Source organism: Trachemys scripta, chromosome 6 (genome assembly GCF_013100865.1).
Source record: "Trachemys scripta elegans isolate TJP31775 chromosome 6, CAS_Tse_1.0, whole genome shotgun sequence".
Lineage (NCBI taxonomy): Eukaryota > Metazoa > Chordata > Testudines > Emydidae > Trachemys > Trachemys scripta.
The window spans coordinates 14,229,173-14,373,351 of record NC_048303.1 but is presented as its reverse complement, the minus strand read 5'-3'; the positions used below and the strand labels follow the sequence as shown (position 1 = coordinate 14,373,351).

Genomic DNA, 144,179 nt, shown 5'->3' with positions numbered 1-144,179 from the left:
TCCACTTCACCATTTTTAATCACTTTTTTCCTGCTGCTGCTGCTATTATAGAAATAGGATTTAATTTCTTACCGTGGCTAAAAAGACTGGGTTTCTATTACCATCAGTATGTATCTATCATAAACTGATTTTATTGAAAATAAAAGGCAGCTGGCAATTTCGTTTCTCAGAAGGAGCCATGAATATGCTAAGTTTAGATAACTAGAAATTAAAAAACCTAATACAATAGCCATTAAAGTCTACGGAAAGACTCCCATTCATTTCAACTGGCTTTGGATCTAGGGCTACGTGAACAGCTAGTTAAAGACCGTTCCAAAATTAATAGTTGAAATTATGCACCATCCCTTTAAAATTAAGTGATGCAGACTGCTTTAAGAGAATCCAATTTCCTACTACCCAGTCAGAATTAAAAATAACTGATACAGCTTGGATATGTAAATCAGAGATTGAAGCAGTGATATAGGAAGCAAGAGCTCAGTGTCCCCCTTCAGTGGCAAAAGAAGAATCCATTACCAGTTCTGAGAAGTCTAATCAACCTGGATGATGTCATTCAATTTGCCCCTTTCAGACTAGGAAATAGGGGATGAGTGACTTCTTGCAAAGGAGTAAGCCCTGTAGTAAGGGCTAAACACTGACCCATGGGGATAGAAAGAGAATAGTTATTGGTGATCCTTTAGGTAGTTCACAGCACAAGAGAAATGATAAAAGGGACAACAGATGGGATGTATGGAAAAAGGATCCCTTTCCCTGTGTAATAAAGGACAAATTAGAACTAGAAATGCTGGAGGAAAAATACCTTGTGGCAATTGCAGACGTTAGGGATGACTTGTTCTGGAATGATAACTAGATGCACTGCACAGACAGAAAAAGGACAGATGTTTTTTATTAGGTTTTATATTATTTATACATTGTATATAAGCTTCTTTATTATGTGTGTATATACACACACACACACACACACACACACACACACAGAGTAAAAATACACATACAAACCACAGTTTAGATAGTCAGATTATATATTAATGGTATGTACACAGAGGGGAAAGATAAAGGATATTTACAGCGGAGTCCTATAGACTTTTAGTAGGTAAAAGAAAAGAATGAATTGTTGCAAAGGACTTGAGGCAGATGAGTAAAGGCAAAGTTGAACATACTCATGGGACTCTGCTGCCGTTCATGAACTGTTTAAATGTCGGTGGCGCCCTAAAATCAATTACAGCCTTGAATACACTCTGTCCATCTGTTATCCTCTTATTGTCAAAACAGTTGAGCGCTAACATCATTAGCATATCAGTTCAAGTGTTACCGGCCCAATAAGAGCTGAGAATGGAATTATAGGTTTCTGGATTTCATCTGCTTAATAAGAACGATTGCTGCTTAAATGAGTGAAGCTGTCACTGTGGTCTTGGGAATACACAGATGACAATCAGTTATGTCACTCAAGAAAACATCATTCATTACAATGGATTTCAGTCTGGATGTGTTTCAATACTGACAAGCCATAGAAAAAGTACCTCAGATCGGAATGATAAACAGTTTATTGGCTGGAACTGGGGGAAATAAGTTCCAAGCAAAACAGCCAAAGGACATCTTAATTGTTGTAAAATGGATTACAAACTTGCATTAGCGTTCTGGCCTGTCATCCACTAACATACTGCGTTACGCATGACGCGTCCTTGCATCTCTTTAGAGAACAATGTATTTGCATTAATATGACCTTTATTTTTAAAAGTTTATTTGGCTTCCTCAGTTAATGCAGGTCTTTCTTCAAGAGCGACAAGTCTATGCTACTATTCTTTATTCCATATAAATGCTGTTGACTTATTACTGGTAACTTAATAGGACAATATTTATTTTGACCACCAAACTGTACATACTTACACTTATGTGGTATTAGATGCGTTTTTAAAAGTTCCAACATCTAAAACATAACACTGCTGTCTGCAATTCTGTTGTATGGTAGCCACACTGCTGCTATTCTGGAACTTGTACACATCTATAGGTCTTGACAGAAAAACATTCCTTCCATTTATAATCTGCGTGTGGAAGCAAGTAGTTGTGTTTTCTTGAGTTATATAAAGAACAACAGTGAGAGGACTAAAGCTAAAAGCATTGACTATTAGAATATAAACTTTACAGGGAAAGTTCTTTGCCCTTCCCATTAAACTGTTCCATAGCTTTAAGTCTTCAAACATCTGTTCAGTTCAATTCCAAACATTTAAAATTCTAAACTTTCCAAACTTTTATTCGGGTTTTGAAAATGCATCTAATCTCATCGCCATAACAATTACCCTTTTCCATGACTGTCTTTTGCAAGCAAAAGGAAGGTCATCTACCCCAGAATTAGGCATTTAAAAAATGATGCCACAACTGAGATGTCCCCTACACAACTTTTCCATCCCAGGAAATACTCCTATTAAATGTTACATATACATTATGCCCCTTAATTTTGCAGGGATGGAAGTCCTCATGGAGGACACCAAGCCAAAGATGAGGGAGGAATGGCAAGCCAGGAAAGCATTTTGCAAAGAGAATAAAAAGAGCACACAGTTTAAAGTTCTTCTCGCACACAAAATAATTCAGAAACTGCCATGGTTTTAGATTAAGATTATGGAATTATCCTTGACCTTGTGTGCAGACTCAAGGTACAATGTTAACAAAAAACGATATCAGCAGAATTATACTGATAATTAAAGGTGTGATTTTATACCAATTTAAACTGGTGCAACTTGTGTACACACTCTAAAGCTGGTTTACACTCAATTTACGTATATTCAGCTTGTGTCAGAAACTTTATAGGCATAATCTAAACCAATAAAACAAGTTCTAATCCAATATAAGTGTGTCCACACACACAAGAGACCCAGCAGTTTAAGTTAAGTTAAACTGGTCCAACTTCTGTGCTTATACAGGCCCTAGTTGTCCTCATGTACAGACAGTGCCTACCACACTGTGAACCATACTAGAATGCAAATAGTATGAAATAATAGTTCGCAGAAATATATTACTAAACTACATGCACTCCAAGCCAGGATTCTTTAATGTGATGCAGCCTAAAATGGCTACCTTAGCTAAACGGTGGCTCCCTCACTGCTTCAATTTTCAGTATTGACAGCCAATTAAAAAAAAATGCATAGAAGCTGTCCACTGAACAAAATAACGAAGAAGCCAAAGATTTGAATCTTTACCTTTTTTTAAAATCAAAAACATACTCTGTTACAGAATTTTCAGGAAAATTAACTACAGTGTATTATCCACAAACTGTCTAGCGAAAAATGTACAATAAGCTACAAAGGAACTACTGGGAATTCTGTTGACCATTTATCAAAAAGGCAATGGCTACACGTATTATTGTTCACTAGGCTTTCGTGCTCAAAAGCAAACTTCCATGGTGCATTTTGGGCTCTGTATGCTTTACAGTAATCAATCCAGTTGTGTCTTGGCTTAGTAGAGCTACCAAACTCAAACACGAGGGATAAAGGTACTGGAGCCAGAAAGTACTAGATGAATTCATTAACCTTCAAAATGTTGAGTCCTGTAATTCCAGAGTGATGAAGCACTCTCACATGTGCATAAGGTAACTAGCAGCCAACCGTATCCAGTCTCTCAGCATTTTCAAGACTATGTTCCTACTGTTAGCAGGGCTCCGCAACTTAAGTTTTCAGACAACTCAAAAGCAGAGTCAAAATCCCTGTGAAACTCAGCAGGAACATGCACAGTAAAAATATTGACAGAATAAAATGGGATATCCCAGATCGGATCTTCAGAAATGTTGGGTAGATAAACTCTTTGATAGTGTTTGCAAAGTGCTTTGAATAGGTAACACCCTATGAAAGGGCAAAGTATTCTTTCTACAACCTCACTGTCCACCAATCTAGATCTTGGAGCATCTGGGTAGAGGTGTCTCATGGAGAATGTCAAGGAAGGTACCATGTTCAGTGACAATGTGCTGACTGGCTGCATCAGAGGTAGAGGAATCCAGCAGATGGTGCCTCAGAAGAATGCAAAAGTGATCAGATGGCCACCTGGTAAGTCTCTGCCCCTAGAACAGTGGCAATCTCCTAGAAGAGACCTTAATTGTCACCAGACACAGAAACCACCAGATACATACACCACAGAAACAAGCATGGTCAAACAAAACAACTCTTCTTAGCGACTGTTTTTCTTCAAAGTCTTGTTTATAAAATAAAACATACCCAAATGAATAGAATTCCTTTGGATGTTGAGAGTACTTTACGCCCAAGGTGCTCCCTCTCACTGTGTGAAGGAATAGGAATTATGTAGCACAGGAGAAGGAGTGGAAATTTCTTGACTCCAGTAAAGTCTGGATGCCATCTAAAGAAAGAACTATCTTGGGTGTTTTTTTAAGTAATTGTATTACAGTAGCGCCTAGAAGTCCCACTCAGAAAGCGGACCTCACTGTATGCGATACTGTAGAAATGCCAAGTAAGAGACAATTCCATGCCAAAGGGCATGCCATCTAATTTGCCAGGAGAAACAAAGCATTTTCCAAAAAAAGACCACCAGGAAGTACATAAGAACTGAAGGGTTCAAAGACGAGGCAAAGACCCCATTCATACTGGCACTGAAAGTTTTAAAAAATGTCCTGGTAATACAATTTAAATAATATTTGCCTAGCCAGTGTGGACAAAGCATAGATATCTTATAAATTGTTAAGGAAGTACAGTCTTGCAGTTAAAGTAAGAGCACAACTCAGACATAGGTTCAATACCTGCCTCTGTTACAGACTTCCTTGTGACCTCAGACATTTCATCTCTCAGTACCTCATGTCCCCATCTGTAAAAACGGAAATAGTACTTCCCAACCTTAGAGGGGTGTTCAGAGGATAAAGCCACGAGGTAGTGCCGTGATGGGGGCCATGCAAGGAGCTAAATGGATAGATCATTCTTAGAAACTTTTCCCAATCAAGTCTAGAAGAATCATTTGAAGCGTAAGCCTAGTAAATGGTTTTGCAGGTTATGTCTACACTATGAGCGAGAGGTGTGATTCTCATGCTCACACACTTGTGCTAGCTCTCATCAAGCTAGTGCGACTCTAAATAGCTGTGTAGCGTGGCAGCAGAAGCATGGTTTGGTCATGCTGAATAAACATGCCTGAAACTGGTGGATATGTACTCAACACGGCTCAGCTGGGCCTGCACTGCCACTACATATGCTATCAAATGGCTACGCTGCTATTTATACTCACACTCCCTCAACAGGAGCCAACGTATGTGTACACAAGCAAAGGAATCACACCCCTTGTTCACAGCGCAGACAAAGCCTAAATAGGAGTTCAAAGGGGATTGTGTCCCCAGTTTACACTGGCAAAGAAAATTGTTAAACAGTTTTTTGAACCATTTAAAAATCATTTCATTGGCAGTTTATCTCCAAATCCTCTAACTTTGGCATCCAAATGCCACCATTTTAATGCCAGTGGGAACGAGGCCGAAGTAAACTAAACTTCAATTTTAAGCTTCATGGAGAAGCAGTCCAAATATGGTGGAAATAATCCCAACCACTCTACTTTAAAGGCAATTGAGTGCCAAGCCTTCTAGTACCAGTGCTTTTCTGAAAAGAATCCAGGATAAGAGCCAACAACTGCTGCTCTCCAGCCACGCAGGTCTGAAGGCAGTGCAGAAGGGTGGCAATACTGCGACAACTCCCCACCCCCCCCCCCCCCGCAACTCCCTTTAGGGTCAGGACCCCCAAATTGAGAAACGTTGATATCCCCCTGTGAAATCTGTATAGTATAGGGTAAAAGGACACAAAAGACAAGATTTCACAGGGGGAGACCAGATTTCACAGTCCGTGATGTGTTTTTTCATGGCCGTGAATTTGGTAGGGCCCTAGTTATCAGGGGATGCGAGGACCTGACTGTCCTCTCACTATCTGTAGCTCCTGCTCTGAGGCCAGAAGAACGAGGGCGGGAGGGAGGGATGAGAAGTAATGGGGCATGGCCTCTCCCTGCACAGGAGGTGGAGGCATATTTCAGCCTGCTCATCTCTCCAGAGACCGATGTCCATGCACCCCCTTGGGAGGTAGTTCCACCTGCCCATTCAGGCTCTTCCACATGCATGCTGGGAATCATTCCACGACCAGAAGAGTCTGCAGCCTGAGAGTGATTCTAGGGGATTGCAGGGATAGAGGTATGAGGAGAGGGGTGCAGCCCAGCTGTGTGCCCTGTTGAGACTGCCCCCCCCCAGCACATATTCTGGGCAGAAGATGCTCACTGGCCTAGGAGCTGCAGAGTGCCCCAGCTGGGATGGGCTTCTAGACTCCAGGCATCAACAGAAACACTGCCTTTTAGAAAGAGGAGAGTACACATGGGACATGAATCTCTGAAAGGGAGTTGCAGCCAAGAGTTTGGGAACTGCTGCTCTAGTCCATCCCCGCTCAAGACTGTTCTTATTTGTTTTAAGTGTCTCCAGGATGAGGCATCCACCCACAGTTTCACTCTCTCACACACCTGGCAGGAAATTTTTCCTGATTATAAACCTGGAATTTGTACTTTTGGTTAATCCCTTAGTCATCTGAATTTGTTGCTCTAATCTGAATACTCTCCGGTTTGCCTGAATCTGAACACAGTATTTCAGATGCTGTTTACAAGAATTGAAGGGAGAGATCATTGCTCCTGTTTGTGATGCCTCTGAATATACAGCCTAATCTGTTGATTCCTTTCAGGCCACAATAAAGTATTTTATTTGGTTTATTTTAAATCAGGTAGAGGGAATCTTGCAGTACACCATCAAGCTGGCAAAAAGCTTGGGGACTCAAGTATATGCAAAGTTCTGGAGGATTTCTTCAATGTAGCTGTGCAAAGATCAACAATTATAAACTGAAATGAGGAGTGCCTTTACGAGATGCATAATTCTTCACAGGGAAGCCACACGGAATCCAGTTCATGCAAACTGCCCCCAACAATTAACTTGTCAAAAGTTGGTACATTTGCCAAGTGGTTAGGAACCAAGAATCCGGGATTAAGAGCACAGCAGATAATTCAACAGCCAGATGGATAAGAAGAGCCTGTGGTCAGGCTTCACTAATTCCACCCACAGAAAAATGGTCTCTGGGAGAAAGTTTTTTTTGTTTGTTTTTTGGATGAGTCAGGATCTTTGACTAAGTGGTTAGAAACATCCAACCACCTAAGAAAAACACCCCAGCTGTCACTAATTTGGGCAAGTCATTTGACTTGTGTGCTCATCTATAAAATGGGAATGACAACCGCTGACCTCTTTTCTAAAGCAGTGTGAGATCTATGGATGAAAAGGGCTCTACGTAAATGCTATCACAGTCCTCTGCAGATTCTTGATTTGATGCAAGGAATTTGGCAAAAAACAAGCCAAAAAAAAAACCCTTGAATAATCTGTTTCAAGACTGTTTCTTAATGTGTTACCTGCTGAAACTGTTCTATTAGATTGGCTCAACACAACAATGCAGGCAGACTGAATTAACAGTGTTTGAATGCAGCACTGGATTTGCACTCAGTAGTTCTGGGCCATTTCTTCAAGTTCCAATTCCCCGCACAAATGCCATGCCCAGTCGCTAAGAAACAACTCCTCTTGCTACATCTCAACAAGTACAGAAAAGAAAGAAAAGCTAGAAGAGCCCTCATGAAAAAAATCAAAATTTAGGGTGGAAGTTCCATAAATCTTAATGCTATTGGCTGCTGATGATCTTTCAAGGGAAAGTGACCACTCACTCTAGATTAGTGGACTCAAAGAGAAGAAAAAATATTTAATATAAGCAAACAAAATACAAATTGTATAAATTGGGGTTTTCAGAATTTTATTTATACTATTAACTAGAGAGAAAGCATACATATTGTAACTGTCGTACAGTCAATACATTTGCAAGTTTTTCTACTTTAAATTCTCTATACAAAGTCGTTGCCAATTGATGAGGTCATTGATGGCATCAGACTTAAAATAACCAAGAGGTATAAAAACAAGTTTGTCATCTTGCCCTGAGTGGAAATGGTGAACAGATACAAAAACTGGATCCTAAATACTGATGTCATAATATACGTGATTTAATGACATATGCAAGTTATCACTTTTCAAATTAAGTATAAACAATCAAGCTACCCATTTTAGACAAATGCCAAGTCTGACTTTTTTTCCTTTGTATTTAGATCACTGAAGTCAGCAGTAGTTAAGAAAATATGTTCCTGCCATTAGGATATTCATTATGTCATTTAATTGGCAATTTTGCAGATTGGATATTTCATGTTATATTTAAACTGAGTGCCAGCACTGAAAGTATCCACTCCTGTTAGTGTTTTAAAAATTGTGTGCCTATATAAATAAAAATCTAAGACATCCTTTTAAAATATAGTACAGGAAAAGAAACATTTCTTTTTCCAGGCTATTTTTAATTATTACCAACAACATATTCCTCATTTTTGGCAGTTTGTACCCTTCAATCTGGAAAATCACAGCAAGATATTCATCAAGATAAAGCAATCTCTGTTGCCAGCGATTTGTTCCCTAAAAGAATTAAATGCAAGATTTCAGTAACTTTGAAGTTGTTTTAAGGTAAATGTTTATGGTGATTAGAAAGAATTTTCAGATATAAATATATATGTATTCTGCATACAAAAGGGTCTCATGAGGCTTATCAGCAAGTTGCCATAATAGAGCAGATCAAAGTTACCAGTACTGTGTTCAATCCCTTTGAAAGTATCCATATGGGCTTTACTTTAAGCCCTGAGCCACCTGTTGTGACAGTAAAGTTCTGAAAAAGTAACCTGAAATCCAATTTCTGCATGTTCAGTTTCTTTCTGCTAAGAGCAAGAAGGCAAACACATTTTTAAAACCTGGTTTTAAAAGATTAGGCAGAACAAAGGTAAAATATATCTTCAGGTTATAAACAGAATTGTATTTTACAATCCATCATCCCGACAATATAATGGCCCACAGCAATGCGCAGAGGGATCTCAGTCCAGAGGTTGGGGGTCTGCAATAGGCATGGTATGAAGTACTTCATCTAGAAGCTGGAGGGCCCGGTGTAAATGAATTTCAATCCAACAGGGTGTTTCTTTGATGCTCTGTCTTGGGTAATCAGGTCCCCAACCTTTCACAAAACTCATCCTGAGTATGCATAAGCGTCGAAGATCATCTACACCGATTCCAGCAGCAGCTGACAAACCTAAATAAGAGGTTTTGAATAAGTGCTCATGTGTATTTAGTTGCCTCAGACATGCCAGTTTTACGGAACACCTAGCCAATTCTACATAGTAACCCGTTTGCTCAGCTGTTCCACCATGCACAGTTCTCCCCTCTCCACAAACCATGCCAATCAACATTTATAGATTTGCGCTACAGATACATAGGTTTTCCAACTCTACTGTTTGATTTATGTGACTATGTATCTTTGTAAACCTGTATAAGCGATCAGATACAACCAATTAGCCTGAAAACAGTTATGTGATGCAAGCCAGTCTTAAAAGCCTATTTCAGAAAGTTAAGTACAGCTAGAAATACTTACGTCTGGAATTAAGTGAACAGTAGACTGGTCAGCCTTATGAGAAAGTACTGACAATCCAATATACAGCTGTGCCATCTTGATTCAAAATGGCCCAAAAGACACGAATCCAAATTAAACAAAAAGGACTTCCAATTTTGTATATGGAATTTATCCAGATGAAGCTTCTATGTACAAGCATATGTATGGAGCCAATCTCAGTTTTCCACTTCAACGTGATAACCTAATAGGACTGTACAAATGATATTGGGAAACCACCAACATCTATCAGAGGGGTAGCCGTGTTAGTCTGAATCTGTAAAAAGCAACAGAGGGTCCTGTGGCACCTTTAAGACTAACAGAAGTGAAGCTTTCGTGGGTAAGAACCTCACTTCTTCAGATGAAAAGCAACAGAGGGTCCTGTGGCACCTTTGAGACTAACAGAAGTACTGGGAGCATAAGCTTTCGTGGGTAAGAACCTCACTTCTTCAGATGCAAGTAATGGAAATCTCCAGAGGCAGGTATAAATCAGTATGGAGATAACGAGGTTAGTTCAATCAGGGAGGGTGAGGTGCTCTGCTAGCAGTTGAGGCGTGAACACCAAGGGAGGAGAAACTGCTTCTGTAGTTGGATAGCCATTCAGTTTCTCAAGTTTCTCTTGAGAAACTGCTGAGCTCCAGTTCATTTGCAAATTTGACACCATCAGATCAGGATTAAACAAAAACTGAATGGCTGTGAATCCATACTGATTTATACCTGCCTCTGGAGATTTCCATTACTTGCATCTGAAGAAGTGAGGTTCTTACCCACAAAAGCTTTACTTCTGTTAGTCTTAAAGGTGCCACAGGACCCTCTGTTGCCTCCAACATCTACTGCAGTTTATTTGCTGCTAACATGATTTCTTTAAAATATTTGTAGAGAGGGGCCTAAAGCCATAATTGTCATTTGAAATGTGCTATTAATGAGAACGGTTTGTATTTCCATTTTAAACCTCTATTTCGGTGAATTTAGCGTCGCAATAAACATTTCCCAACAGCGTAAAGCTGGTACAGACTACAGGTTGCCTTCTCAAGGAAGATTTTTTCTGTTTTAAAAAAGACAAAAAATGTACTCCATATTTAAATAAAACAAACAACAAACACCATACCCAAATTATTCTGTTTATTTTTATATTGTTTTGTTCATGTTTAATGAAACAGAAGAAAAGATGAATATGGCAAGTGATCATTAAATAGGACTGGTGCTTTCTGTTAATATTAACAAGTTAAATTATTTTGGCCACAACATTTTCAATGTTCTGTGAAATGGCTTGAAATATCTACTTACCAACAGCAAGACAGAAGCTAGAGAAGACTGATGTGCTTAAGTAAGCGTCCAGCATTTTCAAAGTCTGGCTACTTATTTAGGTGCCTAAATATGGACTTAGGAGCCTAAACTTGGGCACCTATTTTAAAATAAAAATCTTTCCTCTTAGCAAAATACAGGGCAAGCTCAGTGACAGATCCCAGCACCTTCCTCCAAAACAAGCTTCTTAAATGGTGGTTTCCCCTAGACCTCACTGATGGGCCCCAGTCTCTCACCCCTTCCCCATTTTTTTGCAGCTGACTAGTACATTTAGTTCTCTCTGGGAAATTTTTCAAGCTCTGTTTTAGGAGGTGGAGATACAACTTCGTTTTGAGGAAAGTAGTTGTACTGTTTGACCTTTGTGCCTCAGAAGCAGCATACTTTGTCACACTCCTTTTATAGAGAAATTCTGCAGCCACGTTCACACCCGGAATTCCCACAGACTTCACCATGGGAGCTTCGCGTGCAAAGAAGCTACAGAAATAGGTGCTTTATTTACTTGACAAATAAGAGTAAGTCTGAAGTGTGAATAAGCAGAGAGATAATATGGTCCCCATTCACTCTAGGGTGTTTTTCCTTAAAAAGAGCAAAGAAATTACTTAATGTACTTACTGATCGCTGGGGCTATTCCACCTACTGATCCTGGTCCAGGGATGTTTCCAGCTACTGCTGCAGCCTGGGCAGCGGCTGCAGCTTGTGCAGTGGCAGCCTGCTGCTGCATCTGACGATGACATTGGCGTAAATCAAACACCTTAAAAAAAATATAAGTCCTGCATTACATAGATTTATCTTAACCACTGAGGGAAAGAGTTCATAAGAGCCAATGCTATCATTGCTGTTATGTGTAAGAGAAATTAAAAATCGTAACACCACAGATTTAGTCTCCCTAGACACAGGCAAGCTTTTACCAACTGATGTTTTATTTCTAGAACACATAGGGGTCAAAAATTCTATCCGTTGTTTTTACAGACTCTAAGATTTGAGCACTAGTAGCTATACAAAAAAGCCCGACACATTGAGGCCCTGATTGAATCTGTGTGCGCTAAATAGGCTACTTGTGTGAATCAAATGGCAGGATCAGGGCCTAAGACTGTCACAAATTGACAAAATCCAGGAGAAGGTCATGGCTTAATAGTTCATTTCAAAAAGCGAGGCATATAAATGAAAAATTAGAGATGTATCCTCCTAAACTTTGAGAGTCCCTATCTGCTTTTGTCACAGCCTTGTTGAAATATGGCAATTTACTTACGCAGAATACTGACAGCTGGTAGGCCTCAAATTAGAACAGCTAGGTTTCAGTTTGTGGGCACACTGCTTTTTTATGATCAGACAGGGTACTGAAATACACAAGAATTCTGCTCTCAGAGACTGAGGGTTTTTTACAGTGAGCAAAAGAAATCCAGTGCCCTGGGTATGTTGCCCAGCAAAGTAGTTTGGTTTTAAACCTCATTTTACCCTGAGATGCATGTAAAGAAAATGATAATTTTAATGTAGGTTAAATCTGAAGTCTGTCAGAAAAAATGTATGATTTTGTATAAAAATTTGTCTTTTGGTGGGTCATTGGTTCAATATTTCCATGCCGATGCTTTTATTAAAAAATTAGCTATTTTTTCAAGATTTTAATATTTACATTTCAAAATATTTTTTTTCCAAAATGAGAAAAACAATTGGACCATTATAAGCTTGAGTAACCAACTTTTTGTACTAACTCATTTAAACAAAAACTGTTAAAATGCAATACCACTGCTAAGATTGCTTGTGACAGAATTATGAAATGGCTGGTTGCTTCCATAACATCTAAATAAACACTGCCAATTTAAAAAGCCATTCATCAACAATAAAATAAACAAAACTTCATTGGGCACCAGTTAGCCTAATAGAGGCTAAAACAGTTTTTGTTTTAGTGGGAAAAAATAATTTAGGTTATTTGGTTTACATTTCTTTCAACACTTCATAAAACAATTTCTTTGCCAGTTACAAGGAACAAATTCATTTGTTATTTCCTACAATTGTCATCCAGGATATTCAAACCAACCTTTATATATGCACTTGGGTAAATCTTGTGAACTGCATCTCCTGGTGCACGCCCTGCTTCTCTATCCAAGTAGTAACTCTGGACGAAGACTGCATGGTCACTGAGGCACCTAACCCACACGTCGCCTTCACCTTTACATTCCAACTGCACCCCTTTACCTATGTGCAACCTTAAAAAGGGAAAAAGGTCCAATGTACTTATGTTGACAAGCTACACATTAGAACCTTGTTAAATGAACCATACACAAATCTTAAGAGTTCTCAGCAGTCCACTACACCATAATCTAAATTCTAGGCTGCAAAATAGTTTACCTAGAAGGTGAATAATTTACTATTTTTCAAAGAATTGGGATTGTTGAAGTCTTAGCAGCAGCAGCTTACTGCAAGCTATGCAACAAAACATGAAGGTATATCACTGTATAATGAGCACACTGCATTGTACATGTAACATTAACTTTATGGGAGTAGCAGCATGGATAGGCAATGTAGGTCAAGGAACATTTAAAGTAATTGGAGACATAGATCCTGCATTCCAAAACTGTATCTGAGCAAACACAACACTTGGGCCTACTATTTCAGCAGAATAAGAATCCACACTGACAAGTGTCCTAAATTGTTTGCAGCATAGCTGTAGCCATGCTGTATTAAAACATAAGAGAAACAAAATGAGTGAGGTAGAATCTTTTCCTGGCCCATCTTCTGTTGGTGAAAGAGACCACACAGAGCTCTTCTAAAGTCATCCAAGTGTACAGTCCTGCATTAGAGAATAGCATTCTACACATCTTTTAAAGCAATGCTCCAAAACAGCAACATGACCTCTTGGTGATGTCACAAACATGCACCATATTTTAAGATAATTAACTATTACACTTGGAATTATTTTAGTCCTGTTGTATTCCTGTTTGTTTCGTGGGAAAAGGAGTTTAATCACTATCAAAAGAGTTCCTGAGGTCCTTTTTCTGCTCCTTTACCAAAACTTAAGTGTGAGGTGAGAATGAAAAACAAATATCTTTTTTCAATTTGCCTATGATGCTCTAAAGAACCTGTGTGCTTCACTTAGTCTAATCTTTGCCCTTACCCTCAATAAATTAAATTTTCTCTCCCCAAGCACAAGGACACAAACTGTTCTTAAAATTATGACAACTTTCAAACACAATTATATAAACCAACAATATGCCACATCAAGGGGCATACTCCTAGGCCACTGATGCACTGCTCAGATGCATGAACATACCTGAAGTGTGAACCCAAAGGCCCAGGAAGATACATGCTGTAGTAGCTTATTAATCAGAATGTACATAACGGCACTTATACCTTCAAAAGCAAGGTATATACCAAAAGCTTGAACAATAAATATAAAATACAACCAAAGTCTGGTGTTCCAGAAGACATACAAAATACCTTGCTCTTTCAATGGCTTCTGTTCTGTGTACATTAGAAAGCTGGCCCAGGCAAAAGCGGTCGCCTCCAGAAGGGTCTACATATCCATCAACAGTAACAACTGGACAACTTGAAGGGACTTTAAATGTCTCCCCAACCTGCACATCCATTTCAAAGTAAGCAATTGAACACCAGTACTCCGGAGCTAGAAAAGAAGACAAAGAACTGACTGAAATGTGCCAGTAAAAATCCAGCAAAACCCTGAGAGACAACGGTTTAGAACTTTTGCCATTTGTACTTGGAATTTAATTTTCAACAGTGCGTGCATGTATTTTTTATATATCTGTAAGAAGTCAGTAGTGAGCTTAAATGAGCACAAAATTGCCTCCAGCTTTCAAATTTTTATGTAGCATTTACTAGTAAAGGTTTTGCACATTAGAGATGGAACAGAACACCTGGGCAGGAATGAGGTCATGGTAACTTAAGCTTGCAATTGCACTTAATTATTCTAACTGCACATCAGTATCAATGAATTTGCATATTAATTATACTTTTTATATACAGCTAGATAATTTCCTAAAAATCAACCTGTACTAAGACAGAATCACTGCAAATACTAGGAGAAATACTGTTTTTACCATAATAGGACAGACACAAAGGTTTCCAGTTTTTACAAAAACCCTTAAGGAAAAAAGTATTTCAGACTTATGTTTATGAAACAATACTTAATTATGAAGAGTGTAGATTATATAAAAATTCATATTTTTATAATTAACATTGCTGTCTTATCACCAGTTAAATTCAGCTTTCAATCATTGCCAGTTTTCCTTTCAGTGGTAGAGGCCAATGAATAAAAAAAATAAATTACTGTTTAAATCATACAAATGATGTAACCTGTGTGATGGAACAAACTGTATTATTGTAACGTTAGCATACAACCTTGCATCTGCAAGTTGGCTAGTTTTCTAGGTTTCACACCAAAACTGTACCTGCTTAGATTCCACCAATTGCTTAAACTTAGGAAAAATTAAAAGAGAAAAAAAATGATTTTTATATCTCAAAATGTATTATTTCTTCCTAACATATGCTTGGCACAGCTTTTGAAGTAGGTGATACACGGCTTTGGATCAGGCCCATATGGAATAAATTTAATTTTCCATTATACTTTGAACAACTCTTCAGAAGCATGCACTTACCAGGATGATTTGATATAGGAGGCTGGAATGCAAGTTCATTGTGAACTGGCCCTTTTTAAAAAAAAAAAAAAAAAAAAAAAGCATGAAGTTTATTTTACATGAAAATACAGATTTCTGGATTTCTGAGTATTTTGTTTTGGTAGAGTCCACAATGTGCTAGGCACTTTCCAAACAGAGAAGAGAAGAAGGTATGGTCCTAGCCCTGAGAAGTTCATTCTAAAAACAGAGGTCAGCAGAGAGCTTAGTCTTGACAAAGCATAGTTAACTTAATAATTTGTTTTAATTTTTATTATAAATTAGCTATGCTCCTCATAGGCAGCACAGCAGAAGTACATTTTTAGAAGGGATTAAATGTGCCGTCTTACAGATGAGTTCGGGATATGCATCGTGGACAAAGGCACAATGGCTTCTGGGAGAAGATGACAAAGTTGGTAGATGTCAATGGATGAGGTTGCCCAAAGTGAGAGGAGCAGGAGGCCAAGGAGAGAGCCCAGGAGTACCACCATCCATTTTTAGAAAAGTCAAAGTATTAAATTAGAAAGCCAACTAAATATTGAAAACATTTATGAGTAACTTGAGCACCCGAAGTATTTTTGAACTCCAGTACTTCAGATAAATAAGATGGAGAATGAGTGGGAACCAGGTAGAAGGGAGTAATATAAAACTTAATAATAGAGTCTAAAATATGCTTTGTTGATACAGGAAAACTGCCAAAGTAATTTATTGCAATAATTGATTTTATCTCCCCCTCAGGAATAAAGTGCAGAGCATAACCACTGCAAATAGAATAATTTATAAATACAATAATAAGAAATCCAGAATGATCCCAGTGTTTAGAGATGACTGAATTCCATAATAAAGAAGGACAGGCAAAATTAATTTTAATTTTTGTTCTTTTCTTACCACACTCCTTGCTCTTAGATAAACTATCTAATCTGCTATACTTTTAGGTTCCACTGATCTCATTCAAACCTCCTAGATTACAACATGGAAAAACAAAAATCAATCTATTTTGCCTTGAGACCAAGAGCTAACAAGGAATCTTTAAAAATATCCATTTTCAGGTTTGTTTTGTAGCAAGTGCAAATGTATGTGCCAAATATTCCCATGAATTGGGTTGTAGTGGGACCAGTCAGCAATTATTTTTAACTTTTACAATATTTTTAAATTTTAATGCACATAAATTACACTTTAAAAGAAATGCCTGTCTAAGTACTGTAAGTTGTTAAGAAAATGAGACTTTACTCTAATATGTTTCTAAAGGATCTGAAACAGGAACTTGAACCAAAAAAGGCCAAATATTTCAAAATCTACTTTTGGACAAACACTCTTAAGGTCAAATGAAGTATTTACAGCCAAATTATAAAGTTCTATAAACAGAGGCTGAAAAGGGAAATACAGACAGGTTTTTAACTGCAAAACTGGATGCTGCCATTATAAACACAACTAAAATTTTAATCTGCTCGTCTGTTTTGATGCAGCGCAAAGTACAGTGCACCAACTCTCATGGAGCTTTTGTATTTAATTGTCAGAATACAATACACAGTAATTATAGTTTTATAATTAACAGAATTTACACTTGTGGGGGGAAAGCTCACGAGAGAGATTCTGCCATTATCCTACAATGACAGCATAAAAAGTATAGCTATTTGAAAATCCACAAATGCTTACAGTAATGTCCAGGATGGGGCATAGGTGGGTGATGCTGAAGATGTCCATTCTGGTGGTGAGGAATAGTAGGTGTGTAGGCTGCCGTTCGACTTCCAGTCCAAGTTGTTGTACTATCTAAAAGAAGAAAAACAGGACTGGGCTACTTCGCATTTAAGGGAGCTTACCCATGTCATTTCTATTTTTTTTTTTATAATTTCTCCTGAATATTTATTAATGGATTTTAAAAAAACTAAAAAGAATGCATTGATCTGTATACTCACTGTGATGGTAAGTAGCTGGCTGAGCTGTAAACCCATTCTGCTGCGTTCCTGGCTGAGGCCCTGAAGCAATCTGTAAGAGTCCATCACTATGGCTACCTGTCAATATACTGGTTGGCTGACCTGGTAAAAGAACATACTTCCCATTCATAAATATTCCACAATTTTATTAGAAGAGGGAAACTGCATAATCCTACTGAGGAAAACACATCCCAGTTATCAAGGCTATTATAATAAAGCTGCTATAATTTAAGGATATATTTATTTCAGGAAAGAACCTTAGAAAGCTGCAAGTAAGATACTTTTAGCATTAGCTAATTTTGCTTCTATTCTGACAGAATACTTTGTTTAATATCTTATGACTGGGATTGCTCTGCACATTTTTATTTGCTGACACAAAAACATATCTTTGTTTTACTCATGTTTTGTTTTGGATATTTTCGATATAGGGAAAAGAGAGAAGAAGCTAAAGGCTTCACTTGAAAGATACAGAAAAAGCAACATGCTTCATTCAGCCCCAGAAACACTTATTTTCAATAAGATTTCCAAGGACTTACTAGAGGCATCAAAGACTGAAAGAAAATGGAGACTAAATTATCTTCACACCCCTAGAGCAATATGATACTATGGTGATGGGAGCAATACAAAACCCAAAATACAAATGGTTTCTCTAGGCAAGGAATGAGGGATGTTGCCGAGGTAGCATGAGGATCTTTGCATACTGCTACTCCCTGATCTGAGTACAGAGGATTTCATTTTCTAGGGCTATGAGATAACTGATTGAATTGAGCACTTCCACACGGCTAAATACACAAAAAATGTTTAAGAAAAAATTAGATATGGCATCCTAACATGTTAATGAGGATTTTAAGAGAGTCTGCAATTTTTACAGGCTTATTTTTCAAGTGGTCCAATTATTTTTTTCAAAAAAGTTAGAAGAGGTGGTGTTCTCTCAGCTTTAGAAAGTTTAAGAACTACTGTTCTGTACACGGGTTGATAATACTTCTTCATATATCCAGTTTTATTATCCCTCCTGCTGATTTAATGGGATACTGAAATTTTCCATTCCCACGCCAGTTGTTCAATACTGGGGTCAATAACTTAAACACCACAACAATGAACAGTGTTTGTAAGGGTTTCTCAAGAAGTGTGTATCAGTTTTTTATAGTTTAGAAAACTCAGTAAGCATAATAGTTGGGGGGAGGGGGGCTTAATAGAAAAAACTGATTCAATTCTAGGCTCCAAGTAAAATCTCATTTTAACATCTGAGATCAACAGGCCACCTGGGTTTGGAATACTTCACTTTGTGTTATTTACTTTGATAAAAGTAAAAGCAAGTTTCCTATGCAATGTCCACTTTAGAGAAGATCAAATGGTTGTGCCATTCAAGTATTCAGATTTTATATTCCAGATAATCTAAGTTCCTTACTTGTGGAAGCCACAGGAATGTTGGGAAAGTTAGTGGTGCTGGTAGTGCTAGACTCAGTAGGAGCTAACATAGCTGGGGTGCTGTAAGTTTCAGTAGAAGCCCTGTTACTTGGTGGATGCTGGATGGTCTGGACCGAATGGCCTTCAGCTGTAGATAATGACTGTCCCTCGAAGTCATGAACATATTCATCTTTCACCAACATACTTGATGGAGCTATGAAGAAAGAAAGGTTTAACTCCTTAAGCATGCATGTGTATTTTACTAATTTATAAGTAAATACATGGAACAGCTCTATTTCCAAACAATTACAACACTATTAAAGCTTCAGAGTAACAGCCGTGTTAGTCTGTATCCGCAAAAAGAAGAACAGGAGTACTTGTGGCACCTTAGAGACTAACAAATTTATTAGAGCATAAGCTTTCGTGGACTTCTGTAGAAGTGGGCTGTAGTCCACGAAAGCTTATGCTCTAATAAATTTGTTAGTCTCTAAGGTGCCACAAGTACTCCTGTTCTTCTTTTTACTATTAAAGCTGCATTCTTGGACCTACACAGACCTTGTTACAACATTGTGGGACATGTTCTCTAGTTTACAAATAAATAAACAATTCATCCAGTAGCTGAGAAGTGTAAAGAGTAACTGCATAACACACCAAAGAACGGTGAGCTCCATTTGCTGCCTCTGAAATAGCAATTTAGAATATGCATAATTTAGAAACTAACACCATGCTGGTTTCTGTTCATTAGAGTATGGCTGGAGGGGGTGAGAAAGTGGAAATGCACTATCCGTCAAGCACTTTAACTTACATTAATGCAATATTGAAGTTACAACTTTAAACACGCAATATCTCACAATAAACTTAATTCATCAACGCTGCACATAAGAAAAAGCCTTGCTCTCGAGCTACTTTTATGCAACTCCCATTGGAAGTGTGCATGTGCATGCAAGGCACTACAGATTTAACTTCATATTGAACAACTACTAGTCCAAAATATTCTCTGTGGCTAGTGGGGTGAGTTACAATAATACAAACACTAACTTTTGCATTCTGTATTGAATGTTTTAATGCAATGTAAAAATTTTAGTTTAATTCCATGTTTGTTTTTGGTTTAGGAAATGTCAAAGGATATTAAAATATTTTCCTTTTGTTCTCTATCAGTTGCATATCCGTAGTGAGATAGCAGCACAAAAATATACTTATGTAACCAATACATATCATGTATTTAGTAACTATACTATAAAATTTGGTACAAACTTGATACTGTGCACATAAATCAATTTTCAATTGCTTCTACTCCTGCAGTAGAAAGCAAACTGGCCTGGACTCTAGTCTATTGAAAGTTCAAATTTGTAAAGTTTAGCAATTTGATTTGATTTTTTCTCTTTTTAAAGTTTATACCCAAGACTTCCAGGCATTTGAACCAACAAAAAATCCCACCACATCTGTCCTTTCAGAGGGAAGAAAAACCCTAGTTTCCGTGCATCAGTTGCATACACAATACAGTTACAGAAGTAACGAAAACCCTGTCATGTTCCTTCTCTGTGTATACCTGGAAGTAAATGTTTAACTGTTTCCAAGTTTTCAATATACTTCCCCACACCGCCCCCCCATTTTACCAATTTGATTATTCTCCAGCACACTTGCCACAAGTCTGAAGTTAGAGTTCAGATGTTTGAATTAGTTGTGCAGTCTTAGTTTTTAATACTATTTTACACAGGAAAAGTCTATTTTCCTCCTATCATCTCACTCAGGTGGTAAATATATTATACTGCCAGACTTATTCTGTTCAAACAAAAACCAAAAACTTTTTTGGCTTGTAACTTTCCATGCTTGCTCTGATCCCAAATCAGAGTCTTTGGAAAGTTACAAATGAGTGAAACTAGAGCAACAATGAAAGGTGAGTTGAAAGCTTAGGCTATAACTTTTTTGATGCACACACCAGATTGCTTCACATACCACTATTTTGAAAGGTCTCCTAACTAGAGAAATAAGTGCATTTCTATCCTTGCTTTCCCTCCCCCTCTCAGCATGTGAGAACATTTGTGAATATGCTATTTAAAATGCAATCGAGTTCTTTTTACTTAGAAATCTTTATCAATTATAAACAATTAACTACTTACCAGAACTCTGCAATGTCAGTCCTGAAAGATCTTTTAAAAAGAAAAAGGAATCTTTAAAAACCATGAAATGCATTCATAAGCTTATGAATTCATGAGGCATTGTAAACATATACACAAACTAACAGAAATTTGAGGTTAGTGAGTACACACACTACGCATATTTCTGTGATATCTCAGCAATCTAAAATCACTCCCCTACAGTTTACATGAACTAAATACCACTTGATATTCAGTTCCGAAAAGCTGTAACAGCAACTGCAAATTTCATCCCTATGCGTCAAGTTTATTCCAAAGCTAAATTTCAGTAACTATTTCCACTAAATACAAGGTAAAAGTAATTCCAAATATACTTGGTCTTTAAGTATGTCATTATGCACTCACATTTTTATTTAGGTCTACATTTTCTAGAACATAAGGAAAAAATATTTACACTTTACTTCCACTGTTCCTCTTTAATCGACATGCTACTTACCAATGCCAGGTGACACTACTCGCTCATAATGGTAAGGATTCACACAGACACTGTCACATTTTAGGTCAAAAGCATACTGACAATATTTAACATGCTTGAGTTCATTTTTGTGAAGATCAGGCCATCTCCAAAGACGAGCATAGATCACGTGAGGGAACCCTTTACGACCAGCCACCTGAAAGTTAAAGACACAAAAGTCGACTGGGAAAGTTAAGAAAAAAAAAATTTTTTTTCTTAAATGACTTTCACTCATTTCCCACTAACAGAATAAGGTTGGCTAGAACTGAGCAGGTACCATTCACTAAAAATTTCTCCTGCCATGTTTAGAAAAATACTTATCCTCCAAAACTCTGGATCCAATAAAAAGAATCCAAAGAGACATCCCAATGGATATTTAAACTAATGTGATTATTCCCAGGAGAAAATATAAGAATGTGACAGGCAATATTGGAAATAAAATGGCCAACACAACAAAAGTGGTGGGAATTCACAACTTATATGAAATTGCAAATCATAGCCTCCCAGAAGTCTATAGATAAAAATTATGGGAGAAACTGTAGAATTTTATCTCTATATTAAAAAGTTAACACCTTAGCAGGATGTGAAACTGTGGGTACGTCTTCACTTACCGGAGGGTCCGGCGGCAGGCAATCGATGTTCTGGGATCGATTTATCGCGTCTGGTTAAGACGCGATAAATCGATCCCGGAAGTGCTCGCCGTCGACGCCGGTACTCCAGCTCGCCAAGAGGAGTACGCGGCATCGACGGGGGAGCCTTCCTGCCGCGTCTGGACCCGCGGTAAGTTCGGACTAAGGTACTTCGAATTCAGCTACGTTATTAACGTAGCCGAATTTGCGTACCTTAGTCCGAAGTGGGGGCTTAGTGGGGACCAGGCCTGTCTTTCTATGTAACTTGTGGCATGTACATTTGAAAAAACAGAGGTATTTGTAGAAAAATGGTAAATGTTATAGGGGCAAACCCAACAAACTATGTTTGCACATGGGTTTCCATCGCCTCCGCGGTGGGGAAAATTATGCCATAGAGCAAATCTTCCTCTTTGGTGCACACCAAGCCTATTACACCCACTTTTGCTACCACTCAACTAGCATACGTAGAAAAAATATCTGGGTCTGTATTTGGACTAACCTGAAGCCTTCCATCCAATGTTCTCTGTATCGTAACACATTTACTAGGATGAGCTCCATTTGTAGTTATAGCTGTAATCAAAGAATCCAATTCATCTTTTTTCTCCTTTAGCTTTTTAACTAAGCTTTCAATTGCTCGTTTTGCAAAAGTTTCACTCTCTCCACCTTGCCGATGGCACATCAAGCTGTGAACAATGCTCAGACAAGCATCATTACTTGTTGGTGTGTTAGTAATAGACATATTGTCCATTTGGAACAGCTTTTTCTGGCAGATCAAATATGTCTGGAATCCTTTTTAAAGCTGTATTTTCAGGCTAGCGAACAAGAGATGATCAAAGAAAATGTCAGGCACATAGGGTCTTGGGCAAACCTAGAGAAGAAAAATACACCTATTGTAGAAGAGTTTTCATAAAGCATTAATACATCACAGCTTGGAGGTGACAAATATGTTATCAAAGCACTAGATAATTTAACAGTGTATCAAAACTAACTTTAACTGAACCAGTACCTTGGCACTATGTTTCAAGTTTCTAAAGAAACTGCTATACAAAAAGTTTTATTAGAAACAAAAAAAAAATCTAATCAGTTTTGACAACAAAATGATCATATCTATATATTATTTTATGAGAAAAGGAGCTGAGTAGACAAATAATCCTGGGTGAGTGGGCTCGGATTTGAAAAAAAGAGGGCCAGAAAGACTGATTTGTAGTACCTCATATCAGTAAGATTAAACAAAAGACAGACTGGGTGGGTATAAATGTTGGAAAAATTGTTCAGAAACAAGTGATTTTATGTGTATGTGGTAGACATGTCCATTATTAAAGTGTACTGGATTGTGATCTGTAAGCAAATATTGCAAATTGTTGGAATTAAAATTTCCACCGTTAGTAGCTGCTAGGCTACTGGTAGCTTTTTAGTGAAAAAGAATAAATTGCCCCAAGTTAAAGAAATCGTTAAAAAAAATTGAGATACTACTATTAGAAAGTTGATGTATCAAGTATGTACGCAATTTACAGACAAGGTTTCCTTCCTGTGAGTGCTACTATATTTTCTATAACCTATGTCTACAAGAGTCCTGCTTTGGACTAGATGATCTCCTGAGGTCCCTTCCAGTCAGCTTAACTTCTGTACCCGGAAAGATAATGGAGCAAATAATTAAGCAATCAATTTGCAAACACCTAGAAGATAATAATGGGATAAATAACAGTCAGCATGGATTTGTCAAGAACAAATCGTGTCAAACCAACTGGATAGCTTTCTTTGAAGGAGTAACAAGCCTTGTGGATGGGGGGGAAGTGGTAGATGTGGTATATCTTGACTTTAGTAAGGCTTTTGATACTGTCTCGCATGACCTTCTCATAAACAAACTAGGGAAATGCAACCTAGATGGAGCTCCTATAAGGTGGGTGCATAACTGGTTGGAAAATCGGTCCCAGAGAGTAGTTATCAGTGGTTCACAGTCGTGCTGGAAGGGCATAACGAGTGGGGTCCCGCAGGTATCTGTTCTGGGTCTGTTTCTGTTCAATATCTTCATCAATAATTTAGATAATGGCTTAGAGTGGCATAGAGTGTACACCTATAAAGTTTGTGGACGATACCAAGCTGGGAGGGGTTGCAAGTCCTTTGGAGGATAGGATTAAAATTCAAAATGATTTGGACAAACTGGAGAAATGGTTTGAAGTAAATAGGATGAAATTCAGTAAGGACAAATGCAAAGTACTCCTCTTAGGAAGGAACAATCTGTTGCACACATACAAAATGGGAAATGACTGCCTAGGAAGGAGTACTGCGAAAAGGGATCGGGGGTCATAGTGGATCACAAGCTAAATATCAAAGGGGTGGCCGAGTTAATCTGGATCTGTAAAAGCAGCAAAGAGTCCTGTGGCACCTTATAGACTAACAGACATATTGGAGCATGAGCTTTCGTGGGTGAATACCCACTTCTTCGGATGCATGTAGTGGAAATTTCCAGAGGTAGGTATAAATATGCAAGCAAGAGTGAGTCAGGCTAGAGATAACAAGGTTAGTTCAATTAGCTAAATATGAGTCAACAGTGTAACGCTGTTGCAAAATAAGCAAACATCATTCTGGAATGCATTAGCAGGAGCATTGTAAGCAAGACACAAGAAGTAATTCTTCAGCTCTACTCCACACTGATTAGGCCTCAACTGGAGTATTGTGTCCAGTTCTGAGTGCCATATTTCAGGAAAGATGTGGGCAAATTGGAGAGAGTCCAGCAAACAACAACAAAAAAGATTAAAGGACTAGAAAACATGACCTATGAGGGAAGATTGAAAAAATTGGGTTTGTTTAGTCTGGAGAAGAGAAGACTGAGAGGGGGCATGATAACAGGTTTTAAGTACATAAAAGGTTACAAGGAGGAGGGAGAAAAACTGTTGTTCTTAACCTCTGAGGATAGGACAAGAAGCAATGGGCGTAAATTGCAGCAAGGGTGGTTTACGGTGGACATTAGGAAAAACTTCCTGTCAGGGTAGTTAAGCACTGGAATAAATTGCCTAGGGAGGTTGTGGAATTTGGGGATTTTTAAGAGCAGGTTAGACAAACACCAGTCTGGGATGGTCTAGATCAGGGGTGAGCAAAGTTTTTGGCCCGAGGGCCACATCGGGGAATAGAAATTATATGGAGGGCCATGAATGCTCACAAATTGGGGCTGGGGTGCGGGCTCTGGGGTGGGGCTAGGGATGAGGAGTTTGAGATGCAGGAGGGTGCTCTGGGCTGGGACCTAGGGGGTTCTAAGGGCGGGAGGGGGATCAGGGCTAGGGTAGGGGTGCAGGATCTGGGAATGAGAGATTTGGGGTGCAGGAGGGTGCTCCAGGCTGGGATTAAGGGGTTTGGAGAGCGGGGGGGGGGGAGGGGGGAGTCAGAGCTAGGACAGGAGATGGGACTTGGGGAGAGGCTCAGGGGGTGCAGGCTCTGAGCGGCGCTTACCTCAAGCGGCTCCCAGAAGCAGTGGCATGTCCCTTCTCCGGCTCCTATGCAGAGGCGTGGCGAGTCGGCTCTACACGCTGCCCCATCCGCAGACACTGCCCCTGTAGCTCCCATTGGGGTACGTAAGAGCCGAAGCAGGGCCATGCCGTGGCTTCCAGGAGCCATGTGGTGCGGCCCCTGACCCTGCGTCCTGGCTGGAGTGCTGGAGCGGGGCCGAGTGGCTTGGTGCGGCCCCCCAACCCTGCGCCCCAGTAGGAGCAGGGCCGAGCCACGTGGTCTGGCCCCTAACCCGGTGCCCCGGCCAGAGCAGGACTGAGCAGCTGGTGCGGCCCCTGACCCAGTGCCCCGGCCAGGCCCTTCTGGTTTCAAAGAAAAAGCTTACACAATTTAGGATACAACACTATGGTCTGAGTATTCAACCACACAATATTATTTCGGAGTTGAATTTTCCCAGTCTTCCAAATGGTGTGATTCCCAAGAAGTCTAATTAGGATAGCTAAAACGCCACTGGTTTGCCACTTTACTATTCGGTGATGCAACTGCACAACTAGCAAGTGTGTTTATCCAAATCAAGCAAACAGATATATCCTGGTACTCTATAGAAACTGCTACAGAAACATCCATGTCCCAGAAATGGTTAAACAAGCATATACTTAATTTTGATTGAGGATCCATGGAAAATAGCTACCTGATATTTAAAAAAAAAAGTAGTAATGCCAGCTTCAAAGATAAACACCCCCCATTTCTCCCCTGCCACTACAAAAAAAATGACTTGCAATTTATAAAACCTGGGCACTTACAGAATCATAGAATATCAGGGTTGGAAGGGACCTCAGGAGGTCATCTAGTCCAACCCCCTGCTCAAAGCAGGACCAATCCCCAGACAGATTTTTGCCCCAGATCCCTAAATGGCCCCCTCAAGAATTGAACTCACAACCCTGGGTTTAGCAGGCCACTGAGCTATCCCTCCCCTTACCCTGCATATGTGAAGTAATCATCCTGTATCTTAAAATACCCTATTCGTTTTCTTTTAGTTGTATAAATTAAAAACGGGAGATTTGATTATATATTTAGAAAGTAACAGCTTCCAAGTATAAATCCCAGCATGCATTTGAACATGAAATTTCTAGATCACACTTATATGCAGCACCATGTTTTATTATTCTTGTTATACAAAATACATAGGGCTTAACATATGCATTGGGTGAAGGGTCTCTCACCTCATCTCAGGCGTGAAATTATTGCTGGGGGAGGCAGAGTTGAATATGCTCTGCAAAGAGCCTCCACTCTTTTCCCCATTCCTGAAGTCACAGAGACAGAAGTAGTGGCAGCAACAGGAGAAAAATAAAAACAGCAGGAGACCACCAGTTCAGTGGAGTTGTCAGCTCTACCTCATGAGGCTTACAGGAACGCAAATAAACTGAAAATATATCCTCCCCGGTTCTATAACCATAAAACCTCCAGTACCAATGCGGAGAAGGGAAGGGTGAGCAAAGTATAGAGCACAGGAGGAAAGTGGGGACAACAGATGACCCAGAAATGGACATATATACATGGACCAATTTTAGAGTGGGATTCTGTATTTCAATGTCTTTCAATATACCAGTCCAGCTAACTATCACCACAAATTAATCTGGTGGCCGAATAAAATTCAGAAACAAGCCCAAAACTCACAATTTTCAATCCCATCCTCTAAAAAATTCCCTCTTCAGAAAAATGGAGTTAAATCCTTCATTTGGATAATATGGACCAAGGGGGAAGAAGAAGAAAAAAAAGTGATGCTTTTAACACAGTATTGCACATAACTACAAAATTCTAAGAATATGTCTACATGTAAAACACTATGGTGGCACAGCTGCAGCCACACCACTATAGCACTTGACTGTAGATACTCCCTACAGTGACGAGAGGGATTCTCCCATAGCTGTAGTTAAATCCATCTCCCCTAGAGATAGTAGCTAAACTGATGCAAGAATTCTTCCATCAACCTAGTACTGTCTACATCGGGGCTTAAATCAACATAGCCTCAGCTTTCAGGGGAGTTGATTTTTCACCCCTGAGAAACATAGCTATGCCGATGTTAAGTTTTCAGTGTAGATCAGCCCTAAATAGAAGCTATGTAAAATTAGCATCCCTACTAGAAACTAAATATGCTTAAGTTATGGAATTCAAAACTCAACTTTAACTGGTCTGCTTTTGTAAAAAGAAAGACTTGTAACAACTAGTGTTTTATACAGTGATCTACAAACGTACTGTATCAAGTAAGGAAAAAATATTTTTGGGAAACAATTATATTTGGGAAACAGGAACAAATTAAAATAGCCAAATACTTAAAATACAGATTGAAAAAACAGCTAACCAAGATGCTACTGTCCCACTGAACAATTTATTACTAGCCAATTCTTCAAAAACCCTCCTTAAAAGTCAAACTGAACCGAAAATTCCACCGTCACACTTCTCTCCACCTGAATGAACGGAACACTAATTCCTACTCCTACACCAAGGTAGTGAAGGGTGATATATCCTTTTAAACTAGGCAAAGAAATTCAAAGTAGGAGGAAGCTGTTTAAAATTAACAATGGTAGGCGGGTGCCACATGCCTCCTCATTTTCATACCAGAACAATAAAGATATACCGGTAATTTGCAAGCATTTAGGTCCATCTACAACGGAAATTATATTGTCTATACTTAAAATGCTAGTAATGATCTGTATGTAATTGACATTACTCAGTGTCTACACTGCAGTGCTATTTCACTTCCATTATCCTCACGTCCACACAAAGCTGTGGAATACAGAAGTGCAAGCAAAATGTCCCTTGGGAACCAATTCCCAGAACAACTGTTATGCTATATCCCTGATAATAGCAGGAATTTCTATAACACAGACATGGGCAAACTACGGCCCGCGGGCCACATCCAGCCTGCGGGTCCGTCCTGCCCGGTCCCTGAGCTACCAGCCGGGGATCCTAATCCCCGTACCCTCCCCCGCTGTCCCCCCACCCCTGCAGCCACGCTGCCGCACAGGCCGCACTCTGGCCCATTGTTCCCACCGGGCAGCGTGAGGAGCGCAGCTGGCTCTGGCCAGGTGTCGCGGCTGCGAGCTCCTGCTGCTGGTAAGGGGGCGGGGAACGGGGGCATTAGGTAAGGGAGCGGGGAGTCCTGGGGGGCAGTCAGGGAGGAGGGGGCAGTTGGATGGGGCGGAGGTTCTGGGGGGGGGGCAGTCAGGGGATGGGGAACAGGAGGGTGGATAAGGAGGTAGGATCCTGGGGGGCAGTTAGGGGCGGTGGGGGTCCCGGGATGGGGTGGTCAGGGGACCAGAAGCAGAGGGCAGTTGGATAGGGGATGGGAGTCCCAGAGGGGGCTGTCAGGGGGCGGGGGTGTGGATAGGGGGCGGGGCAGTCAGTGGACAGGGAGCAGGGGGGTTGGATAGGGGGCGGGGGTCCCAGGAGGGGAGCAGTCAGGAGGCGGGAAGTGGGATGGGGCGGATACCAGGCTGTTTGGGGGGGCACAGCCTTCCCTACCTGGCCCTCCATACAGTTGCGCAACCCCGATGTGGCCCTTGGGCCAAAAAGTTAGCCCACCCCTGCTATAACATCACCCCAAAATGGAGGCCAAGCCAAGTGCTCAGAGGTAGGATTTTCTGTGTGAACTACTGAAAAACTCATTGCCAGTCAAGTTGTGAGGCACTGAAAATCAGTCCAATTTATGCAGATGGGGTGCTTCTGGTCAACTTGACCCCAGGACAGTGAAATACAAAAAGCAACCCAGAGAAGACCCAAAGGAGTGAACAGCGATGGGAAAATTAGTATTCCAGCTAGTTTGACAGTATTCCTTATCTACGGTAGGAAGGTAATACTACAGGCTAGCCTGGGCGAAGAACAAGTGTTTAGACTCGCTCAAAGCAGGAACAACAGAAATGATATGAGGCCTTTCGAATACGGGCAGCAAATTTGTGTGCAGCATGCTGAGCATTAAGAGATAGTTATTTAATATACCAAATTCTCCAGTTTAAATGAGGCCTTAGAACTATCAAGAAGTTTCAACAAAGGAAGTCCCTTGACATATCCTGTGGTCAAAAGGGGATGGGAGGGGAGAGAATGTATTTGTGCCTCTGTCTTTTTTTATTCTGAAGAGGGCGTGAAAGATTTGGTTTAGTTTTTAAACAAACTTTTTCTGCTTTCATGTTAGCAACATTAAGATATGATTTCCATGCTTTTACTGAAGGACTCCTTGGACAAGTAGAGAACTGAAATGAGAGCTTACACCCTCAGCTCAAGTACAGGAGTGTTGAAATTAACAAACAAAAACAATCCCACATATATGAAAAAGCCAAATAAACAATGTTTTAAATGACGACAAAAAAATCCCTCCCTCCAAACCCCAACCTCTTTTTCATTGTCACAAACCTACTAATTTGCCAGTGCTTGAAAAGTAGAAACCTGTAATTTCTAAAAATCTTTCAGGTTCTTCTTCATATATCAAAAAGGAAGCAAAAATAGGCACTTTTTCCGTTGACAGATGACCTTTAACATTTTTTACAAAATACCATCCAAACACATTTTGTCAGACTTGCTTTTAAAAAGCTGAACACTATGCTAGTCAGCTATTAAAAATCAGCCACATTACATAACAGTTGAGGCGGGACAAGCTACTGTTTGGCCCAAAGGGACAGAAGGAAGAAGGTGCTCTCAGTGAAGGAAAACTAGATTATATTATTAAGGAAGGAAATGAGAAGCTAAGGAAGGATGCCAATAGAAGTAGATACATGTTATCAGCAGTCCAACAAATGTCTTTGGGCAAGATGGCAGACTCAGGGCCAATGTTCATACGTCACCCAACTGATTTACACTAGTGGTTAAGCCAATCACAACAGTGTAGAGGTCAATTTAATCAAGAAACAAACCCAAAATATTAAATATGACAATTTAAAATACCACTAGATAATTGCCCTAAGGTGTGAGCAAACAGCCACAAGGTTCCCCCACTTCATTACTATTTATTATAACTGACGGCATCCACAGTATGCTAGGTATTTTCTAAACAAATGAAGACATGGTGCCTGCACAAAGAGTTTACATGTTTTAAAGACAAAGACTGACAATCAGAGAAAGGTTTGGGTAAAAGGGAAAGAATATTGAAGTAAAGCAAACAAGATGTAACTGATAATGCCTGGGTAAGAAAAATTTTAATTGAAATATATATTATTTCAAAGTTACCACAATCTTCTCATAATCAGACTATTAGTTTCTGTAGGCATCACAGCCAAAGTGAGTCTTCAGGAGAGATCACAGTTCTGCATGGCTACCTCCCCTTCTGATCAGGTCAGGAAGGACAATCTATCTTGGCAGATGGGGTGGAGTGAAAAGTCCAAAGATGCTTGTGGGAGCAGCAGACAAACATAACATCAAGACTGGCACTGTGTGGGCTGTTAGCAAATATAGACATGAACAGAGTCAAGAGTGGATAAGAAGGGGGAGGTGGACTTATGAAAACATACATAAGAAGCTTAAGTTCAATGTAGTTGTGGTGGTGCACAATGCACTTTCATATGAACCAAAAGAAAAAAAAAGGTTTCATATATGTTCAATACTGTATGACAAACTCAGGGCTCTAACTTTTGTTTTTGTCCAGTTGAGGGGCTTAAATGGTTAAAAGAGAAGAGGAGTTACTTGTTTTTCCCCACCAGTTAGTTCAAATGGAAGACAATGCTTCACATTAGCTCATGCATTTAACATTAGAACCCTTCCAAGGAAGAAATACTAGGTAAGCACTAGATTTTTAAATGGCAAGTATACAACATTAAGGTGATGCAAATGTTGAAGGTTTAACACTAAAAATGTAATAAGACTATTATCAGTTCTTTTACCAGTATACAATTTAAATATAAAATATAAAGATAGTGCTCATCTCTCAAGATTGCCAAAGTATCTCTAGCAGATATTTTTAAAACAGCTAAAAATAAAACAAAAACAACATCAGAAGGGGCAGAGTGAAGGCAGGAAGAGAGCCATATGCTGATCTAGATCCACACACAGAAATCCCATTGATTTCAATGAATAGTAACAATATATGGGCTAAAGTTTGAAACAGTTAGAACCCAAATTAAATTCTTGTATTTTCAATGTAATGGCCAACAGCCAGGAAGATGCATGTTTAGTTGTCTCAGATGAGGTAATTCATCCCCTGTAAATGCTGACAAATTCAATACCTGTCTCATAACATCGCTAACGTTGAAACAGATTTCTGAGAAAGCTGCAGTGAGACTAGACAGACTTTTGTTGTTGTTGTTCTCAGGTATTTATTTCATCCTAAAGTACTCAAAGTATACATTTTTAACTAAACATAATTTAATGGCATTTTTAAAGTTTTAGATAGGCACCTTTGAAAATCCCACTAGGCACCTAGGTGCCCAGTTGTACATTTACACATCTAAATACCTTTAAAAATCTGCCCCAAAGTGCTTCTCTTATATCTGAAAGCAAGATTTCCATCCACTGAGGTCTCAGATAAAGGACTACTCTCCACATTACAAATCAACTGAAAGAGTTTGGCAATAAATGGCAGTCTAATCTCTTGAACTAAATGTGCAACACAACAAATTAGCTTTCCCTCCTGCTCTGTTATAGATGAAAAAAACTGTTATACCAGAAAAAATGATTAAATAACAATCTTCTCAATATTAATATAGATTCAAAGATAATGTACAATCTGACATTGGACTCCAACAGCTGCAGTCCTCCCCCCCCGCCCCAAGCTAGGTGCTAAAGAAATTATCTATACCTTGAATATCGTACAAAGCTCTTAAGGCACAGCTGACACAGGTGTATTTAGCTCAGTAAATGAATGAGTTAGTGTTCTCAATTCAACCATAGTGCACAAGTGATCTATTTTATGACATACATTTGAGCCCCTCCCCTGCAAAAAAAAACCCTCCAACCAACCAATCAAAATGAAAAGGATCAAAAATACAATGCTTGCAATGTAGCCAAACTGTCATAACTATGAAAACCTTAACTTTTTATTTCCTGATGTCTGAGCCTTTAAATTAGGAACCTTAAATTGAGGTTTGCCTCTGAAAAATTACTTTGTAAAAAGGCAATTCTGGGGTTCTATTCTGATGTGTTTCAATCATATCCTAATCAAGTACTTTAATACCTGACTGGGGGTCTCAACATTAATCTGTGTTCTTTCCTTGTATATAACCGTCAATTATAAAGGACCTTTAGACCAAATTACAACCGACAATTTCACAGACTGAGAAAAATCCTATTGTGCAGCAGCCTGGGACAAGTAGAAATACTATAAGCATCAGGTTTCAGAGTAGCAGCCGTGTTAGTCTATATTCGCAAAAAGAACAGGAGTACTTGTGGCTCCTTAGAGACTAACAAAATTTATTTGAGCATAAGCTCTTCAGATGCATAGAATGGAACATATATTGAGGAGATATATACTGATTATCTTGATTATCTCTTCAAAAGTTTTTTCTCTTACTTAATTGGCCTCTGAGTTGGTAAAACAACTCCTACCTTTTCATGCTCTCGGTGTGTGTGTGTGTGTGTGTGTGTAATCTCCTCAATATATGTTCCATTCTATGCATCCGAAGAAGTGGGTTGTAGCCCACGAAAGCTTATGCTCAAATAAATCTGTTAGTCTCTAAGGTGCCACAAGTACGCCTGTTCTTATAAGCATCAGGTTTTCTGCCTGGCAGACAAGGAAAGGGAGGTACGCTGAGTGACAGGCACAGCAACACTAAGGTGCCAGCAAAAAGGGTTGTTGAAGGGGCTGAGTGTGACTAGAGCAAAAAGTACTGGTCTATAAGTAATAAGAGGAGGAGGGGCTGAGCAGAGTGACTGAACTAAGCTACCAGATGTTAAGAGAGTGGGCCTAGTTGATGTCAGCCACAAAAGCAATGCCTTGGAAGAAGTGTACTAATAAGCATGGCTGAGGCGGAGTCCTGGTTTGAACGTGCCATCTGTCAGTGCTCTGAACAGAGAGATCTGTTGTGAGTGGGTTTGAGATTTTCAGCTACAGATACATAGTTCAATCATAGGCAATTTATCCTTTGACAAAAAGTCCAGCAGAGGTTTATTTTTCAAGCCAACCTATAGCAGGCTGTGTATCTAGTTTTAGAGCTTTGCAAACTGGGACATTTTAGCAGCAGCTGCAACTGAAAGATAGTTTGATTTGATTTAAGAGGGAGAATAAAGATTGCAAGCTATTGGCCACAAGAGTTAGAAAGTTTGAAGACAATTATTTTGTCAGAAAGACAAGCAGCATTTTAACTTATCAACCAAGCTAAAATACATAATTTGATAACCAGCTACTGATATAAAACAATCTGATTTTAGAGGAGAAGATGGTCTATTACTTCGATACTATCTTTGCAGATGGTGTTAAGGCCAAGTTTCAACTGGATACGCCTTGTGTTATTGTGCACTGAATCATCCAGAACTTCCTATTCTGGATTTTAAAATAGGTTATCCTCAGATTTAGAAGATTTCAAAATGAATTCAAACATTTCCAAATTTTACTATAAAATGATGACAACTTCAGGCTCTTGCTGATGCCTTTCAGGCAACTTTGAGGTATATGGAGATATTCACCATGTATAGTACACTGTGTTTCTGCTCGGGCTACAGCACTGAAGGCAATGATAAAAAAAATCATAATTTGACCATCAGCCACTTGATCTGTTTCTGTAATACTTTCTAAGACAAGCACATTAGTGGACACAATATACTTCGTGACAGATTTCACCACTGTGACTGAAGACTAACATTTTAAGGAGACAATCTCTTATTGTTCGAGGGTTTACATAAACTATAGATTTTTTAATTTAACATTTATATTACAGGAGCACCCAGAGGCCACAACAGGGTTGGACTCCACTGTGACGTACACCATCAAACACATACATAAACTTACAATCTAATATCTAGAGTGCACTATGATGAAACTTTCGATGATGAAAAACAATTCCAGAATTGATGCCCAAAAATGTATCCTCAGGGAAGGCAAATTTGAATGAGTAAATATTTCTGGTCCTTTAGAAGCAAAATTGGAGGGCAAAATAAAATTATTTTCAGCTTCCAACGAACATATTATTTATTTGTAGCAGCTGGTTATCAAACTGTCCATTTCAACTGGTTATTACATTAGTTTCATGGTCTTCTACTACTGCAGTGTTAGAATGAGAGTTTCCACAATAAACTTAATAAAGTGAAGCCCACAAACAAAGCACCCTTTATGTCTTGATGCAGATATGCCCGAATGCCCCAAGTGTAGATGCTTTCCCAGCCACATCAAATTCTCTCTACTTGCCTGAATGAGGAACAACAACAAAAAACAGATTTGTAGATACTAGCACAATCAGCACACAACAGCAACAGCAAGCAGTACTACTATAGCACTACACTGGTACGGATATAGATGACAAGCAGTAGATGGATGTTATCCATACTATTCTTTAGGTATTAGAATTTTTCTTCAATTTGAATTAAGTTAAACAACATCAATGCTGGCAGCAGAAATGGCATATCCATTTATACTAAAGCAAGGACAACACAAAAGAAAATAAAAAAATATTTGGCACAATTGTACAAAACAGAATAAGAGGAATTCAAGAAATGCTTTGAGACAAATTTCAGTAGCAATAATATTTCATCTTAATTTAATTAAGAGAAGACAACAATTAAAAAATGTAGATAGCCTCTTTTCCTTGTGGAACAACCAAATCTGAAGTCTTAACTGCCTTTAAAGAGTTTATCTGTTTGTTTTTCTCAGCCTCCACCTGTGCGCAAGTGTAACAGATTGGTCCTGTAACTAGAACACAGTAAACCTTTCTACTGATGATACACAAGGATCTATCTTAGCTGTGCTGCCTCTGCAGGATTAGCAGAAATAGTAGACAAAAAACCCTACCCTCACTCTGTCACCTAAGACAACAGCTATGAATCAAATACATACAGTAACTCCCCACTTAACATCCTCTCGCTTAATGTTGTTTCGATGTTACGTCCCTGCTCCATTACAGAACATGCTCATTTAAAGTTGTGCAATGCTCCCCTATAATGTCGTTTGGCCACCTGCTTTGTCCACAGCTGGCAGCTCCTCCCCCGCCCCCCGCCTGTGGCAATCAGCTGGTTTTGTGGCGTTCGGAAGGCAGGGGAGGGAGGGGGGAGGCTGCGCGCAGCGTCCTTGCTCCTCCCCCCAGCCTCCTGAACGCCGCAAGACAGCTGATTGCCACGGATAGGAGGGGGCAGGGGGAAGGCACTGATCCACAGGGTCCGCCAGCAGGCAGCAGGCGCTGGGGGGGGGCGGGGAGGCGTAGGGGAGCTGTATTAAATTGCTTGTTTAAAATGTATATAATACTTTTTGTGTGGGCAAAAAAAAAAAAAATTCCCTAGAACCTAACTCCCCTATTTACATGAATTCTTATGGGGAAATTGGATTCGCTTAACATCGTTTTGCTAAAAGTCGCATTTTTCAGGAACACAACTACAACATTAAGTGAGGAGTTACTGTATATGGAAAAGATGGTGAATAGGTACCATGTTTACACAGTCTTTTTCAGAACAGAATCACATTTTAAAGTTATATTAATCTAGGTTTTTGTATTTCAATTTCCCTTCCCGTACAGCCAGCCATTATCCTTAAGGACTTGTAAAGGCCAAATAAACTCCAATTTGTAGTACATACAACAGCCTGACTTTGTCAGGGAAGGAAGATGATCACTAGGGCCCTACCAAATTCCCAGCCATGAAAAAGGCGTCACGGGCCATGAAATCTGGTCTTGTGTGTACTTTTACCCTATATTATACAGATTTCATGGGGAGACCAGTGTTTCTCAAAATGGGGCTCCCTACACAAAAGAGGGTTAGGGGGGAGGTCACAAGGTTATTGTAGGGGCGCTGCCTTCAGAGCTGGGCACCTGGCCAGCAGCCGCCCCTCTCCAGCCACCCAGCTCTGAAGGCAGCGCCCCACCAGCAGCAGCAAAGAAGGGTGACAATACCATACCACGCCACCCTTACTTCTGTGCTGATGCTTTCAGAGTTGGGTCAGGTCCCTTCTAGTTACAATATCTTAAATCATTAAATTTATTATTTTTAAATTCATATGACAATGAAATTGACCAAAATAGACCAAGAATTTGGTAGGGCCCTAATGATCACACACAACAGTGGGGTGCTGCATATTCCTCTTGGCTGTCATTTAAATTGGATCCGTTTCAAAGACCTACACCTAATCTTTGAGACCCTCAATGAGCTAGGACCTGACTGTCTTAAGTTCCAAGTGTAGACAAAGCCTATGTCAGTATAAGTACGTTGCTCAGGGGCATAGAAGTTCCACACCCGTGAGCAATGTAGTTATACGAATCTAACTCCCCAGTTTAGACAGTGCTGCAATAGGAGGGCTTCCCCCATTGACATAGCTATCACCTCTTGGGGAGGCAGAGTACCTACATTGTCAGGAGAACCTCTCCTGTTGGTGTAAAATAGCATCTTCACTAAGAGCAACAGTGGCACAGCTACACTAAGTGTAGACAAGCCGTTAGAAACACACAGATGGAGAGGCTGACTCTCAGACATCTGTGTTCACACGGGATGCTACCACTGACAGAGTCAAATAAAAGTTTCCCCAAGCCTATAGCTCATTGGGGTGACTGGTTAAGGCTTGTTAGTTTCATAGCCAATGGTACACAAGGGAGCGATGGTGCCAGCATCACATTTAACTGCCTTTGATAGCCCTAACACAAAGGCTCAGGAACCCATGTTGCAACTGGGTGAACTGGAAGTTGCCTTTCAGTGTGAGATCAATCAAGACTTGAACCCATGACCTTCAGGATTGTAGCTGAGCATATTACCCTCTCCACCACCACACCTCTATCTCACTATCTCTGTCTCACTGACAGAGGCCAGAGTGAGCATTTCAGGAGCTGAGGAAAGGATATTCTCAGGAGAGGGCCTTAAGTTGTAGAATTCCTTAACACAGAACAAAGGAAGCCCCAAAGCAGACTGTTTTCAGAGCACAATACAAACCCACCTTTTTGCAAAAGGCTTCCTTCAATAAAGATTGAACAATAACCTGGCCAAAATCTCATAAGTAAAAGAAATAATGGTGACTGAACCAAATAATAAAAGGAAGAGTAGACTCTTATGAACAAATTTAGTGTAATTTTATATTTTTATTTAATGCCTTGATACCATAGTAATGGGTACTTAGCTAATGTGCCTTCTGTACTGAAAACTGCACAGGGATAGCATTTTGTGTTTGCTCAAGCCTTTTTTTTTTTTTTTTTTTTTTTAAATCTTCACCTCTGTGGTGAGACCAAGCATGGAAAATTCCAGCCCCAAAAGAATTTTTCAGAATACATGCAGTACTTCTGAAATTCTTTGCACTCAGGTCCTTTGCTCTGCACCACAGTATACAGATATTTCTCAACATCTACACATCTATTGTGTTATTTCTTGTATAAAGTAAGTTGAATTAAACCCATCTACTTATAAAACTAATTTTAGATGTTGATTAGTTTCAGGCACATTTGTACTGATTTCTTTACAGCTTTGCTCTGTGCATGAATACTGTTTTTAATAAAAAATAATATTAAATGCATATACATGCCTGTAAGACAAGGAAATGAAAAATCAAAATAGGTTAATGACTGAAGTGGAAGAAAGCCTTGTTCCAACCATCATCTAGCCAAAACAAGATGATGGCCAGACGGAGGGTAAGAAGGATAAGATGTCTCCCTTTTCATTACATTAATTCTGTAGTTTAGTAGAACTATTTTGTCTGGCAATTACATACAATTTTTATCTAGAAATGCTTCACATAGTTAAATAATAAATTTAGAGTACATATAAAAAGTTAATTTACAGGCAAGATTATAAATAGAATAGTCACAGAGTTTGAAAACAACTTTTACCTAGTTTACAGGGACCCACACACAAAAAAAGAATTGATTGGGATTTGATGTTAAAAAACACAAAGATCCTAGTATGCTTTAATATTTTCAAAGCATAAAGGCATCTGGGCACCTTAAAATAAACTAACAACTTGATTTACAATAAAAAAAACAAGATGTGTTCAAACTCAGAGCAGAAACCCAATATGATAAAACCCCAAACAACAAAAACCACACAGCACGTTTTAGTTTTAGAAGTGTAATTAGAGCTGTGGGCCACAGTATCAAAGAACAGAGTGGCAGGAAAGGCACTTCAATAATGAGGAAGGTGGAAGAGCTTAACTGGGGAGAGAGACTGATCAACAGGAGACTCGAGAAGAGAAACCTTCTATACCACAGGGAGAAAAAAAAGGAGTAAGGGAGCTGGGGGTGGAGCAGAGTGCAGCACAAGGTGGGCAACCTCCTACAATGGGGGGAGCCAAATAAGTGGGGCAAGAAAATGGGAAGAACGTGTAAACTGGAGGGGATGGAGGAGGGAAAGGGAGCAAGCAGGGAGGAAGGATGCTCTCCTAACGCCCCAATCCTGCAGTAGGGTCAGCACCAGGACCTCCGCGTGGGTGCAAGGGTCCCCGGGCCGCAGTCCTGGGAAGTCTGTACCCGGGCGGCCCGTTACGGCTGGGAGGAGCCCCAGCGGCGCTCCCCTCGCGCCAAAGAGGGGAACTGGGGAGGGACACGCCGCAGGCGGGAGAAGAGACCTGGGGAGGGGGGGGGGGAGCTCCCCTCCCCCCGCTCGGGGCACGCCCCCCCCAAGGCCAAGCGGCCCCGGGGGCGGAAAGCCCCCGGGGGGGGGGGCGGGAGCGCGGGGGGGGGGGGGGTGACCCGAGGGGGACCCGCGCTATCTCGGAGTGGGGGCGGGGCGCACTTTCGGGGGCAGGCGGTGTGTGATTGGATACAACCGGGGGCGGGCGTTACCTGGGCTCTCCAGGCTCGGCTGGGCCGCGGCGGGCCCGAGCCCCCCTGTTCCCCCCCGCCCCGGTGCGGCGGCCCCTGGTGCGCCTCCTCCTTAGCAAGGGGCCAGGCCCTCGGGCTGCGCGGCCTGTCCCCTCAGGGCGGCCCCGGCTGGGTGGGGGAGGAGGCGCTCACGGGCCTCCGGAGCGGGGGAGGGAAGGATCCAGCCGCCCCGTTACCACCGCCGCCTCCGCCGTGTTGTTGTTGCAGCTGCTGCCGCTCCGCCACCGACACGTCCAGCGGCCTCCGCGCATGCGCAACATCCGGGCAACCCCGCCAGAGCAGGGAGTCCCCCTCCTGCTTCCACCATCACCACGGGGAAATTGTATTTTTGCGCATGCGCCTAGAGGCCACCACGGTCTCTAAGGTCGCAAAGTGCTGGATAACGTTTCCATGGAGGCGGGCGGGTGCTTTTTTGTAGGGGTGAATTTTAATGTTGTGGTTTCTGTCCCCGCCGTAAGGGGAAAAAAAGTGAATTTCCTTTCCACTCTCCTTTGGCTTTTCCCGTTCTCAGGGCCCCAGGTTTCTGGACTACAATACTCTGAGCAGTTACTGGGGCACCTGTCTGACTCCTGTTGCTGGTGGGAATTTGTTAGCTGCTACTGCTCTGGTTCCATATCTGGGGGTCAGCCTGTGGAGCTGGGGCGCTGAAGGAAAGTCAGGGTGTCTGCTCCTATTTCACACCCATAGGGGAGAGCGGACAGAGACCACCATTTGCCTGAGTTGGAAATTGACAGATTAATAAAGGTGCTGGGCTAGCACCTTGCAAACTGGTCCAGACGTCCTCTGATGCTTAGGCCGGCAGAGCTGAACACGGGGTAGGTCAAGCAGTTGTTGGGGATCATTAATGCCGTCCTGCACAGCAGGACATGATGTCAGTCCAAGGCAGCAGTGAAACTACATACACCCGCCTTCATCTGGAAATTGAAAATCCTGAAATTATTCTCTTGGCTGCAATCCTTCAACCCCTTTCTCCCCTCCCTCTCTCCACTCATCCCCCATCTCAGCTTGCTTTTGCCATTTGACTTAATAAAATCTACCGCAAATTAATGTTTTTAAGTCAAAGAAAATAGTATATTTTCAAAGATATGTAGGTAATGACAGGTCATAAGAACTGCCTTCAATGAAGTCTGCCCAAACAGGATACAGCTCTCTGGTTTTGTGTCTCAGATAAATTCATGGAGGTTAAGTCCATTTATGGCTATTAGCCAGGATGGGTAAGGAATGGTGTCCCTAGCCTCTGTCTGTCAGAGGGTGGTGATGGATGGCAGGAGAGAGGTCACTTGATCATTACCTGTTAGGTTCACTCCCTCTGAGGCACCTGGCATTGGCCACTGTCGGTAGACAGAATACTGGGCTGGATGGACCTTTGGTCTGACCCAGTACGGCCATTCTTATGTTCCTATTAGCTTTTCACTGTCTTTTTGCAATTGCACAGTCAAAAGCCCTGAGATTCTGGAAGCACTCCTGAGTCTGAAGAGTCTCTCAAAAGCCTGACACTTGGTCAAAAGCCTGAGGCTTGGGAGATATGGCTGTGCAAAGAGCCATCATTTCCCATCGACAGCCCCTCCACTCATCCCTGTTTGAACCTCTCATTTTCTGGGGCAGGGCTATAATATATAGTAACAGACCAATGCCTGTATCATCTATATTTCTGCAGTCCCTGTGTATCAGGGCACGGGGCCTTGCAGCACATACGCATGTCTCAATATGCCTATTACAGACCTTTTTGGGACCTTTATACCCAGGAGCTATAGTTGCAGCTTATATGACTAGGAGCAAGCATGTGGCCCATGGGAATTCTTAAGGCCTTCTGCAATTTAGAGGGGACAGCCCACCAGAGACACAGATTTAGGGAAACCCTAGAGTAGGTCTTACCATAATAGTTTGGAAGGACTCCCTTAGAGGAAGGGTGTGTATGTGTGTTCTCTCCCTCCCAGCTGGTGGATGCAGGGAATGCCTTCAGGAAAGGGTGTGTAGCCCTTTGCTTCCTAGCTGGAAAGTCCTGTGTGGTTGTAATCCAGTCCTCTTGAGTTGATTTGTTGTGGTTTTGAGTTTGTGTTTTGGAAACAAAGCAAGTCCTGAAGAAAGGGTTTTGAAGTGTTCTGTAGTTTAGACTTGATATTTCTAACCACCGCTGGTGAGTTTGCACACTTTCCAACACCTTGCCACTTAGGTTTCAGGCACAGAAATACCTGTGATTGATTGCTCAAAGGGAGATAATGGGAAGGTGATCGTATTGATTTTATTAGATCTGTCAGCAGCCTCAGTCTGAAACTCATAAGGAGCTGTTTATTTTTCTCTGGCACAGTGGAGGGGTGAATGAGGGCCCTTGCAATGATTTTGTTTCTTCTTTTCTCAGATCTTTTTCCCCAGAATGTTCTGGATTTTAGTCTATTACCCCTGTTGTGCCTCTACGATTTCTGTGGGAGACAGAGACATGCTGGAAGTGAGTATCAGTTACTAATTTGTTTGCTGTACACTACCCCAGCTCAGAGAAGCAGCAAAGTGAGCTCTAGAGAGCACATCATCAGCCCTCTCTGTCGCATGGACTCCTGTGTTGGACAGGAGGAGTCTTTTGGCAGAGAACACAGAACAGCACTTCCCTGTCACCTCTCTGTGCTAACCAAGGCCGGGTTTAATCCTTACTTTGTAACTTGATTTTAAAATGCAAGGTGCCCAGTTGCTATGGTGATGAGCATAATAAAAGAACATAAAAAATGCATAATGCAAGGAATAACATCCAGAACTGAGTTTCTGTACAGATAATTTAAAAAAATATATATATGCTAAGGTTTGCAGACAATAGTATTAACCACTATTAAATGAAGCAAACTTCCTTCCCTCCCACACAAAGCTTCTTAAACTAAAAGCTTTTATTTCTTTTAATAAAGACATTCTCACTTTCTGAGTGCTTGATTCTGCAACACTTGAGCCATATCCACACTATAAAGTGGGTTGACACAAGTTATGTCGGTGTACAACCACCAACGTTTTTAATATTACTTGGGTGTACGCACACTTGGCTGCGTGCATTGGCTCTGCCCATACTCACTAGGAGTGCTTGCGTCAACATACAGTGTGATGCACCATAGGTAGATAGGTATCAGTCTGCTCCTTGCCATCCTCCAGCGCAGTGCCTTTTGGGACATTTCACAGTGCTTGGGTGAAGTGGGTTAGCGGTCCTCCCACCCCCTTTGGCTCAGAGGGAGGTCACTCTGCCTCACTGGGAGGTCAGCCCAGTTGCGGGAAGAATTAGCAAATCACAGGCTAGAATGTATGGGGCCCAAGCCCTAAAGCAAGGCAGAGCTGCAAGCAGTTTTGGGGGGCTCTGGCCCTCAGGCAGGGCAGAGCCACAAACAGACCCTTCAGCCTAAGATGGGGAGGCTGCCAGCCCAGGGTTGGGGTTGGCAGCAGGGTGCAGGTGAACCCAGGCCCACCCTACTCCACCGGGTCCCAGCCCGGGGCCCTGACAGTGGCAGAGGGCTTCACCAATGGGTCAGCAGGGATCCCAGTGAAATACGCCAACTCAAGCAATGACAGCAAAACCAGACTAAAGTCTGGTTTCCCTGGGCTGCTTCCTACCACAATCCAGGGAGGGGCTTCAGCATCCATGGGTCCTCCGTCTCCTCAGGCTGTTCAGCCATCCCAGATGCTCCTCTCCAGGCTCAATCTTCTCTGGGGGCAGGCTCCTCTCCAGGCTTAATCTCCCCGGTTCAGCCAGAGGCCTGCAGCAAGCAAGAGGCATCTGTCTCCTTCCCTGGCTCCTCTCCAATTGAGCTGGAGGCCCCACCTCTTATATTTCCTGTCCCACCTCTTAACTTCCAACGTGAGGGCTGGGCTCAGCCTGGCTGCACTCACCCAGGTGCAGAGAGCAGCCCCTCCCCCTCAGGCTTGGCGGGAGGCCACTCTGCCTCACTACAGTGGGATAGTAGTGATTTGTCCAGGGATTTCTGGGTATTAGGGGTCAAGTTACCACCATGGCACTGTATCCAGCCCATAATACTTTCCACATCCCATAATTTTTACACTCTTTTTTAAAACTCCCACAGGGCCCTTTTCGGTCTCTGCCATCTCTCTGACAGAAGCATGGACCCTGCAAAGTTCAGCACGATGCTCATGCGTGTTGCTGATACAGGACATACAATTCAGAGAGCTTCATAGATTCATAGATTCATAGATTATAGGACTGGAAGGGACCTCGAGAGGTCATCGAGTCCAGTCCCCTGCCCGCATGGCAGGACCAAATACTGTCTAGACCATCCCTGATAGACATTTATCTAACCTACTCTTAAATATCTCCAGAGACGGAGATTCCACAACCTCCCTAGGCAATTTGTTCCAGTGTTTAACCACCCTGACAGTTAGGAACTTTTTCCTAATGTCCAACCTAGACCTCCCTTGCTGCAGTTTAAACCCATTGTTTCTGGTTCTATCCTTAGAGGCTAAGGTGAACAAGTTCTCTCCCTCCTCCTTATGACACCCTTTTAGATACCTGAAAACTGCTATCATGTCCCCTCTCAGTCTTCTCTTTTCCAAACTAAACAAACCCAGTTCTTTCAGCCTTCCTTCATAGGTCATGTTCTCAAGACCTTTAATCATTCTTGTTGCTCTTCTTTGGACCCTTTCCAATTTCTCCACATCTTTTTTAAAATGCAGCGCCCAGAACTGGACACAATACTCCAGCTGAGGCCTAACCAGAGCAGAGTAGAGCGGAAGAATGACTTCTCGTGTCTTGCTCACAACACACCTGTTAATACATCCCAGAATCATGTTTGCTTTTTTTGCAACAGCATCACACTGTTGACTCATATTTAGCTTGTGGTCCACTATAACCCCTAGATCCCTTTCTGCCGTACTCCTTCCTAGACAGTCTTTTCCCATTCTGTATGTGTGAAATTGATTTTTCCTTCCTAAGTGGAGCACTTTGCATTTGTCTTTGTTAAACTTCATCCTGTTTAACTCAGACCATTTCTCCAATTTGTCCAGATCATTTTGAATTATGATCCTGTCCTCCAAAGTAGTTGCAATCCCTCCCAGTTTGGTATCATCCGCAAACTTAATAAGCGTACTTTCTATGCCAATATCTAAGTCGTTGATGAAGATATTGAACAGAGCCGGTCCCAAAACAGACCCCTGCGGTACCCCACTCGTTACGCCTTTCCAGCAGGATTGGGAACCATTAATAACAACTCTCTGAGTACGGTTATCCAGCCAGTTATGCACCCACCTTATAGTAGCCCCATCTAATTTGTATTTGCCTAGTTTATCGATAAGAATATCATGCGAGACCGTATCAAATGCCTTACTAAAGTCTAGGTATACCACATCCACCGCTTCACCCTTATCCACAAGGCTTGTTATCCTATCAAAGAAAGCTATCAGATTGGTTTGACATGATTTGTTCTTCACAAATCCATGCTGGCTGTTCCCTATCACCTTACCACCTTCCAAGTGTTTGCAGATGATTTCCTTAATTACTTGCTCCATTATCTTCCCTGGCACAGAAGTTAAACTAACTGGTCTGTAGTTACCTGGGTTGTTTTTATTTCCCTTTTTATAGATGGGCACTATATTTGCCCTTTTCCAGTCTTCTGGAATCTCTCCCGTCTCCCATGACTTTCCAGAGATAATAGCTAGAGGCTCAGATACCTCCTCTATTAGCTCCTTGAGTATTCTAGCTTGAGGGAGAATTGCTACAAGTGGAACTGTGATGAGATAGTTGAGTACCATAACTGGATCCTGATGGATGTAGTGGGGGGGGAAAGCCATGTTGGTGTTGGCATTCACAGAGCAGCTCTACATCTGGTGGTGCGGCTTCTGAGCCTGAGAAACAAGCACTAATTGGTGGGATTGCATCATAATGCAGGTTTGGGATGATGGGCAGTGGCTTCAAAACTTTCGAATGCAATAGGCCACAGCCCTGGCTCTGTGTGCCGAGCTCACCCCAGCCCTCTGGAGCAGGGACACCAAAATGAAAGCCACACTGACAGTGGAGAAACAAGTGGCGATCACGTTCTGGAAACTTGCAACACTGTCTTGTTACAAGTCAGTGGGTTTAATCTCCAGAAGTTGATGGCCTGTGATATACAGGAGTCACACTAGATGATCTAGATCTAGATGATGACTAGATGATTGATTGGGGGGGGGAGGGATAGCTCAGTGGTTTGAGCATTGGCCTGCTAAACCCAAGGTTTGGTATGATGTGATAGCATGCTTTCTACTCCTTTAGTACCTCAGGAGGATGTAAAACAGTAGCTAGTAAAGCAGCAGGTAACTTGCATCCAAGAGTTGTGAAAAAGATGGCTGATGCACTTGCTGGACCATTAATGTTGATTTTCAGTAAATATTGGAGCAGTAGGGAAGTTCCTGAAGACTGGAAGAAAGCTAATGTTGTGCCAATATTTTTTAAAAAGATAAATAGGTAATCAGGGCTTAAATTCAGCTGGAGCTGTCCACAGCAAAGCTCTGGTAAATATTTTGAAATCCACATGGCAGAAGCCCTGAGCCCTGGCTTGTCCCGCAGCACTAAAGCCCCGAGTCCCCCTGCCTCACAACTGAAGCCTGGAGCCCCGAATAGCACAGGGAGGGAGGCGTTCCAGGAAATACTTTATGAGAATTTAAACCCGCAGGTAATTATAGGCCTGTCAGTCTGACATTGATCCGTGGCAGAATAATGGAGCAGCTGATACTGGACTCAATTAATAAAGAATTAAAGCAAGGTAATATAGTTAATGCCAAGCAACATGGGTTTACAAAAAATAGACCCTATCAAACTAACTTGATAGGTTTGGTTTGGTTGCTAAAGGTAACAGTGTTGATGTAATGTACTTAGACTTCTGTAAGGCATTAAACTTGCTACCGCATAACATTTTGGTTAAAAATTGGAACAATATAAAATCAACATGACACACATTCAATGGATTAAAAAATGGCTAACTTTTCCCAAAATGTAAATGGAGAACCGTCACTGAATGAGTATGGTTCGAGTGGGGTCCTGCAGGGATTGATTCTTGACCCTGCCCTATTTAACATTTTTATTAATGACCTCAAAGAAAACATAAAGTCATCATTGATAAAGTTTGCAAATGACACAAAGGTTGGGGGAGTGGTAAATAATGAAAAAAGGTCACTGATACAGAATGATCTGGATTGCTTGGCAAACTGGGTGCAAGCAAATATGCATTTTAATATGGTTAAATGTAAATGTATAAATCTAAGAACACAGAATGTAGGCCATACGTACATGAGGGGGGGACTCTATTCTTGGAAGCAATGATTCTGAAAAGGATTTGGGGTTCATGGCAGATAATCAGCTGAACCTGAGCTCCTAGGCTGACCCTGTGACCAAAAGGCCTAATGCAATCCTTGGATGCATAAATGGGGGAATCTCGACTAGGAATAGAGAGGTTATTTTACCTTTTATTTGGCACTGATGAAGATGCTGCTAGAATACTGTGTCCAGTTTTGGTGTTCACAAGTCAAGAAGGATGTTGATAAATCGGAGAGGGTTCAGAGAAGAGCCATAAGAATGATTAAGGATTAGAAAACTTGCCTTATAGTGACAGACTCAAGGAGCTCCATCTATTTAGCTTAACAAAGAGAAGCTTAAGGGGTGACTTGGTTACAGTCTGTAAGTACCTGCATGGGGAACAACTATGTAATAATTGGCTCTTCACTCTAGCAGAGAAAGGTATACCATGATCCAATAGCTGGAAGTTGAAGCTAGACAAATGCAGATCAGAAGTAAGACATACATTTTTAACAGTGAGAGTAATTAACCACTGGAACAATTTACCAAGGGTTTTGGTTGATTCTCCATCACTGACAATTTTTAAATCAAAACTGGATCTTTTTTCTAAAAGATTTGACTAGCAATTATTTTAGTGAAGATCTATGGCTTGTATTATTCAGGAGGTTTGACTAGAAGGCAGCACGCGAGCTAATTTTCAGTGGACTCACACTGCCCGGGTCCTGGCCACTTAGGGTGACCAGACAGAAATGTGAAAAATCGGGACAGGGGGTGGGGGGTAATAGGAGCCTATATAAGAAAGAGACCCAAAAATCGGGACAGTCCCTATAAAATCGGGACATCTGGTCACCCTATGGCCACTGGTCCGGGGGGCTCTGCATTTTAATATAATTTTAAATGAAGTTTCTTAAACATTTTAAAAACCTTATTTACTTTACATACAATAGTTTAGTTATATATTATAGATTTATAGAAAGAGATCTTCTAAAAACATTAAAATATATTACTGGCATGCAAAACCTTAAATTAGAGTGAGTAAATGAAGATTCGGCACACCACTTATGAAAGGTTGCCAACCCCTGGACTAGATAATCATAATGGCCCCTTCTCACCTTGGAATCTATGAAAATGTTAGACCTCCCTCCCTGGGCATGGGTACAGGGAATTGGCAGTGAATATATTAGCACTGTTTTCACAGGCAGTGTTGATTTTGGCTGATACCTCACTCCTGGGGGTGATAAAAACACAGAGACCAAAGCTGCGATCTGTATGTTTATATCCTGTTTACTGCAATGGGGCCAGCCAAACTCACTGCAGCGTGATATGAGACAGTGTCCTGTTGCAGTCGAAAAAAAAGGCTGTCATCCCTAGAAACCTTCAGGAGTGGATTGCAGAGTATCTCCAGGTAAGTTTCATTGAGAACTCTCAAGAAGATAAAGAAGTCGTCTTTATTCCGATAAACCGAGTACTCTGCATGGCTCCCATGTCTAGCCCAACAAGCCAAAGGAATGAAAAGCATTTTGCAGATGCTGACTCTACCTTTGTTTGGTCTACCTCTACGTGAGCACAGGACACTGATCTGATGTGGATTATGTAACCAGACTGTCATACAATCCTTGTTAGAATTTATTCCCTAACCTTTTATTTTCTAACATTATACCAGTAAAGCAATGACCACCTTTGTCTTAGCTTGTAGATGGGCAAGGCACCATTTTTATATGGGATACTAAGGCAGGCAGGGAGGGAGATGAGGTTTGAGGGAAAGGAAAGGCAAAAAAAACATTGCAAGGAATAATGCATGTACACACTTGTCTGAATTCCCTTCCCTGTCATCAGCAGGCTCATCTGTGCTCGCCTCGTGGGACTGGCTAGACTCATGCAGAGTTTCACATAGTTCCTGGCTTGCAACATGGTTTGAAACTCATGTGTCCCCTACTCCCCTCGCTGTTCAAAGAAGGTGCCTCCATCTCAGGATCCTCCAAAGGTATCCATAGTCAGCTGTGGGGTGCTGGTGGGGTCACTGCCAAGCAAGTCATGCTGTTCATTGGAAAAGCTTTGGGGCAGCACCAGATTTTTTGTTGCCTCCCTCACTTTGTGGTATGCCTGGCATAGTTCCTTCACTTTCACAAGGCACTGTTGCTGATCCCTGTCATGCAGGCTTCCAGTCTATTGGCAGTGGACATAACTCTGACCGGAGCGATCAGTGACATGGGGATAAGGGCACTGTGGACAGCTGCTAGAGAAGTATGAGGTTGAACACAACTAATTCAGTGTCTACACACGTACTACATCATCCCGCATAAGCTGATTGTGGCTCTATGTCACTTGTGGAGGTGGTGTGAGTGTATCACTGTAATGAGCTGCTTACATCAGCAGGAGACAAATTTTAGCATTGACACGTAAGAATATAAGAACAGCCATACTGGGTTAGACCAAAGGTCCATAGAGCCCAGTATCCTGTCTTCTAATAGTGGCCAATGTCAGATGCCCCAGACAGAATGAACAGAACAGGTAATCATCAAGTGATCTATCCGCTATTACCCATTCCCAGCTTCTGGCAAACAGAGGCTAGGGACACCATCCCTGTCCATCCTGGCTAACAGCCATTGATGGACCTATCCTCCATGAATTTATCTAGCTCTTATTTGAATCCTGTTATAGTCTTGGCCTTCACAACATCCTCTGGCAAGGAGTTCCACAGGTTGACTGTGCATTGTGTGAAAAAATACTTCCTTTTGATTGTTTTAAATCTGCTGCCTATTAATTTCATTTGTGTTATGAGAAGGAGTAAATAAAACTTCCTTATTTACTTTCTCTACATCAGTGATGATTTTATATACACCTCTATCATATCTTCCCTTAGACATCTCATTTCCAAGCTGAAAAGTCCCAGTCTTACTAATCTCTCCTCAGATGGAAGCCGTTCCATACCCCTAATAATTTTTCTTGCCCTTTTCTGTACCTTTTCCAATTCCAATATATCTTTTTTGAGATGGGGTAACCACAGCTGCATGCAATATTCAAGATGTGGGCGTACCATGGATTTATATAAAGGCAATACGATTCCCAACATTCTGTTTGCTTTTTTTTGACTGCCACAGCACTGACTGGTTACATTGAACCAAATTTCCAGATTACAGATTTCTAAGGAAAATGTTCTGTATTGTCCAAAGATTCCTTTAATGCTAGTCCTACACCAGTGCTTTTCTCAAGTATGGAAAACAGTCATTTTTCAATAATTAAGTTATTAAACATTTTTATTTTTGTAAAAATAATCTATTTCCCTTGATTTTTTTTCCCTGGGAGAGCCAGCTGTAGCCTACTCATCCAAGGAGATAATTTGTTCAAATCAGTAGATGAAACTTTAAAATGTTAATGTTATAAACTCCAAGCACTGTGAAATATGCATTATAATTTGCAGATTCAAGTTGATTGTACGATGGCAAATAACAAGCCTAAATATAATTCTCTAAATATCTTCAATACAATTAGTTTGTTTTCATGGCTCTCTGGCCAACAAGCCCCACCTGGAGTAACAAGGAGGCTGTGCACCGAATTGCTGCTGCTGACATCGTGTTTTAATTATGCTTTTAATATGCAGTCATTTTAAGTGTAAATCGTGGTTTTTAATAATAAATTACGGAATAACTAACATCACATTGTTCCCTGCAGTCTGCACCTTATCAGGCAAGCTGCGAGGGATGGTCTACAAACTCAACAAGAAAAGTCAATCAGTTTTCTTATATTCAGACACATTATAGGGGTCTGAGCTTAAAGACTGCACAGTCATTGGTAGATGCAGTGTTCAGGAGACTTGTTCTTCACCACTCTAATTTGGTTACCTGGGAGCATATTATACATTCTTTTATATCCCATATAACTTTAGTTCAGTTTCCCAGTTGAACGTCAGTCCTCTGATACGCCCTGAAATTGCTGCCTTTAGTTTCAATCAGCATGTTTATTTCCCAGCCTGCTGCTTTGTAAACAATTATATTCCAGTCACATTTGAAGTATTACAGTTAATATTTTTGTTATGGTTAATATTAAGAACAAACTTATGTAGCACTTACTCTCTATTAGGAATCCCCAAGTACTTTACAAACTTAAGCCCTGATCCTGCAAAAACAGACATGCTAATGTAAAGTCCCACTGAAGTCAATGGGACTCTACGCAGACAGACAAGTCTGCTCTAATGTGCCCGTTTCAGGGCCTTAAAATGACAGAGTAATTATATAAAGCATAGGAGGTATTTTGCACAGCAGTTGGTGAACAGTGTACAGCCAAACTACACAGCAGTTTAAGCCAACATATGAATATTGTATACAGCTGAAACTTCAGGGGAAACAGTAGGGTAGGCTGAATGTAACTACCTAAATTGAAATTTCAATGGGAAAGAAACTGAGTTCACACCCCACTTTTGGGGGAAGGTTCTGTAGGATCTTTAATGACCACAAGCAGTCCGAACCACAGTATTTAAGGCTCATCTGAAAGGCTGCATCTCCAGCCCTACAATATTTCCTTATCAGCCTGCACAAAGAGGGGCCTGACTTGGAGAGAAGAGTGCAATATGTTTTTTCCAAAGCCACCTAGAAGCTCCTTTGAGGTTACACATTTCATCTGTATTTTGAAATTTCAAGTATTAGTGACAGAAATTTCACACCTTATGTGCAAAAAATAAATTTGAATTAATACAATTACTTTGATTGGATTTCTCTAGTTTCTTCCACTTCAGGATCCAAAAGTATGTATTTTTATTAATATATTTTTAAAAACACTTAAAGCTTTTAGGCTGCGTTAGTGACTATGGGCCCAATCCAACTTTCACCGTTTTCAGCGAGAGATGGATCAGGTCCTATAAGCTTGCCAAAATGAATTAGTAAAATGAAGCTATAGGAGTTATATAGTCACAAAAATGTATGAAACAATCAACATTTTTTTCTTTATAAACAGCCATATAATTCAATAAGGGGCAAGACCATTTTCTTTTCAAATCTGGCAGAAAAATTATCAGTCCCAAACTAAGATCATATGCCATGTTCCAGCAGCACCAAAGGATAATTGACCACTTATGAATCTTCAGCAGAAATTGATCTATAGCATTAACTATCCCCTTGCTGTAGCTGGGGGACTTTGTTCTGGGGGGGAAACGGGTAAGAGCTAAGCTAGTAATTCATGTTTGATGGCACACACACAAACACAGAGAAAGCATACATGATAGTGAGATATAAAGGTTTTTATCAGATGGCTGCATTATTTACAAATGGTGATTTCGTGAGTGATGATCACAAAAAATGGCTACAGAAATCCTTTACCACATCACACTATCATGTATTTTGTTTATGCCATATACCGTACAGAAAAAAATTCTCAAGATGTTTTATAGCATTTAAAAATGTTATTGGTGCTATTTTATCTCTCTCTCTTGCTGTAAAGCTAGGCTAACTTGGAACCCCTTAAAGGCCACATGGGGGTGGGGGGAAGCCATAACAAATACATTTTAGAACCCACTGAAGTGTTTCTAAAATATGTTTTTACACAAAGCAACGTTTCATATTTAAGTTCCCATTTTGTGATTACCAGGACTAAAAGCTTTCTTTGCCACCTCGGCTGGTTCTTGACGTATTAGAACTTACAGTCACTCCTAAACAGATATAAACAGGAAGTTCTGATGCCAGGCGACTCTAATGGTTACTGTCCAGAAGTTTGTTTCCTCGAGATTCAATTCTCTGGAGGCTGGAGCCACCAGACCTAGAACCAAACACATTGAAGTAAATGGAGATTTGCTGGGGGCCAGATTAATCCCCTAGATAGCTTGTACCAGACATTGAATAGCTAAACATTTCTGAATTTTAGGTTAGGGTTTCTGTCCGTGACCCTTTTACAAAGTTGACATAAAGCCCCAAAAGGAAAAAGAGATCAAAAAGAGAACTGGGATAAAAGGTAACATTATGAACTGTATGTACAAAAACTGCAATTTCACAACCCTACCCTTTAAAATTAATTTTCCCTTGCCATTCCCATAGCACTTTACTAAATTTCTCATGCTCTTCTGTTGATATCAGCCTAATGTGAGTCCTCCCAAAAGAAAAAATCTTAAAATGAAGAAACAGTTTAAAATTCTAGAAGTCATTGGCCTACATAATGGTAATCAGCACCTCCACAAAACCTCTATTGCCCCAACACTGTCCTGATCATGTTGGTTTGTCTGAAAATGCATAGTGTCATCTTCAGGTGATAGCAATACTCACCCGTTTCATTATTTTTACTCGGCATCAAAAGTGCCATTAACAGGGGTCGTCAACCTTTCAGAAGTGGTGTGCCCAATCTTCATTTATTCACTCTAATTTAAGGTTTCGCATGCCAGTCATACATTTTAATGTTTTTAGAAGATCTCTTTCTATAAGTCTATAATATATAACTAAACTATTGTATGTAAAGTAAATAAAATGTTTAAGAAACTTCATTTAAAATTAAATTAAAATGCAGAGCCCCCTGGACCAGTGGCCAGGGCCCGGGCAGTGTGAGTGCACGCGTGCCATAGGTTGCCTACCCCTGTACTAGAACTTGAATAGCTGAGAGAAGTTCTGGATTCAGTTATCCCCACTATTATGTTTACCATCCCATCTCCAGATCCTAGAGGTTGGGGAGAAAAAATAGCTAGAGTAGCAGTTTCCTCCCTGCGCTCCCTCCAAATACCTCAGTTCCTCTGGGTCCACGTTTCCACGTTGCACAATCCAAATGAACTTCACATATATTTGGCCCAATCCTGTACAGTGCTAAACACTCAGCACTTGACAGGAGCTTTTCTCAATTCCCATTGAGCTATATGGCAATTGAGAGCACTCCGCATTTTGCAGAACTAGGCCTAATTAGGTATCATTTACTGAGAGAGCACATCCATTTGCTGTCCTTACATAGCACGAGAATAGCAGCCAACTAGTGGGGAAGAAGAGTACTAAATTCAGACATGAATGCTAGAGGAAATTTTACTTGGCTCAAAATTCTTAAAGGAGAGGAAATGTTATCTGAGTCTTTGAGGGTAGCTTGTGGCATTCAAAGGGGAATTTGTACAGCTGGAAATTTTAATCCATGCTATATCCTGTTCACTTGCATATGGGAGAATTCAGCCTTTGTACCTGCTGTCATAACTATAAAGGGAAGTGTAACAGCCCTCCTGTGTACAATACTATAAAATCCCTCCTGGCCAGAGACTCCAAAATCCTTTTACATGTAAAGGGTTAAGAAGCTCAGGTAACCTGGCTGACACCTGACCCAAAGAACCAATAAGGGGACAAGATACTTTCAAATCTTGGTGGGGGGAAGGTTTTTGTTTGTGCTCTGTTTTTGGTGGTTGTTCGCTCTTGGGACTGAGAGGGACCAGACATCAATCCATGCTCTCCAAATCTTCCTGAACAAGTCTCTCATATTTCAAACTTGTAAGTAAACAGCCAGGCAAGGCGTGTTAGTTTTATCTTTGTTTTCTCAACTTGTAAATGTACCTTTTACTAGGGTGTTTACCTCTGTTTGCTGTAACTTTGAACCTAAGGCTAGAGGGGGTTCCTCTGGGCTCTTTAAGTTTGATTACCCTGCAAAGTTATTTTCCTTCCTGATTTTACAGAGATGATTTTTACCTTTTTCTTTAATTAAAAGCCTTCTTTTTAAGAACCTGATTGATTTTTCCTTGTTTTTAGATCCAAGGGGGTTGGATCTTGATCCACCAGGAGTTGGTGGGAGAAAGGAAGGGGAATGGTTAATTTCTCCTTGTTTTAAGATCCACGGGGTTTAGATCTGTACTCACCAGGGGATTGGCGAAGAGTCTCAAGGATACCCAGTGAAGGGAATTAGCACATTGGGAGTGGTGGCAGCGGACCAGATCTAAGCTGATAGTTAAGCTTAGAAGTTTTCATGCAGGCCCCCACATCTGTACCCTATAGTTCAGAGTGAAGAAGGAGCCTTGACACCTGCCATGCCAACTAAGTTTAAAATTAGAATGCTGACATGTGAGCTGTATTGGGTCTCTCCGTTTTTTCCCAGGGAGAAGTATTTTTAACTTTGGATGCACTTGGAGATAAAAATAGAAAGGGAAGTCAAGGATCTCACGTTTCTCTCCATCTTAGAAACTTTGCAAATAAAGAAGTTGCTAAAGCACACTTCACAAATCTATCCAGAGATTTTAGTATGTTACCACATTATTTAGCAGCTCTCAAGTTAAACATTATCAGTCAGATATACTTGAATCCTAAGCAATTTCTCCCTCTCCTAATTAATGATTAATAGATCAATGAGAAAAGGATACATCCATTAATAGTAAGGATAAAGAACAAGCTATGGCCCAAATCCTGCTTTTCTTACTGGCACACACAGTCCCATTAACTTCATTTTAATGGCACTAGTGGCTAGATTTTCAAGAGCTCAGAATCCAGCTTTTTTCAATCAAGAAAGGAAGAGACTTGAGGGTAGGAAATGTGTTTGTAAAGAGAATAGGTTTTGGCCCCATAACAGTTGCTAAGAGAAATTCAGCACACAATATGCACAAGTATTTCACATGCACCACTATAGTTACGTAATGCATACCATGGTTCTACAGATTTGTTTTAGCAGCAGGGGTGTGGTGTGCACCTTAACTAGAATTGCATGCTTTTCAATGAGGCAGCCAGTGTGGAGAAGCACCATGAAAGTATTTGCAGGATACAACTTTGTCTCTAGACAAACCCAACTGACAGCTGAGGAGTGACTATCGCTACTGTATGCAGATCACTGCATCTTATAAGATATTTGAGGGACACTTGTTGGGTAGTGAGCTAGTATAAACAGGTGGCCCTGTCCTGAAGAGAGGTGTACCTGCTTACAGTTGGGCTGAATTTGACCCATTTTTCGAGAGATGTGGTAATACGAGTATTTCTGTAAATGTGATTATATCATACTTAGGTTTTTAAGTCCTGTTAAATTTAAAACAAGTTTTGATGCTAATTTTTATGGTTTGTATTAGCATCAGTGTAATATGATACTGTTCACTTTCTAAGTATCAGTTAGGAGCCTACATGCCATTTTCAAAAGTGATTTGGTGCTTAATTTCCTAAAGTCTCATTGATACTTCTGAGCCTAAGACATGTTTGAAAATGGGACTTAGTTTTTATTTTGTTTTAATCATTCCAGTTTAGAAAAAGATAGTTAATCACTGTAACTCCTCTTGTGTAGATGCAGTTATACTGATAAAGTAATGCTTATATCAGCTATATTGATAGACTAATGCTTATTTTGCATAAGATACTTTCTGGGACCCTTCAAAAACATGTCACATTTAACTAGGTTTACAGCACAAAACACATTACTGGTACAGAGATTTTTTACACAGGTAGAGAAACCTGGAATTCTCATTTTTGTCACAGAACGTCTGAAAAAGAACTGTCAAGCCATGCCTGACTCTAGAGGACTGACTAAGTAGGAGAAGGAACAGGCCCATAACTAGAATTTGTTTTTATCTTTTCTCTGCAGTTACTTCTTTCTCAAGTATATATAAGAAGGTTTTAAAATCATAGCTTGGAACAAATTATTTTGTTCCAAATCTTTCACAAATGTGGTTTGTTAAATTAGACCTTGTATTGATATCAAGTAATAGGCTTATAAAAGTTTGCGTATAGTGTAGTTCAAATGACATGATTTTGTAATTTCTTTACCTATGTTATTAACATCTTAATGAAAATTTTAGTTCAGTTTTTTACTATGCACTTCAGTTACTGTACTGCTCATCTTATACAATGAAAGTCAGTTTCACTGGCAGGTTCTTAGTGTACCCAGGCTTGAGTTTCAGACACTACACGAGAATGTTTAAAAATGCTGAACACAAAAAACAATCTCAGAAAAAAAAAAAGAAAAAAACAAAAAAAAAAAAAAAAAAACCCCACACACACTTTGCGTGGCCCTAGGCAGCATTTTTTTTTGTCTACAAAACCCGTAATTTTAATTCTGAGCCAAATTTAAATCTACAGTGTCCTTTTAACAGCTAGGGAGTACAGTCAACCATTTATCTGTGTGGTGAATTTTCATTGACATTAGTGATCTCTTCAAGCAAATAGATGACACACTAAATCCTTGAGGGAGTTAGACCAGATGACTCTTGCAGTCTCTTCTAATCTTATGGTTCTGTGAAATACAATAATCATATTAATTTGTAGTATTTCTGTACATTAGTGATGAGAGTAATTTACAAACCACGTGGCAGTTATCAATACTTTATTAGTTTGTTTATGCCAATATTCCTTTTACATAAAATCATTTAAATAATTATTGAAAATATTTTATACAAAAGCTCATGAGAGGTTGAGAAGTTAAAAAATATCTACTTTGGTATGCACTAAGATTCACGGAGGACTGTAAATAAGATGCAAAAAATGCAAAGTTCTATTTTAAGACTTAAGACTAGAGAATCTGAAGTTCTAATAAAAAGTGTCTAGTGTTCAGAAGATTTCTGCCAATACGGTTAAGTTTTCCAGACTGTTTGGCTAAATACCTGTATCAATCACCTAAACACTTAATTCCAAAAAGATAAGTTAAAGGCATTCCATATATTTTATTTTAAAAGTTATTTAGATTTGCAGCTAAGTGTTTAGATGATCAATAAATATTTTGCTTTGTCTCCACATGTTTCCATAGTTGTATTTATATAAACCAAAGAATGAGTTTCCTTTTCCCCCCCCTTGCTTGGGTAGCTGCACACCTATTTCACTTAAGACAGTGAGTTTGACTAGTAATCTGCTTTTCCATCTCCCTTCTTCCTAGGAGGGCAAGTTAACAGCAATACCATTCTATAATGGCCCATTTCTCAGAGGTGTGGAACACCTTCAACTGCCATTAAAGTTGCTGAGGCACTCAGCATTTTGCAGAGTTGAGCCTTAAAATTCTATAGCAAGTAAATCCAGCACTTAGTCATTCTCTAGCAACTGAGCATGTCACCTTAGCAATTCAACTTCTTCATCTGGAAACCGAGGAACCAATTTGGATACCTGAAGCCCTAGCTGTAAACTCACAGTTCAACAGCAAGCTAATTTGTGTGATATTATAGAGCTAGATGCTACTTCTGCTTTTTCCCTGGAATATCTATCGTCATAAAATCCTCAGCTAAAGTTACTTCTTGACCATTTAACGCTGATTCTGCTTGTCTCTTCAGTTCCGTGACATCAATATCTCCTTCTCCAATTTGACCAGCTGGTTTATACCTTTGACTGAAGTGAGTCAGAACCAGTTTCTTAACCTTACACAACTTTGCAAACTCAGCTGCCATTTTTGGAGTGCTATGACCATGCTCCTTGGCTTTGTCCACTTGGGAGTCATCCAGTGTGGCTTCATGAACTAACAGATCTGCTTCGTAACACAGTTTCTTTGCTCCATCTCCAACCACACCTGAACAGTCACCTAAAATACAAATTTTTCTTCCAGGAATAGGCTCCTCCAAGACATCTGAAGGAGAAATGGTTACTCCATTTTCTAAGACAACTGTAACACCATTCTTCAGTTTCCCATATATAGGGCCTGGCTGAACTCCTAGAAAGTTAAGTCAAAAGTGCATGGTTAGTTTTAGTGTTTTGAAAATAAACGCTGCTCATATTTCAATGCAGTGTCTGACAAATTTTACATTTAACCTATTCTTAAGGCATGGGTTTCTTACAAATTAAGTACTAGGATATGGCAAAGTGGGAATTTTCTTTAATATTTTTATGAATCCTATGGGCGCCTCAGTTTCTCTCTATCATTGCATTGCTACCCAGTGGGGGCAAAAGGGTTAAACATTGCTCTTGCACCCACACAGGAGACACAAGCATGTATCACCTTGCTGTCTGGGTGGAATGAATAGTCATTAAGGAACTGGTTGAAACTGATCCAGATCAACAGAGAGAGTCCAGAGAGACAACAAGTAGTACCAAAGATGGAACAATCACTTCCTCTCAGCAGGGAAGCTGAGGAGGAACCCAAGCTCTGGCAATGGGGCTCTGAACTCAGCATGGCCCTGTCTGGAGGAAAAAAAAAAAGGACAGATGTGTCCATCGGGGAATAAAATGTGGACTTCTGGGTTTGGAGGAAGTTAGCTCACTACTGGGGAACTAACTGAGGAAATCAGAGAGAGAGAGTGCCTATGCTGAAGGAAGAGAGACCTGTTCAAAAGCTGGTGGTGTAGTACCAATCCTGTAGATCCATGACTTACAAAAACTAATGTTTCACTTATTTCATACTCCAAGAGAACAAAATCTTAAGTTTAGTAAGAGGCTCTAACAACAGATTTTAAGTTGTGTATTTTGAAGTGAATACATTCCCCCAAATACACTCTACGGCCAGTTTTATGTTCTCTTTCTCATGTAAGCCCTTAATAAATGTGCTAGCAAGTGGAGTTTGGTTTTTACCCCTCTAATGAGCAAACCAGTATGCGTTTGTAGGGGGAAAAAAAAAAATTCTAGAATATCTTCCCTTTTCTTGTGAAGAATAAAGTGGCCCATTTCAGAATGTATTAGACAGACAGACAGATGCACACTGTTCTGATTCAGTAAGCTTCCTTGCAGGAGTTTTCAGAAGACACTATAGCCATTAGTGAAGAATATTGTTTTGTTACAATTCCTGGAAATGTGAATCAGCTGTCAGCCTGACCACTGTGTATACTTGAATATCCATCACCTATTGATGGATCCACTTTCAACAGTTACAATGTAACACTCTTGCTTACACACTATCAGAATAGGTGCCTTAGAAATTCTAATAAAGCATTTGGCAGTTAATGTAAGCATATAAGAAATGTAGTTAAGTGTATTGTTCTATTATGACTTTAAGGTGCATCAATTATATCATAAGGACATTCACGAATAGATTTTAAGAAACAAAGTAATATCCACAAGTCATAAGAATTCAAGGAAAAAATAAATGAAGCTAGTTACCAAGGTCTTTTAGCTTCTGCGCATTAAGTTTACCAGTCCGCTGCTTCTCCTCCACTAAAAATCCAAAGGAAGGAATACGGTGAAATAATCGAAATGCTTTCATAACAAATTGCTGATTGTTGACCAGTGTGTAGGAGTTTTCTACAGGATCCAGATGAAGCGTTCTCCCTTGCACTTCTTTGGAAGAGACTTCATCTCTGTCAATGTAAGATAGTTCTTTAAATTCTTCTGCAGGGCACTGATCTGGTGTAGGTACCAGTTCATGAACCACATATGGAAAGAGAAGTTGCGAGTGGGAGAGTTCCAGAGTTCTCCAAATGAAGTTTCGTAGTCCTAATGGTCCATAGATATCAACAGGTTGCTTGCTTGTAGAAGAACTACTCTGAAGGCTAATTGTGCACAGGAGACCGGGAAGACCAAAAAAATGGTCCCCATGAAGATGAGTTATGAATATCTTAGTAATTCTACCTATGATTGAAACAAAAAGACACCATAGTAAATGTGCTGAATGACAATTACACTCACAGCAGCAAAATTAGAGCTGGTTGAAAAATGCCAATTATTTTGTGGGAAATTTACAAAAAAATCAGTTCCCAATTTTTTTAAAACTAAAACCAAACCAAGAAGTGTAGTTTTTTAATTGAAAATGTTTTCACTTTTTATTTTTTCAGTGAAAATTTGAAAAGTCTGAACCAAAATTACATTTGTCATTGTTTTTGTTTGGGTTGACAAGCCATTTTTTGCCAAAAGTTCGTGTGGTTGAAAGTTAAGATCAAAATGCATTTTAAGAAAAAATTGACTAATATGGTGACCATTGCTGCATTAAAATGCAAACAAGTTCTGGATGGGAGCTGCATTTTATCATACCACATGAAGACTGTGGGCCAATGAGAACCACTGGGTGAACTTCTGCCTTCGTTCTAGTTTCTAGTTCATTCCAAACATGCAAAGAGGCCTCCCACAAGCTGTATAGCGCAATTTACAACTAAGATTTCATGTACTCCACAGTAAGCTGGCAGTATATTCTGGCACAGGATTCTGGATTTTCTGCAGCATTTTAATCTCAATTAAGGAGGTTTAACCAGTTAAATATTCACAGTTTAATATCAAAAGTCACAATTAGATCATCTAGTCTGACCTTCTGTCTTATCCCAGTCACCCATGAATTTAGCCCAATGACTTGTGTTTGACTAATGCATATGTTCCAGAAAGGTTTACCGGCTTGATCTGAAGACTTCAGGAAATGAGGAATTCATCAATTCCCTTGGTGGTTTATTCAAATGGTTAATCACTCTCGCTGTTAATTTGTGCCTTCTTTCTAATTTGGCTTCAGTTTCCAGCCACTGGTTCTTGTGATACCTTTCTTTGCTAGATTAAAGGGCCCTTTACTACCTGGTATTTTCTTCCTGTTGTGAAGGTACCTATAGACTAATCTTTTAGATAAACTACACAGCTATTTAGATCTCACTGCAAGGCATTTTCTCTAGCCCGCAAATAATTTTTTGTGGCTTTTTTCTGCACCCTCTGCAATTTTTCAACTTTTTTTTTTTATTAAAGTGTCAGTATCAGAACTAGACACAATATTCCAGCATTGCTCTCACCAATGTCATATACAGAGCTTTTAAATAAATTGCATCCCTACTCATTACTCCCATTTATACATAAAGGACTGCATTAGCCCTTTTTCCACAGAATTGAACTAGGAGCTTATGTTGCATTGCTGGTCTATTATGACCAATAACTCATTTTCAGAGTCACTGGCTTTCCAGGATACACTCCCCCATTCTGCAGGTATGGCCTGCATTCCTAGATGTATAACTTCGCATTTTGTCTTAATGGACCCAGTTTACCAAGCAATCCAACTGCTCTCTCCGACTGCCCTGTCCTCATCATTGACCACTCTGTTATAATTTGCAGATTCTCAGCAGTGATTTTATATACAACTTTCACGTCACTGATGAAAGCCTTGAATAGCATTGGGTCTAGCACTGATCCCGGTGGGACCCCACTAAAATACCCCCATTCGATGATGATTCCCCATTGACAAAAACAACAAAGAGTCTGGTGGCACCTTAAAGACTAACAGATTTATTTGGGCATAAGCTTTCGTGAGTAAAAACCTCACTTCTTCGGAGTGAGGTTTTTACTCACGAAAGCTTATGCCCAAATAAATCTGTTAGTCTTTAAGGTGCCACCAGACTCTTTGTTGTTTTTGTAGATACAGACTAACACGGCTACCCCCTGATACTTGTCCCCATTGACAGCAGCTTTTTGAGATGTATCAGTTATGCAGTTCTTAATCCACTTAACTTGTGCTCTATTGATATTGTATATTCTCCACGTGGGCACCAATGATACTGCCAAGAATGACCTTGAGCGGATCACTGCAGACTACGTGGCTCTGGGAAGAAGGATAAAGGAGTTTGAGGCGCAAGTCCTGTTCTCATCCATCCTCCCTGTTGAAGGAAAAGGCCAAGGTAGGGACCATTGAATTGTGGAGGTGAATGCATGGTTACACAGGTGATGTCGGAGAGAGGGCTTTGGATTTTTCGACCATGGGATGTTGTTCCGGGAAGAAGAATTGCTAGAAAGAGATGGGATCCACCTAACGAAGAGAGGGAAGAGCATCTTCGCAGGCAGGCTTGCTAACCTAGTGATGAGGGCTTTAAACTAGGTTTGCCGGGGGATGGTGACCTAAGCCAAGAGGTAAGCGGGGGAGTGGGATACCGGGAGGCAACACAAGGAGGAGGGTACAAGATGGGAAGCCTCCTGATTTATACTGAGAAAGTAGGGCAATCGGCTAGTTATCTTAGGTGCACGTACACGAACGCAAGAAGCCTGGGAAACAAGCAGGAAGAATTGGAAGTCCTGGCACAATCAAGGAACTATGATGTGATTGGAACAACAGAAACTTGGTGGGGCACTTCACATGACTGGAGCACTGTCATGGATGGGTATAAACTGTTCAAGAAGGACAGGTACGGGAGGAAACGTGGAGGAGTTGCATTGTATGTAAGAGAGTGGTATGATTGTTCAGAGCTCCAGTTTGAAACTGGAGAAAAGCCTGTTGAGAGTCTTTGGGTTAAGTTTAGAGGCGAGAGCAACAGGTGATGTCGTGGTGGGCATGTGCTATAGACCACCGGATCAGAAGGATGAGGTAGATGAGGCTTTCTTCAGACAACTAATTGAAGTCTCCAGATCACAGGCCCTGGTTCTAATGGGGAACTTCAATCACCCAGACATCTGCTGGGAGAGCAATACAGCAGTGCACAGACAATCCAGGAAGTTTTTGAAGAGTGTTGGGGACAACTTCTTGGTACAAGTGCTGGAGGAACTGACTAGGGGCCGTGCTCCTCTTGACCTGCTGCTTACAAACAGGAAGAATTGGCAGAGGAAGTAAAAGTGGGTGGCAACCTAGGCAGCACTGATCATGAGATGGCTGAGTTCAGGATCCTGAAAAAAGGAAGAAAGGAGTAGCAGCAAAATACAGACCCTGGACTTCAGAAAAGCAGACAGACTCCCTTAGGGAACTGATGGGCAGGATCCCCTGGGAGGCTAATATGAAGGGGCAAGGAGTCCAGGAGAGCTGGCTGTATTTTAAAGAAGCCTTGTTGAGGACTCAGGAACAAACTATCCCGAAGTGCAGAAAGAATAGCAAAGTATGGCAGGTGACAAGCTTGGCTTAACAGTGAAATCTTCGGTGAGCTTAAACTCAAAAAGGAAGCTTACAAGAACTGAAAATTTGGGCAGATGACTAGGGAGGAGTATAAAAATGTTGCTAGAGCATGCAGGGGTGTAATCAGGAAGGCGAAAGCACAATTGGAGTTGCAGCTAGCAAGGGATGTGAAGGGTAACAAGAAGGATTTCTACAGGTATGTTAGCGACAAGGCGGCCAGGGAAAGTGTGGGATCCTTACTGAATGGAGGAGACAACATAGAGACAGATGATGTGGAAAAAGCTGAAGTACTCAATGCTTTTTTTGCCTCGGTCTTCACAGACAAGGTCAGCTCCCAGACTGCTGCACTGGGCAGCATAGTCTGGGGAGGAGGTGAGTAACCCTCAGTGGTGAAAGAACAGGTCAAGGACTATTTAGAAAAGCTGAACGTGCACAAGTCCATGGGTCCAGATTTAATGCATCCAAGGATAGTGAGGGAGTTGGCTGATGTGATTGCAGAGCCATTGGCCATTACCCTGAAAATTCATGGTGATCAGGGGAGGTCACGGACGATTGGAATAAGGCAAATATAGTGCCCATATTTAAAAAAGGGAAAAAAGAGAACCCAGAGAACTACAGCCTCACTACAGTCCCCGGCAAAATCATAGAGCAGGTCCTCAAGGAATCCATTTTGAAGCACTTGGAGGAGAGGAAGGTGATCAGGAACAGACAACATGGATTCAACAAGGGCAAGTCATGCCTGACCAACCTGATTGTCTTCTATGATTAGATAACTGGCTCTGTGGATATGGGGACAGCGGTGGATGTGATATATCTTGATTTTAGCAAAGCTTTTGATATAGTCTCCCACAGTATTCCTGGCAGCAAGTTAAACAAGTATGGATTGGATGAATGGACTATAAGGTGGATAGAAAGATGGCTAGATCGTCAGGCTCAACAGGTAGTGATCAGCGGCTTGATGTCTAGTTGGCAGCCGGTATCAAGTGGAGTGCCCCAGGGGTCAGTCCTGAGGCTGGTTTTGTTCAACATCTTTATTAATGATCTGGATGATGGAATTAATTGCACCCTCAGCAAGTTTGCAGATGACACTAAACTGGGAGGAGTGGTAGATATGCTGGAGGGTAGGGATAGCATACAGAGGGACCTAGACAAATTAGAGGATTGGGCCAAAAGAAATCTGATGAGGTTCAACAAGGACAAGTGCAGAGTCCTGCTCTTAGGACAGAAGAATCCCATGCACTACTAGAGGCTGGGGACCGAGTGGCTAGGCAGCAGTTCTGCAGAAAAGGACCTAGGGGTTACAGTGGACAAGAAGCTGGATATGAGTCAACAGTGTGCCCTTGTTGCCAAGAAGGCTAACAGCATTTTGGGCTGTATAAGTAGGGGCATTGCCAGCAGATCGAGGGACGTGATCATTCCCCTCTATTCGACATTGATGAGGCCTCATCTGGAGTACTGTGTCCAGTTTTGGGCCCTCCACTACAGAAGGGATGTGAATAAATTGGAGAGAGTCCAGCGGAAGGCAACGAAAATGATTAGGGGGCTGGGGCACATGACTTGTGAGGAGAAGCTGAGGGAACTGGGGTTATTTAGTTTGTAGAAGAGAAAAGAGTGAGGGGGAATTTGATAGCAGCCTACAATTACCTGAAGGGGGGGTTCCAAAGAGGATGGATCTAGTCTGTTCACAGTGGTGGCAGATGACAGAACAAGAAGCAATGGTCTCAAGTTGCAGTGGGTGAGGTCTAGGTTGGATATTAGGAAACACTATTTCACTAGGAGGGTGCTGAAGCACTGGAATGAGTTACCTAGGGAGGTGGTGGAATCTCCATCCTTAGAGATTTTTAAGGCCCGGCTGGACAAAGCCTTGGCTGGGATGGTTTAGTTGACGTTGGTCCTGCTTTGACCAGTGGATTGGACTAGATGACCTCCTGAGGTCTCTTCCAACCCTAATATTCTAGGATTACTACTTATTTTTAATGAGAATGTACCATGGTATTAAGTCAAATGCCTAAGTATATTACATCTATGCAGTTACCTTCGTCAACCAAATTTGTAATTTCAAAGAATAAACTAAGATTATTTGAAAAGACCTAACTTCCATAAAACCATCCTGAATGGCATTAATTATATTCCCATCCTTAAACTCTTTATTAATTGAATCCTCTATCAATTTTTTGATTATTTTGCCTGGGATTGATAGCGGGCTAATCAACCTATAGTTATTCAGGTCATCCCACTTGTCCTTTTTGAATACTGGCACAACATGAGTACTTTTCAAGCCTTCTGTAATTGCCCCAGTATTCTAACATTTATTAAAAATTAATGTCAGCAGGACATAGATCTTCAGCCAACTCTTTTAGGACTCTTAGGTGCAAATTATCCAGGCCTGCTGGTTTAAAAATGTTTATCCCTAATAGATAATGTCTATCATCCTCATTAGCTACTAATGGACTGGAGAACAATTCTGCAACAAAGGGTGATAAAGGAGAATTCCATAGCAAGTTCAAGTGGTCCCACCTAAAATACAGTAATTAGAGATGTTCACTCATATTTACAGAGGTCTTCAGACAACATGAGCCTGACTAGAAAAGGTATTTCCTTTGGACAGTATGAAGATTATTCTCTCTCAAGATAACAACTTTCAATTGCACTGACCTGCTTTAAGATGACTTTTCATAAATTGTGTTTGAGTTCCCTCTCCACAATCAAATAGCCAGCATTCTCCTTCACTACGAATGACTAAAGCTGAAGCTCCTCTTGTTGGAGATGGATATGCTGAGCCTGTTCCCAGAAAAGTTATATCCATGGACATTATGCCCAAGTCAGTGTACAAATATATCACTGTAAGTCTATTGCACGTACTTATTCTGCAGAGGGGGAAAAAAAAAAAAACAACAACAACAAACAAGAACAACAACTAGTTGTGGCTTTGCTTTAAATAAGGGGTGTCAAACTCATTCTACTACACGGGTCAAATTACATTTTTAAATGTAGTCCGTGGACTGGGGTATAAATGTAGGACCGCCCTTTCCAATTCACAACATATCTCACAGTGATGTTAATGAGGTTTGCACAAAGGTTAAGGGTAGAATATGGCTTTTATTCAGTAACAAACCTTATTGTCCCCTCCAATATCAATTGGAAGGATATTCTCATTGTCAGAAAGACAACACTACATTGGTTTATGCTCACTTTGCATTTGGAAGAGAAGACTCTCTTAGCAACAATGATGGCTAGAAATCTATTTGGGCCTGGTCTACGTTAGAAAGTTAAGTTGGTGTCAGTTAGGGGTGTGAAAAATCCATATCTCTGCGCTGTGTAGTTAAGCCGACCTAACCCCTACCATTAGGTCAATAGGCTTGTTTACACTTAAAACATGACAGCAGCACAGCTGTACCACTGTAGCGCTTCAGTATAGACACTACCAATGCCAATGAGAGGGATTCTCCCTTCGGCATAGGCAATACATCTCCTTGAGAGGCAGTAGCTAAGGTCAACAGGGATTTAGGTCAGTTTAACAATGCCCCTCAGGGGTGTGGATTTTTCACACCCCTGACTGACAGTTAAACCAACCTAATTTTCTCACGTAGACCAGGCCCTAGCTATCACCTCTCGGGGAGGTGGATTACATATGCCAATGGGAAAATCCCTCCTGTCAGTGCAGGTAATGTCTACCTTGAAGTGCTACAGATACAGCTGTGCTGCTGAAGCATTTCTAGTGTAGATGTTGGTTTTAAAATGAAAGTGGATATTCTACAAAATCTTTATATGGTATGCAAGCCACATGACAATATTGAATGGGCGAGCTGTTTGACACACCTGTTTTAGCCGCAGTGTTTTGTACAAATAGTTGTCATAAGTTAGTTTTGTTTGTTTCTTTTTACACTGTCAGAAAGAAGTTGTCCTATGTTTATATATGTGATCTGAATGTATGTGCCATTTGTATGTTCAATTAAAAGCAGTCCAGAGACTGTTAGCAAAATATTGTAAATTGCATTCATGCTTTATGTTGCATATTTGCATTCTCTTAAAAAGTTAATAATTTAAAAACTTAATTTTCAAAATTTATTTTCAGACATTCCCACAGCCTTGTAAACAATACAAATTTTGAGTATTTCAACAATTAAGTCTTTGCCCTAGGGAGGGGTGAGGGAAGAAAGGAAATGACTACCATTAAAGCTACTTCAAAAGGTATTAAAATAAAAATACCGCACACAACCAACCACATGTAGTTATATCAAAAGAAATGAACCATTATTTCCTAAAGGGCTATAAAGATTCTCTTCATTTCGGTTCAATAGTCCATTACCTCACCATATTAACAGGATTCCCTGCAGGATGGTGGAAGATAGCATGTTATTAATCTAAACCTGATTACTCTATCAGTTACCTTGTTGAAATAAAAGTACTATAGCTCCAGAGAAGTCAGAAATAAAAAATTTGCTTTGTATATAATAGCAACTATAAATACACAAAGGGCTACATTATTTTATAACAATGTAGGCATGTCCAATTGATCAGTAACTTCTATGTTGAGGTAAAAGCCCAATACAGTTGCTGAAGTTCAAATGAGTTTTTGCCATTGACTTCAATGGGAACAAATTGCCCTTCCCCACCCCTCTTCAAGGTACTACCCCAGTAACATGTCCAGTAATTATGTGCTTAGGCGTTTAAATCAATCCAATATTGTACAGCACATATTTTCAGATAAGATATAAAATCAGTTCTAGCAACCTGTATTCATTAGAGATCGCATGTCACTTTGGGGAAAGAGGATGTTAAATTCACTACCTGGACCATAAACTGACCATGAATAAGTTTAGGCTGGAAATGAGGTGGTTTCTAGCCATCAGAGGACTGAGGTTCTGGAGCAACCTTCCAATAGGCATAGAGAGGCAAATACCCTAATTAGTTTTAAGATGAAGCTTGATAAGTTTATGAATGGGAATACACAATGGGATAATTTGTGATAGCAGGTGACTGGACCCAATGACCCAGGAGGTCCTTTCCAGTCTTATGCTCCTATGACTTATAGCAGTATTTGTCAAAGTACAGGTCACAACCCAGTACTGGGTCATTGAATGTCAGGCACTGGGTCACTTTGCAAATTCAAACTGTAATGACTGTTGCTGCGCAGCAAGGGCCTGGAGAAGAGAGAGGTAGCAGGTGGGCAGGGAAACAAGTTGGGGCTTGCAGGGCTGCTGCAGGCCTCTCCCCCCGCCCCGGAGCTCGCTGCTACCGGTGGGAAGAGGGACCCTTTCCCCGGAACTCCGTACTGAGGGAAGAGAGAGGCCCTTCCCCTGGAGGGAGCACCCTGCTGCCTGCCAGCAGAGAGCAAAAGAGGCTACCTTATAGGAACCTGCTGCCTTAAGTTCTCCCTGCAGTTTCAATTCAATTCAATTCTTCACTTCCTGTATTAAGGAGGTTCTGTGAATCACAGAACCTTTTTCAGAGGAGGGTGCATTTCAGTAGTGGGGAAGGGATCCCATTATACTGTGTACTTGCTTATAAAACAGATTTCAGATCCTTCAGGATGAAACAATATAGAAGCTTATATCATTTACTTGGAAAACCAAAGAGACGAGAGAACCATACTATTGTAAGTACAAGCCTTTCTCCCTCACATCTTTACAGGCACAATGCTGAGTCCTTCTGAAAATGGAGCAAGTTTGACCGTGCTCCATACCAGCTACTGACAGCATTCCACTTGTGAGAACCCTGCAATCCCAGAGATAGCACAAACCTAAGAGTTGCAGCTTATATGCATCTCCAACCTGCTCCTCTTCTGATCTACACAGTTGTGAGAGAAGATTGCAATAGTATCTTCTGAAGTCATGCAATTATAGGGACTAACCTGCTCCTTCCATGGGGTTTAAATGCTTTAAGGGGAGCACATGGCTCTTAGCTGTATCTATACGTACACCAGTTAAACACTGGAATAAATTGCCTAGAGAGGTTGTGAAATCTCCATCTCTGGAGATATTTAAGAGTAGGTTAGATAAATGTCTATCAGGGATGGTCTAGACAGTATTTGGTCCTGCCATGTGGGCAGGGGACTGGACTCGATGACCTCTCGAGGTCCCTTCCAGTCCTAGAATCTGTGAATAAACCATTGCGTGGGTAGGAAGAGTACGAACACAACAGACATTCCATCCATAGGGAAAGCATCATACTAGTTTCACAATGCCATCACATTAGTTTTTGCAAACACACAAAAGGAATATTTAAATTGAGCCAGATACAACTATATACTCCTTTTTAAAAAAATAATAATTACAACCTAAATTTTGGGTCTGATCTACTACATGGTGTCCCTGTAATATAACCTTACATCCCGATCTGTGCAGATACCAGACAGCCAATACTACTGCACAGATACATTCTGGCAGAACAAAGTGAAGTCATTCAAATCCTTACATAATTTCATCCCCTTTCTAAAATACACAGGACAGTAATTAAAAAATATATCTGACAAATTGAAAAGGGAAGGGTGAGATAGTGGAGTGTGCACTGGTTTCTACAAAAAATATCACAAACACTGACCATTAGAAGAAAAAGATTACTTGTTAGCATCCTTTAATGCAAGCGGACCCAGATTTTCTTGTGCCTTGTAATGAGGAAGTTTTGCTAGGATCAGCCCTACCAGCTCCAGTCCTCGAGATGAAGGCCCAGCCTCAGAGAAAGCCGTAGCGGACCCAACCTTCTTCACATGCCGCGATGAAGGGCCAGCCTCAGAGAAAGCCCCAGTGGGCCCAGCCTTCTTTGCACCCCTTGACAGCTGGGCTGCTGAGTGGCTCCAGTCTCTCTCACACACTTTGATGAATGAGTTGCCCTAGAGCAGTGGTTCTCAAACTACTGTACCGGTGACCCCTTTCACATAGCAAGCCTCTGAGTGCAACCCCCCTTCTAAATTAAAAACACTTGTTTATCTATTTAACACCATTATAAATGCTGGATGCACAGCGGGGTTTGGGGTGGAGGTTGACAGCTGGGAACCCTAACCCTGCGACCCCCGTTTGAGAACCCCTGCCAGAGAGGACCCCGCCCCAGCGGGCCCAGCCTTCTTCGCTCAGGGGTTTGAGCATTGGCCTGCTAAACCCAAGGTTGTGAGTTCAACCCTTGAGGGGGACATTTAGGGATCTGGGGCAAAAATCTGTCTGGGGATTGGTCCTGCTCTGAACAGGGGGTGGGACTAGATGACCTCCTGAGGTCCCTTCCAACCCTGATGGGCCAGTCCCAGAGGAGCCCCTGGCAGGCCCGGCCTTCCTCACGCATCGCAGCGGGGCCGCTCCTGGGGTTCCCCGCGCGGGAGGGGGCCCGTCTCGCGGGCCGCAGAGACCCAGCTGCCCCCCCCCGCAACGGGGCCGAGCGGCTCCTGCTGCCGGGGCCTGTCCGGGGGGGCCGCTGGAGCGCGCCCTGTGACGGGGCGAGGGGAGCCGGGGAACGCCGCCCCGCACGCCGGGCCTCCTACCTTCCTGCCCCGCCGCCCGCCAAGAGGAAGCGCCGCCGCCGAGGAGGCGGGGCTGGGGGCGGGCCGCGCTCGTGCTGCCGGGCTTTGTGCCTCAGGGCCCCAGGCAGCCAAGGGGGGGAGGCGCGGGGAGGAGAAAGGGGCAGCGGCGGAGCGTCGTGGGGGTTCCAGGCGCCTGAGCACGTTGTGGTGCAGCCGAGACTAGACGGTTGCCCTTGTGGGGTTTAACGTCATAACAATTCTTCCCGCAGAAACGGGGGGATCCGTTACAGGATGGAAGCATTCGCTCCACCCAGGTTGCTCTGGCTCACACGCGGTGCTCACTTCCATCTTTTCCCCTTCGTTGACCAATGCTTCTCCTGGGACCGGTTCAGGGCACCCAGCCGTGAGCTGTGTAACTCAATCTGTAAAGTTTTTTTAGAACATTTAATGCACATAATCATAAATGTCAACTACTGCAGTCACATCAGCGCAGCTAAACATTATGTGATGACTGCTGGCTCTCCATCCAAATACTACACCGGTCCAAACCTGCTCAGCTTTGAAAAATTAGATAGCAGCAAGCCTGCTCGAATTAGTAACATTGTTCTTCAGCTAGCCAGCTGCTACCCATCTTGCTTTGATCCCACTACTGTATTCATCTCAGGATGTAATTGTACATAAACAGTATTAAAAATGTTTTGAAGCAGTGTTCACCCTGACCTTAGTGTCAGGGATCTTTACTGCTTTTATAAAATAGTTGTATTTAAAATCCTAATGATTTGGAAGTCAGTATCTTTGAGAAGCCTCATTCAAAAACTCTCCATTGAACAGTTTATATATAAAGCAAGAAAACTACTTGGGAAATGTTAAAGTAGACTCGTGCGGCATGCTGTTATAATCTGTGAGCCTAATGCATAGCATAAGTAGCTTTCTTAGTTGTATTTTTGGCTGGAGTTATCTCAATTAAAATTGAGCAAAACAGAAATGAAATATAGAAATTGCCATCACCAATGCAGAACAGATACACAGCCGAAGTTCCCAGAACTATGCAATGAACTGACTAGTATGTATGTTTATCACTGCCCAACAGTGGATGAAATCAGAAAGGCTGCATTATGTTAGCAAGCCAAAGAGTAAAGATCCTACATTTTTGGAGCAACAAGCATTCTTAGCAATGTCGCCATGAAGTTCTGGTAGATAGCATAACAGGCATTGTCATCATTGCTAAAACAAAACAAAAAAAGTGTTTTTATCCTGGGCTATTAGGGTTACCAACTTTGGTTGGATGAATTCTTGGAGGTTTCATAACATGACATTATCTTTAATTAAAGATTAACATTTAATTCCTGGAGATTCCACAACAATTCTGGAGGGTTGGCAACTCTATGGGCTATCCTGCTGTAAAATCCTAGTGGAGACAATGCACCTATAGTTTTGCCCTAAAGTAAACCACAATCATTAGATTGTAAATTCTTTGAGGGCAGGGACTTTCTTTTTCTTCTGTGTTTATACAGTGCCTTGCACAACCATGTCCTGGTCCATGACTGGGGCTCCTACCTGCTATGATAAACTAGTGAGGTCAACCGCAGGTGGGGGAAGATAGCATTGAATTAACCTAACTACCTGGTGGTTAAAACCTACAGCTGTCTTCTTTCACCTAGGATTTTACAGCAACATAACTAACTGGTTAGTTATATGATGGTGAACTCCACCTTTTTGGCAGTAAAGACAAGCCCGAAAGTGGCTGAAAGTCTGGCTGTCACAGCAGTCCTATGGTACCAGCTATTCCTGTGGCTCTCAGGATGCTCTCCACACAGTGCTAAGTGGCACTGCTGTTCTTATTAGGGCTGGCTGACTGCTCCCAGCCCTGCCCACGGGTCATTACAAATCCCCATGGATTTCAGTGGGGGCACGATGAGGCCTGTAGCTGTAGGTATAGCAACATAACTGTAACTGTCGCCAGAACTTCTGAGCAGCAAGGGATTGTAGTAATAAATAAATCCTGGCCTAGCAGTCAGAGTCCTGGACCAGATTCAAGAGATTTGGAGTCTATTCCTGGCTCTGCCACTGACCTGCTGGATGACCTTGGGCAAGTCACCTCTCTCGCGCCTCAGTTTCCCCATATGCAAAGTGGGCATAATGATACTGACTTCCTTTGTAATGTTCTTTGAAATCTACAACTAGAAAGTATATAGAAGATGAGGTATGCCTGCAGGAATATATTTGAGGTCAAACGTTAACCACTTACTTTAAAACCAGGGGGGATGAGCACTACAACAGTTCACAGTGGGGCAGCCACTGACCCTTTCTCTTTATAGCTCATCAGCAAAACTCAGTCATTTCTACAAGATGGGGAACATTGATTTAATGGAGAAAATAGGAATGGAATACCATTTTCTGAAGTGCTACTAGGGTTTTGCCCACTCTTCCAGTAATGGCTCACAAGGGGCAAAGTTCGCTGACCCATGCTGTCAGTCCTTTGCATTTTCCACATTTGTTCCATGCACAGAATTTCCATTGACAACACTGGGAGTTCTGAGTGTGGAGAGAATGCAAACTAAGCAATAAAGCCACAGTGTGGATCAGAGAACAGAATTTTGTCCAGTATCTTTAGCATAACATACTGGTAAAAAAACAAAACAAAAGCCCCCTTGAAGATCTGTGGATTCTAATCCCATTTTAGGTTAATGTGAAGATGAATTTGGGGATATCCTGCTAGTCCCACTATTTACATATGTTACCATAAACGGTTGTCATAGCTGGGCATCCCTACTTACAAGTCACCTAGGCCTGGAATAAAAAAATATCGTAGGTCAGGATTGAGGGGCATTGACTTAGCTGTATGGGGGATACTTGCACAGGACCTGCTGTAGGACAACGTTAGTTGTTGCTCACTTACATTGGCACTGAAATCCATTAGAATAGAGTAAAAATGCAAGATTCCCTCAAGCAATTTAGTATCACTTTTGGAAAGTGCTGTATATTGAGCAGATACATTATTTTAAGAATAAAACAGAATCAAGCATAATTTGGGCAAAGGAAAATGCATTTTACTAAGAAAATAGAAGACCAGAACACACATCTCAGTACAGGTACAATATTATAAAAGGAGAAAAAAGAAACAATTCACATTTCAACACAATTTTTGTTTCAGCTGACCCCTGGCCCTCCTGAAATAAATCAAATCCTAGATTGAATTGGACATCCTAAAGAGGCCCTTTGTCTAGACTAGAATTGTTCACACAAGCATTCCCAATATAGAGCGATTTCTTTATAGCATGTTTGAAATAAACAACTGTTAATTTTGCCATTAATTTTATTCCAGAAGAGCAGGCTGATCTACTGTGTGTAGTCTGGAGCAGGGTTACCGTATTTTAAGTTCCCAAATAGAGGACACTGCCAGGGAAGGAGAGTACAGTTTCTTTTTACTTTGAATATCTAACATTTATAAACAAGTGTAATGGCCTCAAAAATAAATGTAAATCACATTTAAATGTACCTTTTTACATGCAGTCAGTTCTTTTCTACTGCCTTCTTCCTGTTGTGCCATGAAAGTCTTCGCAAGATGTGTGCCTGAAGTTGTACTGTACAAGCAGGATCCCTTTCAGCGACTCAACAGTCAATACCATGCCACCCTTACTTCTATGCTGCTGCTGGTGGCAGCACTGCCTTCAGAGCTAGGCACCCAAACAGCAGTCACCGCTCTCTGGCTGCCCAGCTCTGAAGGCAGCGTTGCCACCAGCAGCAGCACAGAAGGGTGGCAAACCAGTAAACATACATGCCACTATTAGGGCACACCAGCAACTGCAGTTCTACCAGAATCGATGTTGAAAAAAAGGACGAGCAAGGAAAAAAATCACAGGACATTTGTTCATATTTCAAAAATCTGCCTGGATGGAGATCGGTGGACCAAAAAAAGAGGTCATGTGTGAGGAAAACCCGAATCTATGGGAACCCTAGTCTGGATAGTAATTTTGATTTCCATTTTTGTTATAGAGTAACTTCTTTAAGGACAGATGAGCCAAATTCTGAAAAAACGATTGAGGGCCTATATAACACAATGAGTTGTGCCCCATGAAAGACCTTGATCCCTGCTCCCATTGAAGGCAATGATAAAACTCCTACTGACTTCTATTGTGCAGAATCAGGCTCTAAAAACCAGGAAAATCAGGAAGGTTATGCAGGTAAAACTCCTTATTGAAGTCAATGTGAGTTTTGCTTCAGTAAGGATAAATAAGACCTGCTGAGTTTGCTTAGATCTTTTAATGCTAAAAATATTTTAATTGCCTCAGTTAATTTTACTGATCAGTTTTTAAGAACATAGTTTCCAATGTAATCGAGACTTCTCCCCTTTCCCTCAAAACTAAAATGAAAGGGACCTTTCTCATTCCCAAAGTGCACTCTACAATCATCCAGACTCATAAAAATTGCTCCTTAAAGTGCATTTCTAGTCTGAAGTTTTCAGAAATGTTCACTATTTTGTGTCTCTGAATGTTTGGGTGCACAACTTTGGACACCTCGGGCCTGATTTTAAAAGTGCTGGAGACATGCGGCTCCCACTAAAGTCTGAAACTTTTGTTCAATGTAAAAATGACATTTTCTTACTCATCAAATCCAGTCTTTGTGCATGTTCAGCAGATCTGACTCGGAATAGTAACTTTTAATTTTTTTAATGGTCTTTGTGCCTGCTGGTCCACCACAGCCAATGGAGCTAGGAGAAAATGAGCTGGATTCTATTCCATCGTATGTATCAGCAACACAACTGGTACAAAAGTTCCAGTCAGCCATACCTGTTCAAGCCTGTTGAAGGCAATGTGAGTTCACAGTTGTACATGAAGACAATTCTCCCAGCAGTCACTTTAGTAGCATTGAAGATCATGCACAAGAAGAGATAACTCTAAAGCTCCCAGGCTGTGTGCGCATTGGCTAGTAGTTAGAAAAAACAACTTTCTACCTGTACACTGAGCACATTTGTTCTGATGTCAGAGAGATAAATATGGAACCTCATGAGGCCATTCCTAGTCATTTTTCAGAACAGAACTGCATATAAAGACATCTGTACACAGTATGCTAAATTCCCTCAAGTGCTTACATAGGTGCATAGGGTTTGGACTGCTAGCGAGTCAAACAGCTGCCATGAACAGAGGTTTTAAATGAGTTCCAGCTATGATCCACTGCATCAGAAGATACTAAAACATATCCCTCCATAATAAGCACTGCAAGGCTCCATCAGCACCAAACACTGTGCTTCAGAAGGTAACAGCAGCAAGAAGAGGCCTATAGCATGCTGGGGTGGTCCCATATGTGCCACCCTGCCCATTTGTAGGCATTGAGATATTAAGGAGACATGAATGTTAGAAGTACCTAGAAAGATCAAGATGGACAAATACATAGATATAGACAGATGACTCTTCTACCAGAGATGGTACTGGTTTGGCATTATTGCCCAGATCTGTTTTTGTATGTTCAATCAATAATTATTCACTAGTTAGATGTTTTCCCTTTCTCCAGCATTCATCATACAATGAATAGATGTAATGTGCAGGATTGATGTTGTGAAAGTTCTTATACAGCATTTGTGGCAGTTGTGGGCATTATATAAAAAACAGAAAGCAATATGATTTGTAAACTTCAGTGTATCATTTAGAATCATGAGACTATTAAAGTCTGAATTTTTTTTATTCTCACATTTCATACTGAAAAGACTGCTAGATGACAAAATGAAATGATATTAAGAGCTTGATCCTGCACCAATAAAGTAATGGGAGCAGGACCAGGCCCTAAATGAAAGGAGATAGTTGCCTCTTTGTGCCTACTTAAAATCCAGTCTGAGCTGAGATACATGGCTGTATCTGTATGACAGCAATGATGCCACTGTTAACTTGGCAATAATCCAATTCTCTCACAGTAATATTCCTTAAAGAACAAGACTATTGTTTAGTAAAAAAGGAGCACTTGTCCTTTATCCTGTCATTACATTTTCACACTAAAAGAGTTAGTGATTAAGAATCACTTCATCCCCTCCTACAGAAAAAACACGCTGGAAAAAGTACAAAGAACAAATTCATCTGCTTGGGGCAAACAAATTAAATACTGATGCAGGTGAAACGATACTTCACTTACAACATTTTCCCATTAAAGCTTGTAAAATGCATAGAACATCATGCAACATCATTATATGTCTAAACGAATGTATGTGGCAAGTTACACTTTTGTATTAACCGGATACAACATTTGGCTTTAACACACAGTTGTTAGCCAAAAGTAGTATAGACTATACAAAGCTTTCAAATGCTTTTTATTGAGCAAGTATATTTTCAGGAGACAAAGTGGGTGAGGTAATATATTTTATTGGACCAACTTCTGTTGGTGAAAGCAACAAACTTTCAAGCTACACAGAGCTCTTCTTCAGGTCTGAAGCGCTCTGTGTAACTTCGAAAGCATGTCTCTTTCACCAGCAGAAGTTGATCCAATAAAAGATATTACCTCATCCACCTTGTCTCGCTAATATCCTGGGACCAACTCAGCTACAAACACAAGTGCAAACAACATGTATATTTTGTACAGTTAAGCCATGTTTCCTTAGGGCTGGTCCACACTAACCCCCCAGTTCGAACTAAGATACGCAACTTCAGCTACGTGAATACGTAGCTGAAGTCGAAGTATCTTAGTTCGAACTACAAGGTACTTACCGCGGGTCCACACGCGGCAGGCAGGCTCCCCCGTCGACTCCGCGTACTCCTCTCGTGGAGCAGGAGTACCGGTGTCAATGGCGAGCACTTCCGGGATCGATTTATCGCGTCTAGACAAGACGCGATAAATTGATCCCAGAAGATCGATTGCTTACCGCCGAACCCGGAGGTAAGTATAGACGTACCCTTAGTTACTCTCTCTCTCTTTTTTTTTTTTTAAGTGCACATTCCTTTCACTTGTAAACACAGATGTTTCCCTCCTTTGTTCTCTAAAGGACTGGTCTTGGTCCCACTGATGTGAATGGGAACACAACTCGGAGGCTCAGCACCCTCAGCTTCATTGCCTTTAATGGGTGCTTAGGACCCTCAGCCCCTTGTCAGAAGTGCTCAGCACTGTATAGAACAGGGAGTGGAGGAGAGTTAGAGCATTTGTTCTGTGTGCACAAGTGACTGGGAGCATGTGCAGATTGAGGACAGGATCAGGCCCGAAGCAATGATTTGTAACGAGAAGTGTATGCCTATTCTGCACCATTCAGTGCTACAGAATGCAACACCAGTGATAAAATTTTATTTCCTTTGGATTAAGATCATTTCCTTTATTGATAAATGTGTATAACTACCCTTGATAACGGTTGCAAAGCAAAATCAGAATTATGTTAAAATATGAAGCTGAACTCTATGGGGTTTCCTTTCTGGATGACAGATCAGAGAATTTTCAATAGTTTAATTAATGCTCTTAGGTAGTTTGAATGAATTTATTAAATATGATAATGCATGGAATCTATCTCATCCCTTTCAGCATGTATTTAAAAATAATAAAAAGGAAAAGTGAAATGCATCCAAAGTAGGATTACCTGAGCTGGTACCCTGTCACAAATAGAAAACACAGTGGTGGTAAATTACATGTATAATCTTAGACCCTAGTTATGATCCAGTGATAACTGAACAACAAAACCTAGTCACAAGTTGCAAGTTAGATGAGATCTGTGTACTAGTAACTAAGTTAAAACCCTGGACTTCTATGATCTTTACCCAGCTGCAGAGACAGTCAGATCCTACATACATTAGAACTTTGAAGCATTCTGTACCGAGATCAGGGAACAATTGTATTTTAAATATGTCTTCTGTTTCAGTTATAGATGTAGTATAGACAGGGACAGAGTCAGATAGAAGAGCTATGCTCCCTCCTCTCCTTTTCAGTGGCTTCTTGTATCTCAAACAAAGTTTCAAAAACATTCACAGCTGGTCAATGCCACTACAAGTCACTTTTGAGCAATGTAATGCTTTGGGCTCCTACAGATGGAGGCCAGCAAGAAAATAACGGAGTATGTTTTGCAAAAACAGGAAACCTGGTCCACACCTTTATGGGAAGTCCCTGCCAATTTTTTTCTGTGTTTTGGCTGACAGTATCAGCTGCTATCCTTACAGCCTAGGGCAGCAGCCTACTGTGGTCAGTCAATGCCACTCTTGAAGGGCCTAATTTTCAGAAGTGCAGAGTACGTACAGATCCCATTGACTTTGAATTGTGGCTTCTCAGCTCTTCTGAGAAATAAGGCCCTAAATGGAAATATGTATGTTTCTATTTAGTCACAAGGTACAACCTTCCCCCAATGGCTGAGCACACAGTCTCTGCAGTCATTGCTGACCCAGGATACAGAAGATTCATCTTCAACACATACCATGAAGGCAACATATGGAGTACTTATTTTTTTCTTTGTTAAATTCACATTTTCACTGGAAGGAGTGGGGAAATGTTTGTTGCAGGTTTACTTTAATACACTTACACACAAATAACTAATTCTCAATTCATGCTTTGGTGAGATTTGAGTTTTCAGAAGACCTGGTAGTTATTTTCTGTACTAAATAAATAATGATCCCAGAATAAGATTCAAGTTTAAATTAACTTATAAATACACTAGAAACCAAGCATTGCAAAAATAGATGAAAAGGAATTCTTTGTAAAAACACCGTGTGTGTTGGTCTTTTTTTATAGATATATAAATTGCGAACCTCATAATTCACAAAATACAACAACCTAGAATTTAGAGCCGCATCCACACTCTGTGTTTTACCAAAACCTCAGTATATTGTCAAGTAATTTTTCCATCACTGAGATATTTGGAAAAAGCAGTCTTCTCTCCTCACCTAGTTAAAATCTACTGCAAACTCTACTTTTCTTCCTCTCACCTTTTGCTCTTAAAAAGATAAAAACAATCACTTCATGTTTATTTTAAAACCATAACAGAGTAAGCAATAAAAGGATGGGGGCTCTGCACCCTCTTCAAGGGGGCCTGGTGACTGCGCTTCCTGCTGTGCATATATTTGCCATGGATAAATTTATTCATGTATCTGGATCTTGGCTTCTAGCCCTTCAGTTCAGCCAGAAGAGCTATTTATTTCTGCCATTGGTTCTTGACACAGCAAAACTCCAGTAAAGCACACAGTTCCCTTTGTCTAGTCTTATGTTACCCCTGCTCTTAGGGGATGGTTTTAACAAAGTCACAGACAACCAGCAATAGCCACATCCTGTGTCTACTAATGTGGAGAACTGGATTCACTCAGACAGTAGATGGGGGGAAACGAGAAGGAACCAAAACAATAATACCCACGTCAAATTCAGGGCCTTCCATGCAACAGGAGGCTAAGCCTGAATGAATCGATGAGGAAAAAAAGAACTAATCTAGCAATGATCTGGCCACAACTTCTGATTTCATATGGAGTAACTTGATAGAAGTTAAATTAAATTCACATTCTGTGGTGTGAAGAGGAACAAGGGATCGACTGAAAACTTTCGAAAGTCAGACTTTGAGTCTTCTATTCATGCTGAACTACTGGGAGTCTATCAAGCGAAGACTGCAGGAAACATGCAGTCAAACCGCTGGAAGTGCACATATCAATAGCTGCCTGCAGCACCCTCTGTTCCAGCTTAATCAGCAACAGAAAAAAGAAGAAAGAGGGAAAATAACTTTTGTTCAAAGCACCAAGCAGGTCTGTTTTGGAGTCACTTCTGGTCAGTGATGGGTCACCTGGCTCTACAAACGCCTCATGTGAAAGCAAAGGATGTAAGTTCTAGGAAGCACACAATGCTGAGAGGTTTGCTTAAAAGTAACAGAACCTTAAAAAGAAAACACATCAAACCAAAATCTTTTGGCAGATAATTTCTGAGTTCTGCAGCTAAACTGAACCACCCGTAGCTTCCACAACTCACTATAAAGGATTCTGTAGACTGCTTTATAAACTGCATCTCAAAAAGTAGAATAATCTGCAATAGTTTACCTTCTTTTGCTTATATAAAACCTCCCGACTATAACGTGATTATTTTCAGACTTTTAAAGAACAACTTTTTTCAAACTAATTCACAATTTTTTCCCAATAATAAATTCTATACAATGATTAAACTGTAGAGTACAAATAGTGTTGCAAATTTCAAATGTGCACACAACACTGGCCTCCCCACAGCCAAGAAGGCTGAATGAAGCATGGAAACCTGGACACATGTAGCTTTGTTCTGCAGATGGAACAGAATCTGCCATTTGGATACATCTGGCCTTTTTTCTTGACAGATTCTTTCTGTGATGCGACAATTCATTGTTCGTGATGACAATGAAGAAACTAGACAGAAGACTTATTATTAAAAATCAAAAGCAAATATCTTGGCAATCAGCAATGATGAGACGGAGAATACAGTTCATTATCATTTATCTATGGCTAAAATACCATTTAAAAATTCTCTGATGTGAAGAGGGCTCTAAACTTCAGTTACATTACTGTCATTTAAATGAATTTTGGACAGCTATACCATTCATGTGATGTGAACCATCACCAATATAGTTGATCAGATTCTTATGGGAAAAAATCAGTCACGCAGAAAAATGAGGGGATGGAGTGGAGACAACAAAATGAGGGAAAATAAGTTACAAGTTGCAAAAGTCATTATCGTAAATTGGTCTGAAAAAGATTCCCTGCAGAGTAGAAGACAGCACCCGAGGAGTGCGATCTTTAGTATGTCAGTGCATTTCAGCTGGCTTTGCCCGTAGACACAGGCCAGTCATACACGTCTGGCATGAAGGATTCGTATTCGTAGCTCCAAATCTTTGATTGTATATATTGGTTCTTGTCTGCAGGTTCGGGGTAATGGAAAGCCATGTTGTTTGCGTACATAAATTCCATAACCTGAAAAGTTAAATCAATGTACAGTTTGTGCCTGTTAATACTTTTTTGGATGATATACTAGGAAAACAGAAGAGATCTTCAGCTAAGCTAGTGAAATTAGATGTATTAAAAAGGATTAGTCGAGGGTAGCAGATAGTGTCAAATAAAAATCACACTTCTGATTTTTTTTTTACCTCTCATTATTACAAGTATCCCCTATGCAAGGAAAAGGGCAGGGTCTCACTGTAGTGCTCACAAGAGAGTGTAAAAAGGGGGCCTGGCTTAGGTATTGGCTGGTGCTCTAAGTCCCTAAGAAGGCATGGTTGGCCAGCTCCCCAGATAGTTCGTGTATATGCTACAGACCTGCAGGATATGCAATGTGCTGGTCTGGGGTGCACTCTACTTCTGGAAGGCAGCAGAATGCTCACCCATCTTGGATCCCTCCCTTGAGTCCTGGCCTGGTGAGGAAAATTTGAGGCGCACAAGAAACATATGCCACTATTCCTAGGGAAGTGCAGACAAGGGAAGGATTTGTCCCTTAGTACTTCTGTTCTTTTCAAAGTGGAGAATACATTTGTTTTTTTAATACAAGAAGTGCACTTTTATTCTCTCTCTCTCTCTCTCTCTCTCATATTAGTGATTCCAGAAGATCTTATATACTAAAAAGATTGCTACGATACTTTTGACATCTTATGCAGTGGAATTAACTGCTCTAAAGAATGTTTGATACACAATAATCAAGTATTTTTCTTTGCATTCTTTCAGCTGAGGTAGGAACACGCCCTTTGAATGCAGCCATAAAGCAAAATCTAACGTTCAGATAAAGTATCATTATGCACACTTCTAGGGCACCCACGAAGCCACGAGCTACATAAAGCATCAACACCATCTAGGAGAATGACAAACTATCCTCCTTGTCTCAAATTAAAGCCAGTTACTTATGGGACCATTCTGCAACTCATGAGTTAGGCAAAGGCATGCTGAAAGAAAATCTCGCAATATGCCCTAAAGGGTGTATGGCTAGGGCTCATTTTAACTTCTGGTGTCAATGAATTCCATAGCTGGTGGCCCTTGACCAAGACTACTCTGTTCCCATGAGTTCAAATCTGGGTTTCAAAAGCTAGAGAATCCCTTATGGGCAACTACAATAGATTATGCTAGAGGAAGGAACATTTCTAAAGTCCTAAAAGGACTAGAATAAGGACCAGAACCTTTTAAGGGACCTAGAACTGGAATGATATGAAAGAAATCAAAGGAACAAAGTTTTGGCTAGTGATCATTACCAGCATATAAATAAACTAATATTTCACAAATCTCCCTTATTATAGCAGAATCATAAAAATGTAGGGCTAGCAGGATCTCAAGAGGTCTTTTCTCATCACACCGCACTGGGCATGATTAAGTATACTTAAGCCATCCCTGAGAAGTGTTTGTCTAACCTGTCTTAAAAACCAATATTGATGGGGATTCCACAATCTCCCTAGATAACCTGTTCCATTGCTTAACTGTTCTTATAATTAGAAGTTTTTGCTAATATGCAACCTAAACTAACTCTCACGTGCTGCAAACTAAGCTCACTACTTTTTGTCCTATCCTCAATGGATGTGGAGAACCATTGATCGCTGTCCTCATTATAACAACCCGTTACATATTTGAAGACTTACCAGCCCCCCCCCCCCTCGGCCTTCTCACTTCTTTCGACCTTTCCGCATAGGTCAGGTTTTCTAAACCTCTTATTCTGTTGCTCTCTTCTGGACTCTAATTTGTTAACGTCTTTTTAAAAGTGAAATGCCCAAAACTGGCATAAAACTCCAGCTGAGGTCTCACCAGTGCAGAACAGAGTGGGACAACTACCTCTTACGTCTCACATACAACACTCCTGTTACTATATTCCACAATGACATTTTTTGCAACATTGTTGGCTCATATTCAATTTGTGATCCTCTATAACCCCCAAATCCTTTTCAGCACTACTGCTGCCTAGTCACCTATTCCCCATTTTATATTTATGCAGTTGATTTTTCCTTCCTAAGTGTAGTACTTTGCACTTTTATCAATAGCCTGAACGCTAGACTGTTCTTTTTTGTCCCAAATATCATGCTACAGAGCTTGGGAAGTTTATACACTGTATATTATATCTTTTAGCATAGGCCAATGCTATCCACTTACTTTAACAGCAATGCAAATAGAAACTTCTTTGATGTTGGACAGTGGTGGATAAAGTCTTCCTTGGGCAAGTTCCTCATCAGTCAACTGGTCTGTCAATGTCTGTATTAAAAACAAATATTAGTAATTTATTGACCCCTCTCAGGAGGCAATGCATCACTAAGCTGCAAACAGAGGAATGTGTTAGTGAGTTCTTACTGGAAAGTTTATCTGAAATACATATAAAAGTGCTTGGTATAAGTCAGTCAAAGGCTCAAAAATTACTGTAAAGATGCATGCTGCAATCTGTGTCCAAAGCAACAAGCCTCTCCCTCATTATTATTATTAAGATTTTTTAGCATCTCAGCTGAAGTGTCAACATCTCAATGTTAACAACAGTAAATAGGTAAATTACAAGGAAGCCACTGCACTGCATGGTTGGCCCATTTAACATGGATGCACAAAATGATGGATCCCATCATTCCACTCACATCCAAATAAAACAACATAGATAAGTAAATATAAAAAGGAGAGGGGGAGATGGAAAAACAAACAGACAGACAAAAGAAGCTGCAGAAGGTGCATGAAAGAACGAAACAGAAATTACAACAAAGATTGGACAGAGCCTCTTTGTTCCTATGTTTCCAATAAAAAAGAAAAACCACACAATAAAAACCACACACACTGTATTTCAGGGTTTAAGACGTTTTTCCTTTCTATCTTTGTTCTGTCTTGTAGCTACTCTCCCCTCGGGCAACCCTAAAAAGCCCTGGCTACAAATTCTCCAAATAACATCATCCAACCATCTTATGGATCATTTTTCCCCCCTAAAGTGCAGAGGCTCCTGCTGGTGAATCAAGTCCATAAAGTTGGACTACACATGGCAATGTAGGGAGATAAAAGAACATCAGCCCTAGAGCTGGTCAATAAATGGGGTTCTCCCCTACCTTTGTGGAAAATGTGATTTTTTTTGTTGGAAATTTGAGAACCAAAATATTTTGGCCAAAAATGTTAAATATTTTGATTTGGAAATGCTGCTACAGTGCCCCATGTGTCCATTCTCCTCCATAGGCCAAGCTCCCTCATTGAACTCCCATGATGCACCACAGTCTCCCCTTTTGGAGAAGGGAGGTGGTGCATCATCAGAATCCCTGGCTATGGTGCCTCACAAGAGACGTAGTCCAGCCAGAGAGCACAGTCCATAGAGGAGAATGGGAACACAAGGTAACCAAACTACAATTCCCATGAGGCACTGCAGCTGCATTTACAAATTGAAATATTTCATATTTCAGGTACTCTATTTTTGGACAAAAAAAATTAAATTTTTGTCATGAGCAGACATTTCTCACAAAAAATATTGATAATCAAAACCCAATTTTCTACTGAAAAACCATTTCAGTGGAAAATGTTTGGTCAGTCCAACTCAGCCCATCATGTCAAAGTGACTGATTTCACCTTTCAAAAGCCATAATCTATGTTTGAACACATACCTTTGCAGCCTCAAGGAAGACCTTATCACTAATATGCCGAACACCGCTGAGGATTACAGCCAGAGCCACACCTATAATACAATTATTGATAATATTATGATAAAATCATTTTTAATGTGCAGCCCCGTCATTGACAGGGTGCAAGAAATGCAGACAACCATAAAAAAGTGTTTCAGATTTATGGATATGATTTTTTAAACCTCCTCTGTCAAGTGCCAATAGATTCACAGCAAAGGAGAGAGAGAAGTGCTAATTTTGCTAATAAGCATAGACAGACGGTGGAACACTCAAGTGCTGCACTGGATATTTTTTAGTTAATGAGCAAAACTCTTGGTTCATATATTTATTTTAGTTGAATGTTAAAACACAAGTTCTTAAGACTAGTTACTGGTGTCCTAGGAACATACCAGAATGTGCAACTTGCGGGGGGAAAATACAGGTTTTGTTTTAAAAAAATTATCTGATGATGCCTCTTTTGCACTATTATCTGTGCAAAAGTAATTAGAAGAACAGCATCTTTACGAAAGCCACCCCCTCCTCCCCCCGCCAAGAAACAATAAACACTTTGGCAGGTGGCCATAAGGAAGCAATGTCTTCAATAATATGCCTTGGTTCTTTATATTTCTAAAAAGTAATCAAACTGAAACCTGTTAATTGTGCACACAGACGGCCTATGTCACCATGTATTCTGATCACTCATCATATCACATATCCTTAACGGCCTCCATTTATTTATTGTACTCACTTAAGTCTTGTCTTAAACTAGACTAAACTCTTCAGGGCTGGGAAGGTGTCTTACTGTGTGTCTGTACAACGGAGCCCCAGTCCTGAGCAGGGTCTCTAGGCAATGCTGCAGTATTAGTAACAACTCTGAAATAATCTAATCTTAAAGTGGAAGAACAGAATTCTCGATACTACCTGGAAAAATATAGGCATTGTTTCCCTGGCCTGGTTTGAAGGATCGTCCATCTTTCAAAACCACATGCTCGAACGGACTGCCACTGGCAAACAAACACCGCCCCTGTTAAACAAGAGGGAGTAATTCACAGAGTCTGCGTTACGTAAAGTCGCTATGAATGAGAGGCTTACCACACCACACTCACAATCAGCTAGGCCCCAATTCAGTAAAGGTATTTAAGCAGGGATGCCAGAACAGGGGATGCCAGGGGACCATGGCCCCATCACTTTTTACCAGCCACAGGGGCGAACAACGGGGGGTGGGGGGGAAGGGGCAGAGAGGAGCGAGTGGGAGGCAGGGTCTTGGCAGGGAAGAGGCAGCACCGGGGCAGGGATTCAGGGAGAAGAGAAGACGCTGGGGGGGGGGGAGGTGGCATGGTTCAGGCGCCGGTGCCCCCGCCCCCACACTTTTAGGGAGCTTCCTCCACTCCTGAACTTAATCATGGGCCTAATTTTTTCACATGCTTTAAGTCAGGGCCATGCAAGTGCCTTGCTGAATCAAAGCTCTACAGTCCATCCCCACAAAAACCAAAACTCCCACCGAACAACAGCCTGGAAGAGATAAAAATATTAGCAAGATTTCTTTCTGAGTTACAAACATCAGGAAACTAAAAGTAGAAAGCATACACGTCAAACTATGCAGGTTTCTAAGGAATGGAAGATTTCTACTTGTTTAAATTGTTTAATTCCTCTTAATAGCACACAGCCCTCTAGGTAAGTAAAGCCTTCCGTTGGGATTAATCACATGATTAAAGTAAGTTATTATGATTAATTATTGTTTGTACTGTGGCAGCACCTAGGTGCACTAGTCATAGAAATGTACGGCTGGAAGGGATCTTGACAGCTCATCTAGTCCATCCCTTTGCACTGAGGCAGGACCAAGTAAACCTAGACCATGCCCGACAAGTGTTTGTCAGGGGTTCTCAAACTTTTTTTGTTGGGACCTCTTTGAAAATATTCAGGTTGTGATGACCTCCCCCTCCCACATCATGCCATCTAGCTCTCAAGGCAGCACCGCCACCAGCAACAGCGCAGAAGTAAGGGTGGCAATACCACAACCTCCCTACAATAGGCTTGCGACTCCCTTTTGGGTTGGGACCTCAGTTTGAGAAACATTGGATGACGAGGATTCCATAATCTCCCTTGGATGCCTATTCCAGTGTTTCACTATCCTTATACAGTAGTTAAAAAGGTTTTCCTAACATCTAACCTAAATCTTCCTTGCTGCAGATTAAGCCTGTTACCTCTTGGCCTACCATCAGTGGAGGTGGAGAATAATTGCACACAGTCCTCCTTATAACAGCCCTTAATATATGTTAACACTGATCAGTTCCCCTCTCATTTTTATTTTCTCAAGACTAACCATGCCCAGTTTTTATTAACCTTTCCTCACAGGTTAAGTTTTCTAAACTTTTTATCATTTTTGTTGCTCTCCTTTGGACTGTCTCCCATTTTCTCAGCACTCCAGGTGAGGCCTCACCAGTGCAGAGCAGAGAGGGACAATTACCTCCAGTGTCTTACATACAACACTCCTGTTAATACATCCCAGATTTTCATCTTGCTGATTTCAGACCAATTTGCCAAAATCATTTTGAATTTTAATCCTGCCCTTCAAAGTCCCTCCCAGCTTGGAGTCACCCGCAAATTTTATAAGCATACTCTCCACTCCATCATCCAAGTAATTAATGAAAGTATTGAACAGTACTGACCCAGGACAGATACTAGTCAATATTTTCATCAATGACTTGGCCAAGGCCCTGCTGTGCTAGATGCTACACAAACAGAGGACAAAAAGATGGTTGTTATCACAAGGAACTTACAATGTAAAATATAAGATAAGAGACAACAGGCTGATAAGCACATATTGAGACCACAGCCTAAGTGCTCTGCTGAATCAGGGCCTCTACAAGGAATGTGTTATGTAATTGATCCTTTCTTGCTATGAAGATGGTTTTAATTATTAAGAAATATTAAAAGTAGCCTAGAGATTTGAGTGTGAGATCTGCTTGCCCTATGGTCAAGCCATCTCTCCCTGTTCCCGTTCAAACCTGAAAACTAATGAAAATTGTGAAAATAATAAAATTTAAAAGTTTACAGCTCCATATCACTCTCACACATGAGAACACATCACCATGTATGCCAAAAGCTCTGGTACTGTGTTTGAGCCTGTGGACATACACACAGTAATGGACTTTTTGAGTAGGTAGCAAAGTACATGTGAAGGCAGAGTCAAAAGATGATGTAAACTAAAAACAAAAAATACTTCTTGAAAAGCAGCAGAGGGCACCAAAACATCACCATACTCTTGTAGGAAATGCAAGAATAAGCAGTAAGAGTTTATTGATGGTTTCTTCCTGCTCTTAAGAGGTTTGTCTATGGACTCTCTCATTAAGTGTTATTTTAAAGTTTCCCATTTATAATGGTTACGCCATTTCTGAAGTCAAGAAACTTAAAGGGCTGGGAGTGGAGGATTAGTAATTACAAGACAAACTATTAGTCAAATGACAAGGGGAACACTGAGCAATTTTGGATAATCAAGGTTTTGGCTAATAAAGGGAATTCTCTATGTAATTATTAGGTGTCAGAGAACATGACCCTGCTTAAGATAATGGTGAATTCTGGATAACTGAGGCTGTACTAACATCAGAGAAATAATTATTCTGAAAATGGACATAATATTGGGTGGGAAAACAAACTGCCAAAAGTATTAGAAAAAATAAAATTTGGAGGACTGTAAAAATGAAAATCCTTTTTCCATTAACCTGTAATATTTCACAACCTTAACATTACAACACATTTAACATATGCATGTGAATGGTAGATTATGGGAAATCATGAATAGAAATTAAGGCAGCCGCTATAGAAGGCAGCTCCTGGAGAAAAATAAAGATTCCCTCTCCACCTACCAAGGACTAATTGTTTTGAGTACCAGCCTGACTTGCTTTCAGTGGTGTTTAGCTAAGTGAAAACACTTTAAAGTGATCTACTGCACCTGGATCTATCCAGCACTATCTTGTGTTGGAAACGGACAATGATAAAATGTTCCAGAGAGTGCACTTCAGCACTCTACATACACACGGGGGATTCCGTGGAGACAGCTGTTGTTGTGTAGACCTTCTCTAAAGTAAGAAACAGAACCTCATTCATATCACATGTGGATAAGTACCCCCTATAGACATCAATGGAGCTACACTGATTTATAGCAGCAGAAGATCTGGCCCTATCATCTGTTTCTGTTTACCTTCAATCTGAACTGTGATTTTTGAGTATTATATTTTATTCACCAAAATATTGCCTAATAAACATCTGGGGAATAGCCAGTATGCAAATAATTAATTGCCCTGAGGTACTAAACACCTTGCATACGAGTTCCCTGGTGTCGTAGAAATCTGGAATACAGTAGTCAAAAATGCAGATTTGGTCCAGAGGCTTTTGTCGTTTACTAGAGTGGGCCTTTGCCCTTGCAAAGACTCCACTACAGACCCACTGATCTGGGGGAGAACTACAAAGCTATACGAGAATCTCAGCTTTCTTTGTTAGGCAAGGGAGAGAGGTAAGTTTCAAGCCCTTTAGCCTTAAAATGTACAGCGCTGTTGACCAATGTGATGATCACCAATGCTGAAAGGAACAAACCACAAATACACATTTCTGCAGCAGGAAGCACCTAAAGATCCCTGCCCACACACTTCTACATAAATGAGTCACTTAAGGTTGGGATGTATTCCAAAGAACCATTTCACTAACCACCCTGCTTCTAAAGTCCCCATGCTAGCCCTGTGGATAGTGGTGAGATCCTACAGGACAGGAGTCAAAAGGATTTAAGTGGGAGGCATGACAAAAAATGGTTTTGCAGGCCAGCTCAAAACTACTACAGCCCACTCTACCTCTGCTTTTTCTCCCCTATCTCTTCCCCCTCTGCCAATCTCTTCAAACCAAAAAACAGTCTTATGTGCACACTGCTTAAAAACTGTGCAGAGGGAGAAAGGTTTTATTGGGTTTTCGTTTACTAAATGCCAATACTGGGCCTGAGCTCACTCACATTGGGCTAAGTTAGCTGTAACAGCACTGAAATCAGTGGAATTACACTGGGGTGTAAATCCAGAGTGAGAGAGATCAGAATCAGTCCGCTATGCATAATTTTAAATGTTCTGAGCAATTCAAATATTAGGAAATTAAGTGCCGAGTATGATCCTTGGGCTGTACAAGACAAGCAAAGACATTCCGTGTTCTGAGGACCTGATTCAATGTTAAATAAAAACTGTTTAATTAACTGTTTCCAGGTTGTAGCTGGCTTCTGGCATGACTATTACATAAAATAACTGTTTCTTTAAAAACAAAAGCTAAAAATAGTCTCAAACAATGTCAGTCAAGGTTAGAAACACAAGTTACTCTCAGTAACCAATTATTACACTTCAATATTGTTGTCAAAACAGAAACAAGATTTAGACCTCATTATGAGTTAATCGCCTGCCAAATGTAATAATTTAAAATCGGAGCTGCTTTTTAATTTATACTAAGACAAATATGCATTTGAAACTGGAAGATAATGAGCAGTTGTATTCTTTACACGGAGAAATTCCAAGTTTAAATGGTTGGGGTTTTGCACTCTTACATTACAGAGAAAAACAATATATGTGCATTGACATTTTTCATCACTTTGTACCTCTGTTAATGTATAAGCTTCCTCAGCAGTGCATTCAGCTTTCACTGTAGGGTTACTTAGTGCAAATATTATAGGTCTTTCATTGATGGAACCCATGGCTTTGATCACATCATGTGAAAAGAGTCGGCCAGCCCCTGCAACTCCTGAAATAAATTGAAAGATACAAAAATTACTGTTATACATGTAAAATGGGACAATGATTGCAAGAAGTTTACACTGTATTTATTTATTTCTGATGTGAATCAAGATTATCACTGTTGAGGTCAGTCACACTCAGGAAAACCAATAAAAGGCTTTGAATAAATATTAATCGTTCATTAAAACAAGCTGTATCTAGAAAATGAGCTGTGAGAAACAATCTTGCACTGTCAGGAGATGCACAAGATGACCCAAAAGGTTTTTTCCATCTCTAATTTGAAATGCTTTGTAAACTTAAACCCTACACTATTCAACCCCAGCGAAGACACTACAAATCAGTACGCTTGAATTTTCAAAGCTCAGATATTTTTTAGTTATTTATGAGGCGGGAAGGGGCCTTAAGAATAAGGTATTCCTCCTCCCCACAATCATTTTATAACTCAAACAGTTTAACACACTTGACATACATATGCACAAATACATAAAAATGAATACGCACACTCAGACACACACACACACGTGCGCACACTCAGGGGCAAAGACTCAGCCCAAAACCATATATGGTATTATAACAGAAGCCATTTTGCAGCCTTAACTATAGTGGTGGCTACTAGGGGTTGTTATAATTAACATATACATACATACATACATACTCACACAATGAATACTGGGGATCAAGGACTGGGGTGCAGAACATCTGGTTTGCACCAAATTGCTGGCAGATACTAGCTCAAAAGTCAGTGTAGCTAGCCACGGGAAAAATTACTTCAGCATAGGGGGTATCGTGGTGACACAAAGTATGCAAAGCAGTTCTTGCACCATCTCTCGCCCAGCTGCTGGGGTAGGAATCTGACAAGAGAAATGGGAGTAGCTGGATCTTCTCTATTTCTCACTGATCCGCAGTTGCAGTATCGTTCTTTTGGACCACTGGCAGTCAGTGTAACTCAGACCAGTCTGTAGGCTGTTCTAAGCTACACCAGCAGACTAGCCAGCTCAGGATTGGAGTGGGGAGCAAAAAAAGGCTATGCCCCTGAGTTGCACTTTGAGCTCCTCAGCCATAGCTAAAGAGCTGAGCCTGTATGTATTATAGACATGATACACTGAGTCCCAAAAGCATTTTATACGTATTTTAAAACAGTGGACCAAATTCTGCTGTCATTTACCCCAGTGCAAATGCAGAATAGCCCCATCGACATATGCGGGGTTATGCTATATGTTATATATGCGATATGTACACTGGTAAAAGTGAAAGCAGCAACTGGCCCAGTGACAGCAAGATAAAATTAACAACGTATATTATCTAAGGAGTCTGAAATAAGTTTACTGACCAATAATAGCTGACGGCTGAAGTACATTCACCGCATCTACAAATGTCTTTGGCACCTGGTCGGGGGGTTGGTGCGTAAATGGTTCTTGATTGGCGTCTACCTTTTGTTCTCGGCCCTAAAGATTTAAGTTGATTCTGATTGTGAGAAGGAAAGGAAATGGCAACGTGTACTGTGTTATTCAAAAGGCCTGGCAGACCCTCACCTCAACCAACAGGCCATATTTATCAAACATCCATATTTTCTTATATGCTTCCTCTGCAGAAATACCACTTTCCATCATAGCCATAACGATGAGGTTTGCAATTCCAAGAGCAGCCTGACAGATAAAGAACAAGTAGTTGAAAATAAAGGAAACATCCAGCAGTTTAACTTTCTAAGAAAATCATGGTACATTTCCTTCCAATATGGTAAGAACTAACAATTACTTTCTCTCTCTCTCTCTCTCGTGCGGAATCATAATTTTGGGGGCTAAACCCTGCCATTGTATGCCTGGGCCCATCTGCTTTATGATGTCTGTATGGGTGAAGTGAGAATCTGGCCCTTGAAAATTATCCTTTTGTAAATGTTAAACCCAAACTTCAAAATAAATAATGATCTTCTGTAAAGAAGCATTTCCTTTCAATACAGTTCAGTAGGCCTCTCGCATACAGAGTTCTGTAAGAAAACACAAAAAACACCCACATCCCTTTTTACAGTTCTATGGGATTTAACTTTAATTGCACTAGAGACCATTGCAGAACTCACCTCTCCTGCTCCAAGAAACAAAACTTTATGCTCTGTGATTGCTTTCCCAACAACCTTCTGTGCTGCCAGCATTCCTGCTAAGGCCACTGCAGCTGTCCCTACAAAGGAAATAAAACTCTCAGGAGAGCTGAATAGATTGACATGACAGAACATATTTTGGGGGGAAGGTTTTCACATATGTAGCAAGAGTCAGAAGTGAACATTTTACCCTGAATGTCATCATTGAAGGTGCAATATTTCTCTCTGTATTTCCTCAAAAAACGGAAAGCGTTATGATTCCCAAAGTCTTCAAACTGAATAAGTGTGTTATGGCCGTACCTAAAGAATACAGCAAGATATTTTATCAATTGACACATTAATAAATCAAAAATTCCTATATATACACACACAGCTGTTTAGGGCCAGAAGCAGTCCTTATATATACACACACACACAGAGTTGTTTAGGGCCAGAAGCAGTCCTTGGGCTCTTCCTGGAAATGGTTAAATGCTATCTCTGTCTTATATATGTTTAACACAGAGGACAGGAGATGTGCCCAAAGTCAAACACAAAGTGACTGGTAGAGCCAGGACTAGAATTCAGGTCTCCTGATTCATAATCCTATACTCTAGTCACTCAACTATATTCTCTCCCGATATGACATTTGAAAAGGAAGTTGTGTGATGTTTCTCATGGCCCACTACTTCTTGACAAATTTATGAGTAACCAATTCAGTACCATACCTGTCTGTAATGGCTTCCATAAACTCATCAATCAGGTCATCATAAAGCTGTGAGCGGTCTCTTTTTTGGTACAGGCCCATGTAAAAAGGATCTTTTAATAGGGTCTATAAAATAAACCAAAGATAGCAGCAGAATGAAATCACTCATTCACTAAATATACACCCTCCAAAGTTCTAAGTGACATATTTCACTCACTACCCAGAGATAAGATACTGAGAAGGATTTCAGCTATCTTTCCTTCCGGGAATATTTTCACAGTTGAATTTCTAGCTAGCCATAGTAAGGGAGCCAGGAATTCTTTGATTCTGCAGACAATGGAGCAAATACTGCAGAAATCCTAGGTATTGGTGGCAATTCTCTGGATTTTCTAGCAGTCACCCACCATTTTTTGCTCCCTTTCTATTTCTCCCTCTGCTTTCTCCCCAACTCCATCACTTTCACAAACTTGAATTCTAGCTGCCTTTGATGAGAATGCTTCATGTCTAATTGAGCTTGCAACTTAACTGGACATGAGTGGGTCTAAAATGTTTGTGAAAAGAAACTTGGGGGCGGGGCTGGAATTAGGAATCTTGGAAAACTGGTTAAAATGAAATTCACAGGAACAGAGGAGACATTTTCTTTTAAAAATACAATCGGGAAGTAAAATAAGATGAAAAGAAAAAGGGGGTAAATTTTCAAAGGCACAAAGGTTAGTTAGCTCCTATTTGTGCCTTTGTCAGTCTCCTTCCAGATGCTTAATTGGGAGAGATATTAAATTCTCTCTTTTCGTAGTTTTGTTAGTAGTTAAATACAAATTATTTGCTAAGGCATTGGAGTATTGTTTGATTTTGCCTATAGTGAATCCATCCTCCTGAAACAAAAAAGGTCTAACAGGATCTAACTGGAAACTCTTCAGGGCAGGGACTGTGTCTTCCTATATGCTTGCACAATGGTTAGCAACAAGGAAGTCCTGTCCCTGCTGGAGTATTTCTGCAATATAAATAAAATAGACAACAATACTACACTGGGAACACTATGCTACATAGCCGCACACATAAAGGAACAAGTTCTGAGGGTAGATAAATATCAACTGTTACCTGAAAACATTACATCACTGTCCTTACAATGGGACGAATCAATATTCAGAGTAATAATGCTTTAACAAATCTGGTTCGCTCTTCCAGCAGCTTAAAAATCAGGTCACCTTTTCCCATTGCTTTGCAGTCGAGATCAGCATTTAAGTAACAGTCCAAATGCACCACTTAACTTTATATACATAGCTGGGGAGTCTCAGATATTAATATTCAGCTTTAAATTAATTCCAAACTACTTAATATTACACAAGATGATTCAATCTTAACACAGAGTACTCACTCAGATACATACACCTTCTTATAGTACTAATATATATTAGTGATTTCTTTATGGCAGGCAAAATACAGTTTAACTTACTAGATTGTCAGTTCCAACGTCGATACATACAGGCAGGCATTTATCTGGCCGTATTCCAGCACATGCTGTATACAAACATAGTTTTCCTACAGGAATTCCCATTCCATAGACACCCAGATCTCCAAGACCTAATATTCTCTCTCCATCAGTTACTACAACAGCCTTAAAATTACACAAAGATTAAAGGTAAACTTTGATAGTCATGGACATAAAGGATAAAGCAATATTGCATACATTTTTCTTGGCAAAATTAACCATTAAAACAAATTAAGAATAGCTTGCAAAGAATTTATTGTCTCTAGTGGCAATACTTAAGGACTAGCTAATTTTACCTAAGAGGAAATAGACAAGGATACATTAGTATCAGCAGTGTTCCCTGTACTTGCCTAAAGTGACCACAGGAATCACCTATCTTGCTGCAAATAATTACTTAGTTATCTAGAGCTGCTGACAAGTTTTTAAGTACTACCATTGTAAATAGACTTTGCATTTCCACTGAGGATCTCAAAATACTTTCCAGTAACTTTAATGAATTTAACCTCAGAACATTTCTTCAAATTTAGTGTTTTTATCTCAACGTTAAAGACGGGGAAACAGAGTCATAGACTCCAAGTGTTTTGTTCACGGTCATACAGGAAGTTTGTGGCAGAGCTAGGAATAGAACCCAGGTTTCCCAACTCCCAGTTCTATCTTACCCTAAAACAGCAACAGTGGGTAATTCAGAGAAAGACAGGCTTGTTAAGAAACAAACCTCAAAATCCTCTCCAGATAGAACTGTTAAGAAAAAAGCGTTTTGTAACTTTTATTCTATATTGTGATGATCACAATTGGCATAGGAAAGAAACACTGTCGATCTGCAGCTTTCATGCTGTAGGTCTTGAACTATAAGCTTGGATTTAGGGCACAACCCCACACATCTGTGCAGAACTGTTATAAACTATATACAGCTGTCATTCTCATACAATTGCCATGCATGCATTATTTAGCATCAGCATGTCTCTCAATAAAACTATCCACTTTTTTAAAAGATGAGTTGGGATTCAAAAAGAAAAGACAATTAGAAAAAAGGAGTGTTGTGGTGGTAATACCTTAACATCAGTTTCTGGCCAGTTGTCCACAATTGACCTAATATGACCTCTGTCTGAGATAGAAATAAATAATCCTCTGAAACAAAATCAGAATGGAAACACTTTTATACTCGATAATTAAAACTTCAAATCTGCTTTGCAAAACAAGGTTTTAAAGACTACATTTCTGGTGCTAATTAATTACAAGTTTTGCAATTGCTTACACAAAAGAATATAAAAGAGACAATGAATGACAGTTATAACTAAGTCTACGCAACCAAGATAACATACTAGATTAAAAAGATAAATGTAGAGTCATACAGTTGTTCATAAGATGACCTGGATTCTGTACTGCCATGAGTCAGTTTGAGTCACACCACCAGGCAAAGCGGCCCTAAAGCTAGTGTCAGCAGCCATGGCAGAACCCCCCCCCCCCCCCTTCCCCCAGGGATGACAGATCAGTATAGAACTCCTGCAACAGTTCTTATGTTACCCCCTTCCCTGCTGGTAGTGCAGGGGTGTGGCTGGAAGAAAGGGGCATGTCCAGAGCGTCTTTATGTCCCACTGATCTCTGGCTGCCATATCAACCACTGGCATAACTCAGAGCTGCTTTTAGGCAGCTCTAAGTTACACTGGGGGACTGGCCCAGCCTAGCAAACATCTGGCCCAGGATCAGAGGAATGGAAAGGTGAGCTTTGTGCTGCCTTTGCTGAACTGTGCACTCCTTAGCCACAGCCAAGGATCCAGCCTTTTACTTTCCATGTGCCAAAATATGCAAGTGAAAGTGTTCCATATAAATTCTGAATTACAGTAGAAATAAAAATCATACTTAAGAAAATTACTTGCACTCATTTCAAAAATAAAATGACTGTCCTTACTTTGGTCTCCTAAAGATATGTCCATATTGGGAACAGGCTAGACCTACTGTTGGTGTATATACTATTGGCATTAATCTCTCGATATCATCTTGTAATATCCTGTAGAATAACTTTTCATTTCTCTCTTGGATTCCCATTATGTAGATATACCTGTAATCAAACAGGAAAACAAGGCAAAAGAAGAATTAGCTTAAAATGGTTTGCATCTATCTAAACTAGAAACATACAGCGTGAAATGCCGAGGCATAAACCAATTTGCTTTAGATTTTGCATTTCCTTCCCCGACTCAACCCTGGCCTTGAGAAATTGATGTAAACTGGAGAATATAGAATTAAACAATGGCAAAGTCTAAATAAAAATACTGGGTGTACTGTACTGTGTGTGATAGCACACCAACCTATGGATGTACACTATGATAGGAGATCATTCCTACCTCCCTCTGCCCCCTGCCACAACTGATTTGCAGTTTAAAGGTTGATTACTTTACGTGAGGTTTTTAATGTTAGGATTTCCTAACTTCGTTCTTTTCTAAATGAAAAGTTCCTACACTGAGAATTTTTGAACACTAACCAGAATCTCATCTGGGTCCTACGATAAACAAATGAGTGGATAGACATTTAATTGTGCAAAAGAAACATTTAATTTTTTTTCTAATACAGTGACTGAAAATGCATTTTGGTTTTAAGATATAAATTGTAATGTTCATAGGTTAGAATAGAAATAGAGTAGCATTCTCCAGATGTCTTTCTATAGCCTTCTGAGGTCAAAAGAGAAGTTGGAATACAAAAATATAAAATTAATGCAGTTAATTAGGAGTCTGATTCTGCAAACACCATAGATTTTAAATATTAAAAAATAAACTCTTGAATCTTTGTTTTCTCTATTACAATGCAGATTCAAAAGAGATTCATTAAGCATTCATTTTGGGCCATTGGTTTACAGTAGAGCAGTCCCAGAAGTATTCCTAATGGAAACTATTTCATTGCTCCATTCCAACAGGCTATGTGATACTGACTCAAGTTACTTTGTTCTATCATCAGTGGACTGCGGTAGGAATATTGATGTGGTCCTAATGTGTATATATATGGAGATATACTTATCTCATAGAACTGGAAGGGACCCCAAAAGGTCATCGAGTTCAGCCCCCTGCCTTCACTAGCAAGACCAAGTACTGATTTTACCCCAGATCCCAGATTGAACTCACAACCCTGGGTTTAGCAGGCCAATGCTCAAACCACTGAGCTATCCCTCCCCCCCCATAATGTAAATCACTGATGTAAATCAGTGATAAACCCCAAATCATTCTAGCTTTCCACTCACTGGCTTGTAGGACATTACATTCTAACATAAGTCAATAATAATATGATAAAAACATCAAGCTATTGCAGCCAACAGGAGCATCCTTAAAAAAAAAAAAAAAATAAAGTATTTTCTAGGCTAGAGAGTTCAAAATAAGAAAAGACACACCAGAGGATTAATCATTAAGTGCCCCATAAACGTTAAAAAAAATCTTTTGTTTCCCTCTAGTCATAAGTTAATATATATATATATATATTTATATAAAAAGATAAAATTAAATACTTTTGTATTGATCCTGTCTGATTTTTAAGTCCTAAATTGATTTTCTTTCTCCACATTTTTTTCCTGGGCAGCTCTACAAAAATCTGAAAAATTATATATCTAGATTTGGAGAACCTGACACTCAACTCATCCATATTATAAACTCCTAAAGTGCAACAGAAAGGCTGCCAGAAACATAACAGTAATGTTTCTGCCAATATGCTATAATGCTACGGCCCGATCCTGCAGTCCTAGTCTTTTTCACATCACATCACAACTGTGGAGTAACACAAATGTCCTCCTTTAAATCAATATAAAACCTAGTTAGCTGCACAAGTCCGGGTGATAAATACAGTTTGCGTTAATTTTAAAAAAATATCTGCCAATTACAAAATCCTCTGGATGCAAAAGATCTGCCTTGATATTATAATAAATCAGATTTTCTCAGAGTCTTTTTAAGCTTGCACTACACATAGGTAAGAAAAATACTGATTAATTCTTACTTTTCCAAGGGGTCACTCATTTTTGCCAAATTCTTATGGAAGCGTAAGGCTTGAATGTCTTGTGTCTCTATTTTAGGAGGTAAAAGTCCTTGGAGCCCAAGCATTTGTCTTTCCTGTAATGTAAAGGCCATGCCCTGTAAACAAAAAGGGGGAAAGGTTAGTTTATTTTACTATTTATCTTTTTGACAGCTAAAGTAGTAAATTTTAAACAAAATAACATGTATCTATATTTATGACTATCCATTTCTCTGATGCCCATCACTACCATTTCTAAGCACCTCACAAATATTAATGAATTAAGCCTCATGACACTGGGAAGAAGGAATTCGTATTCCTACTTTACAGTTGAGGAAACTGAGGCATAGAGCAGTAGTGAGTTTTTGGGCAAATCATTTAAATCAGTGGCACAAACAGACAGAACCCAGATCTCCTGACTTCCTGTGCTTTAATCATCAGCATATAGATCTTCCTCCAGAGCACATTTCTGCCTTTAAAATTGGATTATATCCAGATGGAGATTCCTTTGGAGATATGCTAGGTTTTAACACTCAAGTGATATTTGCTTCTTGAAATGTTCCTTTTGAATATCTCTGTTTGGAACATTTCCCTACACACTTCTGATAATCTATCCAGCCAAAAAAGTTATTTGCAGTGCCCTCAGACCTCTGTTGGGATAGATAGCATCGGAACCTGAAGCCTTCCTTTTAGTTAAGGATAAAACTGATCTCTTAATCTCTTCAACTGTAATCTCCTACTACAAAAAAAGCTTTAGCCTCCTCCATCAATTGTAACAAATTAAGTTTATGAAGGGTAAAAAAAAAAAAAAAAAAAAAAAGAGAGAGATTCTAAATATCCTTAATTGTACTAATCTCAGATAAATACAAATATCTAGGAGTCCTAATATATTTTACTTCTTTACAAGTAATTGATCTTCCTGATATTTTGTTGAGAGAACCTTTACTGGTTTACTGGTTTACTGGCTAACAGCGGGAGTTTGCCTGGGAGCTGTCCGAGAGGAGGTACGCTAAGTGCTGCATTAGGGGGGCTGTGTTGGTGAGTATCTGAGTGTCTGCTGCTGGGACAGTTGGTCAGTTTGACCGTGTGCTTGATTGCTTGCTTGTTTGTTTGAAAAGTGTGAATTGGGAGTGCTTTGTTCCAGCTGGGCCTTGAGTGGGCCTGACTGGTATATAAGGGCAGTCAGCAGCGAACCAGCTGAGCGGCGAACAGCAGAGGCTAACAGCGGGAGTTTGCCTGGGAGCTGTCCGAGAGGAGAGCACACTGAGGCTTTCATCTGCAGGTTTCTCCGAGTAGTTCCTGCAACAGTTGAGGAAGCTCCTAAGAGGACGGTGATATGGAAGGTGAGCGATCAGCTGTTGTAACCTGCACAGGTTGTGCCATGTTTGTCTTTCTTCCGCAGGACAGAAGCGACTTTGTCTGTACAAAGTGCAAGCTGGTCTCCATATTGGAGGAGAAGGTTCGAGGGCTGGAGAAACAAGTATCGACTCTGCGTTGCATAAGGGAAAATGAAGATTTCCTGGACAGACGTCAGGAGATGCTTCTACGGCCACAATGTTCTGAAGATTCAGAGCAGGCGCAGCAGGGACAGAAGGATTGTGAGGAGGTTTGGCAGCATGTGACCTCCAGAAGGAGAAAGAGGAGCGTCCATGCACCAGCAATGGAGATACAGGTGAGCAATCGTTTCCATGTTCTCTCTACAGGTGCTAATGCGGAGAGTGGACTAGATGGCCCATCTGAGGGAAGGGAGCAGAAGGAGACTCCACCGATTGGAAGGCAAAAGATGCACTGTCCTAGGGATGGGGGTTCCACGACCACCACTCCCAAGAGGAGGAGGAGGGTGGTGGTGGTCGGGGACTCCCTCCTCAGGGGGACTGAGTCATCTATCTGCCGCCCTGACCGGGAAAACCGAGAGGTCTGCTGCTTGCCAGGAGCTAGGATACACGATGTGACGGAGAGACTGCCGAGACTCATCAAGCCCTCGGATCGCTACCCCTTCCTGCTTCTCCACGTGGGCACCAATGATACTGCCAAGAATGACCTTGAGCGGATCACTGCAGACTACGTGGCTCTGGGAAGAAGGATAAAGGAGTTTGAGGCGCAAGTGGTGTTCTCGTCCATCCTCCCTGTGCAAGGAAAAGGCCGTGGTAGAGACCGTCGAATCGTGGAAGTCAACGAATGGCTACGCAGGTGGTGTCGGAGAGAAGGCTTTGGATTCTTCGACCATGGGATGGTGTTCCAAGAAGAAGGAGTGCTAGGCAGAGACGGGCTCCACCTAACGAAGAAAGGGAAGAGCATCTTCGCCAGCAGGCTGGCTAACCTAGTGAGGAGGGCTTTAAACTAGGTTCACCGGGGGAAGGAGACCAAAGCCCTGAGGTAAGTGGGGAAATGGGATCCTGGGAGGAAGCACAAGCAGGAGAGCGCAAGAGGGGAGGACTCCTGTCTCATGCTGAGAAAGAGGGACGATCATTGAGTTATCTTAAGTGCCTATACACAAATGCAAGAAGCCTGGGAAACAAGCAGGGAGAACTGGAAGTCCTGGCACAGTCAGGGAACTATGATGTGATTGGAATAACAGAAACTTGGTGGGATAACTCACATGACTGGAGTACTGTCATGGATGGATATAAACTGTTCAGGAAGGACAGGCAGGGCAGAAAAGGTGGGGGAGTTGCGTTGTATGTAAGAGAGGAGTATGACTGCTCAGAGCTCCGGTATGACACTGCAGAAAAACCTGAGAGTCTCTGGATAAAGTTGAGAAGTGTGAGCAACAAGGGTGATGTCGTGGTTGGAGTCTGCTATAGACCACCAGACCAGGGGGATGAGGTGGACGAGGCTTTCTTCTGGCAACTAGCAGAAGTTGCTAGATCACAGGCCCTGGTTCTCATGGGAGACTTTAATCACCCTGATATCTGCTGGGAGAGCAATACAGCGGTGCACAGGCAATCCAGGAAATTTTTGGAAAGCGTAGGGGACAATTTCCTGGTGCAAGTGCTGGAGGAACCAACTAGGGGCAAAGCTTTTCTTGACCTGCTGCTCACAAACAGGGAAGAACTAGTAGGGGAAGCAAAAGTGGATGGGAACCTGGGAGGCAGTGACCATGAGATGGTCGAGTTCAGGATCCTGACACAAGGAAGAAAGGAGAGCAGCAGAATATGGACCCTGGACTTCAGAAAAGCAGACTTTGACTCCCTCAGGGAACAGATGGGCAGGATCCCCTGGGAGAATAACATGAAGGGCAAAGGGGTCCAGGAGAGCTGGCTGTATTTTAAAGAATCCTTATTGAGGTTGCAGGAACAAACCATCCCGATGTGTAGAAAGAATAGTAAATATGGCAGGCGACCAGCTTGGCTAAACAGTGAAATCCTTGCTGATCTTAAATGCAAAAAAGAGGCTTATAAGAAGTGGAAGATTGGACAAATGACCAGGGAGGAGTATAAAAATATTGCTCAGGCGTGCAGGAGTGAAATCAGGAAGGCCAAATCACACTTGGAGTTGCAGTTAGCAAGAGATGTTAAGAGTAACAAGAAAGGTTTCTTCAGGTATGTTAGCAACAAGAAGAAAATCAAGGAAAGTGTGGGCCCCTTACTGAATGAGGGAGGCAACCTAGTGACCGACGATGTGGAAAAAGCTAATGTACTCAATGATTTTTTTGCCTCTGTCTTCACGCACAAGGTCAGCTCCCAGATTGCTGCACTGGGCAGTACAGCATGGGGAGAAGGTGACCAGCCCTCTGTGGAGAAAGAAGTGGTTCGGGACTATTTAGAAAAACTGGACGTGCACAAGTCCATGGGGCCGGATGCGCTGCATCCGAGGGTGCTAAAGGAGTTGGCGGGTGAGATTGCAGAGCCATTAGCCATTATTTTTGAAAACTCATGGCGATCGGGGGAGGTCCCAGATGACTGGAAAAAGGCTAATGTAGTGCCCATCTTTAAAAAAGGGAAGAAGGAGGATCCGGGGAACTACAGGCCAGTCAGCCTCACCTCAGTCCCTGGAAAAATTATGGAGCAGGTCCTCAAGGAATCAATTATGAAACATTTAGAGGAGAGGAAAGTGATCAGGAACAGTCAGCATGGATTCACGAAGGGGAAGTCGTGCCTGACTAACCTAATTGCCTTCTATGATGAGATAACTGGCTCTGTGGATGAGGGGAAAGCAGTGGATGTGTTATTTCTTGACTTTAGCAAAGCTTTTGATACGGTCTCCCACAGTATTCTTGCCACCAAGTTAAAGAAGTATGGGCTGGATGAATGGACTGTAAGGTGGATAGAAAGCTGGCTAGATCGTCGGGCTCAACGGGTAGTGATCAATGGCTCCATGTCTAGTTGGCAGCCGGTTTCAAGTGGAGTGCCCCAAGGGTCGGTCCTGGGGCCGGTTTTGTTTAATATCTTTATTAATGATCTGGAGGATGGTGTGGACTGCACTCTCAGCAAGTTTGCAGATGACACTAAACTAGGAGGCGTGGTAGATACACTAGAGGGTAGGGATCGGATACAGAGGGACCTAGACAAATTAGAGGATTGGGCAGAAAAAAACCTGATGAGGTTCAACAAGGACAAGTGCAGAGTCCTGCACTTAGGACGGAAGAATCCCATGCACTGCTACAGACTAGGGACCGAATGGCTAGGTAGCAGTTCTGCTGAAAAGGACCTAGGGGTCACAGTGGACGAGAAGCTGGATATGAGTCAACAGTGTGCTCTTGTTGCCAAGAAGGCTAACGGCATTTTGGGCTGTATAAGTAGGGGCATTGCCAGCAGATCGAGGAACGTGATCGTTCCCCTTTATTCGACATTGGTGAGGCCTCATCTGGAATACTGTGTCCAGTTTTGGGCCCCACACTACAAGAAGGATGTGGAAAAATTGGAAAGAGTCCAGCGGAGGGCAACAAAAATGATTAGGGGTCTGGAGCACATGACTTATGAGGAGAGGCTGAGAGAACTGGGATTGTTTAGTCTCCAGAAGAGAAGAATGAGGGGGGATTTGATAGCAGCCTTCAACTACCTGAAGGGGGGTTCCAAAGAGGATGGAGCTCGGCTGTTCTCAGTGGTGGCAGATGACAGAACAAGGAGCAATGGTCTCAAGTTGCAGTGGGGGAGGTCCAGGTTGGATATCAGGAAAAACTATTTCACTAGGAGGGTGGTGAAACACTGGAATGCGTTACCTAGGGAGGTGGTGGAGTCTCCTTCCTTGGAGGTTTTTAAGGCCCGGCTTGACAAAGCCCTGGCTGGGATGATTTAGCTGGGAATTGGTCCTGCTTTGAGCAGGGGGTTGGACTAGATGACCTCTTGAGGTCCCTTCCAACTCTGATATTCTATGATTCTATGATTCTATGGTGAATTTCAAGTATCTAACCAGCAGTATAGATGGCTGGTTGTTGTTGTTTGGTAAGACTAAACCTTCAGGCTGGTAGATTTATTGATAGTAAATTAATGAATTTATCCCTTTTTCTGTTTGTGAGTTATCTACAAACAGATCCTGATTTCTGAAAGTGTACTAGTTATAATCCAATATTTTATAAAAACAAATTTCAATCTATAGTTTACGTGTGAATTGTTCACTTTCAATAGTCATCATTTTTTTTAAACTAAATTCATCTTTTTTTCATTTTTACTCCCTATGTAATACTTTTAGTGCATTCCATAGAGCTAAACGTATCCGGAAAGTTATGTGAAAATGAACTTTGCCAGCGTATATATATCAAATAACTCCTGATTTTTTGAACTGTCCAATTAATTCATTACTGTGCAGCAATTCATGCCCTATTACATGACCATCCCTCAAACTCCACATTTATCATCAATGAAACAGGTGCGGAATCTGAAATTAACAACTGGAAAACAGTAACAATATTTTCACCATATTTTAGGCACTACAAAAGTAAAAGCATCATGAAGATTCTTGATGTGAAGGAACAAAGCACAATCTATCACTTCAGAAGGTATATAAAACATGGATCAATAACACCTTGAATGTCTATCCAATTTTTTTAATACACTGTAACCCGAGAGTACCTTTAGCTGTGTACCATGGTAGTTCAAGCTAACATTTTATCCATAACCATATGGAACTATCCACCAGTGAAAAGTACATTACCTCAGTCAAAGTTCTTGGTTAGGTCCCTTAAAACAATTTACTCAATTACCACTGAGACCATAAATACTTAGGCATGACATTCTCTTAATTCCCCCTTGTGACCACAAGTCTTCTGGTTCCTTATGAAAATCTCAAGGCTTGTTTGATATATATTTTTTAATAGCTATCCACCCTTGTTTACTTGCTTTCCTCCCTACCCCCCAGTCTACAGACATCCTGGAAGTTCAGTGTTGCTTGAGTGACTGCAGTGTTAACATGTTAGAATTTTTTTTAAACAACACTACAGTTTCCCACATTGTATATCTGGACAACTCGAGTCTTCACATTCAGAGATGCATCTTAATTTCTGGTCAATCCCTGAAGCCAACGATGCAATATTTTGGCTATTTCTCCTACTGCACTTATGTCCACTCTATTCGCTCCTCCTCCTTTTCCCTCACCCACAAAAATGAGGATGTGACCATATCCAGTCTAGAACAGCTCTATCAAGATCTTCCAGGGACCTGCCTTCACTTGTTTTCTCTCATACATTATGCTTTTTAACTACCCTTCCTCTTTTCCTATTCTCACCCTCTCCTTCCTGCCAATCCGGCAGCACGCTGCTTACCTCCTCAGAGGTGATGATCACCCTCCGTTCACAATAACTTCAATAGGAGCCGAGGGGCCTAAGCAGCTCTGAAAAGGTGCTCAGCATGATGCAGCAATAGGTCCCCAGTGGTCACTTTCTTTACTTGACCCCAGCCTCTCTTCTCCTGCTCAAGGTGTCCACCTCCATTGTTCTCTGCCCTGACTTTCACCTAGATTAGTGTCCTAATCCTCTTTCCAATTCAGAGATCCAAGAAAAGAGAGGTGTCCTTTTTAGACTGTACACTCAGGGCAGAGACTATATCTTCCTGTGTACTGGAAATCACCCAGCACAGTGTAGGATACCACAACCTAAAGAGTAGTCGACAAACATTAACTACGCTTCTACCCACCATTACAACATACTGCTTCAAAATCAAAAGCAGCACTTTGTTCTCTTGCGGACATAGTGAAGCCATAGGCATGTCTGTGCATTCTGTACTGTGCCTTCATCCATAAACTCTTTGGCACAGGGACCTGTTCTTACTCTGGCCCTCCTAGCTGACAACTACTCCGCTAACTGCATGGTGCTATACAAATCAGCCTTATAACATTGCATTCATCCACTTTACGTGAAGGTGACCAGGTGAGCAAAATTCTGCAGGACTGACTGTTCTAACACCATTAGGTAAGAAGGCTTGGCATTTTTTGAGGGGGGAAATGGAGGAAATTGATACGTGAGAATATACTGATGGCTTTTAAAATTATTACCAGTGGTAGGGATTGGGTGAATGTATTTTGTACCAGAGCTGGTAAATGCTCATGACCATTTTGCAAAGCTAATATAAATGATTATTCTTAATTAGAATTCATTCAAAGTTTCTGTAATACAGACGCAGTATACAAATACACTCACACCAGAGCTTCATTAACTCTCATTTTCCAGACCTTGTATTTCTTAACAAAAAATAAAAGCCCCCTTAGATTTAATAGCAGAATACAACAGTGAGTTCTCATTTTAATATTAAACCACTTCCATAAAATTTTACAGCACATTAATATATTGTAAAGTAGTCTCATTCAAAATAAAACTCAGCTACACTTGTCAAAAGAGATGTATAAAGTACATTTTGCGATGGATGGTGTATTTGTGTGTGTGATCTGTTCCCCAGTTCCCCATCTATAAAATGCAGGTAATAGCACTTCCCTCCCTTACAGGGGTGCTAAAAGGATAAATCCATTAAAGATTATGAAGTGTTTTGAGATCTACTGATGCAAAGAGGTATAGAAGAGCTAGGTAGTATTTGTTTTAATTGTGCTTGGTTGTTTACTTGCTAATTCACAAAGTTCACTGTTCTACAACAAGTCTTCAGTCATCAGCGCAAATTAACAAGGTTCACTCACATGAATGAATGTCTATTTTATGTCTCACATAACCTTTATAATCATAGTTGACTGGTTGCTTAAATACAGCACAGGAAATATGTTTTTCCTGGGGTTTCCTTCCTTTCCCCATATTTTTCACTTAAATGTAGTGCTTGTGGAAGGTGATGGATTGACAACACTAATGTCACAGAAGGTATCAAACTCGGACAACATTAGCATAAGCTTTCCAGAATTTCCCATCAACATATCTCACACTCTGACATAAAGCTACTAGTTAATTTCGTCTCTGTGCCCAATGCTTAACCTCTCTGGTGAGACCTGCAGCAAGGATGCCAACTGTTATAGTTAAACCTCCGTTTGTTTGATATACTTCACAAAGGCCACCAAACAGCCATCAGATAGCAGGCAATAACTCTCACTCGTTAATGATCTAGGCTGAATATGAACCAGTCACTTACATGCTGAAATCTCTGCATACCATCACTGATCACCTGAGCTGTTCGCATCCTTTAGAACTTATTTCCAATCACATGCTGATTTGGCAAAGCTGAAGTCACCAGCATGATGGATTGTAATTGTTCACCTACCATTTCCACTGCCTTCCTGGCTCCACACCCACCCCTGCATCACCCCACTGCCTCTCCCGGCCTACATCCATTCTACCATGTCCCCCACTGCCTCTGCCTCCGACCCCTCCTCCCCCATTCAGAGCTTAATTTGTCCTGGGACTTGCTGAGAAAAGTGACATTAACAAACATGCAAGTATCACTTTTCACAGCCTTCCAGATAGCTACTAAGTGACCTGTGAAAAGTGATTGATATTAACAAACATACAAATATAACTTTTCACAGTAATATCTACAAAAAACAATGATGTGGATGTGTATATATGCTATTTATTAGTTTTTCCTTAAGTTAATCAAATATTTTAGGAAAAAGTATCAGTAAGGCCACCAGCCACACTCTGAGGCCACCAAAAATATTTCTTGTGAGAACCCCTGATCTAGACTGTGCACTGTCACTAATTACTCAACTGGAGATATTTTGTTAAACTGTTGGTCTTCTAATTGAACAATCTAGGTTGGTTTTATTTTCCCTTGAAACACTCAAAGGCATCACGTCTACAAAAAATTCAGCAGCTTTGAGGTGGATGACTGAACTAAGGTAAATGAATTGTAAGTCTAAAGCCTACATACATTTTTGACATGTCTAAACACCTTCTCGAATAGAAAAGGAGAACAAGTTGCAGATTTTATAGTTTAACTCCTCTTTGCATTTAGGTCCCTTCAAGAACAGATAATAAACCTTCAAAACAAGTGAGGCCATCTTTAAAAGTTAGAACTACAGTATGTTTTTAATCTCAGGAATCCTCAAACCACCTGCTAAACAATTATTTTCCTTCTCCTCCCTGATCTCTCAGTCTGTATCTATCTGTTGCCTCTTTGCTTATACACCTCTACCCCGACATAATGCGACCCGATATAACACAAATTCGGATATAATGCGGTAAAGCAGAGCTCCGGGGGGGCGGGGCTGCGCGCTCCGGCAAATCAAAGCAAGTTCAATATAACACAGTTTCACCTATAACACGGTAAGATTTTTTGGCTCCCGAGGACAGCATTATATCGGGGTAGAGGTGTACTTAGATTGTAAGCTCTTTAGGGCAGAGAGCATCTTTTTGTACTGCCTTTGTACACTGCCTAGCATAATGAGGCCCTGGTCCATGACTGATACTGGTAGGCACTAACACAATACAAATAGTGAATACTGTAACAACATTTATAGTTGACTATAGTAAACAAATGTATTTGGTTAACTATATTCCAAGCAGCAAACAAGCTTACTTATTTTTACACAGCAGTTAACACTGACATAACAAGAGGCCTTTAAAGTTAAGTGATTGTAATTGGAGTCCTTGTCATAGAGCACTTTGCAATGGCAAACATCATGGAAGAATGTAAAGATAGGTTCATGCAGTTACAGTATGTTCTGCAATTGTTTGGTTGAAGTGACAAGGACATTACCAGTATAGCTTTTGACCTTTCCTGGGCTGCCTTAACAATAGAACTTGAAAGCTGGACTACTCTGAAACCTGTCATTTTGAAACAAACAAATTCAGTTAATTTATGCATTTGGCACCTGTGGGAACCAGTTCATGGGCGAAAAGGTAAGAGCAATTAAATTCTTGTGTTTGCCAAGCAGTGAAGCAGGTGGAGGAGTTCTGGGGTGGGAAGTTTAATGGTCACAAAAGGTGGGGGGTTGGGATCTGGGTCTGCAAATTTCATCAGTTGGCATCTTACAGCTTTTAATATGACATTTAGTCCCCATTATTATGGGTTCCAAGTCTCAAGTGGTAAGGGAGACAAAATATTAAGTAACATAAGTGAATGTGATAGCAACACAACTAGACCTGCCAACAAAAGATCCTACAATGAGATGACAATCTCAGCAGGTTCACAATAATGGATACAGAAGTCTATTATTTATCCATGCATCAGGTGCAGCAGTGCAATTTTTCCTCACACCACCCCAATCATTGGTCTCATCTCCAATACAGCAAGACAGTTTACAGTTGCAAGGGTAAATCAATTTCCATCCCTAGTCAGACATTAATTTCTCTGCTGAGCTGCTGAACAAGGGACCCCATTTAGTATTGCTACTTGTTCCCTAACAGACAAGTGGTATCACCTAGGATAACAGACTCCTCATAGACCAGAAGGTTCTTTATTTCATTGTCATTTGTCTGAGTCAAAATTGATACTGTGAATTAAGTGCGACAACAAATTTCTTCCCTTCAAATATTACATTTTGCTGCATTTATCATAAAACTACAGCCTTCAAAAACAAAATGTAGAAGCTACTGCCACAAGCAATCATGTATTGTTTTCCTTTCTGACCATTGGTGCACAACCAGTGCTTGGAAAAGCTTGAGGGCTTTGAAATAATTTCCACAGGTCTGCCAAGAGCTTTTAGCTCGGAGAAGTCACAAGATTTTGTACCTTGACAAATCACATAATTCTCCTCACGCTCCACTCCCACTTCACTTTCGACATGATTTTAGCAGGCGCTCAGTTTCAAAGCACTAGAGATCTCTATCTGTCTAGGTGTTTATACAGTACTCATCCCTGTGGTATCTGAGCACCCTATCAAATTATATAAATCCACGTAAGTGGTCTGAACAAAGACATATGTTTTGTCTTCTCCCTCTCCTTTCAGGGGTAGTTAGGAGTCACTCGTTATATCTCACGATTCTTTTCTCCACCATTCCAGGAGCAGCAGAGTAATGAATTTTTTTCTCCTATTATGGGTAGGATGCAACAAAGAGACAGGTGTTATACTTTCCTCCAAGCCAATCAAGTTTGTGATCTTCCTCATCTCTTACAGAAGGGAGTTCACAGCCTTGGACCAGCTGCCAAAAAAGTCTGTCTTCAGCTCCCATTACCCCTATCTTACCTCTTGAGAGTTTCATTGTCCTCATGGATTGCAGCTGCCCTTGAAAAATCTTCTTCTGCAGTTAAGAGGCTGTTTTCTTAGGGTGAAATTCCTCCCCAATGCAGAGGGCCAACACAATGTCAACATACAACTTTAGTCCCACTTAAACCCTGTTTCTAAGTTGTGTGAAGACCTTTTGCTGGCCCTCTTCATGGGGGTGTTTCACACTGAGATGGCTTAGTTCTAGCCCACGGACAACTAAGAGGACTTAGAGTTAGAGGTTAATACTTTCTACCACTGGAAAGACAAGATTCCAAGCTGGTATCACAGATATAAAATATTGGTCTTGAGCTTTAGTATTTCTTGAAATACTAAAGCCAAGTTGGAATTCAACTTGACAAAAGCAAGAGGATAATCAGAAAGATGGGATTTTTAATTCATGATGGGGGATGGAAATATAAATTCATGGTCCATTTTGGTCAATTTCAGAGTCATAAGATTTAAAAAATTGTAAATTTCATGAGTTCAGCTATTTAAATCTGATATTTCAGGGTGTTGCAATTTTAAGGGTCCTGATCCACAAAGGAGTTGTGTGTGTAGCGGGGGTTCACAAGGTTATTGTTGGGGAAGTTGCAGTACTGCTACCCTTACTTCTGCACTGCTGCTGGGGATGGCGCTGGGCAACTAGAGAGCAGTGGCTGTTAGCTGGGCACCCAGCTCTGAAGGCAGAGTCGCCACCATCAGCAGCGCAAAAGTAATCATGGTATGGTATTGCCACCCTTACTTCTGCGCTGCTGCTGGAGGGGCACTGCCTTCAGAGTTGGATGCCCGGCTAACAGCCGCCCAGATCTGAAGGCAGCGCAGAAGGGTGACAATACTGCAACCCCCCTAAAATAACCTTGTGACCCCCTGCAACTCCCTTTTGGGTCAGGCCCCCCAATTTGAGAAACGCTGGTCTCCCCCGTGAAATCTATATAGTATAGGGTAAAAGCACACAAAAGACCAGATTTCACAGGGGAGAGCAGATTTCACGGTCAGTGATGTGTTTTTCATAGCCAGGAATTTGGTAGGGCCCTAGTTATGCCATTGGAAATCAGGGATTTGTAGGAGTGAAAATGGCAGAAAGTCTTTGTTGCTAGCCCTAAGATATTAAACTTTAAATCACCACTGAATCCTCAGTCTTGTATATCTTTTGTGGCACTGATCCAGCACTGAACAGAGAGAGTCCCTGACCTCACATCAGTATCATTTTCAATCCCAGAACAAGGTCCACAGGACTGTTACTAGCTGGAGATAAGATGTTTGATAAATGCACGCTACTAACCTTGTTTGTTCTTGGATTTAACATCAGCGGCTTGCCTTTTTCTTTCGTGTGCACGGTGCGACATGCCAGTGCACAGGGAGTGGCAACTACTCTTAATCGGGAGAGCATTTCTTATAGTTCACCTGAGAAAAAGGAAATGAAATAAATCAAATATAAAGACACTTAACCACATGTTCACATTTCTATGCCTGCTAACATGAGAGAGAGAAACCGATACACATCAGATAGTGCTAGCCTGGGGAGGCGTAGGCTGTAACCAATAATATTTTGTGGCAGCCAGTAAGAAGAAAGTGGAGAGTATCTCTGTAGAAGAGGGAAAGGGGGTCCTCACCTTCTGACTTGGATTTGTGGCTTGAGCTGCATGCACACAGCAAAATGACAGGGCTTGGACCTGAGTCTCAGTGGGACTCGGGCTCTATCCCCCTATCAGCATCCTAAGACCCAGGTCCTGAGTGCTTGCTGACTCATGTCAGACTAATTTGCGTGGGGACAGAAGTGGTGGTTGGGCTCAGACTTGAGTCAGAGCCCAGGCTTAGTGAGCAATGTAGACAGACCGTGAGTTGACAGAATGTTGGAAAGCTGGTACATTTATTACTATACTGGGGACTGTATTCAGTCAGCATGTGCCATGAATTACCTGATAGTTGTACTCTGTACTTAGAACAGAAAACTGCTGCTGGCCAATACTGACCTTTTAATGGCAACCAATGAACTTGCTATCAGTGTAAACACCAAGGAGGAGAGAATTATATAGGATAGTACAGAAAAGGACAATGTAGGCTGAATGTCAGGAAAAACTTCCAGACAGAGAAAATATATTGGCATGTGCTATAGTCTTCTAATGGAAGTAATGGAAACCCTGTTACTTAGCACATTTAAAACTAGACTAGAGAAAAACTAGTAAATGTAAAATAGGCAAAAAAACAGATAAACTAACAGGTCTCTTCCACCTCTAGACTCTTATTTCAGTCCTTAAAAAATGGAGCTCTACTGGGACAATTGGTGGGAATGCATTTCTGCAGGCTGTAATTTTCCAGAGCCTCCCTGAAAGATCCTGTTTGTGTTACCTTACAAACCTAGAACCTAATCCTATGAAGTGCTCAGTGTCCTCAGATCCCATTGGTTCAATTATTATTTGGATTGCGGTTAGATTGCAAGATCTTTGGGGCAGGAACTACCACTTAGACATTTGTACAGCACCTAGCACAGTGAGGTGCTGGCCTGATAGGCCTCTAAGTACCACCATAATATAAATGTTTAATAATAATTGCAATCCCAGAGGTTTAAAATAGGATTGTGGCCCATTGTGTCAGGAACTATACAAACACATACAAAGACACAGTCTAAAGAGCTTACTGTCTAAAAAGACAACAGATGAAGGATGCAGTGTTGATAATCCTCAGAACTTCACAGTACGGGGCCAGGGGTAGCAGATTTTTGTTATATTTTAATGCTTTGCTCCTGTGTTACATCAAAGCCAGGCTTTCCCAGTCAAATACAGAGCTGGGTTAGCTTTCACATGCACACGTTTGCTTTCATAAGGCACACACATTTGTTCAAGTGAGCAATAATATGCTCACGAGATCAAAACTAACTGAATAATAAGTTGCACAGGGAGCCACTACCTAGTAACAAATTCAAGACTATCAAAAGGAGTGTAAACCATTTTTGAATAGTGAAATGCTACCTGGTTTGGATTTTTTTAAATGATTTATAGGTGGACCACAAATGATATTAGGGAAAAAAACTATCTTAATCAAACATAACTTGAATATTTGCAGCAGAAGTTATAATGTCTTTTAAATTACCTAATCAGCTGTTAAATACTATACGATGGAAGGGAAATACCATAAAGTATAATCTGATGATAACAACTTCCTTGAAAACCATTCAAAAGTATCTAACAAAATGCCCAGGAAAATTATCTCCCTCTCTGCCCCCCACATATTTGCATTTCTGCATTGCCCACAGAGTAGAGTTATAAACACCAGAATTACCAACTGACTGGTCAACCACACACCTCACTTGGAACCGGAAGTACACAATCAGGCAGCAGCAGAGACAAAATGAACAAACAACAACAACAAAGGCAAATACAGTACAGTGCTGTGTTAAATGTAAACTACTAAAAAAATAAAGGGAAAGTTTAAAAAAAAAAGATTTGACAAGGTAAGGAAACTGTTTCTGTGCTTGTTTCATTTAAATAAGATGGTTAAAAGCAGCATTTTTCTTCTGCATAGTAAAGTTTCAAAGCTATATTAAGTCAATGCTCAGCCGTAAACTTTTGAAAGAACCATAACGTTTTGTTCTGAGTTACGAACAACCTCCATTCCCAATAACTCTGAGGTTCTACTGTAGCAGAACGCTACCCCTATTTACACAGCAACTGTGCTCTGTTTCTCAATCACTGCTCCTTTGTATCTATAGGTCTTTCACTTTAAGGAAGTGTGATTTGAAGCACATACGTGCGGTGGGTTTGTTGTAAAGTATATTAGTTAGTGTTTGTAGACAGACTAATGGAAGTCTTGTTAGTATTAAAAACAAATGCTGCTTTTCACAGAGTAATTCCTCACGTGGTGGTGGTGGACGACTAAACACAGCTGGCCTGTCAGAATTAATCAGCAGTGCTGTCAAAAATAACTTTGTAAAGAACAGGGTCTGATAAAACAAAATTAAATTCATGCTACAACACTGTCATCGTTTGGGCATGGCAAATTCAATTTTGAGTACAGGTTAAATTCTAGCCACTTGTTTGCCATTATTATGCAATTTCAAATCAATGCTCTGTACATATGAAGCCAAAAATTATTTGAGATTGCAATGCAAAAGTAACCCTTAATACAGTATACATCAGCATTGTCTGAGACTGGTTTCATTTTCTCAATACTAAATATCGTAAACAAGGAACTATAATTAAGCCAAACAAAACACCCCCCTGTAACTGAATTCAATTACCTAACTGCAACGAATGAGCACTTATGAACTAAACAGTACTCCCTTTCCTCTTCTGAATGCAGGAGATTTAATTCCAGGTATTGTTTATCCCAATAAAATGGATTAGTCACTTTTTTTTGTCCTGAACTATCCTTCCTCAGGTCTATTACTTATTCATTTCTATTTCATCCTATCTCTCTTATCATTCCCCTGAACTGACCTCCCTTGTTCCATGCTCTTCAATTCACTTCCTCATTTCCAGCTCACATGGACCTTTGCATTTTAAAATAAAGGCCTAAATCTTGCTCCACAAAATTTAACTTCAGTGGGAGTTACAGACATATTCAAAGGCAAAACTTAACCTTATTTTTTTTTAAATATAAATGAAAGCCACAGTTATTTACTTCTTTATAAAAGTTCAGTAAGGGGCAGACCTTCCAACTGAGAAACTGAAGGATTGAACATCTGTAAAATTACAATTTGGATTTGCAGCACAATAGCTGTTCAGATGAAGAACAATCCCAGGGCAGTGCTAATACCTTTTAGATAGTTTGTAAGTGGGTGCTGGAAGGTTTTTTAGAAGAGTGTTTTTAAAGAGGGATCTGAGTTGAGGTGGTGATGTTTTGGTACATAAGACAACCCAAAGAAGGAAGGAAGTCAATTGTGAGAAAAAAATATATATAAACGGAAGCGAAAGCAGAGATAAGCAGAGATGCAGTTGTGAACAAGGATAAGAAGAGAGAACACAGGAACTGAAAAAGGAATAAAATGCCATCTAAAACCTGTCCACATAATCAAAACTAGACTTTTTTTTCCTTTTTCCTTTCAGCAGAACTGTGTTATACAACCAGATTTGATTCAATACAGCCAGTATTTTTTAGCACAATATTGTTTACATTGTGTCACTGTTTAACTGAGTCTACATTCTTCAGCATATTGGATGACCGTTTTCTGCAGTGGAGTATCTTATCCGGAGGCATCTGGCCAGTTCAAACTAATGATTAGTATTATACAAGTGCACTTATCTAGAAGCAAATGTTTTTGTTAGCACAATTATAGATTTGTTAAATTTCAAAGGCTGCTTTTAGGGAAAAATATTCATTATACTTTTAAAGGTACAATTACATTCCCAATTGAATCATGTAGTTCCCAGAGCGAATTAAAGCAAAGTCTGCTTCAATTAACATTGAGGCTATCTGGGTCACGAATTACAGCTTTAATACTTCTAATAATTTCAGCAGAGTTGCAATTCATGTTCAAAGGCTTTGCAGCCATCCTTTAGTTTCAATGACAATTGATCATAAAAATAATATTTCAAGTATTTCTTCCTATACAAAATTTCAGAGTGCTGGGATGAGCAAATTAGTACCATTTTCCTTTAGTATACAGAATGCACTTATCAATAACTAGAATCAGTAATAAACATTTTAAATATAGGGTGAAACTCGCTAAGCTTCCTGAGTTTCAAGGAAAACATAATGTTTATTACATAGTACCACCTTTGGCCCAGCCAGCATAGTCCCATACAGCAGGAGCAATTGTTTTGTGAATCTGTACAGTCCTGAATCATGGCTAAGCCCCTTTACTTTCAGTTTAAACCAATTTTTACTGAGAATTTCTTGGGTTTTACAAAAAGTATTATTCAGTTTTTTTCTGATTTTCACCCGACTTTTGTATCATTCAAATCTATAAAAAATAACGTATTTTATTAGGAAAATACAATACATTGAATGAGATATATGTATTACGATAATACATTAGTCTGTGGGTATGTGCAAAGCTGCCTGTTGAAGTAAGGCTATGTGCTAATCTAGAAGATACACACAATAAACAAACAGGCACGCATGCAAGCTCTGAAGAGCGTGTGCATCTGAACATACTGATAAATCTCACACCCACCATGTACACATTTCAAGCTGTTAGCAGATAACAGTTTAAAGATTTGACATACTAAAATGGGAAGAAAATGAAAATCTGTATCAGAATACATTTCAGAGCATGAGGAAATATTCAAAAGTTTAAAAAAACAAGAAAAGGGTGAAGTTGAGTGTATGCGCTGCAAATGGTGTGGCCCAATTATTAAATGTAAATATCTATAGGCTAATAGTTCCAAGTCTACAACAGTAAACTGTTTATTCAAATGAAAAGTTTTATTTGGGGATTAGAGATGTAATGTTTTCTTAAACTCAGAGGTGGCACTGTGTTTTGAGTTCTCTTTTAGTTCTGCAGCAAACCACATTGATAAATGGAATTCAAAGCATTAATCTACTGAATACCTTTCCCCTGTCTTTCTATCCACCAAAATAAACTCTGATATTTACCCAGAAAAATTATTAATCTTTTTTTTGCATTGATTTCCACCCATTTTTGTTGTTAGGGTAATAAACACTGATAAATTCTCGGGAAAATTTAAATAAAATAAAAACTGAAAACCAAGGGCCTAATCATGGCACAGGTATGGAGGTCTGGAGTCTTTTGTTAACTAAACATGGCTAATCTTCCCAAGTATCACACACACACACACACCTCATCATTTTAGCAGATATAAAGCAGACTACAATTACGAAATTAGGCAAGTTCCAGGTCTGACTGAACTTCCCTTTAGAGGTCTATTAAAAAAACAGAACAGCTTCCCTCCACCTAGCAGATTCCATCAGGACTACTTCACTTGGAGGAAAGTGCTTTGCTGAGTGTGAGATATGGGGCAATTTTCATTTGACTTAAGGTTGGCCTTAAATTACATACGTGTATGTATGAGAGAGCCGAGAGTTCATATTTGGGAGTCAAGTGTTCTGGATCCTATTCCATGTTCTGCCACTGATTCACTCTGACACTGGGCTAGTCATTTCAATGCTGTGTGGCTCAGTTTCCCCAGCTACAGAATGGGGATATTTTGGTACCCGTCGCAGGAGTTATAACACAGTTTTAATTGACATATGTAAAGTGCCTTGGGATTCTCAGATGAAAGAAGGTGCTATAGAGTTAGAAAATATTATACAATGCATTTGCAGATGCTGACTATCTCAAACAGCAATAATAAACAGGCCATCTGAGACACAGGTGAATTTTAGACCTATTTTTCCCTGATCATTGCATGACCAAATCAATCCAATAGTGGTTCTGTAATCTCCAACAAGGAGGAGAAACACTAAATCTAAAGTATTTATGTGTGGAACATGCCTCTGACCTACACAGTTTGAGACATTCAGCACAGGAAATACCACCAGTTCAATTTAAAAAAAAAAAAAAAAAGAAGATTGCAAGATACATGTAGACTTTACTTGTGACATTAGATATAAGCTAGAGTTCTCACAGTCCAAACAGAAAGAAGTACTAGATCACAAGGCTATGACTACACTACAGACCTTACAGCGGCACAGCTGTCCCGATGCAGCTGCGCTGTTGTAAGGTCTCCCATATAGCTGCTCTATGCCAACCGGAGAGAGCTCTCCCGCCGGCATAACGAAACCATCCACAATGAGAGGCAGTAGTCATACGCATCGACTTCTAGTTTTCCCTGAGGGTGCTCCACCCCTGATCTGCCACGAAGCCCCGCCCCCACTCCCCCCCAAGGCTCTGCCCTGGCTCCGCCTCTTCCCACCCCCACTCCACCCCCTCCCCAAAGCCCCCGCCCACCACTCACTGCTCTCCACCCTCCCCCAAGCCCCTCCCCAATTAGCTTAGTGGGGACACCAAACAGCTGTAGCTGGTGGGTGCTAAGCACCCACTATTTATTTCTGTGGGTGCTCCTGCCCCGGAATTGGCGGTACCTATGTCAGCAGGAGAGCGTCTCCAGCCAACACAGTGCTGTCCACACTGGTGCTTTTGTCGTTGAAACTTATGTCGGTCAAGGGGGTGGGTTTTTTTCACACTCGTGACCGACAAATGATTTACTGACAAAGGTGCTAGTGTAGAGAAAGCCTATGTCTAGAGATATCAAGAGGCTCATAAAAGCTCTTATCTCACCACCCAATGTGAGAAAAGTCTTTAATAGGGTAACTGATCTGGCAGTTACTGTTCTGCAGTTCTTAATACAATGATCTTCTTGGGTTCTAAAACAGCCTTGCCTTGTGTCAACAGCGCTATTTTGTGGAAGGTGCTGTTCTGTTTTAGGGTTCAGGCCTGCAAAGGCATGTGCTGAACTCTACTACCATGAGTAGTTCCACTGATTTCAATGGGAAGTCTCATGGCAGGAAAGTTAAGCACTGGCATAAGCGTGTGAAGGATTGGTGCCCTAGTCTGAAGAATTCTCATAAGGATTGTGGATAGTGAACTGCTCATGAGGCTTCCTTCAAGCGTGAAGGGCCTTAACCCAGCAGAACCAGCACGGTTTCACTGCAAAAAGCCGGCTGGGGAGAGACAGTAAGTTTTCAGAACAATATTCTGAGGTATTCCCTGGACTCACAGCACTGCAACAGACAGGGGACACAGTGGGGGAGGAATGAAACAAAACCAGAGGATCCATGGTCATTGCTCCATCCTGTTCCAGTAGCAGTTCCATAGCTACCCTACGCGTGGAAGAGAAAATACTCTTCTGCAGAAAAGCCCAGAACGGAGCCTATTTGGGTTGCATGCTAAAATTAGATGTAGTCTAAATAGCAGCAACATGGGAACGATTCACTGTTATAAGCAAGGCTCAGTCATTCCAAACATACTGAACAGCCAAATACGTCTTTTTAAAATGTGTTCCCTCCTGAACAACAAAAAGACTCTGAAAACACATACCTAAATTAGATACCAGCTCATGCAACAGTTGGAAATGGTTCCCTCCATTGTTACTGTTGAAATGGAAACTTCTGTTGCAATCTAGTAGAACATTTAATGAGCACCCATGGAAGCACAGCATGCTATATATGCAATGACAATGGCTTTTAGAGCCTACGAGCCCTAGTCATAGGCTAAGGGTACGTCTATACTTTACCGCCGAACCCGGAGGTAAGCAATCGATCTTCTGGGATCGATTTATCACGTCTAGACAAGACGTGATAAATCGATCCCGGAAGTGCTCGCCGTCGACACCGGTACTCCTGCTCCGCAAGAGGAGTACGCGGCATCAACGGGGGAGCCTGCCTGCCGCGTGTGGACCCGCGGTAAGTACCATGTAGTTCGAAGTAAGATACTTCGACTTCAGCTACGTTATTCACATAGCTGAAGTTGCGTATCTTAGTTCGAACTGGGGGGTTAGTGTGGACCAACCCTGAGGCCCCATTGTGTTTGGTGCTGTACAAACCCAGAACAAAAAAGGACAGTCCCTGTCCCAAAGAGCTTACAATTTGTAGTTTCATCACATTCTCCGTTTATATGAGACAAGCTTCTAGTTTCTTGTCAGGTATCACCCAGCGAATCCAAATGACACCAACGTATGTTCTTTCCAGGGAGTCACGATGAGCATAGAAGGCCCTTATATATTAAAAACTGAGCATAACAAGCTCATGACCACATATATGTACATACACACATCAACAAAGCAGATATTCAATTGTCACAATGGTAACATTTTTCTGGAACGAAGAATAGTTCGTCTACCATAGCTTCATCAGATCTTAAAAGAGTTTCTTTTAACTGACTACTGGTTAATGCTATTACTTCACTTTCTCAATTTTACTCATACAGAACACAAGCATCTAAACGAACAGTGTAATAATAAAATGAAATCTAACAAGAATGCAACAATGGCATTTCAAATCATCACTGACATTTATTTTACCAGATAGACAAAGACAGGTAAAACCAAGGCTTGCAGAAGCTAGTTCTAAAAATACCAACCGGACTAACATTTCCTACTCAAATGCTGCATCAGCATTTCCACTAATTTTGAACGTTTACTTTCAGTGCTTTATGGCTCTGCCATAAAAATTAATTCCAGGTTCAATGTCAGCACACAAACTGTCAGCTCAGGGACAGGGCTTCAGATATTTCAACAGTATCTAAGTGTCTTTTCACACTGGCCTGACTCAAGAGGTTTCTATTTACATCAGCAAAGTCTTGCAACTGATTAGTTTGTCGTTTGCATTCTTACTTTTGCTATTCTGGAAAAAAGAACACATGAATAACCAACCCGTTTTACTGTGTTAACAACATACTTCTTGCTTCCTTTCATAAAAAGATTAAGTTGTTGACAAGGAAGCTGCCTGTCTGGGGGAAACACTCCCTTCCTGGGTGAGCAGAGGGAATATTAGATACCAGCAAGAGATCCAGAAGACTGCAAGCAGCTCCCATAGTTACTCAAACGGTTTAATCTCAAGAGGCGGTATTTGAATGGAGTAGTTTGCAGGAAGTGGAGCGAGAACAAAGCCTTTGTGAGCAGGAGGAACGGTACTCTCGCTAAAGGGGAAATAATTTTCAGTGCAATCTAATTGCAGAACCAATTTGCTCTCCAGAGGCATCTTGTGAGTAAGCCATCCTTAGGCAGGGACAGTTTAGCAGTAGCAAGACACACAGAACCCTCATCATCCTACATCAATGTGAAAGTGGCTTATAGGTGTAGCAGCGATGCTCCTGTTATAACAGGACAGAGCAAGCAGGATTTATTATAACAGAACTGCTCCCTCAGAAGTGCTGCCTATAATGCTGGTATTTGTGAAGGCTGTGACTGCAATAATAAATAACAGCAGCCCAGGCTTCAGTTTAATTATAATCTTGACCACAGCCTGAACCAAACACTGCGGCTCTCACCGATGACAGACAGACAGACACACACACACACACCTCCTAAGGAGGAAGAGATTCAGGAAGGAAATGATCAGGAAACAAAGTCTTGTACAAAATGTCCCAAAATAGGTCCTTAAAAGACTTATAATGCTCTTAATATTGAAAGGGAAAATAATTACCAGGGCAGGAGCTGCTACCTCTTCCTCCTGCTGCTGCCCTCTGTGTGATGCTGCCCCAGGACTTGAACCGACCTCGGTCTCTGCACCAGCCAGCAGTTCTCCTCCGCCAGAGACCCTTCCCCCTCGGTGCCCTGCACGGAATGAAGCAGACAGGGCAGAGCCTGGGAGGGACACTCCAGAGGGCGGGGCGTTCCCTCTGACTGACAATTCAACTCAACTAGTGAGAGGTGGCGGATGGATGACGCTCCGCTATTGGGCTCCCAACGTCGCCGGCAGGGAGGTGGGGCTGAGAGAGGGAGGGAGCAGCTGTTGCTGAAGATGCTAATAAGGCCAATAGGGACAGCCAATCAGCGTGCGAGATGAGCAGGGACACGGAGGTGGTGGGGGGATGGTTTAGCCTCGGCTCCATGAAGAACAGACCGAGGGTGGGGGAAGGTTGGTGGTGTTATTTGCAGAGAGATGGAAAAGGGGTGAGGGTGGGAGGAGTGATTATGGGGGGACAGAGGTGGTGGCAGGTGGAAATGGGGCAGTGGGTGGGGGGATCTGGGGCATGAAGGGGAGAGGACACCACAGTGCATGGAATGTAGGGAACTTCAGGACTAAAACAAGGGGCATTTGAGAGGTAGGAGCGTGAAGCCTTTCTGGGTTCATCCAAACCAAGCCAACTTTAGACATAAGTAAGGCTGCTGCACGTCTGTCACGGAGGTCGCAAAAGTCACAGATTCCGTGACTTTCCATGACCTCCATGACTTCTGCAGCAGCCAGTGTGGCTGACCCCAGGACCTGCTGCTCATGTGGCCCCGAGACAGCAACACTGGCCGCTGCTGGAGTGGCCCCCACAGCCAGACGCTCGGGTAGCCCTTCATTTAGCCGCGCTGGCTGCCACTGGAGCAGCCTGGGGGCCAGCCCCATGAACCACTGCTCGGGCAGCCTCGGCCTTAGGGACCACCTGAGCAACAGCTGGTGCTGCGGGACCCGTGGACAGCCTGAACAGCAGGCAGTGGGGCTGGCCCCAGGGGCCCCCCAGAGCAGCAGCTCCCAACTAAGATTTAGTTAGGAGTATTTATAATAAAGTTCATGGACAGGTCATGGGCCATGAATGTTTGTTTATTGCCTGTGATCTCTCCATGACTTTTACTAATAATACCCATGCCTAAATCATAGCATTAGACATAAGCAATTGTTTGGGGCATAGGTGCCAACTCCGTGGGTGCTCCAGGGCAGAAGACATTCCTACAAGAAAGAGCATATTAAATACAGCCTACTGTTAAGTGAATCTTAATCATGGCAGGCCGGGTCCCATGGCCCAACAAAATTAGACCTATCCCAGGGCCTGGAGGAAGAAGGGATGTGGAGAAGAAAGGGACCAGAAATCATAGACGTTGGGGATTCAGTTGGGGGCTGTTCTCTGTTGCTTGCTTCTGTTTGAATTTAGCATGTTACTGTATTATGCATGAATGAGCTGGGACACATCACAATGTATAGCACAATAGTGATCTATATTAATAACACAAGGGTTGGCAAATGACAGAAGCAGGGCTGTAACTAAGGCGGGGCGAGAGGGGCAGCTGCCCAGGGTGCAGAGCCAGCAGGAATGCAAAAAAGGGGGCAGCTCAGGATAGGGCCCAGCACGTTAGTGCCCGCTGCAGGATTGGGTCCAGCAGCATCGGCTGGATCCATGGGCATAGTTTGGGCCAGGGGCGAGGGGGTGTTGGCCCCCCCCCCAACAGAGACCCAGCCCAAGAAGGGAGGGCGTGGCACTGAACTGCTTCTCCTGCCAGGACACCACCTCCTGAATCCTAGTGAAGCTGGTCAGTTTCCCCTTCTGTGTGCGCTGGGTGCCCTATATGGCCACCATCCTAACCGTGAGTGCCCGAGGGAGGCCAGGGCAAGGGGGTGAGTGATGAGAGATATGGGGGAAGGGAGGTGTGGTTGGGCGGGGAAGGAAGGGGATAGGGGAATCGGGCAAGAGGAGAGGGATGTGGGGGAGGGGGATATAGGCAGAGGACAGTGGGGAACGGGGAGTGGGAAAGAGAAGGGGATAAGGGAATGGGGGGAGGGAAGCGGGAGCTGCAGGTACCTCAGAGCAGCAGCAGCTGGGGCTCCCCTTTTAAGCTGACCCATTCCGCCTCCAGCACTGGTAGCTCACCTCCAGTGGGTATCCCTGCCACAGGTACCCCCTCTAGTGCCCTCCAAATACCCTCTCAAATACCCCTGCAGCTTCTCCTCCCCCTCCCTGCGACGTGTCCTCTATTTGGGAACTTGAAATATGGGGTCGCTCTTTTCTCATGGCCTTGGTTTCTGGAGCTGGCAGGAGCGAGTCCATCCTGCCAGCAGCCACCTGCTCCCAAGGCCTGGGCTGGGCACCGGCTTGCAAGGCTGAGCTCAGAGCGTAGGCTGTGTGACTGCGAGCCTGGCAGCCATGGGGCTGCAGCAGGGCAGCTAAGGGGAGCAAGGAGTGTGGGGAGACTGACCTGGCTGCAATGGCAAGTCCCCGGGTGGTGACTGAGGTGTGACCGTGCTGCTGAGAGGCAGGTGCCCAAGGGGAATGAGTATTGCAGGGAGCGCTTTGGGGAGCATCTCATGGCAGCCAGGCTGCATAGGTAGGGGACGGCTCCAGGGTTTCTTCGGGGGCGAGACAAGAGCGTATCTGGGAGACAGCTCAGAGCTGTGTTGCCCACCCTGCCTGCAGAGCACGCCCCCATGCAGAGACAGCCAGGTGGGGAGCAGGGCAGGGAGGATTGCCAGCACAAGGAACCAGGGGCCTGAGCGGGCCGGGCGGCTCCCACCAGCTTCTGATCTGCCAGCTCTTGGCAGGAAGCGACAGTTTTCAAACTGGGGGGTTCATCCTCCTAGGAAGGCATGCCCCACAGTTTTGAAAACCTCTGTGCTAAATGTGAGGCAGAAATCTGGGGGGGGGTGTCACATGACCCCATGTGAAACCTTGTGCATTGCCTCTGGGGGGCACAAATACGATTGCTTGCCCCAGGCTCTGAAATGTTTTGTTACAGCTCTGGACAGAAGGGCAGCACCTGTGGCAGGCCAAACACTGTGGTAGAAGGGCCCACTGGAGAATCACAACACAAAACTGCACAGCAGTTCTTCCAGCCCCTTTCACAGAAGAAAAAATATACTTTCCCCTATGTCATAGGGGTGGTGATTGGCTTAAGGGCCAGACACAGTATGAGCCACCACTGCTCAGACCACCTGGAGCCACTTGGTTCTCCTTTCCCTGGGGACCTGTACCTCTCCAGTCTGATGCTGTGCAGTTTTGTTAATGTTAAAAGATGCAAAGCTATTAATATTGTCATGGTAGCTGTGATGACTCGGATGGGTAGGCATGCGAATGAGCACTGTGTAGTTAAGTGAGGCAGAGTTGCTATAGTAACAACTGTAATGAATATATATACTACAACCCTGTTTAACCAAAGCTCCCTCTTCTCCTAAACATGATTTTGAGCCCTGTTGTGAATTACATACCCAGCTGCTTCCTCCTCCTCTCCCCTCCATTTATCAATATGGCTTTGATGCCCCTGAAACATTTCAGATAAGCACGGTATGGAAGATGGAAACCAAAAAAACTTGTTATAGTAACATGAAAGTTCAAGGCTGCGTGTCAGGCTAAGACAGCTTGAAGGAGAGAGATTTAAAAACATTTATCCTCAATGGGCATAAATCAGTGTAGCTCCATTCATTTCAATGGTGCCATGTCAACGTACACCAGTTGAGGATCTGGCCCAATATGAGTGAGGAACATTAAATGCCTTAGTCACAGTGAAACATGCTGCAACATCATTTCTTGTGAGGGAGTGATTCTTTAAAAACGGTCTTGAAATTAATCCAAGAAGAATCATAGAATCATAGGACTGGAAGGGACCTCAAGAGGTCATCTAGTCCAGTCCCCTGCAGTCATGGCAGGACAAGTATTATCTAGACCAGTGGTTCTCAACCATTCCAGACTACTGGACCCCTTATAGGAGTCTGATTTGTTTTGCGTACCACCAAGTTTCACCTCACTCAAAAACTACTTGCTTACAAAATCAGACATAAAAATACAAGTGTCACAGCACACTATTACTGAAAAATTACTTACTCATTTACTAAGCTAGACCATCCCTGACAGGTGTTTGTCTAACCTGCTCTTAAAAATCTCCAATGATGGAGATTCCACAACCTTCCTGGGCAATTTATTCCAGTGCTTAACCACCTTGACAGGAACTTTTTCCTAATGTCCAACTTAAACCGCCTTTGCTGCAATTTAAGCCCATTGCTTCTTGTCCTATCCTCAGAGGTAAAGGAGGATAATTTTTCTACATCCTCCTTGTATCAAAACTTTTATGTACTTGAAAACTGTTATGTCCCCTCTCAGTCTTCTCTTCTCCAGACTAAACAAACCCAATTTTTTCAATCTTCCCTCACAGGTCATGTTTTCCAGACCTTTAATCATTTTTGTTGCCCTTCTCTGGACTGTCTACAATTTGTCCACATCTTTCCTGAAATGTGGCACCCAGAACTGGACACAATACTCCAGTTGAGTAAACAGCGTGGAGTAGGGCGGAAGAATTACTTCTTGTGTCTTGCTTACAACACTCCTGCTAATTCATCCCAAAATGCTATTTCCTTTTTTTGCAACAGTGCTACAATATTGACTCATATTTAGCTTGTGATCCACTATGACCCCCAGATCCCTTTCTGCAGTACGCCTTCCTAGGCAGTCATTTCCCATTTTGTATGTGTGCAACTGATTGTTCCTTACTAAGTGGAATACTTTTGCATTTGTCTGTATTGAATTTCATCCTATTTACTTCAGACTATCTCTCCAGTTTGTCCAGATCATTTTGAATTTTAATCCTATCCTCCAAAGCACTTGCAACCTCTCCCGACTTGGTATTGTCCACAAACTTTATAAGTGTACTCTCCATGCCATTATCTAAATCATTGATGAAGATATTGAACAGAACCAGACACAGAATTGATCCCTGTGGGACCCCAGTCGATATGCCCTTCCAGCTTGACTGTGAATCACTGATAACTATTGTCTGGGAACAGTTGTCCAACCAGTTATGCACCCACCTTATAGTAGTTTCATTTAGGTTGTATTTCCCTAGTTGGTTTATGAGAAGGTCATATGAGACAGTATCAAAAGCCTTACTAAAGTCAAGATATAAACATCTATCACTTCCCCCCTATCCACAATGCTTGTTACCCTGTCAAAGAAAGCTATTATGTTGGTTTGACATTATTTGTTCTTGACAACTCCATGCTGACTGTTACTTATCACTTTATTATCTTCTAGGTGGAGCAAATAATTAAGCAATCAATATGCAAACATTATCTTTCTGGGTACTGAAGTTAAGCTGACTAGTCTGTAATTCCTGGGTTGTCCTTATTTCCCTTTTTATAGATGGGCACTATATTTGCCCTTTTCCAGTCCTCTGGAATCTCTCCCATCTCCCATGATTTTTCAAATATAATTGGTAATGGCTCAGATATTTCCTCAGCCAGCTCTTTGAGTATTCTAGGCTGTATTTTATCAGGCCCTGGTAACTTGAAGACATCTAACTAGTCTAAGTAATTTTTAACTTGTTCTTTCCCTATTTTAGCTTCTGATCACTTCATTTTCATTGGCATTCACTGTGTCAGACATCAAATCACTACTGTCCTTTTTGGTGAAAACTGAAAAAAAGTAATTTAGCACTTTTCTGCCATATCCACATTTTCTGTTATTGTCCGTCCGTCCGTCCCCCCCATTGAGTAATGGGCCTACCCTGTCCTTGGTCTTCCTCTTGCTTCTAATGTATTTGTAGAATGTTTTCTTGTTGTCTCTTTATGTCTCTAGCTAGTTTAATCTTGTTTCATGCTTTGGTCTTTCTAATGTTATCCCTACATACTTCTGTTATTTGTTTATAGTCATCCTTTGTAATTTGGACTCCTTTTGAAGTTTCAGATCATTAAGCCAGGGTGGTCTCTTGCCATACTTCCTATCTTTCCTACGCAATGGGATAGTTTGCTCTTGTGCCCTTAATAATGTCTCCTTGAAAAACTGCCAACTCTCTTGAACTGTTTTTCCCCTTAGACTTGCTTCTCTTGGGATCATAGAATCATAGAGTATTAGGGTTGGAAGAGACCTCAGGAGGTCATCTAGTCCAACCCCCTGCTTAAAACAGGACCAGGACCAACACCAACTAAATCATCCCAGCCAAGGCTTTGTCAAGCCGGGCCTTAAAAACCTCTAAGGATGGAGATTCCACCACCTCCCTAGGTAACCCATTCCAGTGCTTCACCACCCTCCTAGTGAAACAGTGTTTCCTAATATCCAACCTAGACCTCCCCCACTACAACTTGAGACCATTGCTTCTTGTTCTGTCATCTGCCACCACTGAGAACAGCCTAGCTCCATCCTCTTTGGAATCCCCCCTTCAGGTAGTTGAAGGCTGCTATCAAATCCCCCCTCACTCTTCTCTTCTGCAGACTAAATAACCCCAGTTCCCTCAGCCTCTCCTTGTAAGTCCCAACCCCCTAATCATTTGCCCTCTGCTGGACTCTCTCCAATTTGTCCACATCCCTTCTGTAGTGGGGGAGTTGGGGGGAGAGGACCAGAACTGGAAGCAATACTCACCAGTGTCAAATAGAGGGGAATAATCACTTCCCTCGATCTGCTGGCAATGATCCTACTAATACAGCCCAATATGCCGTTGGCCTTCTTGGCAACAAGGGTGCACTGCTGACTCATATCCAGCTTCTCATCCACTGTAATCCCCAGGTCCTTTTCTGCAGAACTGCTGCTTACTCAGTCGGTCCCCAGCCTGTAGCGGTGCATGGGATTCTTCCTTCCTAAGTGCAGGACTCTGCACTTGTCCTTGTTGAACCTCATCACATTTTATCTTATCTCCCCACTCCTGGAATTTGCTAAAGTCTGCCTTCTTGAAATCCATTATCTTTATTGTGCTGTTTTCCCTCCTACCTTTCTTTAGAATCATGAACTCTACTATTTCATGATCACGTTCACCTTAGCTGCCTTCCACTTTCAAATTCGCAACCAATTCCTTCCTGTTTGTCAAAATCAAAACAGCCTCTCCCCTAGTAGCTTTTTCCACCTTCTGAACTAAAAAATTGTCTCCGGTGCATTCCGAGAACTTGTTGCATAATCTGTGCCCTGCTATACTATTATTTTCCCAACAGATGTCTGGATAGTTGAAGTCCCCCATCACCATCAAGTCCTGTGTTTTGGATGACTTTGTTAGTTGTTTAAAAAAAGCCTCAACCTTGTCTTCTTCCTGGTTAGGTGGTCTGTAGTAGACCCCTACCATGACATCACATTTGTTTTTTACCCCTTTTATCCTTACCCAGAGACTTTCAACAAGTCTGTCTCCTATTTCCATCTCAATCTCAATCCAAGTATATACATTTGTAATATATAAGACAAACCTCCTCCCTTTTTCCCCTGCCTGTCCTTCCTGAGCAAGCTGTACCCTTCTATACCAATATTCTAGTCATGTGTATTATCCCGCCAAGTGTCATAATTGTGTTTATTAACTAGCATTTCCAGTTCTTCCTGCTTATTCCCCATACGTCGTGCATTAGTATACAGACAACTAAGATACTGATTTGATTTCCCCCCTACGTTCTCTCTTGTGTCTCCCTCATCCCTGCTATAACAGCCCATGCTCCCCACAGATTCCAACCCTTCTCCCAGGTCTCCAAGTTCTTGACTTACCTGTCACCTGCCCCCGTCGAACCTAGTTTAAAGCTCTTCTCACTAGGTTAGCCAGTCTGTAGCCAGATATGCTCTTCCCCTTTCTCCAGAGGTGGAGCCCATCTCTGCTTAGCAGCCCTTCTTCCTGGAACAGCATCCCATGGTCAAGGAAGCAAAAGCCTTCCTGGCAACACCATCCTCGCAGCCAAGCATTCATCTCCAGTTAGTGAGATATGGCAGGTCTGGGGGCCTAAAACTCACAGCAAAAACTCTTCATAGAAGAGAGGAGTAAGGGCTGCTGTTTCATTCATATACTGAACGCAGGCTGCACTGGTGATGCCACACATAACTCATTAAATCATTGCTATGTTTATGTGATTTTCTAAATTGTATATAATGAAAGAAATAGTCCCCCTCTATCGCTTTTGAGCTCATGTTTGTGCTCAGCCCAGTAGCTTATTTTGGCTTCTGTGATGGTGGTGGCATTAGCTTTATTATTGCCAGAGACTGGCCCCTTAGGCATCAATACATTCTGGACTCTTTCATCCCAGCTGACCAGACATCTCAAACCCATTTGGTCTTCAGAGGACTAGCCCCTCTCAATTTCACAGCTCATAGATCCATGGTGACAATTTAAAGCCAGAAGGGACCATTAGATCAGTGGCTTTCAACCTTTCCAGATTATTGTACCCCTTTCAGGAGTCTGAGTTGTCTTGCGTACCCCCAAGTTTCACCTCACTTAAAAACGACTTGCTTACAAATACAGACATAAAAATACAAAAGTGTCACACACACGATTACTGAAAAATTGCTTACTTTCTCATTTTTACCATGTAATTATCAAATAAATCAATTGGAATATAAATATTGTACATACATTTCAGTGTATAGTATTTAGAGCAGTATAAACAAGTCATTGTCTGTATGAAATTTTAGTTTGCACTGGGATGATTTAGTTGGGGATTGGTCCTGCTTTGAGCAGGGGGTTGGACTGATGACCTCCTGAGGTCCCTTCCAACCCTGATATTCTATGATTCTATGATTTCACTAGTGCTTTTTATGTAGCCTGTTGTAAAACTAGGCAAATATCTAGATGAGTTGATGTACCCCTGGAAGACCTCTGTGTACCCCTAGGGGTACACACACCCCTGGTTGAGAACCACTGGATTAGATTATCTAGTCTGACCTCCTCTATATCAGAAACTCTAGAATTTCATTGAAGTACCCCCGCGTTGAGCCCAATAACTAATGTTTGACTAAAGCATATCTTCTAAAAAGGCATCCCGGTCTTGATATGAAAACATCCAGAGATGGAGAATCCGCCTCTTCCATTGGTTGTCCATTCCAATGCTTAATCACCTCACTGTTAGAAGTGTGCGCACTAAGGCATTTTCTCTAGCTCTTGAATCATTTTCGTGGCTCTTTTCTGTATCCTTGCCCATTTTCCAACATCCTTTTAAAAATATGGACCCCAGAACCAGATGCAGTATTCCAGCATCAGTCTCATACTGCAATATCCAGAGGTAAAAGCCATCTCCCTACTGTTCACTTGAGGGCCAGAGATAGTATCCAGGCCTCCTGACTCCCAGCCCAGTGCTCTTTCCACTAGGCCGCGCTGCCTCAAAATCCACAATCATAAATATCCCTCATAACAGAGAGCCTGATGATTTGTACGTACCACCTACATTTAATGTGTTACACTGAGTTTCATATCAGTACTCTGAAGAGCAGAATCTGGCTCACAATCTTTCACCCCACGGTATTACAGCCAGGCGTCACTCAGAACACAAAGGACAAACCAGAGAAAATTGTAAAATAATACTACTTCTTTACAGTTATTGAAAAGCTGCAGTAAAAATATAGAAGTGAACAAGAGACTGTTTTTAGCACAGATACATGAACTTTTATCTACATCCAAATCTAAGGAAGAAGTCTTACTGTTTAGATATTGGCAGGTGAAAGGACAAACAAACCATTTTATCTCTGAGCAAAGAACAAACACCAAATGGCGAAAGTTACCATCCTTTGGTAACAGTCACATCCTTCACTGTTCCTGCTCAGCCAAATGGGTTGAGGTTTAAGCAGTCCCCTGGTTAGCCCCGTCCTCATAGATGTTAAAACCAGCCTAATCATGATAGCTAGAGATAACGCTAATTTCCTTTCTCATGTATAATGTGGAACTGCAGCAGAAACTGCATGGTAAAGGTGGTAACTGCCTTTTCATTATGTGCTCATTAGAGTTTGACTGCCCTTTAACGTTGCCAAAACAAAATTACTTTGCTTAAAATGGATCATGTGTGATCTTCTGCCACAGGAGGATTTGGGGGGTTAAATTTGATGGGAATTTGACATGGAGTTCTTGACAGATGAGTGTTTAAAAAAAAAATCAGAGGTATGTTTCACTTTGGTGCAAGTCTCCTAAACTGTTTTTGGCCTGTCACATCTCAGAACCTGTTTGGTTTACAAACTTCACATTTACTTGTCCATCCTCTCCCACCCGTGGCTTTGAGTATTTTGAGAAAGTTTGAATGATTACTATTGGAAGGAGTGCTGATGCCCTCCGCCAATAGCCCAGTGGTTAGGGCACTCCCTGGGAGGTTCCAGATGCAGGTTCAAATTGACACTTTGCATGATTCAGCGCAGCAACTTCACCCCACATAAATGCTCTAACCACCAGCCTATTGGGGAATGTTGCTTAAAGATGTTCCATGCTGTATGTAATATATAAATATTCATTGGGCCAGCAAGAGAATGGGAATGTTATGATAGACCAGCAGTTAGGGCACTCAGTGGGGAGGTGGGAGACCGGCATTCAAGTCGCTGCTGTAAATGAGTTAGAGGGAGACTTTGAACCCAGGTTTCTTACCCATGCTAGATCAATGCCTCGACTATTTGGTATAAGGGGGAAGCCCTGCTGCTATCTGTCTTTTGTGCAGGCGGGCGTGCTCAGCGCACACCTGCAGGCAAGATAGGCAGAGGAATGCTTAGTTTAAGAATTCCACTGGGGCATAGGTGTGTTAGGTCATGAGTGCGGGGGACTGGATTAGATGACCTCTTGAGGTCCCCTCCAGTCCTACAATTCTATGATTGTAGGTGCCTAGCAGGTTGGTGGTGTCAGGACTTCGGCAGCTTTGCACATATCCATTGGCAGAAACTTAGGGGACTTTATGAGTGGAAAGAGGTGCCAATGGACGTTAGGCAGCAGCTGAGTGGTGGTTCTGTGAATGCCGGTAGTGCCTAAATGTAGGCCTTAGGCACCTAACGGGGCAGTTAGACAATTAAATGCCCCTTGTGAATCCAGCCCTTGGTGTGCTTAATATAACATCTCTTGCCATAAAAGAAGAACAAGTATGTAACTTTGATCACTTTGCTTGTTAACTTCAGTTGGAATTTTTTGGGCCCAGCACCTCTTAAAAATCAGGCCCAGTGTCTTTAGCCGCTTCTGGAAAGTGCCTAGAAGCCAGTGGAAACTGCTGCAATAAAATTAATACTATAATTTGATGATCTGCAGGTAGTAACACCTTCGCTGGAAGGCCTTTTTCCACCCACTGAAGCTATGGAAAGAAAACTTGTTTCTGAGTTAAGTATATGTGATTCTTAGACCGTTAATTTTTACAGCATTAAAAATGCAGATGGTAGAGAGGGGGATGACTGCCCTCTCCTGGTCATTTGGTATATGGTAGCTTATGATTTTCATTCTTTTACGTTACTTGATTAAAGCAGAGATTAAGCCCAGTAGCAAGTTGGGGCCAAATTCATATTGATTTACACTCCTTGCAATGCCATTGACTTTAGGGGTTTGCTTGGGGTGTAACTCAGGGCACAGCATGACACTTTCAATGTTGTTTAATAAGGTAGCATTAAGATTTAAAGCCCAGGAGCTACTATATAGCCCTCTCTCCCTCTGCGTATAAAAGGGCCTGTGCATATGAACTGCAGAATACGAATGTGGTCGTCCTAGGTACCATTACATCAGAGCTCCATCTCTGGACAGGAGTGACAGGCTCACTAAGAAAAAGCACATGAGAGAATACTCACTATTCACAGCTGAGACCAAGGACGGGCGAGATGTAATGGGATGGGAAAGGAGCCCCTAAGTGGTTTCTTTTTCTTCCTAGTTATATTGACCCTTGAAAGTAATCAATCCCATGAAAGCTCAAAAGTCCTTCAAGGTGTAATATGCCAGAATTATCAAGGCAAAAAGGGACTCTCATTTTATTTGTTGGTCGAGTAGAAAGTCTCATTGTCTGCCTATCAGATCTTGAAAGACAAGGAACCCAACCCTGTACAGTGCTGAGCATCTTTGTTTCCTATGAAGGAAAGGGGAAGGTAGTGTAGCCTAGTGGATTGCTCACTGGACTGGGATTCACAAAACCTGAGTTCTAGTCCCAGCTCTTTCCTGCATTTATTAGGTGATGTGGGGTAAGTCACTTTGGCTCCTTTGTCTCAGTTTCTCCATCTGTAGAGTGGGTATAATGATATTGACCTTCCTTGAGATATATCGATATTTGAAAGCTCCCCTTTCAAGAGATGGTGTACAAAGGGGTTGGTGAAGAAGAAAGGAAAAGGGTGTATGAAAAATATACTAAGAGAAGACTGTCCTGTATTTATTCTCAAGCTGGAAAAATAACACTTCACACTTATATAGTGCTTTGCATTTTAATCCTCAGATTGCATTAGTCAAAAGTATTATTGTCCTCATTTTACAGATGGGAAAAGCTGACAGAGAGGCAGTTATTGAGTGTGAAGCAGAGACAGCCGGGGGGGGGGGGGGGAATCTCTCACTTCTTCCTGACTCCCTTGAGCTAGAGGTGGGCTTGTGCCCTGAAGCACTTGTTTAGAATTGGGCAAACTGGAGCAGTCCTCGGAAGCAGGGATTATCCTCTCCATTGAAGACATTGGGAGGGGCATGCCAACTCAGTTCATTAGAGTCACTTCCTCCGTCATTCTGTGCAGCTTCCCTAGACTACATGCTGCAGCTCTCTACATAAGAACAGCCATACTGGGTCAGACCAAAGATCCATCTAGCCCAGTATCCTGTCTTCTGACAATGGCCAATGCCAGGTGCCCCAGAGGAATGAACAGAACAGGTAATCATCAAGTGATCCATCCCCTGTCACCCATTCTCAGCTTCTGGTAAACAGAGACTAGGGACATCATTCCTGCCCATCCTGGCTAATAGCCATTGATGCACCTATCCTCCATGAACTTATCTAGTTCTTTTTGAACCCCATTATAGTCTCTGAACCTTCTAACAGAGCAGCTGTCAGCATTCCACACGGACATTCCCCTTCTGTTAACTACTGCATAGAAAAGGCCCAAAGAACACTTACAATGATATGTAGCACTTTTCAACCATTGATGAATTCTCACCATGTCCCTGTGAGCTAGTTATATGTTTTAGCGCTATGGGGAAACTGCAACAGAGAAGTAAGGGAATCAGTGAGAGATCTGGGTTAAAATTCAGAGGGTCTTCACTCCTTGCTGTAGGCTCAGACCAATAGAGCACATGCTTCTCTCCATAAATAAGGCACTTAACAGCCCGGGATGTTTCAAACAGAGTTACTATGGAAGGGATCACACAGCTTTCCTAGATTTTAAACAGGACAGAAGCCAGTGAATTCAGCCAGCATAGTCTAACAGCTGAGTTTCACACAGGAAGAGCTTTTTCACTGCCTTTTCTTATCAGAAAGCTTTGAGATACTCTCACAGAGCTGGGACCAGGCATTTAGGTTTTGTTAAATACAGCAGTTATAAACTCTAGTGTTAATATATGCAGGCTTCTGCTCCTGTACTATGTAAGATCAAGCTGGGGGGAGGGATAGCTCAGTGGTTTGAGCATTGGCCTGCTAAACCCAGGGTTGTGAGTTCAATCCTTGAGGGGGCCATTTAGGGATCTGGGGCAAAATCAATATTTGGTCCTGCTAGTGAAGGCAGGGGGCTGGACTCAATGACCTTTCAAGGTCCCTTCCAGTTCTAGGAGATGGGATATCTCCATTAGAAGCTACATTTCCCTTCCTGTTCCAACTTCAGAGGACTCGGATACTGATCCCATGTCCCCCAATGCATCAAAGCACTCACATGCCTAGCTTAAAAATCAATGGAATTACCCCTGTGCTTCAGAAGGTCTGCTGCCATGCTTAGAGTAATACGGATGTGCTAAAGCACATTGTTGGATTGGACCCATGGGGTCCAAATCTGCAAGACACTGAATGCCCTCCTACTTCATTCAGCAGGAGTGGAGCACATTTAGCACCTCCCAGGGTCAGAGCTGTGGTTTCTGCTCACCATACACAGATCTGCCTCAGTTGTATTTCTCACCTCCCCAGGTGAGCCCCAATGTCCCAACACCAACCACATTCTCACTCTTCAGTTCTTCTGCACATCACAAGTGATAAACAAATAAAGGAAGAAAAATAAGTGCATGTGCAGGCCTTTCCCCTTGATAGTGAGTGTTCCTAAGCATCTGTTTAAGAAGTCTCCCATGTGGGTTTGGCCTTTGGTTTTCAGTCAAGGGTAGGCAGTGGAGTAAAAGTCATAACTTACACCAGATCACCAGCAGAGGGCAATCATTCCCCACCTCACATCAGCAGCTGCATTACTTACAGCTAAGATTTGCCACCTGTAATCTCAACTGAGACACGCGGTTCCTCTTCCCACCTGTTCAGTGAGTGGAAGAAAATTGCCCTCCAGTGCTGACAGTAACATTTCTTGTAGCTCACTAGATGAGCATGCTCTAGAATGATGTGTTCCTGCACATCCAGCCTCCCAGACACCTTTCTGATTCAACCGGCCTCCAGCACAGAGCCTGCCTCAGAGACCCTCTGCCCACAACTTCAGACATTCTTGTTTCAAGTTGATACTGCAGCATGTGCATCCCAATTGCCTATGTGTGCGTCCGGCCCAGGGACAATCCTGTTGCTTCATAAGTAAGGGTCGCGTTTTGAGCAGCTTTCAGTAACAGAACACAGATACAGCATTTTCCCATTCTCAGCAAATTTTCAATTGACACTTAGCATGACTGTTGAAGCATATCATTACCTGGCTGCTGTGTGCTAAAAGAATAATATGCACAGTAAATGCAGTGTCATCTGTCAAATAATCTGTCTTGCAATGCTCGGGGGAAGGCCAAATATGAACACTCCTGTTGAAGCTGGAAGGATTGTCCAGTGGCTAGGGCCCTACTCTAGGAATTAGGAGACCTGGGTCCAATCCCATGCTCTGCCACAGACTTTTTATGTGACCTGGGGCAAGTCACTTAGCCTTTCTCTGCCACATCTGTAAGAGTGGGGATAACAGTACTTCCCACATTCCAGGTATTGAGGATAACTACATTAAAGACTGTAATGCTTTGAAATATGATTAGAGCCTGTACTGTATCAAGATGGTTTTCAAGATTACATGCATAACAGCTGGATGAAATTTGCTGCTTTGGGGCTCTCTTAGCCTGGAAGGTCTTGCTTAGAATGGAATCTCTCTGGGACAGGGACTAGGTCTGCACAGGAATGTGGGAAGCCCCTAGCATGCTGTTGGCAGTACCAGACTGCAAATAAGTACTACAGCTACTAACAGACTGACCCCCAACCAAGCCTCCAGATCTGGGTGCCCCTAAACTTGGAGGGTGTTTGAAATCCAAATCCAGATACAAATGTTGCAAGTTATGAAATGAACCAACACTCCAGATCCAGACACTCCTGAAATGTGATGGGTTCAAAACTGGGCCTGCGTTTTGCTGCCTGAGCCCATGCGTAGTTTCAGTTTGCGCTGGGCTCATTTCCCGAATACGTGCAAACTGCGAAATTCAAAGCAAAAAGGGAGTAGAACCTGCCACATTCCACCTGGCTGGAGGTGGGGGAGGGAGAGGGGAGAGGGGGAAACAATACTTTGCTACAGAGTGGTGCAGACTCCCCAAGGCCCCACCTGGGCTCCCCAAGAACCTTGTGAGAGTTTCAGGCTGGTAACAAAACATTCCCATAGCTACAATATGACCAGCCAAGATTTTTAGACTAGGCTCCTAAATCCATATTTAGGCACCCAAATAAGTGGCCTGATTTACAATGTGAGCTGCTGGGGGCCCCTTACTTCTGAAAATCTTGGCTACAGTCTTTCTACATACAAACCTCCTACTGAGAACCGTGGGCGTTACCCAGGTGCAAACAGTGCAGGATCAGGCTTTCAAAATGCTTGTTGAAATGGTTTTGCTAAAATATACCCATTAAATCCCTTTATCCACTGTACTGTCCTGTCCAGCATGATGATAGCGGCAGTTGTCATTTTCTCTCATGCACCAAAACCAGCTGTTGGCCAGACATGTTATCCAGCAGTTCTTCACCAGGGCTTTAGTGTGACCTCTCCTGGAATTTTTTGAAATAGAAAAGTAGTTATTGCCAGATAGGAAAGTTAGCTGTTGATTTACAGTATGGTTGGGGGCTGAAAGAGCAAAATGATAGGTGAAAGGAGAGTCTGGGCACCTTCTTATCGTAAAGATACTGAAACTGGAGAGAGTTCAGAAAAAGGCATCAAAGGTGATCCAGAGGGCTAGAAAACATGAGTCAGAAGGGAAGATTAAGGGCACGATGTATGTGTGCAGTATGTATGCGAGCAGGAAGGAAGGGACATGGTAACAGGGTACCTGAAAGATGCAAACACCAAGGAAAGAGGCATAGGCGCCGACTCCGTGGGTGCTCCAGGGTTGGAGCACCGTCGGCAGCCAAGCTCCCCTCCCCTGCTGCCCCACCTCCCCCCTCCGAGTGCACCACATCCCCACTCCTTCACCTACCTCCCAGCGCTTCCCGCCCAGCTGCCGCCAAACAGCTGTTTGCACGCTGTTTGCACGGGGACAGGGGAGGAGGCGGGGAAGAGATGGGGCCGGGGCGGGGATTTGGGGAAGGGGTTGGAATGGGGGCAGGGAGGGGGCAGAGACTTTGGGGAAGGGGTTGGAATGGGGCAGGGCAGGGGTGGAAAGAGGCAGGGGTGGAGTGGGGGTGGGGTCGGGGATAGAGGGGGTGTCGAGCACCCACGAAAAACAGGGGAAGTCGGCGCCTATGGAAAGAGGAATTATTTAGTGTCGTCCAAGGGGAAACAATTCCAGTTATGGGATGAAATTAAGGATGGGGAAAATTTTGACTGACTGTCACTGGAAGCCGCTATGCTGTGAGAAGGCTGTGCTCCCCAATGGAAACCTCACGTAAAAGCACTGAAGTACATGCTGCAGGGAACGCTCCTGCACTGGCAGGGAGAGGGACTACAGGAGCTAACTGGTCTTTCCCAGCTTTACTTTATGAGAGCTATTCCGTATGGACAGGGATTAAGATTTGCACTATCTGAACTCTGAAAAGCCACAGGCTAGGAGTAATTTAAATAAATGCTCTCTGCTGTCCCCTCCATATGTTCAATGGATGTCGCTCTGTGATTAGACAGCTTAGTTGCTCAGGGGCTCATAGAACGACATTTCCACATTTTGATTCAGTCTGAGACAAGTTCGCTTTTTTACAGTGGCCTCCGCCTTGCTGGGCCTGGCAATGATGTCATGCAAACACGCTGTCACCGGCAGTGCTCTGCAGAGAACCCTGACCCTGCACTCCATCCTCAGGCACAACCTCCTTTCACTCCAATGGGAGAGAGGAATGCGGGGTCAGAATGTAGCCGTGCACTCTCAGAGCAAACATTTTAAATAAGAGACCCACTAGACTGAGGTGGGGGTGGTCAGAGCATGGAGACAGCATTGGCCAGTGGCCAGGGACTGCAAGTCAGTTAGACTTGGGTTCCATGCCTCATTTGCCCACTGATGTGCTGTATGATCTTGAGCAAGTCATCTCCCTCTGCCATTCAGTTCCTGCCTCTGTAGAAAGTGGGAAATGAAATTACCTCAGTAACCCACTGAGATTTCCAGATGGGAAGTACTCAGTATTAAAGGTAGAAGCACCCAAGTTAGTGCAGTAATTGCCTTATTTTGGTACAGCTGCAGCCTTTACAGTCCAGTATGGATAAATAACACAGGATTGTTACTTGCATCTGAAGAAGTGAGGTTCTTACCCACGAAAGCTTATGCTCCCAATACTTCTGTTAGTCTTAAAGGTGCCACAGGACCCTCTGTTGCTCTTAACCCAGGATTGTTTCCCTTCGGTTTGCTGCTATCGCACACACACAAAAAAGATCTATTCCTACTTCCCTGTCCTCCCAGGAAGGACAGATGCAGGTGATTGAATAAGTGACCCATGTAGCATCTCTGAACTGCTTTATGCTTATGCAGGAGTGGACTGGGAATGGAGAATCATTTTAACCAACTTTGTCTTGTCTGCAACAGTCAGTGCCTTGGTTGTTTGTGCAGAGTAGATGCAAAAAGAAGAAAAAAAGTTTAGTGTTCAAAATTGGATTTGCCATAAACTTTAAGTAGGAGGGTGAAGGGGAAAGGGAACAAGTGGTGCAAAATAGTGATTGCGTTCTGCCCCTGAAGAAATGGTGCCTGTACAGACTGGCCGACTGGAGTATGTGCATCCCCTATAAATGTTTCTATTGTTCCTCTTTCTGAGCACGCCACTTCCCCCCACACCTGGCAATGGTAATCCCACCAAAATGAAAGGCCCACTATCACCTGGTGGTCAGCTCTGGATTGCTTCAGATAAGGAGGTGTGATTGTAGAACTGCACCAAGAGATATTGACCTCGGATACCAGCTTATTTGGCTTGGCATCTTGCCTAACATGTAGCTCTGTATAGGATCAATGGTGCCAGTGTAACCCAGGCCTGCTCGGTGTGGGGCTCTGTCCACTAATGGCACCTAAACAATTTAGAGGTTGAGTCTGCTACAGCCTTGGTATGCAGTAGAGGCTCATACACTAAGCTTCAGAGATCCCAGGTTCAATCCCACCTGCTGACAACTGGGCCCGTCGGCTTTGCACCAGGAGGAGAAAAATCAAAGTATAAAGTTGCGAGAACTGCAGGCCATTCATTTAGCCCTCACTGGCCTGAAAGAACATAGATAACACAACACATTTTGTGGCTACAATCTGACCCCAACCCTAACTGCCTCACTCAATAACAGGCTGCTAATTATTGTGATTGTATTGCTGAGCCAAAAATTAGTTTTAAGAGCTAGAAAACAATTTTTAATAGCTGGATCTACAGTAGTACCAGCTAGGGGCTATATAGTATTTCAAACCCCTTTTCACTATGTGCTTTCAATGTGTGCTCAGGACATCTACAAAGCGTCACTTTGTTAGTGGCCCCAGGTCACACAGCTTTGGGGTCATGGAAGAGGCCTGATGAGCCCTCACCCCTGTTCAGGAGACCCCCAGCCCCTTTCTGTGAGCTGGGGTTGGCCTTCAAAGGGTCACACTCTCCTCCTTGGAGCTGGGCTGTAAGTTAGCAAGCAGTAGGGCCTTAGCCAGCGTCACCCTCAGCTGGCCCCTGCTCCCCAGTCAGTCCTTAAGCTCAGAGAGTTCCCAGGCTGGCCTTTTCCTGCTTGTGACTGCCCAGCTGTGAGGGAGGAGGAGAGGCAGCATATAGACTGATCCTCTTCCTTAAAGCTCACCCCAACTGGTTGGGTGAGAGGGGAGCCTTGCACCACTCCCTCTGCAAGGCTCCTGGCCCTGGGCCCTTCAAGAAACAATTACAGGATTTCTTCCCCAATCACCACTTATTCCCATGGCCACGTCCTCTCTATTATTATCTTCCAAGTCCTTACACACACACACACAAAGGGTCATGCCATGTGAAAGATGAGCTGACCCCTAGGCAGCACTACCCTTCCGGGGCAGACGACCCCAGTTGCAGCTACCAATTATGTCTGCTCATTGTATGGGGTGAAGGGATAAGGGTACAAGGAGGCTTCCTCTCCCCCCTGCAACACACGATTGCATCCCCTTGCATTTAGGGATGCACAGGGACTGTTCTCTTCTGGTGCTCCTGAAGGCACAAGTCACCCCAACGTAAGAAGGGAGGTGGTGCCCTGGCTCCAGTCCCCTCCCCACCTGCCAGTAGAGCTGGCCAGAGCTGAGCCAGGGTCATGCAGCACCATCCTACAGAACCAAACAGCACATGCACTCCTTCTTGCATGTCAGCTGCTGTGGGAGAGAGGATGTTTGCTAAGAATCAGTTTCCCCTTGGGTGGTTAGGCTCCATGCTGCTCACAGCACAGGACAGTGTGTAAGATGTGAAGAACGGTAGTCAGCACAGCTTGGAGACGGGGCGGGGCACCCAGGCCATGTCCTGACCACTTTCACGTAGTTAGATAGGCAAATTACATCTTGACGGGCAAGAGACTAGTAAAACCTGCTCGGCCGGTCAAAAGCCAGGCAGGTGGCAGCCCTATTTTCTTCTTTTTTGTGAGGCACGTAGAACTTCACGTACACCCAACTTGTAACCTGTGGCCACACACGTCGCAGCTGGCGCCTGGGTCCCCCTCTGCATGTTCAGGGAGCCAGGCCCTCACCTGCCAGCTGCCAAAACCCCAGTAGCTCCCAGCGCCGGGAACCAGGACCTGTCACCCAAGGGTGAGGCTCATCAGCAGGGAGGGGTAAGGTAAGGAGTGGGGTGGGGTAAGGCAGGGGCTGATGGGAGGGGCTCCCTCAAGGGCTGAGGCTTCTGGCAAGGAGCAGGTGTAGGGGGTCCTTGGCTGGGGGGGCAGGGGGTGGTCAGGTGACTCTCGCCCTCCTCGCCCTACACAGACACTTTAAATGGCACTCCACTGCCCCCAGGCAGGAAGCATTCTGCAGAGCATAACTATAGTCCAACCCCATTTATCCGACCCTCCATTATCCGGCTCTCCATATTAACCGAACAACCAGCGCACACAGGTGCAGAAGCGGGAGATCTCTCCTGTAGCCACTAGATGGCACTGCGGCCCCGCACTTTCCCATTCTCTAGCTCAGTGGTTCTCAGACTTCATTGCACTGCGACCCCCCTCTGACAACAAAAATTACTACGTGACCCCAGGAAGGGGGACCCAAGCCTTAGTCCACCTACTTCCCACTGCCCCGGGTGGGGGAGCCAAAGCCCAAGCCCCATTGGCCTGGGTGGGGAAGGGGTCAAAGCCAAAGCCCAAGGGCTTCAGTCCCACGCAGGGGGTCTATAACCTGAACCCCACCGCCCACGGCTGAATCCCTCAGGATTTGGCTTTGGCTAGGGCGGTGGGGCTCTGGCTTCAGCCCTGAGCCCCAGCAAGTCTAAGCCAGCCCTGGCAACCCCGTTAAAACAGGGTTGTGACCCACAGATTGAGAACTGCTGCTCTAGATTATCTGAATTTTTGATGATCAGATCTGGCCCTGGTCCCAGTTGTCGGGTTACCATATTTCAACAATAAAAAAAGAGGACACGGGGTGCCGCCCTAGCCCCCTCCCACTTCCCGCCCCCCTCAGAATCCCCCAACCCCCTACCTGTCCCCCCCACCCTAACTGCTCCCAGGACCCCACCCCCTATCTGAGTCTCTCTGCTCCCTGTCCCCTGCCTGCCCCAACCGCTCTCTACACCCACTTCTCCTCACAGCCGCCCCAGAACCCCCGACCAATCTAACCCCCTCTGTTCCCTGTCCCTTACCTGCCCCAACCGCTCTCTACACCCCCTTCTCCTGACAGCCCCCCCACAACCACCGACCCATCTAACCCCCGTTCCCTGTCCCTTGCCTCCCCCCCCCCAGGCCGAGGGAGAGCTGCAGACTCTACGTGCAGCCAAACAAATAAGGCGCTGCTCTGCAGGGAGGAGGGAGCTGGGGAGGGGGAGGGACTCTGGCTGCTAGAAGCCCCAGTGGCTGCGAGCAGCTTTCAATCAGGCACCGCCATCCAATCAGCCGCCCTGCACTCTGCATGAGGGGAAGGGGGAAATCCCGGACATTTCTACCTTATTAGAAATTCCCCCCGGATGGCCATTTAAAGCTAAAAAAGTCGGACATGTCCGGGGAAACCCGGACGGATGGTAACCCTACCCAGTTGGCTTGGATAAATGGGGTTCTGCTGTAGTTGTCTAGCAGACTTACAAACAATGCTACATATTTGTTTGTCAGTAGATGGCACACTTTATACTAACCAGCTATACTACAGACAACACTTAGTTATGCTCCTTTTTTAAGAGCCCTCTCCTAGCATCAGTGACCCAGACTGACTAGTGGGACTGGCTGAGCAGAAGTGTGGTCAGAATAGCTTGTCTCTGGTTGTCTTAAACTCTTCTCCATACAGCAATGTTTTGCATGGGAATTACATTCTTTGTGTGTGCTGAGCTGTCTCCTTTCACCCCTCCAAGCCAGTAGTTCGTTTATGCTCACCCTGATTCTCCTCCATAGCATTATGCAGCGGTGGAGCTCAGCAGTAATGTTTTGTTGGGACAGTCACTTGTCACTACCACATATAACTGATAAATGCATTTTTTTCTTCCTGTGTGCCTATTAAGCTAGACAGCACCAAAGCAGTTAACAGTGGTTGTGAGCATGGAATCTTTCAATTTAAAAAAAAAAAATTAAGGAATTCTTGTTATATTAAGTGTCATTCAAAAGCCTATTTCACATCATGCACCTGGTGTCAGCTGTCCCACGCTGGCTCTGATGTTGGGTGGAGTGACTGTTTGGAGCTGATGGAATGAGCTGTAAAGTGGTCTGTCCTCCTGTTGCCTATTCCTCTCTGCACTCAGCTGAAGATTAGTCCTAGATGGTTTCAACTCCCAGCAGCCTCAGTTCTATTGTTAGACCAGGCAGATGATTTTCATTTTTTTAATCTGTTACATTTATTGTCAGTTCATGTTGAATGCTTTGAGAGAGTGCTGAGCTCGATTGT

At 41.9% G+C, this 144,179-nt stretch overlaps 3 protein-coding genes across 8 annotated transcripts; all 3 read right to left on the bottom strand.

Moving 5' to 3' along the window:
* Nucleotides 1-7,769: 7,769 nt before the first annotated feature.
* Nucleotides 7,770-39,658, bottom strand: SMAD4 (SMAD family member 4). 3 transcript variants are annotated; one of them, XM_034773257.1, is made up of 13 exons: nt 39,341-39,654; nt 26,684-26,764; nt 22,516-22,884; nt 21,370-21,544; nt 20,898-20,927; nt 18,779-18,991; nt 17,353-17,472; nt 17,093-17,206; nt 15,422-15,472; nt 14,247-14,430; nt 12,847-13,015; nt 11,424-11,562; nt 7,770-9,152 (listed from the first exon to the last, which is right to left on the bottom strand). In XM_034773257.1, the coding sequence occupies exons 3-13, from the start codon at nt 22,762-22,764 to the stop codon at nt 8,941-8,943; spliced, it is 1,656 nt and encodes a 551-aa protein (XP_034629148.1). In that variant the 5' UTR covers nt 22,765-22,884; nt 26,684-26,764; nt 39,341-39,654; the 3' UTR covers nt 7,770-8,940. The 3 variants fall into 3 exon arrangements, 2 of the variants coding, with proteins under 2 accessions (XP_034629148.1, XP_034629147.1); XM_034773256.1 differs by lacking the exon at nt 26,684-26,764; XR_004646086.1 differs by lacking the exons at nt 7,770-9,152; nt 26,684-26,764 and adding an exon at nt 12,061-12,148 and having other exon boundaries at nt 11,426-11,562; nt 39,341-39,658.
* Nucleotides 39,659-56,836: 17,178 nt separating this feature from the next.
* Nucleotides 56,837-70,732, bottom strand: ELAC1 (elaC ribonuclease Z 1). 4 transcript variants are annotated; one of them, XM_034774288.1, is made up of 4 exons: nt 70,696-70,732; nt 65,880-66,091; nt 59,549-60,016; nt 56,837-58,169 (listed from the first exon to the last, which is right to left on the bottom strand). In XM_034774288.1, the coding sequence occupies exons 2-4, from the start codon at nt 66,034-66,036 to the stop codon at nt 57,700-57,702; spliced, it is 1,095 nt and encodes a 364-aa protein (XP_034630179.1). In that variant the 5' UTR covers nt 66,037-66,091; nt 70,696-70,732; the 3' UTR covers nt 56,837-57,699. The 4 variants fall into 4 exon arrangements, with proteins under 4 accessions (XP_034630179.1, XP_034630176.1, XP_034630177.1 ...); XM_034774285.1 differs by lacking the exon at nt 70,696-70,732 and adding an exon at nt 69,768-70,117; XM_034774286.1 differs by lacking the exon at nt 70,696-70,732 and adding an exon at nt 69,788-70,117.
* A 10,190-nt stretch (nt 70,733-80,922) lies between these two features.
* Nucleotides 80,923-121,900, bottom strand: ME2 (malic enzyme 2). The gene is made up of 16 exons (XM_034774252.1): nt 121,723-121,900; nt 111,959-112,080; nt 99,145-99,278; nt 97,082-97,231; nt 96,225-96,300; nt 95,137-95,298; nt 93,706-93,809; nt 93,192-93,301; nt 92,984-93,081; nt 92,442-92,555; nt 92,240-92,354; nt 90,774-90,916; nt 86,072-86,174; nt 85,154-85,224; nt 83,688-83,786; nt 80,923-81,539 (listed from the first exon to the last, which is right to left on the bottom strand). Exons 2-16 carry the CDS (start codon nt 112,064-112,066, stop codon nt 81,384-81,386), a joined length of 1,743 nt encoding a protein of 580 aa, XP_034630143.1. The 5' UTR covers nt 112,067-112,080; nt 121,723-121,900; the 3' UTR covers nt 80,923-81,383.
* Between the last annotated feature and the right edge of the window lie 22,279 nt (nt 121,901-144,179).

Excerpts from the sequence above, each read along its gene's own strand:
- SMAD4 (XM_034773257.1), bottom strand. The coding sequence starts at position 22,764 with ATGGACAATATGTCTATTACTAACACACCAACAAGTAATGATGCTTGT. Across the intron at positions 13,016-14,246 it reads GAAGCCATTGAAAGAGCAAG|GTTGCACATAGGTAAAGGGG; the intron begins GTATTTTGTATG and ends TCCCTTTTTAAG. Across the intron at positions 9,153-11,423 it reads TGGAATAGCCCCAGCGATCA|GTTTGTCAGCTGCTGCTGGA; the intron begins GTAAGTACATTA and ends CCTCTTATTTAG.
- ELAC1 (XM_034774288.1), bottom strand. The coding sequence starts at position 66,036 with ATGTCCATGGATATAACTTTTCTGGGAACAGGCTCAGCATATCCATCT. Across the intron at positions 60,017-65,879 it reads GAAAAGTCATCTTAAAGCAG|GTAGAATTACTAAGATATTC; the intron begins GTCAGTGCAATT and ends TTTCAATCATAG. Across the intron at positions 58,170-59,548 it reads GCAGAAGCTAAAAGACCTTG|GAGTTCAGCCAGGCCCTATA; the intron begins GTAACTAGCTTC and ends TTAACTTTCTAG.
- ME2 (XM_034774252.1), bottom strand. The coding sequence starts at position 112,066 with ATGCTCTCCCGATTAAGAGTAGTTGCCACTCCCTGTGCACTGGCATGT. Across the intron at positions 97,232-99,144 it reads ATGAGTGACCCCTTGGAAAA|GTATATCTACATAATGGGAA; the intron begins GTAAGAATTAAT and ends GTTTGATTACAG. Across the intron at positions 85,225-86,071 it reads CAATGCCTATATTTTTCCAG|GTGTGGCTCTGGCTGTAATC; the intron begins GTAGTATCGAGA and ends ATTGTATTATAG.